Source organism: Lycorma delicatula, chromosome 10 (assembly GCF_047948215.1).
Source record: "Lycorma delicatula isolate Av1 chromosome 10, ASM4794821v1, whole genome shotgun sequence".
Lineage (NCBI taxonomy): Eukaryota > Metazoa > Arthropoda > Insecta > Hemiptera > Fulgoridae > Lycorma > Lycorma delicatula.
This window is the reverse complement of record NC_134464.1, coordinates 58,911,343-59,055,521: the sequence shown is the minus strand read 5'-3', so window position 1 is coordinate 59,055,521 and position 144,179 is coordinate 58,911,343. Positions and strand designations below refer to the sequence as shown.

At 30.0% G+C, this 144,179-nt stretch overlaps 1 protein-coding gene and 1 long non-coding RNA gene across 2 annotated transcripts; one reads left to right on the top strand and one right to left on the bottom strand.

Moving 5' to 3' along the window:
* Positions 1 to 48,808: 48,808 nt before the first annotated feature.
* On the top strand, positions 48,809 to 106,753 carry LOC142330875 (uncharacterized). The gene is made up of 7 exons (XM_075376339.1): positions 48,809 to 48,872; positions 74,498 to 74,650; positions 76,259 to 76,562; positions 84,644 to 84,723; positions 103,003 to 103,101; positions 104,953 to 105,125; positions 106,453 to 106,753. The coding sequence occupies exons 1-7, from the start codon at positions 48,852 to 48,854 to the stop codon at positions 106,751 to 106,753; spliced, it is 1,131 nt and encodes a 376-aa protein (XP_075232454.1). The 5' UTR covers positions 48,809 to 48,851.
* A 1,067-nt stretch (positions 106,754 to 107,820) lies between these two features.
* LOC142331780 (uncharacterized) lies at positions 107,821 to 117,103 on the bottom strand. The gene is made up of 3 exons (XR_012758088.1): positions 116,974 to 117,103; positions 113,864 to 114,095; positions 107,821 to 108,217 (listed from the first exon to the last, which is right to left on the bottom strand). It is a non-coding gene; the product is annotated as an uncharacterized LOC142331780 (long non-coding RNA).
* Between the last annotated feature and the right edge of the window lie 27,076 nt (positions 117,104 to 144,179).

Genomic DNA, 144,179 nt, shown 5'->3' with positions numbered 1-144,179 from the left:
AAAACACATTCGACTTCGGCGAGTATCTTTCATATTCGATGATGATACAAAGATTTTCACTTCCTAGCTCGTGCCGATTAATTTTATCAGAGATGAAACATAACTTCCGAAAAAATTAGTCGTTTGGAAAAATTGTTCTTTTCTACATTCTCGAAATAGCCAGCAATAATCAGTAACCCTGTGTTACGGACACCGGTTGCGATGTCTGGACTCAATTTATTATATTAATCAATTATTATTATTCAATTTATACATAATCTTCATACATAGACACTTTTGACGCAACAGAACATGGTATTCCGTTGTCCGAGGAATTCAGAGTTCACTGCTCGTCTGCGTTGCGGATTTTCTTGGGCTCCACTTTATTGCTTCTCAGAAACGTTCAACATTTTCATGTTACATGTTCAGTCAATCGATGGTTCCGAATGCATATGGAACCTTCTACAAATTTTTCAAGCCGCTCGTAAATCTTATAAATACTTGAAAAATGGATTCACTTTTCGAAAACTATAGAAACTTCTTCTCTGACATAACCATTTTCCTATAAATAAAAAATAGCGCCATTATACGGCATCGAATGGAAATAATTGTCGACTTTTTAAAACACTGAACCTTCCTCTATCCAAAGATGTGTGTTTCTTTCTTTTATAGTTGGCTAGAAATACATATTTGAAATCTGCTCCTTCTTTCTGAATAACCTGTACATTCCCATCATTGTCTTCCTAAACGTACAGCATCTACCTTCTATTATCTAAATATATAATCCTGGATGTCTTAATTATCATCCTTTGTCTTTTTTATGGCTGCAGCAAACTTCTCTCGTTTTCTCTTTCCAAATCGTCTTAACTCCCGTTTTTTTTTTAATCCTGCCTCCCGGATCCAGACCCCCAATTAAGCATAAACACGGTTCCGGAAGGTGCTATTGCCTCTAGCCGCCAGATGAGGGAAACACCAGTCCCGACTATGCCGTTTTTGGCCTCCATCATCCAGCAACCGGGACTCGGTCCTTAGTACTTCGCCTCTAACGGGGACACCCCCCAAGGGACGGCCCCGCCGGGACTCAGTCTTTTAGCTCAGGAGCTCGAGAGTCAAAAATATGATTTTTAACTCCCGTTTAATGTCTATCAACTCCACTTAAATTTTTAATATTCTCCTATTTGGCCGTATTTCATAGTCTATATTCTTTGTTTTTCTCACTTTTCTACTGTTTATATTTCACTGCTATAATCATTACATTTTATATATACATTATGAGGAATGGTTTTTTATAATTCCTAAATCTATGATACCAAAACTACTTTCTTATATAAAAGTTCTCCCGGCTGATATCAGTCTGATTTTTAATCATTTATTTACTTCGTCCATCATTTACAATTTTATAAAGTAAATAAAAAAATCTACAAATTTAGGTATAACTTGTTCTCTTTTAATGTTAGGTATTATCATCTTTTTTATCGTATTTAATTAACTCTATTATTTTTTGAATTATTTCGGGAAACAAAGGACTGATATTGCGTTAAATAAAAAAATGAATTACAATTTAGATAAATATATTCAGTTCATCGTTTAATCTACAGCCCAATTACAATGTAATAAATATAACGCTTGTTCTAAATTGTTTGATTTAAAGAACCACACATTAAAATACAAACAAAGGAAATGTACCACCATGATTGTTTTTCTAAAAACAAAAAAAAAATTGATGTAATAATATATATATATGTAAATTGAAAATAAGGATTGCTTATTTTTTATCCAGATTAGAAGAAAATTATTATTATAAATATCGAGGAGAAATCTGAATAAAAGTTTCTTAAAACGAAATCACTATATTATACAATGAAATCAATACAATTTACCTTAATTTTAGATAACAGTATTTCCTAATATTCTAATTTATTAATTCATAAAAAAAAGACAACGTCACATATAATCATTATTCATTGATTATTTAGGAAAATATATAACAGATTTAATTTAATACTATCTAAATTTAAAAAATAATATAGATAATAATAACAACAAAACGAAAATCAAAATTAATTGCTTCGTTATATGTGAAATAGTTTGAATGAAAAAAATAATAAAAACAAAGAACATAATAATAACAATAAATAAAAGGCTAAAATGCAAATAATAACAATAAAAATTGTCTTACGTAAAACAAAAGAAGAAATAGAAAGCAGAAAAAAATATGTCCAGTACTTTAGCGGAAGAGGAGAAAGGAAATTTCTAGTAACTATCCACCAACGAGAATTATTATAACTTGTATATTATATTACACCTTAGGGCAAATTACATTATATATATATATATATATATATATGTCCTACAAAATAAGACAAGACTAATAAATATAATTTTGCTTCTTATGTAATAACTTCAAATGTTTTAAATGTGCCTAAAATATAACTGAATGTAATTGTAAAAAATAAAAACAAACAAAAAAAACAACAAAAGTTATACAAATCATATTATACCTTTGCCGATAAGTCTGAAGATAATAATATTCATTTATTAATAATAATAATAAAAAAATTAAGTACGGTATTTTACTCCAAACCAATTTTTTTTTTTAATGTAATTTCATTTCATTACTGAAATTTATCTTCAAACATAAAGAAAAACAATAAACTAAAGAAAAGTACTCTTTTACTTTCCTGGCATCCATAGCTCTATAGCTATTCTGCAAGAAGGAAATCTGTCAAAAAATGGGATATGGGTTTTTTACATTTCTCTACCATTCAGGACCCAGGAACCCAAAAAATAACAAAAAAAGTGAGGGTAAGAAGTACATACGTATGTGTGTTGGCGTGTTTGAAACTTAATAAGTTTTGACTGGATAAACCGATTTTGATGAAATTTGGTACGAGACTAGTGTATATCTCCAAGGGGTAGGATAATGGTTTTTTTTTGGGGTCAATTATCTCAACATTTTGCAAACATAACCCCACTTTATATTAAGATCAGTACATGCGTACATATTTACTTACAGTTTCAAAAAAGTCTCACAAATGCACCCTTCCCCAAAAATCGGAAAAAACTTGAAAAAATATTTTGGGGGCAATATTGTGGGTGGGAGCCAATCAAAATTAAAGATATCGATCTTTTAAAAATTTTTTTATATATCATTATTTTTCAGTGGAAAAAACTTTTTTGAATAAATAAACGATGCCAGGAAAATATAACAACTTTGTTAGGAGCTTTTTCTTTAAAGCTAATCGATTAAAGCAACTAATCGATTTAAAGACATCGTATTAATTTTATAAAAAATCTAATGTGGACACCACATGACTTCCTTTTACGCCTATTAAATTACATATACAAATTTTTGCTGCACTTCATTTAAACTTATATCATTTGAAAGTGAGATACGATCCTCCAATTCATTAATAAAGTGGATAGCTACACAATCGCTGAAATATTAGTTTTTAACATCAAATATTTATACAATTATTAATTCAACAATGTTACATGAATATTAGGATAGAGTAAAAGTCCCATTATTACTCGTATTACTAGATCAGTGTTATTCGTATCTTCGTGAGTGGCTGATTAACTAATGTTTCAGATTTCTGGTGCGTCGTATAAATAAAAGTTAATAATAATTAAACTATTCAGTTTAGTGAATTCCTATATACTAGTTACAAATGCTAATTTTGACCATACGGTCTAAAATATTCAATTTTTATTACTGGATTATTTGGTGAATAATCAAAAATGAAAAAAGCAATCATGCACGAAAAAGAAAGATAACATGAAGAAATAAATATCAATAAAACGACAAGAAGATGAATATGAAGAGGAAAAAAATATTAAAAACAAGGAAAGAATAAAAAAATTAAGAGAAGATAATGAATGTAAAGAGAGAGAAAATTTGAAAACTAGAGAACGTGTAAAAAAATTACGATCAGAAGAATTATATACAATCAAAGAGCGATTAAATGATTGGTAACAATAAAAATAATAAACGAAATGATGATCAACTCCGACTTGGGGAGAATATTGTTCGACAATATCAGAGGAGTTACTAAAAGAATAGAATTTATGTGATTTATTAAAGATCGGGCATGTATGTCTCAGTGTATATGTTTTTCTTGTGAGAGTCTATTTTTCAGTCATTCTGTGGTTAACTTTAATGCAGATAAAATTAAACAGAAATTCCAGAATAATAAATAAAATTAAACAGAAATTAAAATAGAAAATTAAAAAAAAAATACTATTCTAAATTATAATTTTCAATTAATATTAAATAATCAGATGTTTCACCAAATCTATTACATATACACATATGATATGTTATAAAGCTTATTAAATTACATATATACATTTTTAAAAGTAAACATTTTATTTCACTAATAACTTCTAATTTTTTTTTCATATTTATTTTATTTTTATTATTGAATTATTATTTATTGTAAACATTTTTTTTACAATCACGGGTTAATAATTATTAATAAATCAATATATTTAAATTAAAAAAATAGTTAAAAAAAGGAGAAGAAGTCGGATTCGAACCGATGTGCCTTCCCTTCTAAGATTCAAATATTTCAACTTTTATTTGGCTGAAACTCTGAAACCAATGAAAATAAGTACCACTTATGATATATCGTTGAAAAGCTCTCAATGAGGGCTTATTACTGCAGTTAAGAAAAGTTCAAAATCCAAATTTGTTTGGATTTTGGGCTTTTTTGGACACTTTTGGTTCAGCTGATTACAATCAAATGGTGAAATACACAACTAGATTACAGCAGTCAAAAATCCAAAATTTAATCATTTTTGAATTATGCGAGATTCATACGAACAGATGTCACGCCGAAACTAGTCAAAATGGATTTAGGGATGGTCAAAATGGCTATTTCCGTTGAAATTTGAAGACCGAAATTTTTCGTAATCATAATATTTCGTACAAGAAAGTAAAAAGAAAAAAATGATTTTCGCTCACTGTCTTCACCCACTTAGGGCAATTTTTTAAAAGTTACTTCGGATATTGGCTTAATTGATTTTGATATGCTGAACACAAAAATATACATAATAATTAAAAGTAAATAACGTTATTAAGAAGAGTCTCATTTGCAAAAGGACTCATTTGCTCAGTTGCATGTGATATTTGCAAAAGCCATAAAGAGTTGCAAAACCTTCCTTATTTTCAACACTCGATTCATGTGCTAAATTTCAAACCTATATAACAAACCGTTATAGAAATATTTAACTTAGATCAAAATACATAATATCCCGATTCCTGTAACCGATCGACTTCAGAATAAACTTTGCAATATGTGACCTACATTAGCCAATAAATAAGGAAAGTTTAAGATACATGAAAATATGTTTTTTTGTTCTAACCTTTTTAATTTCTTTTTGTCGTAGCTACACAACACGACGACAAATGTTTAAGCCTCCTTGATCGATTGTAAACAATTTAAACGGTATCAATGACACGTATTCAGAAGGTATCGTTCAAGATTTCATAAAAATTTGTTATTTCGATCTGAAAATACAACAATGATAAAATACAAAACGATAACTGAAAAAAAAGTTTATTACTCTTTACCTCTGAATGAAATCAAACACATAAACACTTTATGGACATAATATATGACGTAAGACGATTGTAACTGTAAGAAAAAATTTAATTGAAAGACTTAAAAACCTGACTGACAAGTGTCCTATGAACGGACTTTAGTATTAACTCAATTCGCTTTGAGCCTTTAACTTGTTAATTATTTCTAATGTAAAGCCGTATATTCATATCATACATTTGCATAATATCATAAAATAATAAAAAATAAAAAGATTCAGTCATCGAGATGAAGGATTAATCTGAGAAGTTACTAAATTACTAGTAGGTAACTATTTTTGAAATTTAACTCTTCCTCAAATGTTAAAATGAAAAATTGTTTTTATCCTTATGATTTTAAGAAGATCGTAATTAACTTTATATTGCAATATGCCGATATTCCTCCGATTAAGCCGATTTCCGTAGCAAAATGGTACCTTTTCCACCTTTTATTCGGTCAGGTCCCGGGTTCGAATCACGGTCAGGCAAGGCATTTTTAATCCGCTGTAAAATCTCCATTTCGTATTCCTACGGCACAAGGTTCGAACATATATGGCGAATTAATCATGAAAAAAATATATTTTATATAAATTATATATTACTTTCCCGTCTAGATAGCGCTATAGCTCTAGAAGGGGAAGTATTGTAATCGTTCCGATTTGGGCATATGCGGTTTTCACCGGATATGACCTTTTGACACCTAAAGAATCCAAAAAACCGGATGGAAATTTTCCTGATATTAATGTTCATATGTACGTGTATGTGTTCGGTGTTAGGCAATAAATCACCTTATACCTCCAGAACTACTGGACCAACTTTTCCCTTGTTCAGATTACTCGGTCAAATTACTTCTATATACAGGGAATCGATGCCATTAAATTTTCAACTTAAAAGGTCAGGGAGTGAGTCTATAGAGCAAGGTAACCCTAGTATCTCGAGATTTCACTTAATTAAAATCTATTTTCTTAGGCACATTTGTTAACAATTAAAAAATATACAATTTCTGCAAAAGAAAAGTTTTGTTAAATCGCACCTCCACCCCAAAAAATTCTCTAAACGCTATGTTGTGACGTCACAGGTGAGCGGTGGAATTAAATAAATTAATAATATTTAAAGTGTAAAAAAGTAACTCGGTCTGGCTAGGTATCGAACTCGATCATCCGGTTGACTCCGTAATTCGTGTGTTAATCCTAGCGGCTACACTAGTCTGCATGATATCAAATCGACCGGTAAGTTGTTTTGGAGAGGATTTGATCGGTTCATAATGTAGCAAATTAACAATTTAGGGAGTACTTCTTACGTATCACAAAATAAGATCGATCGGTTCAGTAGTTTTCGAATATTTAATTTTCCCCATTTTTTGGTGTCCCTCGAGTAAATTTGTTAAACTTTGAGTACACTTGAACTAAAAGGGGGTCATGATAGAACCGTTTTACGAATTTCATCAAATTTCGTCGGGCGGTTAAGACCATGGTGCTCTGACATACAGATAGAGATGATTTTTACCGTCTGTTATATATATAATAAATAGGGAAAATAAAACTAGCTAATAAAAACGGTTGAGGATAAATAATAACTAGTTTCTTTTTATAGTTATTTCCAATACAGATGATGTAAAAATAAGAAGAAAAATAACATGAAAATAAATGTGATAAAAAGGGTATTTAAAATTATTATGAAGATATAGGGATAAAAGTAACAGCGTTATACCGATAAGAAAAAGATATACGTATATGAAAAAATCATGAGAACTAGGACAAAAAAAAACAAGGAAGAGAAGGATATATAAATTAATAAGAGTAATAGAGAAAATTGTTTATACGTTGCGTATTATAGCGAAACTGAAAGAAGGTGTTGACCGATTATCGATGTATGCAAATTTAATAGCGACGTATGTATTGAAACGAACTGGATCGGTTAATGAAATACTTATTTACGTGACACAACGTTCAATATCTACGAGCACACGGTATATGTAATAGATTCCGGTCGACCAGAACAATCTTGTACTTACCTGGGTGTCTACTATACGAGTCGTAAGAGTTTAAAACACTTAGCGTTAAACTCGTATGATATGATACGTATAATATTCAATTTCATTATCATTGACAGGTTAGAAATTTATAATCCTTTAGATAATATTTATTATAAAAACAAGTTAATGGAGTAACGATTATCCTTTGACAACATTTTCCTTTCCAGTGTATACTATAATTTGTAATATATTTCAAAATCGACTAATTATTATTGTTGTATAAAATACCTAACGTGATTTTTATTCTTTATAATTTTATGAGTAATTTATTATTTTAAAAATTTAATTTATAACTACCAGGAAATTATATATCAACATAACGTAGTCGTTTACAAAGATAGGTACTCGATTTAAATAAGCACCGCAGTAGGACATCGATTAAATGAATGTTTAATTATCCGGCTCACTAAAATATGTAATAAATATACCGGATGTACAAAAACGTATACCTGGGTTTAAATTCGTTGTAATATTACTTGAATGAGGTGTACAGAATTGATTTAAGCTTAGAATCAAAGAGCAAAAAAGTCTTTCCAGAAAAAAAGCCTTCTCTGTTTTGCAGTTTGTTAAATAATTTCAATGTGTGGTTATACTTCAACATTCGTTCTGTACAGAAAAGTAAAACATATTTTGACAAAGAACGATCACGAGTACATTCTACCACAAGCTCGACAAATTTCAACCTATTAAATACTTCCATCACTCAGAGAATGAGATTATTCTTTCGGTTTTTTTCGCATACAATTTTTATTATTTATTACATGTGATCGGCGAGCAGCGTATAAATCTATGTCAATATAAAATTTCATTATCTGTGTTATATTTATTACATTATCACAAGAGATCGACAAAATGAAAGTACGTAAAGAAAAGAACGAGATATTACTTTTTTTTTTGAGGGGGGGCGAAAAACATTTTTTTGTTATTATCGCCCGGAAAATAAAAATATAAAAATAAAAGAAAATTTAATAAAACAATAACAAAAATTAAAACAAAATAAAAATTTAAAGTAGAAATTGAAAAACAAAATTATAACTGTTAAACACAAAAATATACTACTGTAAAAAAAAAAATGTAACACTATTAAAAAGTATGTAAAATAGTAAAATACTAACACTTCAGAGAGAAATGAAAACATCCGGTCCAAAACTTCTTTATTATTACCCAGGATTTGACGAAAATTCCCGGGCAATTTAAATTTACGACGCAAGGCCGTATAACATATGCAATTCACAAGTTGTGGCGCACAGTTAAGGGGCACTTGCATCTATTCGCAATAGGCAGAGGACCACTTCCCATCGGCAGAGGACGAGGTATTATACTGTTATCCCTAAAAGAAAGAGAACAGAAGATAAAGCTAAAAGAGAACAAATTAACAAATTACAAACCAAAAGTTTTGAATTTATAAAACTTTTTAAACGTCTAAGCGATGTGCTGAAAATAGGTAGAAGACCGGTGGAAGAATACAAAGAAGAGAAAGAGTGTAAGAAATCTTTGTGTCAGAGAATTTTTATCAGTATATAATAAAGAAATAAGAGAGTCACAAAAAAATACAATAAACTGTTACATACAAAAAATATTTACTTCTCACGTTCTTAAATATAAAAAGACACGAATCGTTAAAGAACAGAAGAAGACACGAGTCGTTAAAGAACAGTAAGAAGTAAAATATATTACTCGTCGAAGGTAAACCATTTTAAAAATTATGATAAGCCAAAGACGGTTCGTCTGGGTAATTTAGAAATAAAGGCTCTTACAAATACCAAAAGTATGGACAGAGTAAGGAGAAAAAGATTAGACGTTTTTAACACGTTAAAGAGAATAAAGAAGAAACAACAGCATCGAACCGGTCAGTAAACGGGATAAGACCAGCAGGAAGACCGAGGAAAAGATATTATGACTAGGTATATAAAGGTAGAAAAGGTTATGAAGAAAGAGTAATGGAGTTATACGGCTCGTAATAAGGGGAAAAAATATACGAAGGAATTGTGAAGATGGGTTACCCGATAGTCACTTCAACCATTAGGCTTACCGTTCAGCGAACGGCCGGAAAACCAAATCTCAGGTCTGTCCACAAGCGCTTCCCTCATTTTTTTTTCGGGGGGGGGGGGGAGCAAAACAATTTACGCGTTTTCATCGCCCGGATCAAAAAATTAACAAAAAGCTCCTTCTCAGATATTAAAATATTATATTATAGCAGGCTGAGCCTGCTCAGCCAGGCATCGCTTCGCTCTACTCTTTGGGATATAAAAGGAGATTCAGGTTTTGAAAACTGGTTTATTTATTGTAACCGTGTAAAAATACATAATTTTAACTTTAGTTATAAAATTCACTAAAATTTTATTAAATAATTGTAACTGTTTTCCACACAACCCATGAGGTACAGTCAAATGTGCGTTTTTTATAATATTAAAAATTTTTTCAAGACACGATTCATTTTTGCGTGTCTCATTAACTGCATATTACGAAAAATTACTGTAATTAAAAGATTTTTACTATTTGCTTTTCCGGTACTTTAATCATTCATTTCGATTTCTTATTTCTACTTCATATTTTAACATTAGCCCTTGTACTGCTAGCAAATACGCTGTTTGAATTTTTAAAATTGGTCGTACCGTTCCGGAGATATAAGTAAATTTCGAAAAAATAACGGATAACCAAATGATCCATCTTTTTTTATGCAAACGTTAGAACTCAACATGATAAAAAATAAGCCATTTGAAGTTTTAAAATTGATCATACCGTCTTGTAGATATAACTGAATTTCAAAATAAGAGGATGACCGGACAACGGATAATCAAGAGTATAAAAGAAAAACATAAAAACCGCCCTTGCAGTAAATAGAAACTTTTTGCCGGATTAGATTTTTTTTTAAACCTATGGAATCTTTAAGTTTGCATTTTAAAGGAATCAACTCCTTATTTATATATATATATATATATATATATATAGATGACATTTTTTTAATGTAATATTAAGCAACTTGATGGGGATTTTCTAAATATTCCATGAATAATGAATATGAAAATTAAATGAAGTTAGGAAAGGATGATGAAGGATGGTCAGAAGGAACAGTTTTCCAGTTGTATCATGGTTAATTTGAACAATTAATTTTTAGTTTTAGTTCATTATTTTATGAAGAGAAACAATCACATAAATAAAAGAAATATATATATATATATATATATATATATATATCGATTAAATAAATATATATGTATTACAAATATATATAAATATAAGAAGTAGAAGTAATAAATATATAGTAATATAACAAGTATACAGCTGACCACCACGAAACACGTACTATCGAATCGGGATTTTCCGCTAGTGAACCGCAAAAGAAGTAACGTTTTAAAAGGGATAAAAATAAGGAAAAGATCCGGCAGTGAGGTAGGACGATCTAAGTTTGAGGAATAGAGCAATACGACTAAAACAACTGCGGGAAAATTCAAATAGATCCTCCATTCAATGGGCGGCCATTTTTTGCCTACAATCCTTCAGGAAATCCGAAAATGTTTACCCGGAGATACAGTATAAATCGACGATTTCGCAACGATCAGATAAAATACTGATTCAATAAACGATAAAAATTAAACACTTCCTACAAAAATAAACCGAAGTTATAGTTTTTACAAGACATATTTTTAATCAATATTTAATCAATATATTATATCAATATATTAATATATTATATTAATATATTATATCAATATATTATATTTAATCAATATTTAATCAAGACATATTTTTAATTCCATATTTTTAAACAAGTAACCACCCGTAACAGACCTCAACGGTGGGCAGATTTCTTAATAAACACGTAAAATTAAAAATTATTAAAATAACAATAATAATTTATCGCAAAATTATCCTACTGAAAAATGAATAAAGGACATAAAAAAAAAAATTGGATAACATTGAAGGATATTGCATGTTCTGGGTCACGCATAAATATAGTATACATCGTAAACGTTAAAACAGTAAGGATGTCATCGTAATTCCAGCAAAAATATTTTGCAACTCTCCTTGTAGTATACAGTTAGTGTAATTGTAGACTATAGAAGTATAAGTTACTTATCGAACCGTAGAATAATAGTAAATCACCTGAAAGAAAATAGTTACCTGTCAACACATTACATACTAGTAAGCGTATTCCTATATTAATAATACTATAATTAATGAACAATTATACTATGTTAATTAATTTTAAAAGAATTTGTTTACATTGTAATTGTTACATAAAACATAGAAATTTAAAATAAATAATTACAGTTTTAACTATAAATAAATTACACGTTTAGAAATTACCGTCGATTATAATTTGTTAGATTATAACATTCTTATTCTAGTAATTATTTATAATTAAACAATTTCCAGAATTTTTCTTTTTTTCACAAAATCTAAGAAACGACAATGTTAGTTTTTAGATAATATTTAAAAAGTAAAATATCATAATAATTATAAAACATTTTTTCTCGTAGATTAGCATGATGAAATGTGGTTTAAACTTTTATAAATAACAAAAAATAATAACTAATAAACTTAAAAACAATTTACTTTATAAGTACTTAAAAATTCGCTACTAGTTATTTACATCTTAATGTATTTCCTTCTTCAATAGTATTGGAGACGATACCGTTATTATTTCCCATTTTGATCACAGTTACCGTTTAATTGATTTATATGATGTTCGTTCATTTAATATCTTAAAATCCAGGTCAAGCTTTGCCGATGCACCAGTTAACTGATCTTTCAACTGGACTTTACAGACAAGAGAGTGGACCTCTACTGACCGAATTTGGATCCCCGTGACATGTAGCTGAGATCCTACACCTAATAAGATACACCCTACTAAGCGGAGATCGTGATCATTCGGGAACTGTGAAACACCTTCTTTTTTTACTACTAAAAAAAAAAGCTGTGGCTATTTTGACTTATTAAAAGAAAGTTTTCATTGAATAATTTTTATTTTTGTTTTAATAATGTACGGTTAAATTTTTAATTTTTACTTCATTGGCTTTGTACAGTTATACTAAAAAATTGAAAACCATAATAATAGATATGTATGTATGTATGTATCTTGTAAGCATAAAATCTTGGTTTAGAAATTAGGTGATTTATAAAAGTTGATTCTGATATGGGGTAGTTGAATGTAATCTTTATTTATGGATAAATTTGCATTCGATTTGCTCGATGTAGTATTTACTGTCGTCGATGCAGATTATTTGTATAACGTTCCATAATAATAATAATAATAATAATTTTTTTTTTCAGAGGGCGGTGGAAATGCATTTACGCACGGAGTGTCGGGCTCCCGCTGATGGTATTATCCAATCACTATCAGCAGACTACCGACTAAAACCACTCCCCTTTCTACCAGTAGTCGACCCGGAACCGTTTAACGCATTACTTCCGGTCGAGTCCTCCTACACTTGCCTGATTAGGTGCTACCTAATTTTCAGGACTATCCAGGTCAACCTTTTTGGCCCTGAGAATGTTGCCGACAAATCGGGCTACACTTTCCCAGCTGCTCAGGTCACGGAGCATCACGCAACCACGTTGTGGGGACTCAGTGCTCCGAGATCCGCCTCTAGTGTCCCTCGATCTGCCGCCCACCGAGCACATTTGAAAAAGGTGTGCTCAGCGTCGTCCTGTACACCGGGGTAATACAGGCAGTGGGGGACGGCGCTTTCCCTATGACATTGAGGTAAGCGCGGAAGTACCCATGACCCGTTAAAAATTGGGTCATATAGTACTCCACCTCACATGCCGTCGTTCCGTCCACGGTCTGACCAGAAGGAATAAGCCTTGCAGTCCGTCATCTTCTGGTCTCGTGGTCCCAGATTTCTTGCCATGTGAGGAACGTGCGTTCCTCGTTGGCAATGGTCACCCGGTCTTCGCCTGCCCGTCGCCTTCTGTAGATTACCTGGCGCTCCCTTGCCAAAATAGCAATGGGTATATGACGTCGGCGACCACAAGTACGGCAGGCTCGGAGACCGTCCGATACGCGGAAGCGACTCGCAAGGCTGCGGTGCGTTGCCAAAAAAAAAACTACTGAAGATAAATTGATGAAAATTTATATACATGTTCTTAGTAAGTGCACACTAGAAAGACTTTTTTGAAATTCCGAGTTTAAAGAGTTGAAATGGTTTTTTTTTAACCTTCGGATCCACCATTAGGTATTCTTCAGAGGATGAGATGAATTATTTGTAGCGTGTGTGAAAATGCCATGCCTGACCGGGATTCGAACCCGGGACCTCCGGATGAAAGGCCGAGACGCTACCACTCGCGCAACGGAGGCCGGCAACCCAACTTGATTTTTAGTGAGTGTAATCATCACGTGAATATCTAAAAACCGATTTCTAAACTTTTGAAATTCCGAGTTTAAAAGTTCAAAAGTAAAGTTGAAAATGAACTTTTTGAATTTCTTCTGAAACCCGGATATTTTTTTTAATTTCTCGGTAAAAAGATAAAACCTTTTATAAAAAAAATATCAACTTGATTTTTGGTGTGTAATTTTCATGTGAATATCGGAAAAAGAATTTCTAGATTTTTCGAAATTCGACCTTGAAAGGGATGGAAGGAAGGTAAAAAATTTTGAACAATAATTGCAAATTTCCCCCGTTTACAACTATACTAAACAAAATATTCACTCGAGTTGGGCTTGAAAATATACTTTGCATAAATATCTAAAACCATTATCAGGTGTTTTTTAATTTCGAGATTTTTAAGTGGTGCGGCGGTATACGGCGCGGCGACTTAATCACACAGCCACTGCAACTGTTACTGTATACGCGACACGACTGCTACCCCTGCCTTCAGTTACTTAATTAAAAAATAAAAAATTAAAAAAAACTTGACCGCGACGGGAAGCACAAGTAACCGTATAGCGCGGGCGAAGCCGCGAGGGTATGCTCGCGTGTGTTTGTATATACACTAATAATTTATCTATGTATAAAATCTTGTAGCTCAAAAATTTCTAATATTATTACATCAATTTCACTGAAATTTAGATATGCTGTAATAGCGAATCTGTATTTATGCGTGTGAAAATTTTATGAAAATTGATTGAGTCGTTCTTGAGTTACGCACAACTTTAGGGCGAAAGATTTTGGACTAGGCAAGTTAGAAGCGTGGTTCGTTACGATGCTGCAAGTTTTAACGTTGTCGTTTCTTTATCTGCGGTATATATTGTTAGCAATTTTAAACCCAATTAAAAAAAAATATTGAAATATTAAATCCAAATTAAATTATCGAAAAGTTGGTCTTATTGCGCAGAACTGCGCAAGATTTTATTTTAGGTTATATTCATTAGTAAAACATAATAATAATTTTGAACATTACAAAAAATCTCGAATTTCATATTAAAAAATAAATTGATAAAAACAAATGTAAATTAGAGAAAAAAGGGGGGAAAATGACCTAAAATCTAATACTAGGATTGATAAACACAATATCAATAGATACTGAGGAAATGGTAAATGAAAAAGTATATCACTAACATAAATAAATTTAAAAAGTCTGATGTGGACAAGATATGACTTCCTTGTACCCCTATTAAATTACATTTACACATTTTTCTTTAAAATGAAAGTCCATAAAATCACAAGGTTTTATTTCATTAAAACCTTGTGATATTTTTTTGTTACTATTGAATTATTATTCATCGTAAATTTTTTTTACAAAGAGCGGTTAATAATTATTAATAAATCAATATATTTTTACATTAAAAAAAAAAAACTTAAAAAAGTAGGTGAAGTCTAATTTGAACCGATGTGCCTTCACCTACGATCCAGATATTTCATTAATTAAAATTTTATTCGACTAAAACTCTGGAACCAATGAAAATAAGTACCACTTATGGTGTATCGTTGAAAAGCTTTCAATGACGGCTTATTACTGCAGTTAAGAAAAAGTCCAAAATCCAATTTGTTTTTTAATCTTGGACTTTTTTGGACACTTTTGGTTCAGTTGATTGCAATCAAAAGGGGAGGAACACAACTAGATGTTACAACAGTCCTAAATCCAAATTTCAACATCCTACGGCTAATCGTTTTTTAGTTTTGCGAGATACATACGTACAGAGGTCAGCCGAAACTAGTCAAAATGGATATTTCTGTTGAAGTCTAGAAACCGAAATTTTTCTAGATCACAATACTTCTTTACTTCTACAAGGAAGTAAAAATAAAGAAATAATCTGTTAGGTTTTTGTGAAAAAAAGAAATTTTACTTCCGAATTCAATTAATTGTGTTTCAAAACAACCATTTTGGATGAAAGGATGGTCAGAAGAAACAGTTTTCCAGGTGTATCATGGTTAATTTGAATAATGAATTTTTAGTTTTAGTTCATTATTTTATGAAAAAAAACAATCACATAAATAAAAAAAATATATATATTATTAATATATATATCGATTAAATATATAAATATGTATTACAAGTTTATATAAATATAATAAGTACAAGTAATAAATACATAATAATATAACAAGTATACACCTGACCACCACGAAACACGTATTATCGAATCGGGATTTTCCGCTAGTGATCGGTACATTCCGGTGCCTGTTATATATGCTAAGGACACACACACACATACACACAATAACAAGACATATTTTATTTTAAAATATTACCTTTATTAATTTCTTGGGATAACCAATCAACTACACAAACTTATGAATTAAATACACAACGTTTCAGTTAGAATTCTCTAAGCTTCCTCACATGACAATACACATTCATACACACATCATACAAAATTTTCTTACATACTAAGAAATTAACTGGTCTACCCATCCTAGATAACAATATTTTATCCCCACCCTTGTTGTAATAGATCCCCTACTCATACCTGACTAATCTTATCTTTATATAATTATCTTTTTATATAACCTTATTGCTATTTTCTGGGTATTGAAACCTTTACAGTGCACATATATTTTTAAGTAAAATATGTCTTATTATATTTAATTCTATCCATCCAAGAGGAAAATATAGTTAAATAAATTACATTTAAGTTAATATTCATATATATATATAATTAAATTATAATTTATATTAAATTACTAATATTGTTATGAAATTCTTATTTTAAGAATACGTGTGTGTATGTGTGTATACATATATATATATAGAGAGAGAGAGAGAGAGTGAGGGGGGGAGTGTGTGAGAGAGATAAATTAATCTGGTTGTTGCTATGGTCTGATTATTCCAGTCGAAAACTGGATACAGTACAATGACTGTGCATGCACTTCGAGACACCGACACTTGATATAATATACCGATACATTAGCAAATTTATTGAAGCGCGTCGTAAACTAAACTTCAATTGATATATTTAAGAAAAAATTACTGTATCTTTCAAAACTTTTTTGTTGAACTAATTAATTAATAAATCAAAATCTACGGTTACAATAAAACCTTTTTATTTTAAAGATTCAATTTTTTTCAAAACATGAACTGAACGTATTTAACTTTATTTTTAATTCCGTTGTCAATTGATCCTTTTCGGTAGACCTTATAATCTTGTATGAGATGAATATCAGTATGAAAAATCGAAGATATTTAAAACCGACAACTTATCTTTTCTTTTTCTGTTTAGCCTCCCGAACCACAACAAGGAATTATTTCAGAGGATGATATGTATGATTGTAAATAAAGTGTAGTCTTGTACAGTCTCAGGTCAACCGTTCCTGAGATGTGCGGTTAAAACCGACAACTGAATTTGAAACAGCATTGCCGTGCAAAGAGGTAGTAATTTTTTAACAATAAGTTAAAAAAAAAATTAAATAAATAAATGGTGGTCCAAATTCTACGTTACAGCGATGTACTAACATCTCGTCAACCTGGAACAAATAATTCCGTAAAAACTTCAAAAATAAGATTGCGATAATGTAACAAGTCAAAGAACGTACTTTAAATCGGTTATAGAGTGGACTTCATTACTGAGCATAATAGATCAATTTTAAGCGAAGAGATGAATTATTGTCAAGATATATGTAACGGATATAAAAGCCTACAGAAAACTATTATACATTTGTAAAAGAAAATCAATAAAAGTAAGCATACGGGGTGAATAGGACAGTCCGATTCTTCAAATTAATATAACGATTTTGTAATTTTGTTTAAAGGAAATGCCATGTTTTATTCACCGTTATTGTTGTAACTGAATTTTAATCATTAAAATGTCTCGAAAAAATAGAAACGTTTAATGAAAAACGTATAATGTGGATCCCACATGACTTCCTTGTACGCCTATTAGATTACACACGCACATTTTTTGCTGTACTTCATTTAAACTTATTTCAAAGGTGAGATACGATCCTCCAATTCTTTGTACAGCTATACAATGGTATTGTGGTGGACAACACATTGAATCACATAAGAATTTTTTATTAGTTTATATATTAATTTTGTTTCACGTCACTCGGTAGTTATTTAGTTACTTCATAGCAAACATTTACTACCATTATACAGACATACATTACACCATCGGATTCGAATCGATGTACCTTTAGCTTGTAATATCCAAATATTTCATTAATTAAAATTTTATTTGGCTATAACTCTGGAACCAATGAAAATAAGTACCAATTATGATATATCGTTATAAAGCTCTCAATGAGGGCTTACTATTTCAGCTAAGAAAAAAAAATTCATATTTTTGGGGATTTTGGTCTTTTTTTGGTTCATTCGATTGCACTCAAAAGGGAAGGTGCACAACTAGATGTTACAACAGTCCTAAGTCCAACATTTTAACATCCTACGGCTAATCGTTTTTGAGTTATGCGAGATACATACGTAGGTACGTATGACGTTACGCCGAATAGTCAAAATGGATATTTCCGTTGAAATTTAAAACCGAAATTTTTCGCGATTACAATACTTCCTTTACTTTGTACAAGGAAGTAGCAAAAAGTAAACTCCTATGTAAAGTAAGGATAATCCTTAAACAAAACGTTTTGTTTCATCTAGTAAACAACGTTTTTTTGTTTGTTCTTATCTCTTCACACAATAACATACTAAGAATAAAATAAAGAAACATGACAAATTTAATATTTGTAGTACCAAAAAGCTTATTTTTGGTGAAAAACGTTTGAACGACTAACTGCTGCAGTATACAATCATTATTTTTATTTTTGTAATATTAGCTAGTCTACAAATCTTAAGATTATTACACTTTAAAAACAACTTTTTAAATTTTTTATTAAAATAAAAAATCTCACGTAATAAGCGATTATCATTCACTACGCTTAATAGACGGGAGATTTCATTCTACATAAAAATAACACCATAAATTAAAGTAATTAAATGCATACTTAGGCTAAATATTTTGAATTATTATTTGATTTAATTAATTACCAGATAAATTCCAGATATTAATTTACAACCATTACATAACTACTGGCGTTAAATACATTATTCAGTAACAAAAATAACACCGGTTAACATTTTGTAACTATTATTCATTATATATTATTAGGCTACTGTTCAATTTTAGAAGACCTAATTACGATTTTATCCGTCCTTTTAATTGGTTAAATTACTTTAATAACTACGATATAAATCAAGTGTCGAATGATATATATATATATATATATGTTATAATAAGTAGTTAACTCGACCGACCAGTGAATATTATGTAATGAATTCGTGCTTTTTTAATTCTTTACTTTTGTTAAGGAGTCCTACTAATACAGTTATTTATTCATTCTTTAATTATTATTTATTTCTTTGATTCGATTGGTACTGCATAAAAAACATTTTAAAAAAAAATTATGTTTATTAAGTAGATCGTATGATTTTTGTTTTGTTATTATTTTGATTAATGTATATATATATATATATATATATATAAACACACATTAATCATATATATAGTTTCAATTCGTATAAACATAATTATGTAATTTTTAAAATTTCTTAATTGTCAAATCCAATCCAGAGAAAAAGTAAATGTAGAGATAAAGAAAAAACAAAAGTATAAATTAAAAATAAGAAACATAACTGTAACAACAGGATAAGAATCTTTTAGAAAATGAGGTTGAACCAGAGGCAAATTGTTAGACATAAAAATAATATTTTTGTAATTATGAAACTAAAGTATGTCGTAATCCTGTCGGTTAAAAAAAAAATCACCAATCTTACTATTAGAAATACCACGGTTTTCGTAAGAGAATAGTGGGTTTTGAACATGGATTAAATGAAAACAAAAATACTTACAGCTGATTTATATATCGGATTTGTCATCTCAGACAGTTTTTTACGTAACTAATAAATTTCAATACGTGCACAGTTAGTCGATCGGTAAATGTCCAATCGATACTCGATTATATAGCTCCTTGCCGGCCTATCATCGATGTCCAAATTTTCCGTTCAAAGCCTGGCCGACGAATGAATTGAAATGCACGGGTGCGCCATCTTGTTGGAAATGAATTCGTTGTATGTTTCGAGTTCATCTGGTCGAGGAAAGCAATAATTGTTTAACATATCGAGATAAACAATTTCATTAATAATTTTTTCAGCGAAGAAAAAAGGCGAGATTACACTATTTTTCATCACACCACACAAACATTAACTTTAGGCGTGTCGCGTCGTTTCTCAAAAATTACATGTGGGTTTTTAGATCCCTATATTCGCAAATCGTATCTGTTAATTAATTTTTTGGGAAATTTCAACATCGAAATTGAAACGTTTTTCTCAATCATCAGGTTTCAATTTCTGCAGTAGCTGCATTTTATACGTGTGTATTTCACTCTTTTGCGAAAAACTTTGTGAATTGTCGTTTTTTGGAATATCTAACTCGAGACTTCGACGAGAGAAGGATTTGTTAGGACTTCTGATCTAATTCGTTCAACAGTTTCTTCTGATACTCGTAATCTGCCGGTTGATTTTTCCCCGAGAAAAAATCCTATTTCTTCGAACTGCTTGAATCGATGTCGTACATTGATGATAAAACTGGAAGATTAATCAAAGATATAGTATTAAAAATAAAGTTTACAGGTTATATTTCAGAACCGTTTAGAATGGAATAGTCAGACAAGGAGATGGGAACCCACCGGGTTGGTCTAGTGGTGAACGCGTCTTCCCAAATCAGCTGATTTGGAAGTCGAGAGTTCCAGCGTTCAAGTCCTAGTAAAGCCAGTTATTTTTACACGGATTTGAATACTAGATCGTGTATACTGGTGTTCTTTGGTGGTTGGGTTTCAATTAACCACACTTCTCAGGAACGGTCGAACTGAGAATGTACAAGACTACACTTCATTTACACTCATACATATCATCCTCTGAAGAATTATCTAAACGGTAGTTACCGGAGGCTGAACATGAAAAGAAAGAAAGACAAGGAGATGGGATTTCACCGGAAATTTTTAATGTAATATCCAAGAAAGTAATAATAAAATCAAGAACAGAACGAAAAAGAAGAGGAATTAAAGGAATAAACTCAGGAAGAACAGGAGTTAGATGTAGACTTGTCTGGCTTATGCGGACGATACTTCGATTCTATCAGAAGACAGAGACAACAAAAATATATATCGAAATATTACATGAAAAGCTGGTAAAGTCTACAACAAAGTTCCTTTGAAAAGATAGAAGTTACGATTAAAAATGGAAAATATAACTCCAGGGAGATGAAAACGAAAAACTAGAAAAATTAAAAGAAAAATTAAATTTTTAATTAAAAATAAAATACTGGAAAAATTATAATTAAATCTAAAGATATTCGAAATATCAACGGAAAACATACTATATATCTAACAGAGATGGCAAGAAATTTAGACACAGCTTAAAAATATAACTATACCAAAATACATATAATTAAAAATCATTATACATCGATGCCGAGATAAGAAAACTATGATTACACCAGAAGAATTATATACCATAGAATGTTCATCACAAAGAAAGAAGTTGGTACTGGAGATGACTGAAAAGAAAAAAAAAGAAAAATTTTGAGGATGATTCTAGAACCGATTATTATAAATGAAGAATATAGATTAAGCAATAAACATTTACACAAGAAAACTGAAAGAACATCAACAATATTCAAGAACAAAAGATTAATAATGTTCTACGGTCACATTATAAGAATGAATAAAGATACATTATCGAAGAAGCTGGTAGACTATTATAAAAAAACCAAAAATGACAACAAACCGTTTAAAGAAATTAAGAAAGATATGGAAAAAGAAAATATCAAAATTGCGGAGAGAGAAATAGGTTTTTTTTTGTTAGAGGCTTATTAAATTTGTGAATCTGTTTCTTTTGTATTAACCTTTTAACCCTTTTAACCTTCTTTTCTGTTAACCTTTAATTTAACCTTCGGTATTAGAGGAAGGCGCGGGGCTTGCGCTTCTGCGAATCGGTTAATTTGATAGTTGAGAGTGTTACGGTAGGTGAACGTGGTTGGAAGAGGCCATATGAAAGCGATAGTAAGTTGTGTAACACTGATGGAAATGTCTACCGAGGAATTTTCATCGGTAGCATCCTGACAGAGGCCAGAATGATGACTGTGTTGTGTTATCAAGTTTAGAGTGTTTAAAAGAGTGTTTAAATTTCCGGTAAAGCCCATCAGGGCTAGAAACGGAGCGAGTGGTATGGCGATCGGGGTCGTCACAAGGCAGGTGTCTTCCCCTACGAGGGTCAGGATGAAGATGTAGAAAATAAAAGTGATTATAGAGATATGATAAAAGGAATAAAGGATCCTCAAGTTGAAGAGGAAACATCCAATCCGAATTTAAAATCGACTGAACAGAGAAAGCAGACGCACTTTAGAATCAGAAAATATTGGGAAGAAAGGAAAAAGAAACATAACAGAAGAAGAAATCATAATTGTAACTTTATGCGTGATCGTATGAGACTAGAAAGAGAAAAAAAAATTATTTTTTTTTTTAATTGAAATTAATTGATAGATAATAACATAATTAAAGGAAAGCTCGAATGAGAATCAAGGATGTTTGGCCTCAGCGAATGGACTGGTAAAGAAAAATTAAAAGAATATGAAGAAAAGGAAACAAGATAATTTATTAGAAAACGTCAAGAAACGGGTAAAAGATAAAAAAATTATTTTACGTAAATAATATATATATATATATATATATATATATATATATATATATATATATATATATATAAAATAAGTAATGTGATGAAATATAAGGAAAGAAAATTATAACAATATTATACAATGAATTATATACAGCCGGTTCACTGATGTCTTATTTAATGTATGAAGTTCATTAAGGTACATAGCGTTCATGACTTAACTACAGAAAGATAAAAACTGTTAAGCAGATGAGTTTAAGACAAGTTATCGTATATATGTTGTCTGTCGAGTTGATTACTTATTTTCTATATACCGTCACAATTGTGAAAAATATCAAACAGAAAGCTTTCTTGATGAAGTCGTGACATATCAAAATATATATAGCCCATTCTTTCATGAGTTTGAATTCACGATGAATAATCAACATTTTGACAGTTTATTGATACTTATTTTGACATACATCCGTTAAATGAATTCAATTAATCATTTACTATTTCTGTCCTAAAATAATAAACAAGAAGAAAAAATTTAAAAATAAAAATATAGAATCCAGTGTTATATAATTTTAAAAAATAATGTAAAAAATTTAACTTACTATTTACGGAGCAAATAAACGCATCAGATTTGAAACGGTTCAGGTATAAATGAGTATCTATGCTCGTACTTGTGTCCGTTATACAAACATGAAAAGATATATGGTTCTTACTTTCTCCTTGCAATACACATACGACGTTTAAAAAAAAGAAGTAAAATAATTTAATTTTATTTAATGAGTATAATTTTTAAATTATATTTTTTCTATTTCCTCTTTCTCAAATTAAAAATTACACAGCACTAAATCCATATTTCCGTATCATCCAGAGTTTCACTAACAATCTAAAATTAAGTTCATACAGCAAATAAGTATACGTTCTATTATACGATAAGGTAAGCACACCGCACAAATGTAATTGCGTGCATATTTTCAATAAAAATACAGTAAGCGGTATATATAAAGAAACATGCAACAGAATACCATCGCAAATTGTAGATAGAAAGAAGCTTCATAATAAAACCTACGTTAAAGGGACTGAAAGACTTCGTTATGAACCGAACAATAAAACATATTGCTTCTCCAGAACGATCACGAACTAAATAAAAGTGATTACTCGGTAATACAATGATGAGGTAAACAGCCTAGTACATAAAGAGCAGAGAAGGAGAGTTTTTTTGTTTAGAAAAACAATGTTTTAATCTAACGGGGGGACCTACCTAAGGAACGACGCAGAAAGGCAAACGATGAGTCGACAAGGGATCACGGTGAAGAGCAACTGAAACACGTCGATTTTATCATTTTTCTTTACTTCGCCGCAACGGGTAGTATAAAGACGCTAAGCTCTAAAATATCTTCTTCATATAGTCTGGACTAAAGGTATTCAAAAATAATGGCCTATATTTAGAAAACCAGTCGTCATGATGTAGGATCAATCGAGAGGAAATATCTCCAAGATTTGTTCTGTATATTCTCAAGGTCAGCGGAATACGCATGCGCAGGAAAGCCGACTCACAATGAAATAATAGTCGGTCGAGACGTGGACCCCTCAACAGAAGATTCAGTGTTGCTTTGGTCAGTCGTGTTTTAATCAGTTACCCGTGTTCAACGTCGTTCACAAACTGAATGGAATATTATACCTATTAATATATTATATATACCTACATCCAAGTCTATTAATCAGTGGGGTACGACTATAAGAGAGACTGGAAGCTTGGCTTCACAAACTGGAAATCGTTCAAAAGTTTCTGTTAGTGACGAGACTCTGGATCGTGTACGCGATTCACTGCCGGTTCTGGAAATTCGATTAGGTGGGCTAATTACGAACTGAAAATTTCCCGTTCCACTGTTCACGACATTGTTCATAAGCGGTCGTTTGAGCGTACAAGTTACTTCTTCATTACATTAAACCAAATGGTCGCTTCTTTTTTTTTGTACTCTAATGGTGTATCAGAAACCCGATCTATCGAAAATCTTTAACAGAATATAGGAACGATATTTTATCGCAACGGAGTGTCTATGAGTGAACTAAAAACTCGCTTATGCGTGAAGAACTAGTCCGTTTCAACCGACGTAATAATGAGCGCGTATGTTTCACGGTTTTGAAAGACAGACGAGTGATTATTACTGATTTTTCAGGCAAATGGTCTATAAATTAATTACGGTTCTTCATAGGAAATAACCGACAAAAAACTTTCATAAAATTTACGCAAGGGAAACCCAAGACGAATCACAATAATGCGTAAACAAATACGATTGATATCAGCCGACAAAATTTGGCCTGCTATGATACTGGAGGTGACGCTTCTTGGGCGAAGTTATCACTAGTGACGAAATATGGATTTATCATTTCGAGCCACAGTAAAAGACAGAGTATGGAATGGAAATATCAACGATCGCCGACCAGGAAAAATTTAAAAGTCAATTATAACCAGGAAACATGATCGTATAAGGCAATAATCAGTGGTAGTCGCAGTGAAATGCCCGTTAAGAAACTGGAACCTGCAATTAGAAGCAAACATTGAGGAAAACTCAAAACATTTTGTTTTATAACAGTGCGGATACGCATTCACTTCTGCCCAGACAGTTGAAACCCTGCAGAAAATGAAGTTTGAGGTATTGGCACAACATCTTTGTTCAGTCTCATGTATCATTTCCTCCTTATAATTTTGTAAATAAGGAAACTAACTCTCATCTTCTTATTTTACAATTAAATTAAAGTTAATGAAAAGTACCTCTCTGTATAGCAATTGCTCTTTGATGTTAATAATATTAATAAAGATAAATTAAATATGAATAAATTAAAATGATATAATAATACATATTGTTGCGAACCCAATTCAAATTTTGAATAATGTCTGAATCTCCAATAATTCCTTTCTCTGGTATTAATTCCTCTTTTCTTATTCATTTAAAGTATTTAAGTTGTTACAATTCAGTTGGCCTTGTTAACAGCTGATATTTAAATTAATAATGTAACAATGTATCTAATTTTAATATTTAATAATGTCTGAATCCCTAATAATTCCTTTCTCTTGTATTAATCATAAATTAAAACTCTGAATTGTTGAACCTTTAATATCCTGCCGGAAGGACCAAAATATATGCCTTTGAATAAAAACCGCCCTGGTGCTATACCTTGGTTAGATGAATTTATTCTATTTATTAACCTTGCTGGTTCATATTTAGTAGTAAATAAAATACATTGTACAGTTATATTTAAAGAATATATTTTCTTAAGTTATAATGATCATTATATGTTTCACATTTTAATTTTACATTAGCAATAATTTACATTAATTTAATACTATTTTGGAAATGGAGTAATTAATTAAATAAAGATGTTTAGTAAAGACCTCAATAACTACGATTAGAACATTTACTCACAATTATGATCCTATACAAGGCGATATTGCCACCTTACGAATTAAGTTAAGGAATTTTCTTAATTTGCAAAACAAATATATCACATTCAATCAGAAATTGAACTAGAATACGATGATGAGGTTTTAGATCTGATCGTAGACAAGTGGAAAAGATTTGTATACTATAGAATCCAAATTACAAAATTTGATAAATAATAGCCAAAATACATCTAATCAAGTCGTTAGCTCAATTGTACCAATTAAAAAAACACAATTACAACCTGTAAATATACCCAAACTGTATATTGCTGATTCACTACTTTAGATTTCCGCCTACTTACTCCGTTTAAAGAGACATTAAGAAGCTGTCGATTTCCCTCCGACCAAGAACCGAAGGAAGTATTTACATAGTTTGTTCGACCATAAAAATTAACCTCAGAAAGACTAGTGCTCCCATTTTTTACAACTGCATGAATGTACGCCCTAAAGTGCCATAATTATTTTATGTTGAAATTTTAGAAATCTTTCAATATAGAATTTGATTTGAAATTATTAAGACCAGGCTATGTATTTCTTAATATATTATATATATTTATGTACTTCTTTATATATAATATACTGTAAAATTCGCCACAAAAAAGGACACAAAAAAGTGAATGAATAAACATGAAAAAACCCAGAATGTTATAATGAAATAAACCGCTTATTTGAATTATAAATTGACATGATACACATTAAATTATATAATAGAAATAATATCACCAGTGAAATTAACTATAAATAAATAAATTTAATTATTTCTTCTTAATATATAATAAAATATAATCTTATATTACAATATATATTTATATATAATAATATATAAATAATAATAAAGTAATGTAGGCCAATCTGTTGTATAACACCTTCATTGCATTAAAAACTATCTTAACTGAATTTGCTTAGGACAAGAAGAATGGAATCTAGTCCAATTACACAAATTTACGTAAATGTTACATACATTTTTTTTTATTAATACTACATATTTAAAATACAAAATGTTACTACGTATATAATTTATAACTATTCTAAATATGAAAAATAAAAAAAAATAACTGTCATAATAAATTCATTACATCAAAATTATTATTTTTCTAAACAAGATGTAAAGTTATATAACATAATATATACTTAATTTTAACGATTTCTCTATTTAAAATTATTTGTAAGAAGAATTAAAATTATTTCTTTAATTATTTTTATTTTTTTCAGTTTATTTAAGGCTCTAATTTTTACTATGAGATTTCTCTATCGACTTTCAAAAGGTAAAGTTCGTTAATCTATCCCCCTCACCTTCGATAAACAAAACAACAAAATATGGTAACTATTAAATAACTTTACAATAGTTAAACAAGGAAAAATACCTAAAAATTATTTAATTTTCGGTACGAGACAACACCTCAAGCACCCAGGAAAGAAATTCAAAAATGTTTAATTTTAAGGGTAGGATGGTGACATCGTTTTAAAGGGGATTGAAAACCAAACGTTTTGACATAAAAAAACTTCAGGGTATCACAGCTATAACCGAAATGGTAACCATTTAATATTTTTCAGATCTGTTTCAAAAGTGGTCTATAATACACTCCAAGAAGTGGTCTCACATCGAAAAATATATTGTTTTAAGATAGAAACATTTGCTAAACTTATTTCTAGTAATTCATTATTGAGTAGTTTAAGAGGTGTGAAAAATATTTTATGACTGCCATTTTGGTTAATACTGTTATATTTTGAAGTTTATTTATTTCAAAAATTATAAAGTAAAAAAAAAAAATTATTTTTCAGCGCTCTTTAAAATGTTAAGACAAAACCCTACTTTTTCCATTCAAAATCTTTGAGATGCTCCTCCAAACATCCAATCACCAATTGGTCTCCTTTATGATTGTTGTTTAGTGATATAACAAAAAATAGATCGTTTCAATGAAGGAGCGTAGGCTAAATTTCACTTTTCTATTTTTAACTGAAAAGTATTTAAGGGTTGGCGTACTTCGTTGTTAACACCGTTATTTGTGTGTGTGTGTGTGTGTGTGTGTGTGTGTGTGTGTGTGTGTGTATATATATATATATATACAACACATATATATATATGTTTATATGATGTATAGTCCAGGAAAATAAACATTTTTAATAATAAGAATAGAAACAGAAAAAGAATAATTAAATTTACTTCCATAAAATAAAAATTTTTGTGTATTATGTAACTTATAACTTTCGGCCAACTTAATTACGAGAAAGAGTGAAAATGATTAAAAATACGTTTTTCATATGAATAATACAACAATGAGATGAGCATAAGACAATCTTATTACGTTATCACTATAACAGAGACAACTAACTCAGAACATTATGTTGTTGTTATCAGGAAGTTTAAATGATTTATACGTTCTTTCATCTGAATCCTGTTAAAAAAATTTCAGAAATAATTTAATAAGTAAATTTTAAAAATCAATAATAAAAATATTAATAATTTACTGTAAAATATTATTAAAAATAGCTAAAAAATACTTTTTAAAAAAATGTTATAAAAAACTGGAAGAAACCTAAGACGATAATCACTTTTGTTAATATAAGAATTATTTCAGAATTACAATAAATTTTCACAAATAAAAAAAAATCACGTATTTTATATAGAAACAGCTAATAAATATTAATATAACCTACTTTTTGTACTTGAAACACGTTCAAAGTCCACACAGAACTTAACAGATTTACAAATATAAGTCAATGTGTCGCAATCAAGATATGAAATCGCATTATTATCATACTAAATGCATGCGACTTTTTTTAATATATCGATTCTTTTTTAATAATAGAACAAGAATAACTTGTGATACTTGTTTTTGCAACACTTGTAATATAGTTTTTTTTCTCAAATAAGAATAAAATAAAATTTAAGTTAGACATGAATAAAATTATTTATTAGTAGGTATTAAAAATAAATATATATGTATGTGTTATATATACATATAAAATATAAGAAGGCTAATTAACCTTATAAGTTAAAAACGATTAAATAAAAAGTGTATATGTGTGGGTGTGTGTGTGTGTATTGGAAACATTCTCCTAAAAGGGTAAGACAACTGAACAGTAATCACAATCCGGTCGACATAATTAAAAATAAAAAGTATACACCCTAATAACAGTTATTGATCAGTTATTATTCAAGCAGTTAATAATGTTACAAATTAGTTATAGAGTTTTGCTCATTGCTGCTGAAATAACATTATTTCAGGTTTCGTTTACTGGACTGTTTTTTGCTTGAAATCTCCAGACGGAATGAACCAATTTAAGTGAATTTGGCTCCATGATTTCTGTATACGGGGCATTAGTATCTTTTAATTTTAATTACGATTGGTCAAATAGGCATCTGTCAAACGCGATCCATCTCATAGATCCCGTATCTGAAAATTTTATTACACGGTTAGGTAAATATTTTCATGTATTTTTATGCCCCTTAGGTAGTAAGATACATTTTAATCGCGTTTCGTCTTACTCAAACACCTATAAACGGGTGAAAGCAAAAAACGCTTTTTTGTCGTTACTGAACTCAAAGTGACATTCTTGTACGAAATAGATGATTTCATTACAGTAGTATGTCTCTTCGATTTTGTATTTGATTTTGTATTCAGGGATTAGGGATAATAAAAGTAATTTTATTCATTTTGTTTCGTCAGTTTGTTTTTTACATAATTATTTTCATACTTTAATGTTCCACTTAATTTTCTTCCTAATTAGTAGTCTATCAATGTAAACAAAAGTAGGAAACCTGACCAGGACTAAAACCTAGAACCTTCTGGATGTGAGGCAAAAAAGCTACCGTTCTGCCTTGGACATCGGCAATACATATTTGAAGTCGATAAATTCGAAAAAGAAAAAAAATACTTATGAAATTTTATTTTTAAGAATAGAAAGTTTATTAGGTCCAAATCTGTAAAAACGTTTTAAAAGTGTTTCCATTCTGATAAAGATTAATTTAGAAAAAAAACCTGACAACACAGTTGTAGGACTTTCCCGTCACACGGCTAAAGAAGTTTTCCGGGAAAATCCTACAACTGTGGGTTATTTCTGATGCACGGCTAACACACTCACACATACACACACAATTTAATTTAAAATATTTATAATTTTATTTAAATATCATATTTTTTCGTTTATTTAATTCAATGATTCTAAATAAAGCGCGAGCGCGCGCGCGCATACCGTATTTAATTCGCGCTGGTGTGACGGTACTAGCGGCGACGGTCGGAAATAACTAAACTAATGGAATTTCATGACTTACATAGAATAAATTTCGGTTGAATAGTCGGAATACAAGTGTAGCCGCGAGGCTTAACACACCAGGTACCGAATCAACCGGGCGATTATTTCGAGATCCAAACAAACCGGTTTTTTTTACGCTTTCCTAACAAAATTCCTTTGTTATTCCTTTGTTTAATTCTACCCCTCACCTGTGATATCACAACATAGCAGACGACTACTCCAGAATTTTTTGGGGTGGGGATGCGATTTTGTAAAATTTCTCTTGCAAATATTGTTATTTTTCAATTGTTAACAAATGTGCCTAAGAGAAATATGATCTTAATTGCGTAAAATCTCGAGATACTATGGGTGACTTCCGTTTACAGTCTCACCCTCTTGACCTTTTAAGTTGAAAATTTAATGGCATCAATGCTCCATACATAGAAATAATCTGACCAAGTTTGGTCAAAATCGGTTCAGTAGTTCTGGAAATATAAGGTGATTTAGAAGCTTACACCAAACCCACGCGCACACAAGAGGGCGCTCAGGTGAAGCTTTGTGAAGTTAGTACTGTGTTCATAAAAAAAATTGTTACGTCAGCGGATCGTCGTGCAGATCACATTTTTAATAAGAATCAACAGACTTATTTCAAAATAAAAATTCATAAGAATAAAATTTTCATTAAGCCCCTTTTAATATAGAAATATCCTATTAAATATCTTTCAGCCTTTTAATCGATTTTTTAATGAGATTATTAACCGAGTCATTTAAAAAGATTTAATGACTATGTCGTTTTTGGAAGTGATTAGCGAATCAGAGAGTCTGCAAAAAAAATGTTACGGCTATGGTTCTTAGATATTACATATTATGTATTATACATTAATACTATTTGTGTGTGTGTGTGTGTGTGTGTATGCGCGCGCGTGAGATAATAAAAGCAGAATTAAATACGGAAACTTTTATTTAACATTTTATTTATTTAATACAGCATAAATTGTATCTAGTTTAGACCCTTTCCTTTTTCTAAAACAAATAGTAGTAATAAAACGGAATGTATGATGTATATTTTTAAAATTCTAAACGCGTTCAGTTAAAGCTTGTACTAAATTAGTATACAAAAATATTCTAGTAATTTAAATTAACGTGAGTGAAAGTACAAATATTTTTTTTTCATAAACAATGTTTTTTTTTTAGCTATTATATAAATTATTAAAAATAATTCATATTCTTGATAAAAATAGAAATAAAATGTATTGTAAATGTACGTATTCTCTAAGAATTCATAAATAAGAAGTCGACCCAGCTAAGACAAGTAACTGTCATTTTGACGTTAATTTCATTATCCTTTTTATAAAATCATAAGATTTTAAAGTTACAAAAAAAAAAAGCTGGCCGCAATGTTGCTGAACTTTGTTTCCATTTGTACAGAGTTTAAAATTTAATCCCTCCTCCAGTGAAAAAATTGGAAATTATTTTTATTCTTATAACCTTATTAATTTAATGAAAAAAAAACTGGAATTGATTTGCTATTCCATTAATTACTGTATTTATTTATGTCTATTTTGGATGAGTTCAACATGTGTCCTTTAACATTTATGATGTAAAAAACTTTATACTTTATCCTGGGATAAATGTTGAAAAATAGTTTGCTCTAATTATATATATATATATTTTTTTTCTTAACAACAATTTTTTCACAATAACAATTATAATTACAATCGGCTCTCCTGCGGAGCCATAAGTAAGTTTCCTGACAAAAGCACGTGAATAGAAGGTCCTTAAGGAACCCCCAAAATAAATAATACACAATAAATAGTTGCAAGCAAACTTAAAAGTCAAATGTGAAATTTCAAGCTCAGTCATAAATCACAAACCATTAATTTCAGCACCATATAGTCCACAAAAAAACATTAATAACAAATAAAAAAGAAAAAGAAAGAGAATTATATATAAAAAAATAATAATTTATTAATACATTTTTAAGATCACTGTAACTAAATGTTTCTTACACTGAAAATAAATAATACCAATTATAGATGGGTTTAAACTACCTAAAAATGTATTGTTTTATAAAATCTCTTCAAGTTATGACCGGTCTTTTCTTCAATGGTATAGTAGATGGATTTCGATAAAGAAATCCCCTTTATTATCGGTATGTTAAATATCTACTATCGAGTATGAGTTAAAACTTGTTGCAATGCCGATTACGGATATGTTTTTACTTCAAGTTTTCCAAATAATTTTCTTAAAATTTGCTTAAAAATTAGTTTGAGCATTACACGTCTTCCATACACGTTAATTAGAATAAAATCCAACTGAAATCAGAAAATGGAATTTTTAAAAGAAAATAAAAAAGACCATGGTAGTTAAAATCTGGCTTATATACATTTAAATTAAAAAAAAAATATTATAATAATCATTTTAGATAGAACTAAAAATCTCCTTACTTTTTTGTGGATTAAAAAATAAAAAAATTTTATACTTTTTATTAAAAACTAGCAGACCCGGCAATGCTTCGGTATTGCTAGATTTGAGTATATATACATATAAATCTCTCTCTCTCTTTATATATATATGTATATATACACAATTGAAAATTTGATAAAAAATTGAACATTATGGAACTTCACAAATTTTACCTTTCACTTATTCTCCTTCCCCTTTTCCCTTTCGCCCTTCTCCCAGTTTCCTTTTTACCCTTTCACGTTTTTCCCTTTTCTCTTTTCACCTCCTTTTCCCCGTTTTCCATTTTCCCCTTTTTCACGCGAGTAAATCGGTCCATTAGTTTTTTGGTCTTTAGCGGATACACATACGAACATGCCTTTTATATATAAATATATATATGTATAGAATAAAAACGTCTGTTTGTATATTTGTTTGTTTTTTTCGTAAATATCTCGACACCGTCCCCACCTAACGGGTATAGTTTTTGCAAAAATATTTCTTTTCACGTAAATAATATTAATATACTGAATATGAACCAAACCGGTCCATAAATATAATTTTTCTAAATATCTCAACCCCAGCGCCATCTAGCGGGTCCATTTTTGCAGAGATAATTCTTTCTATGTAAGTAACATGTATTCTGAATATGAGGCAAATCGGACCATAAATACAATTTTTCGAAATATCTTGACGCCAGCGCCACCTAGGGGGTCCAAACTAATCCAGCAACCTTCCCTGGCATGCATCCAACCATTCCCCAAAGTTTCATCGCTATCGGATGAACTGTTTAGGAAAGCATAAGAGACATACAGACAGACAAACATTCATTTTTATATATATAGATTTAACAAAAAAATATCACACCCACGGATCGGCACTAAAATTATTGGACCTTTTTTATAATCATTTGTACAGATTGCCTAATAATTTATTAAGCAGATTAGTAAAAATATTCAGCCCCATTCGGATTTTGCTCGATATTCTACGGTCTTTAAGCGATCACACATTAATAAAATATGTAAATATATTATTTCCACAAAGATATTGTACATGACCAAGTGGATCTAAATTAAAATTTTAATGATACTTTTTTCAAATCAAAAAAGTCTAGGAAAATGTAATCGATAAAGGAGCGAAACCAAATTAAAAAAAAATTAATAATAATCCAAAATAAAAATGTAACAAATTTTATAAATTTAGATTTCTATTCTCTTCTTATCTGAAGAGATTTATGTGAATCAAGGTGTACTCCAGGGCTGCAATACATCTCCTACACTCTTTAATATATATATATATATATATATATATACCGGGTGGTTGAAAAGAATTTATACCCTCTCTAACTTTTTTTGTAATTGAGATAACTGTTTTTGAGTTTTGAGCCATCATTTTGGATTGAACGATTAGAATTTAGTTATAACTATTTATTTAATAATTTAGTATTTATTTATTTACTAATCCAGTTTTATTCATAAGAATTTAGTTATATCATTTTTCTCGTCTCATTAAAAAAATATATCAATTGACTTGATAATCAGGAAACAGCATTGTAAAACCCCCGCAAAGCTTGCTTTGCTCGGCATTAGCGTCTTGCCAGGGGATTCCGCCCCCTTGATCTCCGCAGTGTTGTTACCCTTATGGTTGTGAAAATAATACTAATAAACAACAATTAAAGTTTTAAATCGGACCAGATTTAAAAATTTTGGTCCGATTTAAAAATTTTGAGTTGGCCACCGTCCAAAAATCAAAAAGAGTGAAATATACCTTCGTAGAAATAGCCCCTCGGTCCAAGGAAGAATGCTGTAAACCGCATCCAGTTATCTCAATTATAAAATAAGTTTGTTCGTGTGTTTGCATCACGCGAGAATCAACCGACCGATCGCTTTCAAATTTTCAAGTTGCATTCGTGTCATCCCAGGGAAGGTTTTAGCTGTAGACCAAATTCCTAGCCCCTTGAGGTGAAATAAAGAAAAAAAAAAATTTTTTCTTGTACTTCATTATTATATTTCTGACGCCATGGTAAGAGAAATAAGTTATTAATTTTTCATCGTCAAGTGTGCGAGTACTTTACTTACCGTAGTTATTATTATTCTATCTTTTGTAATTTAATTTCTTTTTCAGATTTCTAAATGAATATTTTAATTGTTATTTATTAATATTATTTTTACAACCATAAGAACAACAACACTGCGGAGGTCAAGGGGGCGGAATCCCCTGGCAAGACGGTAATGACAGAGCAAAGCGAGCTTTGCAGGAGTTTTACAATATTGTTTGCTGACGACCGAGTTATTATTCAACGCAACGCATAAGACCTTCAAACAGACTACAATAATTTGTTTAGATTACAATACGAGTATTCTGCCCAGAAGACTTAATATATGGCACTTTTGGAGAAACAAGTCCATACAAAAGTAGTTATGGATTACAAATTAATAGAGGAGGTATGGCATTTCTGTTACCTGGGTTGCGCTCGTTACGTATGTTGTTCATAAGGATATTGACCACAAACTAAACAAATTTCAGTCAACATTTGGAACGATCCAGCGAACATTGATGAAGTCTAGGAAAAAGATCAGACTAATATTTTATAAAACGATGGTCGTACCGGTTTTATTGTATGGTTCAGTGATGTGGAGGTGTCTAGTACAAGCAAAAGGGTAGAATCATCGAAAATTCAGTTTCTGAGATCTGTGAAAGGTCGTACAGACCGAATAGGTTCTACATTGTTGATTTCAGGAGGGATTTATATATGTTTAAGATAGAATTTTAGAGGATAAACAAAGAGGGTTTAATACAAGAATTCCAAATAAATGGACAATTACTGTTATCTGTCCAATATTTAAGAAGGGTGACAAATATACTTGTGAGAATTATGTAGGAATAGGCTTATTGTATGTTACCAACAAGTTATATTTCAATATAATAACGGCCAGGTTGAGAGTCATAGTGGATACTATGTTACTGGGTGAGAAAACGGGTTTCAGGGTACATAGATCCTGTTCATATAATGTATTTAGTCTCAAACAGTTAATAGAGAACACAATTGAGATACTTATATTTATAGATTATGAAAAAGCATTTGACAAGGTGAGTTGACACTTGCTCTTTGTTATTTTGAGGAGACGGGGTCTTCCATTGCATTTAATAAAAGTGATTAAGTGTGTATAGAGATTCGAAAATATGTATGAAGGAAAACAAACGTATGATAACGTAGGGTAACGTATGTATGAAGGAAACGTAGGGAGCTTGTTGCAGGTGTGCTAGCGTAGTATTCTTCTCATCTGCTGACTTATGAATATAGGATACTCTCTCCCCTTCCACAAAGAAATGAATCTTGTATGAAAAAATAACTTTTTTCCACATCTCAACTGACCATTCTTTATCTGGATGATCCGCGAAGAGTGGTCTATAGTGTCTGGTTTGCTTCGCGCCCTTGCGTTGTATAGGGCTGCAGAAAGAGTTTAGTCGAGGTATTTGATCGTGGCAGGATCCCGGCCTTGGCATTGGGTTGGTTGGAGGTAGGCGCATTGATATCGTGCCACGGTTATATTGGTATTGTTTATGATTCGATTTAGGGCTCCCGCTGGCGAGGGTGGCCGCAATGCCGGGGTATGGTAGCCCGTGCGACCGGGGCGTGGCTTCGTTCCGCCGGTGGCGGGCCTGATTGCGACTTGGTAATGCCGCGCGAGACTCCATGATGGGACAGAGTGGGGGTGCGGGGTTTGTCCCCGGCTCCTGCACGGACCGGAATGAGGTTACGTTCCCCTTGTTAGGTAACAATGTTACCTAACAAGGGGATGTTGCGTAAAACAAAATTTTGATTGGTATGAGTATAGCACTAATTTAACTTTCAACTCGTTCGTTTTCTGAGACATTCACAATCACAAACGGTGCTGTAAAATTTGGACTAGGCGCGGGGTCCGCGCTTCCGCTGTTTCGGTTAGTTAGTTTGAGGGAATCATGTTAGGTTGCATGTGAAGATATCCGTTTGAGGCCTACGTGAAAGGAAAATTTGATTTGTATTTTACTGATGCAAATGTCTGCCGAGGCATTTACATCGGTAGCATCCAGACCGTTGAGATCCAAGATAATGTTACGGGATAGATATATCGAATAGGTAAACGAATTCAACTTGTTGGAATGTACAGTTTCATTTAAGGGAGAAATGGATTTCGATGATAACATTGAGCATTGTAATAGGTTAAGCGGTGTTGTAATAAAGGCAAATGTGAGGAATAAGTTAGGAAGGACACGCTTTTGAAGTTTTACAGTTACATTAGTACCGGGCTGCCTTTTTGGAAACGAGATGTGGACATTAACTAGTGCTCGTAAATCAAGGTTGCAGGCAGCGGTAATGCGGTTCTTGCGGTTAGAGGCGAGTTATACTCGCATGGACAGGAATCAAAACTCAGAAATACGTAGGGAAGCTTAATGTGTATAATCTGAATAGCAAGGTTTAGGAGTACCATACGTTCATATACAGCGTACATGACTCTTTTTGGTACAGTCAACAGTCAAGAGTCACGTACAGCGTACAAAACGTTCTAGAATTCCCAAAAATTTTATGAATACCGGCCGGCGGAGGTGAAAAGTCAAGCTAGGTCAAAAAAGAAATGAATGGATCAGTTCAGATAGGTTGACATAACAGGCGATTGCCTAAATATGTGAAAATAAAAAGAAAAACAGCAACATGATTAGCGGACCTGGAGAGGATAACGGATAAAAAAAATATCCAAGAAATATGGAGGTACAAACTTATAGATCGGAGATGTGGAAGACCAAGCGTTGTGATACTTTGAGGCATTCTTCTGAGATTGGAACAGGCGATTCGCCTATTTCCTGAAGGACGAAGAAAAATAAGTAAATTTTTATTCCAATATTAGTGAATAGAATGGAAGAACTATTAGATAAGTTTTTAAAAATGCTGCAGATAAAAATTATTTTAAAATAGAGGTGAAACACGCTGAGAAAAATCTTTAATTTATAAGATAGAATTTGGTATTAAAGCATATCTAGTGTACTTCATATTCGATATAAAGACAAAAATAATATTTTTGGTTTAGTGTTTACAGAATGGATGTTCATGAAGAAATGATTTCCGTTGATTTCTGTTCTACGCTAATTTTTTAACCTCAACATAATTATTACACCCTACGTTCGTAGTTATTTATTTTTTATATTCCAATCCTCGTTTTTTTAAAGTTCTTACCCTCTAAAAATCATTTTATTGTCGAACTAATTAAATCTGAATATCTTAAATACATGGCTTAAGAATATAGTTCATGCCTTTACAAGATTACCCCAAGAATTTCTCACTTCACCCGTTCTTCTTTTATTTGATCCTCTTCATTTCATACTTTATCATATTGTCCTAATGTTTGGCTAATACAAAGGGCTACTTAGTACGCAGATATTTCTAAGAATATTTTCCTTAGTACAAAAAGGTGTGGGTTCATGAAGAAGAGGTTATGAAATCGGGTTCCTTCAAGACATAGAGGAACAAGAGAACATCTTAGATTAACTTGGAAAAATGAAATTTAAAATTTTTTGAACATGAGAAGGTCGTCAGAAGATTTTGTTGGCGGGCTGCAAGAAAGGGTTTCGAACGTAAAGTTAGACAGGAATCTTCCTTAGATGGCTATTTGATATTAGCGGATTTCTTTTTTGTATGAAAGGGAAACGACAAACCGTAATGTGCTTATTAAAATCATGAACTCGTTTCCGATACTCTAGCTGACGGCCTTGCAAATGAGCGGTTATGTACACAAACCACATCATCTTTGCTCCTCTCGGCAACGTAAACTAATCGAGTAATATGTAATAAATAAATTGGATAGACTAATATAATAAAAAGGAAGAGAGAGAGAGAGAAAATACTTGGAGGGAGGAACAAATAAAGTAAACTCGCAAGCGCGAACGCACATACATACACAAACACGGGATATGTGTATGCGTTATATGCTCGCGCATAAGTATTAGAAAATGCACCGAAGTGGAACGTACGTAATGAATTTCAAGAAAGGACTTTCACAAAGGAGGACGACCAATGTAATGTTTATTACGACGATGCCAATTCATAATTAATAGAGTCCAGTCTACTTTACGCAAAGCGACTGCGGAGACTATTTCCGTGAAATACATCTATATAAAAACAACATAAAAGAATTAAAATTTATATTCTACCAGTTTTATTTCGTCATATTTTTTACATATCTGTAAATATTTTTATTGACTCGTTAAGTACAGGAACGAAAAATTATTATTTTACTTTTCTGTAGAATGCTTGGTGTTCTTAATTAGGGCTATGCCGTTAAAATAGTGTTGTCTAGAGTCCCTGTTACTAACTAATCTACAGAAAACAACATAATTCGAACTTTTTTTTTACTTTTCCTTCTATTATATAAAGGGAAAGCTATCGATCAAATTTTCAATTATCGATCAAAGCTATCGAGACTTCTGAAATTTTCTATTTTTCAATGTTTTGGGATATCCTGAGTTCAGACGTAGTAATGTATGATTAGAAAACTATTCCAATAAGATTGTTTTAACATACATTTCGCTTTACGAAGATACACCGGAAACGGTTAACCTAAAATCATAAAATTCGGTGCGGGTCCCAATACCCCTAAAAAAGATAAAAATAAAAGATGTAGATGATGCGGAGATACTGAGAGTTATACCTCAAATTAATATGAAAACATTATAAAAATTTTATTCGTGAATATTTTACACATATAACAAAAAATCTGATGAGGACACCACATGATTTCCTTGTACGTCTATTAAATTACATATATACACATTTTTTTTTTTTAAATTAAAAGTACATAAAATTTTATTTCATTAATAATTTTTGATATTTTTTTTTTATTATTATTGAATTATTATTTATTGTAATTTTTTTTTACAATCAGAGGTCACCTCTGATTTGTATTTATTAAATAATTATTAATAAATCAATATATTTAAATTAAAAAAAAAGTTAAAAATAGGAAATGAAGTCAGATCCGAACCGGTATGTCTTCTCCTAATAAGATCCAAATATTTCATTAAAGTTTTATTTGACTATAACTCTGGAACCAATGAAAATTAGTACCACTTATAAGATATCGTTGAAAAGTTCTTAATAAGGGCTTATTACTGCAGTTAAGAAAAATTCCAAAATCCAAATGTTTTTGAATTTTGGAGCTTCTGCTTCAGTCGATTGCAATCAGTCGATTGAAGAGGAGCATAACTAGATTTTAGAACAGTCCTAAATCCAAAATTTCAACATCCTACTGCTAATTCGTTAGGGTTATGCGAGATACGTACATAGGTACGTACGTACAGATGTCCCGGCGAAACTAGTCAAAAAAGATTCAGGGATGGTTAAAATGAATATTTCCGTTCAAATGTAAAACTGAAATTTTTTTCGCGATCACAATATTTCCTTTACTTCGTACAAGGAAGTAAAAATGCATAAAATAAATCTTCCGGAATATAAATAATTTTTTCCCTTCTAGAGGGAAGCTATAGCTCTAGAAGGGAAAAATTGTAATCTGTCCATTTTTGGTATACGCGGTTTCCACTGGATCTTGACATTTTAACATCTAAGAAGCCCATCAAATCGGATGAAAATTTTCTAGATGTTAATGGTCATATGTACGTGTATGTTCGGTGTTGGCCTCTAAATCACCTTATACCTCCCAGAACTATTGGATTGATTTTGACCAAACTTGGTTAGATTAGTTTTATGAATGGGGCATAGATGCCATTAAATTTTCAACTTAAAAGGTCAAGCACCCCCTTAACTTTTAAATATACCCTTGACAATTAAAAAATAATAATAAATACAAAAAAAATATATAGCAAAATCGCACCTCCACCCCAAAAAAATGCTGTTGTAGTCGTCAGATATGTTGTGACGTCACAGGCAAGCGGTGAAATTTAATAAATGAATAATATTTAAAGTGTTAAAAGTAAGTCGGTCTGGCTGGGTTTCGAACTCAATCGCCTGGTCGACTCGGTACCTGGTGTATTAAGCCTCGCGGCTTCACCGGTATGCCGACCATACAACTGAAATTTATTCTATGTATGTTATGAAATTACATTAGTTTAGTTAGTGCCGACCGTCGCCGCTAGTACCGCCACATACGCGCAAATTAAATACGGTATGCGCGACGCTTTAGTTAGAATAATTGAATTAAATAAACGAAAAATTATTATATTTCAATAAAATGATAAATATTTTAAATTAAGTTGTGTGTTTAAGCTGTGCATCAGAAACAACTGTCAGCTTCTTTTTTTTTGACTATTTCAACTTCAAATTCAATCGGTTAATTTCATGGTTATCTTCTTCGAAAAGGATATCATTATATCCGAGATCATAGATAGCGGTTAAGGTATATACTTTATACATATTGTAACTAATCAACTTTAAATATGGATAAAACCCTTACACTGCACTTTCAGAAAGACGTAACACTGTAAATTGCTACAAATGATAGTATAGTACGAGTATTTATTTTTCTTGTGTTTATTATGAAATTTTTATTATCTTTTTGGAAGATGAATTCTCATGGGACGATCAAATCCATTTCATCTGTAACAAAACTAAACCGTACCGTTTCGTTTTGAAGGGTCTTAACTAAACACTAAGCTTGACATTATTATGTAATACAGTATTTACATAACTATCATATACTTTCTTCCAAAATATATATATAACTTGTGAACCTTCAGAAAGAACGAGTTTTAAAGACAAATAATTGACTGCCAGATAATTACTCGAGGACTTTTTTTTTAATATTCAGAACAACCACGATTACCAAACTAGACTACAGAATTAATTTACGTAACTCAGAAGAATGCTTCAGCGTACAAGAAAGAGAACTATTATACTTTCGTTACCATTTTTAGCAAATTATAGACTCGTTTAAAATATTTTACCGCAAATTAATTAAAATTATATAATTTTTCTTTTACAGAACAAAACTTATTCTATCGTCGCGTTTATTGTCATCTTCGTTTAATATGTACATAAATATAAACGGACACAATTTCATTAATCCCTTCTAAATTGTAATTGACATTTACTTATTTTACGTCATTTTCCTTCTTTATTTTTTTATTGTCCATTTTATTTATTTATGTCTTCACTAATATTTCATGTATTCATTTATAAATAATACGGACTTTATCAAGTCTATTATTTATTAATTGTGCATTTTGTTACGCTGCTCTTAAATCAAGGTTTTATTACCAAGAAAAATGTTGGACCAGTTTTTTTTACTTTCTTGTACAAAGTAAAGGAAGTATAGTGATAGCGAAAAATTTCAGTTTTCTGATTTCAATGGAAATGTCCATTTTTACCATCCCTGAATACATTTTGCCTAGTTTCGCGTGACGTCTGTACGTACGTATGTATCTCGCATACTCACAAAAGATTAGGTATAAGATGTTGAAATTTTGGATTTAGGACTGTTGTAAACTCTCCTTTTGATTGCAATCGATAGAACCAAAAGTGTCCAAATAAGCCCAAAATCCAAACAAATTTGAATTTTGAACTTTTTCTTAACTGCAGTAATAAGCTCTCTTGAGAGCTTTTCAACGATATATCATAAGTAGTATTTATTTTCATTGGTACCAGAGTTATAGCCAAATAAAACTGTAATTAATGAGTTATTTAGATCTTACAAGGGGAAGGCACATAGGTTCGACTCGGACTTCATCTTTTTTTTTAACTTTTTTTTAAATTTAATTATATTGATTTGTTAATTAACCTATGATTGTAAAAAAAAAATTACAATAAATAATAATAAAAATATGAAAAAATATCAGAAGTTATTAATGAAATAAACTTTTATGTTCTTTCATTAAAAAACATGTGTAAATGTAATTTAATAGGCGTACATAAAGTCATGTGGTGTCCACATCAGATTTTTTTTTAACATCTATCTATGTTTGATGTGATCGTTATGTAATATATAACTAACTATTTTTACAACTGTTATTTTTACAACAGAGATATTTTTTTATAAGTTACCGATTTGAAATATTATGTTTTCCTACATATGTTATGAAAGTAGGAACAGTTCTTAAACGTTTACTGTATCAAAGATTTAAGGTATAATACTTCAAAATTTCTTATTATTTCAACCTTTCGGCATGAAAGCTTTCTTTTATTAGTATTTTATTAAATGAAACATTATCAGGATGCAAAAAAATTACAAATTATTATTTACCATAAAAACATGAGATACATTTTGTAATCATTTTAAAAATGAATTTCTTTTTTTAAATGCTCTTAATATCGTTCAATTTGCGACATTTTTAACTAATTTACATTTTAAAAAGGTGTAAATGGAATTTAAACCCTTAACACAGGTTTAAATTTAAGTAGCTTGTAACTGTTTTTATTAACTTTTAAGTAACGGTTTTTATTAATTTTTTTCATAGGCTACAAAAATACGGAAGTAAAAGTAATAAAAGTATAATAAAAGTAATTTTTATTTTTTTACTTGTACTTCATTCAAATTTTAATCTCTAGTCAGATTTCGGAAATACCGTAACCAATTTTTTTTTATTCAGGAGAAAGAAAAACGCAAGAAAAATGATATAAATGTTTTAAATCTAAGGTTTTATTTAGTTTATTAGAAAGACAAGAACAATTATTATATATCTTAACTTACAAATAATATGTTATTTCCGATCATGCTAATAATACTCGTTTAGTGTACGAATTACATGATGAGGGGTTTCTCTTTGAAAGTTAAATATAAAATTCTCATAAAGTTTGATTAATTTTTAATTTTTAGAAAGAGATGAACCAGGAAATATAGGGTATTGAAAAAATACTCCGGGAAAAGACGATAATTTTATTTGTGCAAATTTTAACTACTTGCTACTGAGAAAAGTATTACCGATTCTAATATTTTAATTACAGAAAAAAAAAAACAACTGATAAATTTGAAATATAATAAGACTCCGAACATTTATTTATTTTAGATTTTAAAATGTAAACCTTAAAGATATTTAATATTTCCATAGTTATATTTAGCAGTTTAATAAATATGTTATATTTTTACAAAGTTGGCGATTGACAGAAAATGAGAGTGTATGGGTCAACTGTACTTAAAGGAGAAACCATTCCAAGCTGAAGCTTAGTATAATATAAGATATCCCTCAATACTGAAATGAATATAGTACCAAGCAAGAAGTAGATATTTTGCCAGACGATCCAGAAAAGCAGTTTATTTCTAACATAGCTAAATTAATCGAAGGATTTATGAACGTCTAGAGACGTTTGGTTTGTTTTTAAGGTATTAAGCGTTGTTAACCTGTTATCGAAAAGCACTTTATTCGTTATTTCACGAATAAAGTGTGAAAAAACTGCTTTAAAAAGCCTTGCAGTTTATATTGAAAACGGCTGAAGATGTACGTATCTCGTTCTCTCTTCCTTGCTTTATTAATATACATAATGACTAATATTACATATATAATTCCTGTTGTGAGACAAAATTCTCCAGGGTAAGCAGTAAAACAGTAAAATTTCAATTCAATTTGGTCTCATTGAACGGAGTGTCATTCTGGAGTTAATTCTATCGTCCTTCTCTTGCTGGGTCAAGCCATGTTTCAATCGTCGATCTTCCAACTGCCTACACCAACTGTTTTTCGGTCTTCTTCGTTTCTTGACCGGCGGGATATCAAGAGCCATTATCTTTTTTGTAACACTTGAAGGGTGCTGAGAATCAACCTTTTCGAACCAATCGTTTCGCTCTCGAGAGATTTTCTCCGCCACTGACTCTTTTATTTGAAGGGAGCCTCGTATTCTGATGTGGTCCAACTTAGTTACACCAAGAGACATTCGACACATTTTCATCTCTGCGGTGGTGAGATCTCGATCAAACTGCTTGTATCGTGTCCAACACTTTGCTCCATATGTAAGTGCGGGTCTAACCACTGTAGTATACATTCGTACGTATTTGTACGTATCTCGTTAAAGAAAATTATTACTAAAAACGAGAATCTGGCCGGGGCGGTACATAATCGAGGAACAGTTGTAAATATTAAAACGATTTGAAAGAAAAAAGTACTTTGTGTTCTGACAAATTAAGAAAAAAATTTGGAAAATTGAATGGACTCTTGCTGAGGTATCCTGATTTCAGCAATACACTAGTAAAGGGGGTTAACAAAGGGACTTTGTGATGATATTAAAGACATTTTAAAATCACGAGAGTCAGACCAGCAGATATCTGCTGCTTATCAACGACAACCCGATAGAGGTTGACAATATTATGCTAATTATTCAATAAACCAAGCCATCCCGAAACGCAGCAAAGTTTGGGGAACAGTAGACCAGTTCGGCTCGCGACTATTCGGCCTAATAGGGCGGCCGGCTGGGTATGATAGCCAAAAAAGTCGGATTCGGTGGAGTTCAATGTTTAATCATTTACTATGAGTTTGACGGCCTTTATACATATAATACTGTAATATAGTCTTGTTTCACATACAGTATTTAAAAAAAAAAAAAACAAATACTGTGCTACAATGCATTTTTGAAATTCTTAGTGTCGTGTCTAAATGTACGCTCGCTTAGCAAATGTACTCAAAAAATAATATAAAAAAAATATTCATGAACACAAAAACACGTATAGAAAAAAAAAACTGTTTGTACAGTGCAATACAAAGAAAAATAATAAGAGAAGCTACTTTTCTTTTTATTTGTTTTTTCTACTACGCTCATTCACTAAAAATCGTTGCAACAAGTTATTTGATTCAAAACTGTGTGATTTTATATTTTTATTTACGTACTGCACGCAATTATGTCAGGCTAAAAAAGACGGAGACCGGACAGCCGCGAGTTTACTGTATCTGTAAATTAAAATTCGAAATGAGGCGATGGAAAAATGAAAAATTCAACTCAGGGTAGATGGAAAAATAAATGCGATTCATGAGACTAGTTATAAATTCAAAAACAAATTTTATAGTAGGATTTAAAAGTATAGATAAATTACACATCAAATTTTTATTAAAAACTATTTGTTTTTTTTAAATTTCAAGAATTTTTAAACGCCAAAAGTATAGGCCACATTTCCAGGCGAAGGGAGATGAAAGTCATATGTTTAATGCACCACAAAAAAAACAAGACGGTTCTCTGACCAAGCGGTCAGTTTAGATCATTCTCCAATGTACGGAAGATAATTTATTACCTCTCCCAAAATGAATTGAGCATTTAATAAAACCATATCTAAAACCTAAACTTTTAACATTTGTTTATCTTAATACAATTACAAGCAATCAACATTTTTACTGTAAATGAAAATGAAAGTAGAAGTAAAAATTAATTTCGTTTATAAAAAAAATTACTACCCACCATTCATTTGTTGTGTTAGAATAAAGATAACATTCTGGTTTGATATTTCAAAGAATACGGATTTCATGTTTCCTAAGATGTGTTAACGACTCTATATATCGGACAGAATTTATAATCGATCCGGCTTCCAGGTAATCAGTCACATACACGTATTTGGAATTCCAGAACACGGGTCAAGAAATTTTATTGCAAAAGGTTGTATTTTGAATTATTTTATTGTAACGAAGCACAGTGATGTTATTCCGTGTTCTGCCGTTTTTTCTTCACCGTAAAAAACGATTAATGTCACTAGCGTTTATTTTTTTCCGCAGTTAAAAATTCAATCACTGCACGCTGTTTTAGATGCGTTGACGTAGCAGGAATACTCGACACCATAACAATGGCGACTGACAGAAAATGAGGTAATGGATCAACGGATTTTGGATTTTTAATAATAGGGGAATGAAACTACAAGATGATAGCACCTGTCGCATGTGCGACACGTTGTTCTCCCGTTACGTTCCATTGTGCATTATATTTCACGTGCCTCTAGTACATACGATGTACGAGGGATATCTCTAAAGTAAAAATCGCTGGGAAATTTCTCTCCTTAAGGTTGGCAAGCATGTGTCGTTCATGACCACGGTAGTAATGTACATTGTTGTCTGTAAGTTGTCGCGTTGTAGTATATTTGATTACGTGTAAGTTATTACTTATAAAATGAATATGAAGATCGATGTTGCTGCCGACTGTGAAATACGTGGAGTTTTTTAAACCATCAAGACGTTAATCCGGCTGAAATTTATAGGTAGTTGGTTGCTGTGTACGGTGATAATATAATGAATGAAAGAGACGTCTGAAAATGGTATGAAACGTTTAGAAATAACAAAATTAATGTAATGATGTAGAACGATTGGGGAGGCCCTCGACAATCACCGAAAACTTGTTGAAACACGTCGATGATGAAATCAGAAATATCGTCGCTCAACGACTTCCAATCTGGCCCTTCTTTTACCTAATGTTTCAAGAGCTGTTATTGGTCGTATTGTTCATGATTGTTTAGGCTTCAGAAAGGTTTGTGCACGTTGGGTGCCGCACGTCTTAAGGGAACGTCACAAAAAAACTCGAATGGGATCTGCTTTGGAATTTTCGATGCGCTATACAGAAAAGGGTGAGTTCCTTAATTCGATTATTACAGGCGATAAAACATGGATTTCATATTACGTGCTTGAGAGAAAACGGCAATCAAGTGAAGGGCGTCATCCTCGATCACCAACTGGCTGTTTGCGTCCAAATTGTGGCCATCAGTTTGCTGATGGCCACAATGGCCACAATCTTTTGAGATCGGTTTGGCATACAGCTGATTGATTTCATGCCACGTGGAACGACTATGAATACAGAAGCCTACTGCGAAACTCTATGTATGTTACGGCGCGCCATTCAAAATCGGCAACGTGGGCGGCTAACCTTTTAAGCTTTTTCTAGATATAATTCCGTATCGTAAAAGTATATGTTTAAGTTAATATTTAGAATTTTTATGACCTATAATTTGTTGTATTTTATTTGAAGATTTTTTTTGGTATCAAAATAACGCCCGAGTTTAAAAATCGGGATACAAGTTACATTGAAAACTCTTTATACGTTGGCTAAAAGTGTTCTTTTTTAATGAAATGAAGACAAAGAATTTAAAAATACATATATATATATATATATATATATTTTTTTTTTTTTTTGGTCATTCAATGAAATACTACTATATAATCACGTATACATCTAAAGTGATTCTAAGGGTTGTATACCAAGTGGATAAGCAGCAATGAAAATGGCAACGATGCATGATCATATGAAAATCAGATTTTTCGTTCATTTTAAGGAAGGAATACTTGTATCAAAGGAAAGTTAAAATAACGAATTATAACATATTTCATTTTAATGTAAGCTTTAAAAAGGTAAAGTAACTGATCACTATTCAAAACTATTTTGCCTAGGATAATTACCTAGACTGCGTAGGTTTTAAAGACGGTTATATGGTTGTTCTGAAAAGCAAATGGTTGGGGAAACGGTACGAATATTTTTTGACATGATACGGAACAAACCATTTATTCGGTTAGTCTTGGACCGATCTTACTCCCCTAATGTTGTCTTAAATAAATTTATGTTTAAGAGTAATTAAAAAGAAGTACGAAAGCGTGAATAAAGAAATTTATTTAAAAAGTTTATGCAATGATAAACAAAATAAATTAGAATAAAAAAATGCACTCAAAAGTAATAAAATATACTACAATTTTTATATATATATATATATATATATATATATATATATATATATATGTGTGTGTGTGTGTATTATAGACTACATAACATCATTCTACACAGAAACTGGTTAATTCTTATTTTGAAATGTACTTCTTTTTTCATTTATAACTGGCCACGCCTTTTATGTTGACATAACCGCCCAATGCGTGCAGTTAAAAATCCGATCACATTATACCCCACCATATGATATAATAAGGTTTTACGTACATCGCATATGTATTATGTGTGTATGCGTGTATGTTATACATATACATACAGTAAGTATATACTGACGTTAAAGATCCACCAGGAAGAGGTGGATATTAGATAGTATACTAAAGAGATGTAGGGGGGAGGGGTCCGGTACTTACATATAAATATAAGACAACTTGGATGCAATTCATCAGTTTAAACTCTTGCAGTGAATTAGCTCTGTGATACAAAAAAAGTAAAACCGAACATGTCTATCAACAAAATTCAAGTAAGTAAAAAGTAACTTTTTTCGTTATTTTTAAAAAATAACAATGATACATAATACATTTAAAATCATATATTTATATAATTTATAATCATATATATATTTACATTTTAGATCAATTTTTATAGTTTCATTTATTTATAGAAAAAATACAAACTTATTAATTTATCGTTCTTGTTTTTATCGGGTTAAAAATAAAAGTCGAAGTTAAAATAGTCGGGTAATAAGTCACCGAATTACCCGTAAATAATTAACAATTTAAAATTAATTATTCCAAATTAATAATGAAAAAAATTATGTTTATCCATTGGATGTTACTTATTTTTTATTCGTTTAATTATTTTCTTATCTACAGAAAATAATTTTAAAACGCTAGGTAAATTACTAAAAATATATCATTAATTTAATATTTTCTAATGTTTTTTTGTTCTCTACTAAACAAAAATATTTTTTGAAAAAGATAAAAAATTTAAATCTCCGAATAAGAATTGAAAATTATCTACACCATGTTATGATAGCATCTGATTTTGACAAAAATGATTTAAAATCTATAAAAATTACAACTTTTTGGGTATTTATTATATAAGTCTTTTCAAAAATATTCCAATGGAAAATTTTCATAAATTTCAATTTTATTATAGAATAAATTCCCGTTTTTAAACAAGATAATACCAAATTTTATTAATTTTATTTAATACGTTAAACTGTTCCCGATTACATAAAGGTTATTCCATTAAAAAAAGCCAAAATTTTAACATTTTTAACTCGAGGATTTCAAAATATGAAAATCTAAAAAAAAATTGAGTTTCATCTTTCAAAATAAAGTAATATATTATCCTCTATTTTATAAAATAACGGGGATTACATAAATAAAAAACTTTCATTCAACAAAAATTGGAATTAATGACAACTATCCGCATTATTTTTTTGTACACCCCTGGTCGTGAAACCAGTTTCCTTTTCAAAATTGGACGTTAAAAGAAAAAGCATTCCTGACGGGTTTTAATCTCATAAATAAAAGGAAATACAAATGCTACTGTTGTTTTTACTTTCAAATTATTTATTTAAAAATAAAAAACCGTTGGTTTTTTTATTATAAAATAATATGACGTAAATACGCGTCATTATTAGTTGATGACGCAAAGCTTTACATTTTACATCTCTCTTTGCTTTTATTCATTCCTTTTTAAATTGAAATTAATAATTTTTAAAACGAAACTAAATCGATTAATTAGAAAGCAAAAACTCTAAAATCCTACTTATTTTAGATTAAAAAAAAAACTTGAAAAAAATTAATATTATTTTTTAATTTTTTTTTGTTTTTAATAAAATTACAAATTAAAGATAATTTTAATCATGCTATTCTTCTATTCTAGCTTATTTAATTTAGTATTATATAATAATAAATTACAGGATTGAATTATATTATTTTGGTGAACAATTTAAAAGGATTTAATTTTCCCTTAAGAGCTGTGTTAATTTTACTAAATTTTCGGGCTTAACATTAATTTTTTTTTTAAAAAAACCTTTTACTTATATTCTACTGTTTTATATATATTACTTTACTAAAACGACAATCTTTTTAAGATTCAGATTATCCCTCAATACTGTTAAATTATATATAAATTCTAGAAGTACTTTAATAGATTTTAAATACTTATAAACCCTATCCTACTAAACGGCATTTGTATGCATGTCTTGTGTATGCATCCCCCTTAACTTATTACCGGAATGTACCGATCACTAGCGGAAAATCCCGATTCGTTAGTACATGTCTCGTGGTGGTCAGGTGTATACTTTTATATTATTATATATCGATATACCGTATATATATATATATATATATATATATATATGTATGTGAAATAAATATCGAGGTTTTTTTTTGGAAAATTTGGTACTTTTTAACCAGATCCGAATTTTCGGACGAAAATCGCAAATATCTCGGAAACGGTCGGTCCTAGCGCTCTGAAAAATTGTTTCGACCCCCATTTCACGGTGGTACATTTCACGGCGGGTACCCACTAATAGTGGTACTCGACGGATGATAATATTTTCAAGTGCCCCCGGGGCGCTGTTCCCCGGGGAGGGTAACAAAATTGGGTAGGGAGTACGATGGGCGAGTGGGTGCCACCGTAATATCTCGGCAACCGCTCGTCCGATTTTCACAATTCAAACGACGTATGTATCAGCAGGTTAATCGCTAACTGTTCAACGTATCGGGTACGCTCCTGATCGACCGGATCTTGGTTATCCAGAAATTAAATCGTTTACTCCTATCTTTTGACTGCACTCACCCGTCGTAAAACGTACCGATCCGTTTTTTCGCTAAGTACGCTCAAACCTGTGCGCTGGCGCAGCTGTAAAATATAAACTTATAAAAACTAAAAAGTAAAAAATAAAATAATATATATAAAACTTTTTAAAAACCACTCTTATAATAAATGCAATAAAAAGTAGGAAATAAAAAATGGGTAAAAAATCCTTTAAAACACCAGTCTTAAATTAAACGCACTAAAATGTAAAAAATAATTTTAGGACAGTATCAGAATGGATTTGACAACAAGCTTTGACGGTGATATGTAAGATTATGTGAAAGTTATATCTTCAAATTAAAGACTTGATGTTTTTGCCAATTTTTTCTTACGCGTGATGAATGGCCTAAAGAGTGGAGCGCAAACACGCATAAGAAAAATTTGGCAAACACATAAAATTTTGAATTTTAAGCTATGACTTTCACATAATTACATATCACTACCTAACGTTATTGTTAAATCCATTCTGAGATACCATCCTAAAATTATTTTTTACGTTTTAGTGCGTTTAATTTAAGAGTGATGTTTTAAAATTTTTTTTACAATATTTTTTATTTATGTGATTGTTTTTCTTCATAAAATAATGAACTATAACCAAAAAGTAGGCACCGGAATGTACCAATCACTAACGGTTAATCCCGATTTGTTAGTATCAATTTCTAAAGTTAAGTTTCTAATTTAAATTTCGTTATGTCAATTTTCATCATTCAAAAAAAAAAAAAATTTACACAAGAGATAATCAATTTTGAACACCCATTAATAATAATCCGATTCCGAGACGCCGCCCGCCAGGGCAATCTGCAACCGGTCTGGAGGGCCTAGCTGAGGAGGCGTGCGGTAGGCACGCCCTGTAGCTTGTATATATATATGTATTAAAATATAAAAGAACCGCATATATTGGGCTATTAGGCTCAGCCTAAGATTTAGGCTGACAGTCTGCGATTAACTAAAGAATTAAAAAAATTAAAAAAATAAAATTAGACGAACAAGTCTGGAGAGGGCGAAACATTAAGAGGTTCAAATTTAGTTAAATTATTAACAGAGTTACAAGTAAGAGATAAAAACTGTACAAGAATCCAAAGATTAAATTATAATTAACGACGTAGACTGCGATAATTCTGTTGAACTTAAAAGAATACTACAGAACACAAAAATTGGAGAATACCATAAAACCAGTCAAATGACTGATGATAAATAAATAATAATAATAATAATTTCTATTGTCAATAAATAAATAAAAATAGTTAAGAGGATAATTTAAACTTGTGTTAATGTATAGCAACTTTGATTACATAACTACGCGTTTCGAGATTATAACCACCTCAACGGGTTGAATAATAAGAACTCATTACAATAAATAGGTAAATAATACTGTACAAAAGTGAATTAACAGCAGTGTAGTTTTATACAATTTAATTCCATCTTAAAGGGGGTTCAAAGTTGAATTTTACGTTTTTGTCTCCGAGTTACACCATTTATTTACACAATAATAAGAAGTACAATTTAACGTATTAATAAATTATTGAACCATTTAAACAAACGTTCCCACAAATTAGTATAAAATGAAATGAAATTATTTTATTTTACAGCAACAATTCTACTCTTCCATGAATTTTTAATGAATAATTAAACATTTTAATTCGCCAGGTTAGTTTAACGGTTAAATTTGTCATCGCAAAATCAGATGATTTTCCAACTTCTAAGGTTCGAGTCCTCGTAAACGCTTTTATATTGATTTGAATTCTAGACTGTGGATACCGGTGTTCTGTGGTGGTTGGGTTTCGACTAACCACATGTCTCAGGAGCGGTCGATCTGAGACTGTTACAGACTACATGCTTATCCGTACATTTACACTTATTTTTATATTCCACTACGTCTGCAGCTACGTCAGGCCTGGCAAGCCGGTAGCAGTAATTGCCTATATACATACACCAAGACCCCGCAGTAGCTGAAAAACTAATAGGAGAAAACAAAAAATTAAACATTTAAAAATTTGCAAGTGTTGTGAGTTTTCGCATTACGTGTTGAAATTAAATTTCGTTAACAAATAATTTTCATTAACGCTTTATGAATTGTGATTTTTTAAAGTAATATTTCTTTATGTTTAGAATACATTTCATGGGTTTAAATTTTAGATATTTAATATACGCTTTAATCACCCGTATTTATTTATTTTATAATTAATTACGTATATTGTTATGCTGTACTTAACAAGATTTTATCACAGTTTCCTTTGGTTCATTCAGGCAAGCACTGAGACAGTTCCCTTTTTTACCTGTGGAATAGCTTTTCTACCACATTCCTGACTTTATCTATTCAGTATAGTAATTATTATGTATTGATCAGAATAAAAGATTTATTATTTCATTTTCTGGATCCTTCGTTACATAATCAAACTAAATCGGCAAGACATATTTTCCCGACTTAGCAACTTTTTGGATTTCCAAAAAATAAGGTTTTATTATTTCTTTTTTAATTATAAAAATTAAAGATTTAACTTTAAAACAAAAACCAAAATCGATTTTTTAAAAAACATTTTTGTATTTTTTAAAGCTATTCATACTGTTTCTTTTTCGTTTAAATGCCAGGGGTATTACCGTAGGTTTTCTATTTATATACATAAGAGTCTACTTTCCACAATGAACATATTATTATAAATAAATAAAAAAAATTATAACTTGCTTTTATCTACGTTTCTAAATTTACTTATTCATTAAAGCAAATAAAATCAATAAAATGAAAAAAAAACTAACGACTGCTAATTTAATACTACATTTGATTAATAAAAAATAAATTTCTTTCTGATAGATATACGAGTAGATTAATTTAGAGAAATCAGGTAAGAAATCGACTCATTTTAATTAAAGGGTTAATTAAAGAAGTGTAGTACAAGGCGATACTATATCACCCGTGCTCTTCTCAACCTTCCTCGAGGAGGTATTTAGAAAGCTGGAATGGAAAGAAAAGAGCATACGAATAAATGGCGCATATCTAAACTACTTCAGATTGGCAGACGATATAATTATTTTCTTACAAGAACCAGAACTACAAAGACGCATACAGAAACTGCAGGTGGCTGGCGAACTCTACGATCTAAAGATGAATCTTAAAAAGAACCAGATTATTTTAAAAGATTTGCCGAGGAAAGAAAAATATTTGTCCCTGGAGAAGAACTGGAAGAGGCAGATAATTACATATAACTTGGCCGATGGATATCAACTGATTATGATACAATCGAAAAAGTTGAAAGACGAATTAAGCTCGTATCGAGAAACTTTACATCATTTTTGAGAACAAATTTTCCTTTTGACGTAAAATGAAAGTTAAACGCCCACGAAAAAGAGTAAAGGCTCATTGGATAGATGTTATTATCAAGTACATTGGACAGAATTGGTGGAAAATCGCACAAAATCGTATAAGTTGGAAACGTGCTGAAGAGGCTTTCATTCTGCAGTGCATCGATTATGACTGAGATGATATATATATATATATATGAGATGAAGAATAAACTTCGTAAAAAAACCTATAGAGTAAAATAATAAAAATAAATAAACATTCGATTAAAAAAAGATGTATTTTTAAAAGACATTTTCAAAATAATAAACCTGTTATTTTTTTTAATGAGAATTATGGAGCTATAAAATTGTCGTAATCCGGTTTATCTTTTATTTATTATTTAATTTATTTTTTTTCTGTTTATTTATACATCTTATATGAACTTCACGATTATCTTTATATATACGGTAATAATAATAATATTTAACAAAAAAATACCGGTTATTAAATTGAAACTAAACGAAGAATCAATTTATTTGATCGAGTTAACTGTAAAAATGGTGTTGTTATATTTATATTTAAGAATTGATCTGCGATAAATTGTCTGCTTTTTCTAGTGCCATTTTTTATACTTAAATGTATCCTTAAATCGTAAATAATAATTTCAGATTATAATAATAATTTCAGTCTTCTCTTAAACGTATATCGGCTATATATCTATTAATAACTAAAAATGTAAATAAACGAAACAATACTTACGAAGTAAACAATTTTATACATTTTTATTTTTAAGCTAACTATCAATGAAATCGTTATAGATTTTTGTAAAATTTGTAACGGTTTTCAAGACATGAACGAATGCTTTTCTTATAAATTTTACTTGCTTTTTTGCAAGTAAAATTTATAACAATTGATTTTTTACTTGTGAAAGAAATTAACGTGTAAAACAAAACTAAATACGAACAAGAAAAATACGATAAAAATAAAATAACACAAATAAAATATCGATCAAGAATGCAATTTTAACTTAAACTAGATCAAAAATACATTTCATTGATATATTTCTTTTATTCTCATTTACTAGATTTTTTCATAGTTCTTCTAGGAGCAGATAGAAGTAATCCCAAGGAATTTTCCCGGGACGTGTAGGAAATTTCACGGCCAGATAATCTTCCTTATTTCAAACTACTAATAAATTCCGACATTGCTTTATTTAAATAAACGGTGATCAAATCGTAATACTGATCGTTCTAGATGCTATTTGATTTTAGTTTTAATAAAAAATTAATTAACGGAATTAACGACGCACACTCAGATGTAATCAATATTTTTTTAAACGTGTTTTAATTGTTAGATTACATTAAAGCAATTGAAATGAATTACAAGTCGTTCCAAAAAATGGTGAAACCATTACGCAAAAAAAAAAAAAAACAAGCAGGCCGTGACGGGCTACCAATAAAAGTGATGAATGACTTGGATTCAACCGGCTTCTTCGTCGAGCCTAATATAATAAAGCACGCCAGCTTGCTCATATAATTGAAACGCTAGTAATATTCAGCCCTGTACGTAAAATTAAGAAATTCATTTTATTTTCGGTAGCGACTGATCGTATAAAGAACAACACTGACTTCAGAGATATTAAATAATTCTGTTAAGACTACTAACGCCTCTGTTAAAAAAAATGAAGTTGTTAATAAACATGCTGTAGAAAGATTTTTATTTATTAAGTGTGCAAAATAATATAAATTTTCATCTATTATAAAGTATCGGTTTAACATCCGGTGTCATATTTTAGAACCATTAAATCTTTTTAAGAAGCCTATATACGGTTCAATAATTATAACGACGAATAATACTCGCCCAAAAAAAAATTTTAAACAAGGTGATAAATTGGAAACTTTTTTAATTTTGCAAATTCTCTCCCTGTACTCTGGGTTAAAGTTATAAAATATCATGATATTTTTTCTTGCTATATATTTTAAAGCCAAGCAGATGCAATATATATATATATATATATATATATATTCAATAAAACTACCCAATTAGGCAATAAAAAATAGTAGGTTTTTCTTTTAATTTCCATATTTGAATAGCCTATCAGAAATCCATAGGTCATTAATTTTTTTTTAAAACTCCGGGACCACCGTTAGGTATTACTTTCAGAGAATGAGATAAATAATTTGTAGCGTGAGAAAATGGCATACCTGACCGGGATTCGAACCCGGGGGACCTCCAGATGAAAGGCCGAGACGCTACCACTCGCGCCAAGAAGGCCGGCAGGTTATTAATAATTAATCTAAACCAATAACACAAGGCTTAGTAGAATAGATTCTGGCTGCTGAGTCCTCTCACGGCATAAGATAACATCCGGGAGAATGTGCTCGAGAAACCTTCATCCCTGAGCAACAGAAGAAACAAAGTCATCTTAACTCGGCTAAGGACTGGACACACCAGGCTTATCCACGATCACCTACTAGGCTCTCCTCAGAAGATCAGTGAGGCTTGCAAGGTCAAATGGTCCGTGTACCACCTGCTCGTTGATTTCCTAATCTTTGGAACTATCCGACAAAACTTAGACCTGGGTGCGGATATGAAATTTATATTAAACCAGAACGAAGGTGTAAAACGTCTGATGCGGTTCCTCTCCTACAGTGGAATGAAGAATACGATTTAGTGATTTTTGTCTGATTTATGTATTTTATTTTGTATTTATTGTTGTCAATTGTCTATGTATGCTATTTATTGTTCCTATTTTTTTATTGTTTATTTTTGTTGTTTTATATTATACTACATGATAGTGTTACTGTAGTCGCTAATGACTATAATTATTGATGCGACTAGAAATAAAAGCATTAAAAAAATAATAATAACAACTCAGATTATCAACCGACGCGCATTTTAATTTTCATTTATATTAATTTTATTTTATACCGTTTAAAACTGCAGAAACTTTAAACTAAGGAATTTGTTTTAAAGATATAATTAAGAAACAAATATAATTTACTGTACCGATAATACTAGAATGTTATATTCTTCAAACAGCATAATTTAAATTCACTATCAGCTAAAAGATTACATTTATTTAAACGTTATTCAAAAGGAAAGTAATAAATAAGTTTGTATCGGTAATCGAACTCCAGAAATACTTTACATTTCCGACTAATCTTTAAAAGCTGATTAAATTTTTTTTTTTAATATTAAAAAGTAATTTAACGACATTTTGTAAAAATAGAAAGGAAAAAGTTAAATCTCGGCTGACCGATTAAAAATTGAAACAGATTAAGAATAAAATAAAATGAAAACAATTATAATAATAAATGATATATAACAAAACGAAATAAATCACAAAGATGTAATATTAACAAGTGATAACGATTCGCAAAAGACCAGAAAACCTGTAAATTGACAAAAAATCGAGAGAAGAAATGGTGTATGTGATGATTTAAAAATTAATAATACAAGAAACAGGATGATTATAAAATGACAGTTTTTTAAATTTATTATTGTTTTCAAATTTAATTTATTTTCTACTTTTTTAATACATTGAACTAACATAGGAACTATTAAGTGAAAGGATCTAAGTCGATATACGGATATCTTATCCATCGATCATTTTATCTTTATTTAAACAAGATACTTTGTTACCCTGAAGGTAATTAGAATGAAAGGAAGGGATAAACCGAACGGTTTCCGACAACAATAATATCGGTTTATTGTTATTTTTTATTCTATTATTAAATAAATCAAACAATAAAGCGTATGCACAAAATTATAGTAAATATATAGAAACGATAATTAAGTTGAATAACGCGGTAACAAAGCTTCCGGGTTAAATTAAAAAAACATTTACCGATAAAAAGAAATTTTTAAGAATAAATTTAACTCTTATAAACGACAAGGATGTATTTCAGTGTTGAAAAAAAGTCGAAAAAAGATTGTGTAACTTTTCTGGCTTTGCTGTCGACAAATTTTTACTTCCTTGTACGAAGTAAAGGAAGTATTGTGATCGCGAAAAATGTCCGTTTCCGGATTTCAACGGAAATAATCATTTTGACCATCCCTGAACCCATTTTGCCTAGTTTCGGTGTGACGTCTGTACGTACCTATGTATGTGTACGTACGTATGTATCTCGCATAACTCAAAAACTATTAGCCGTAGGATGTTGAAATTTTGGGTTTAGGACTGTTGTAACATATAGTTGTGCACCTCCCTTTTTGATTGCAATCGACTGAACCAAAAGTGTTCAAAAAACCCCAAAATCCAAAACAAATGTGGATTTTGGAATTTTTCTCGGCTGCAGTAATAATCCCTCATAGAGAGCTTTTCAACGATATATCATAAGCGGTACTTATTTTCAGTGGTTCCAGGGTTATAGCCATGTAAAAGTTTAATTAAAGAAATATTTGGATTTTAGGAGAAGGCACCTCAGTTTCATCTCCTTTTCTTTTTTTAATTTTTTTTTAATTTAAATATATTTATTTATTAATAGTTATTAACCTTTCATTGTAAAAAAAAAATTACCATGAATAATTCAATAATAACAAATATATATATATATATATATATATATATATATATATATATATATATAAGAAAAAATATCAGAAGTTTTTAATGAAATAGAATTTACGTACTTTTCGTTTTAAAAAAAAATATGTAAATGTAATTTTATAGGCATACAAGAAAGTTACGTAGTGTCCACATCAGATTTTTATTTCAAAAACATCGTAGGGTTTTTAAATATTAATGACTTAATTGAGCAATATTTACAATATAATTACGAAAAAAATCAATATGCCTCACCCCCTTTTTTTAATTTTGTTCAAAATTGAATGCCATCAATGCTCATACATAGAAACATTTTTAACAATTTATGTCGAGTCAAACCATTATATTAATATTAATCAAAATACAGGGAATACATTTATGATGTACGTACACACATCTTCCGGAAATTTCGTAACCTTTCTTTGTGTTTTTGGACTAAGTGTTCTTTAAACGTCAACTTTTGCAAAAATCTCAAACCCAAAATCTTGCTTGGAATTGTGTATGGAATATAAGTATGTATCGGCAAATATGTCACTAAGTAATAAAGTTATCGTCATAAATATTATATATTTAAAATATTTGAAGGGAAATATAGAAAATAAATCTTTTATTTTAATCCACACATAACAATTCATTATATTCGAGGTCCGTTTGGAAAGTTCTTGGTCTGAAAAAAAAAACACAAGATTTTTAGACATTTTTTTCCAATGCAGTCACCTTGCGATTCGATACATTTAGATCAACGATTTTCTAACTTTTTAATACATTAAGTGTAATGCGATTTGTCTAACTCTGCCCAATAAACGGTTGTCTCTGCATTAATCTCATCATCTGAAGTGAATTTTCTTCCAAAGAGTCATTTCTTCTGGTCTGGAAAGAGGAAGTAATGAATGGGAGCCAAATCCGGCGAACTTCGAAGCGTAGATCATGGAGCTTTAAAGCAATAATCTAGAGGTGTGTACAATCGCATTAACGTGGAAAAGGGCAAAGAAATGTGAACATTTAGCTTGATTAGAACCTTTCAATTGGTCCAGTAATGAAGCCTAATACTCCCCATTGATGGTCTTGCATTTTCCGGTTAATTATGAACACCAAACTGTGGGAATTCCAAAATAGATAATCATAATATTTCCCTGTAAATTGACCCCTTTTCGCTTTCTTTGTTGCACTTTCATCTGTTCCCACCCGCTGTTTGATCTCTGACGTCTATTGGTGAGTTCATGTTTCATCTACTGTTATAAAACGTCGAAAAAATTCAGCGTAATCCCTTTGAAATAAGTACATATACCCTTGATAAATGTTCAGCGGAATGAACTTTCTGTCTAATGTTAAAAAACGCGACACCCATCGAGCGGAAAGATTTTTCATATCCAAAAAATCGTGTAAATTGTAGTGAATACAAAATTATCTAGATTTTTGCGAGTCAGCAAGCTCTCTTACTTTCGGTTGACGATCAATTAATACGGTTTTGTGGATCTTTATGACGTCGGTAGTAGCGGTTTTTAGCTGTCTCAAGCGCTCATCAATTTGAATAGGGCGTTTAAATTCACCACCCGCTCACGTTTTTACCGTCAAAAACGAAGGAGAAGAATCCTTTAAAGTGGACTGTAACTTTTTTTAAACGTCCGTCGGGGTTAATCCTTTAAAACAACATACTTTATAATAGGTTAAATTTCAATTTTATCCGTTTTTCAGAAACGGCAAAACTTGTTTACTTTATTAGATCGCCACAAACAAGCGACTAAACGCACGCATCACGCCACCAAAGGATCACTCTTAACAAACATTATAGTCATTTAGTTACATTTGCGACATATGTCAGATCGAGAACTTTCTGAACTTCCCTGATGCATTACATCAAGAATGCGCAGATATAAAATCTACACAAGTGACAGTAAGAATCGTCTCAGTTTGCACTGGATGGATCGAGGGAAACTATCGTAAAACCTTGATCAGATTAACGTCACAAAATACACGATTATTAAATAAAACAAAAATAGATGTGATTAAATTCCACATTAATTATTTGTATATAAACACGTGAAATAATGTTAAGGTAAAAGTATGAAGATAGAAAGAATTGAAGAAAGCCTAGAAAATCAAATTCAAAGATTCCTTACATAGCTCACATTTAAATTAAATAAAATATATACACGATAACTAACATACATTTTTATAATCGCTTGATATCTGATCTAAAGTATTACAAAACTGTTATAGGCACCAACACGAATACGTATGTACCGTTATGCTTTCATTAAAAAAATAGTAAAAAATATTAGTTTTATCAAATATTAAAAGTTAAAAATAGACCTTTAATGTAGAGAATATCTGTAACCGATAACATAGAATTACTTTCTTTAATTAACGTCCCATCGAACTGTATACCTTATATGTTAACTTTCTTCATATATAACAAATAACCTATATATTATTACGTCACGCTGACATTAAAGTCATAATTTTTTAAGATATACTGTAATTGATATATATACAACTGCTTTTAGTGTTAGTTAAGAACTAAGGATATCATTTTTTGAATCGCCTTATATAATGTTCTATTTTTTAAATTGTGTAATAACATATTACGTAAATAAACTAACAGCATGATATAGTTAAAGTTTTTAATTATAAAGCTCCATATATACGATTAATTATTTTACTATTAATACGTATATGTAACATAAATAATTACTTTAAATTATCTCTATATTAAAAATATTAAGCCATTTCAAGGAAAGTTCATTTTCTGCTATTACTTCGGGCCAGATATTAGTGAAACTTTAATATTAACAGAAGTTAATAGAAACTTTAAAAAAATATTATACAATTTATAAAGAAGCTCCCGATCTACAAAATGTTAAGTTCCAGTTATGTTTATCTTGTATATTGATACTACGTTTTCAACAGTTTTTAGTTGTTATTAAGTTTATTTATCATTACTTTCATAATAATATTCCGATACAAAAAATAGCTTATTTGATATTTAATAAAAGAGTTTTTATATTTTTACAACGTATAAACCGATCGTGGCTCAAATCAGTTAAATTGTAATATCAGTTTCTCTTTCCTAGTCACAATCTGTCGTCGGCAATTGATCTATAGATTTCTTGGAAAAAAAAACTTGATTTCAAGGAATTATTTTCGTAATTAACTCAAAAATAAATTCTTCTATGTAAAAATTGCTATAGAAAAAGCATCTCATAAATAAGAGTACTTCGGCTCAATGAAAAAAAAACCAACGGGAAACCACTTTAATCCTCACATTTCCTAATAAAGTCTGGTATATCATACTCTTTCGAATAGCCAAGTCATTTTTTGAGAATGAAACCGTTTCTTGTCCTAGTAATCATTATAAAATTTAAAACACATACAAACTGTTCGTATGATATTAAAAAAAGTTGATGTCGACACCAATGACTTCCTTGTACGCCTATTAAATTACATATACACATTTTTAAAAGTACGTAAAATGTTATTTCACTAATAACTTTTGATTTTTCTCATATCTTTTTTTATCATTATTATTGAGTTATTATTTTTTTGTAATTTTTTTTACAATCAGAGATTAATAATTATTAATAAATCAATATATTTAAATGTAAAAAAAAAGTTAAAGGAAAAAAACTGTGGCAAACCAAGAAAATAAACAGGAAGAAAATGTTACAAACTAAGAAAAAATAAAAATATTAAAAGAAGATGATAAATATAAAGAGGAAGAAAATGTTAAAACTAAAGAAAGAATAAAAAGATTAAGAGAGGATGATGAATATAAGGAGTGAAAATTTGAAAACTAGAGAACGTGTACATAAATTAAGATAAGAAGAATTATATCAAACCAAAGAGCGATTATATGATTGGCAACAAAAAACAAATAAACGAAATGATGATCAACTCCGACTTAGGGAGAATATTGTCCGACAATACCAGAGGAGTAATGAACTAAAAGATAAGGATTTTTTGCAATTTATCAAAGATCGAGCATAAACGCCTCAATGTATATGTTTTTTTATGAGGGCCTATTTTTCAATCACTCTGTAGTTAACTTTAATGTAGATAAAATTAAACATAAATTCCAGAATAATTAAATAAAATTAAACAGAAATTAAACTAAAAAACCCAAAAATAATACGATTATTAATTATAATTTTCAATTAATTTATTAAATAATCAAATGATTCGCCAAATTTATAACATATACAGATATGTAATAATGCCTATTAAATTACATATACAAATTTTTTTAAAGTAAATAAAGTAACTTTTATAATTAAATAAAATTTTAAGTAATTATTGAATAATTATTTATTGTAAATTTTTTTTACAGTCACGGGTTAATAATTAATTAAGAGACATTTAAATTAAAAAAAAAAGAAAGGAGGTCTGGTTCGAACCAATGTTGCCTTCTCTTGTAAGACCCAAATATTTCATTAATTAAAAATTTATTTGGTTATAACTCTGGAACCATTGAAAATAAGTACCACTTATGATATTTCGTTGAAAGGCTCTCAATGAGGGCTTATTATTGCAGTTAATAAAAAATCCAAAATCTAAACCTTTTTGGATTTTGGACTTTTTTGAACACTTTTGGTTCAGTCGATTGCAATCAAAAGAGGAGGTGCACAATATGTTACAACAGTCCTAAATCCAAAATTTCAACACACTGCGGCTAATTGTTTTTCAGTTATGCTAGATACTTACTAGTATGTATGTACATACTTAGACGTCACGTCGAAACTAATCGGAATTGATTCAGGGATGGTCAAAATGGATATTTCCGTTAAAATCTGAAAACCGAAATTTTTTGCGATCACAATACTTCCTTTACTTCGTACAAGGAAGTAAAAAGGACTCGAATATAGATACAAAATAAAACTTCAATTAATTTTCACAGTTTGATCTTCTACGGTTCTGAAGTAAATAATGGTAACAATCATATATTGTTGATAACTGAATTTGTTGTACTTTTTAAAAGTTTTAATTTTGCTTTTAATTACTGAATATCGGGGAGTAATTTTTTTTTGTACATCCTGATTTACCTTTTCGTTTAAATTTTTATACATAGTTTATTATTTGTATATTAATAATTATAGTGGCTTAAAATTTAGTAAAATTACTTTCCTTTAAAACAAAATGCTAATTAACTAAGTTAAAAATATAATAAAAAAAAAAAAACAGCATTTTTTTATCACTATTATTATTAATTTTAAATATTTCTAGTATCGTAAAATACAGGCAATAAAATTTCAGAAGTAATTTAGCCGTCGTTACTAAAATAAATACTTTATTTGAATGAATAAAATAAATTAAATTTGATCATAAAAGAATATGTTATTTGATAACGTATAATAAAATTAGGGAAAAAATTAAAATAACTTTATAATTTGTAACCTTGTTCTGGATTTATAGAAAGCGATAAAAATACATCAGGGTATTTCATTTTTAAAACTTAAAAAGAAAGTTTTATGACATATGATAAATATTTATCTACATGTGATTCTAAATGGAAATCAGCACTAGTTTATTTTACTTTCTTTAATAATATTTTTAATTTTCTTTCTCACATTTATTATAGTATTATTATTATTTTTATAATAATCTCATTTACGACCGAGTGTTTCTCTTACATTAGAATATCTTACAATGTCATGATTATTCAGTAAATACAAGGTAGCTATTTACTTAGCCTAATAATAACACTGATTTGAGTTCTTCGAATGACAAAGCAGGTTAGTTTCGACTGCTTTGAACCATCGTGAGAATTATTGAGTTTATTATTTCTGTATATTTTAAACCGTGGAAGTAGGTTAATTTAATTACAGTTAGCATAAAAAATTTCGCAAAAATTTATGTATAATTTTAATTTAAAACATTAATCTTACAAACTATTTTATTTATTCGTACGTATTTAACATACGTACGAATAAAAAAGGTACAGTCGTTCCCAAAGAATCACAAATATTCCACGTTAGGCTTAATAAGGAAAATAAGGAATGAAATAGTTTCTCGTTATCTTTTTCACTAAGCCGATAACTATTGCCACCTTTCAGCCTACTCTTTTTACACGACTGTCACGACAGATGTATGATCCTGCGTTGGAATCCTTGTTACCGGGAGTATCACACACGCACGCACGCACACACACACACACACACACACACACACACACACACACACACACACACACACACACACACACACACACACACACACACACACACACACACACACACACACACACACACACACACACACACACACACACACACACACACACACATATATATATATATATATTTAGTACGCTTCCAAAACAAAGTAACGAGAGCAACTGCAGAGGCACCATGGTTCACACGGAATTATCAAATTCATGAATATCTGGAGCTTCCGGTGGTTCAGTGAGGTTGTGAGACAGGGCAGTGTTAAATACCAACAAGGGCTTGAAAATCATGTCAACCACTTAGTAATTAATCTGTAGATAACAGCAGAGATATCAGAAGCTTAAAACGTCTCCACGTGCTTGACTTAGGGGCTACTGAATGACAGATTGATAAATGACAACGTCTAGGATACTATTCTTGTTTACTTTATTATTTTTTGTTTTCACTATTTATTTGATTATTGGTTGTATTATTTTTTTTTCTTTGTTTTTACGGACTATGAAGTCTTGGCAGAAATAATTTTTCTAATGGCTTTTAAAATTACTGCTTACTAATAACTATTATTATACATATATAACAGGTTATCAATACATAAATAAAATCACGTCTGATCGCAACAGCTTTATAAGACATTAAGCTTTAAGCAATACATTAATACAATAAATTTAAGTCTTTTCTTACACTAAAATAAATAAAACATTCGATTTATAAATAAAAAAAATTAGTACCGCCAACAAAGAACAAACAATTTTCACGTCCGGTCTAAAAAAAAAATCGGCCGGATCTAGTAGAGAATTTATAATGTATGATAAGCTTATAAAACTGTAAATTTTTCCTTATACTAAGACTGTTCACCAGAGAATTTATGTTTCGTTTTATTTTTCAATTTTATTCTAAAAATATATTTTGTAATAATTCGTCTTTCTTATCTTATTAAGCAATATTTATACTTTTTACTTCATTGTACGAAGTATAGGAAGTATTGTGATCACATAAAATTTCGGTTTTCAGATTTCAACGGAAAAATCCATTCTTATTTAAAAAAAGAAATGTGTTAATTCTTTCGACTGATAACTGTTTTACAATCAAAACTTAATATATACTTATTTGATATCAGTAGATAAAAATAAACATATAGTTAAATATTGATTTTCTTGTTTAATAAATAAATAAATAAATTTATTTAACGCATTTGAATCGACGACGATATGTCCGCTGAATTTAAACTTCCAATCATGACGTATCCTATTTTATGCGGACCTATAACTGGTAAACCGTATTATAATCTGTAGAAGAATCGACCGTTAAGTACGAAAATAAACCGATATTCTAAAATTAAATTATTTTATTTATTTTTAATTCTAATCTATCTCAATGTTACTTAAAATTCTTATAATCACTCTATTTGCATAATTTAAAATTATTTAGCGTGTCATTTATTAAACGGTTCAAATTTCATTTCATTAACAAGTGTCGATCGCAACAACGACAGTTTTGTCCTACTATACAATATTGAAAACATACCCTATCACTCTGCTCTGGTCTGCTTTGCGAAGGGAGGTCGATGCCTACACGCTCCCACACCGCAGTTCAATAGTACATAAAAAGGACAACTAGCGATTCTACCGATAATCATTAAATGACATTCGTTATGTATAATTTTTTTTATCTATAAGCTCTACCCGATTTAGTGACTCTAGAATTAGGAAGGAAAGCGAGCACCATTAATAATTTGTCCTCTTTAAATTTTTGTTGTTAACATAAATAATTAACTTAATGTTTTCGTTAGTATTGATTTGATGTAACAAAGAAAAGTTAATGTTATAGCAAAATAAACATATTTTCCAGTTAGAAAAAAAATAATTAGGAAATAATTTCCTATACTAAAAATAAATTTAATTAAAATGAAATTAAAAGAAAACTAATTTCTATAAAAAATTATAAATCTAAATTATAAAACCGCTTATCAAAAATATTTGTATAAATTTAGATCCTAGCGCTTTCGGAAAATTATCTCCATCTTCAGGGACGTATCGTAACTAATTATACATTTTATATATGTATAATTTTCCAAAAACGCTAGAATGTAAATTTATATAAATATTTTTGGTAAGCGGAATTATCTATATATATAAAAATGAATGTCTGTCTGTATGTCCCTTATGCCTTCCTAAACCGTTCATCCGATAGCGATGAAACTTTGGTGAATGGTTGGACGCATGCCAGGGAAGGTTTCTGAATTAGTTTGGACCCGCTAGGTGGCGCTGGCGTCGAGATATTTCGAAAAATTGTATTTATGGTCCGATTTGCCTCATATTCAGAATACATGTTACTTACATGGAAAGAATTATCTCTGCAAAAAATGAACCTGGTAGATGGCGCTGGGGTTGAGATATTTAGAAAAATATATTTATGGACCGATTTGGTTCATATTCAGAATATGAATATTAGTTACGTGAAAATAAATATTTTTGCAAAAACTATACCCGCTAGGTGGGGCCGGTGTATAGGTATTTACAAAAAAACAAATAAATATACAAACAGACTTTTATATTCTATATATATATATATATATAAAAGGCATGTTCGTATCTGTGTCCGCTAAAGACCAAAAAACTAATGGACCGATTTACGCGAGGGCAAAAGGGGAAAAGGGGAAAAGTGGAAATTGGAAAACGGGAAAGGGTAAAAAGGAAACTGTGAGAGGGGGTTGAGGGAGAAGGGCGAAAGGGAGAAGTTGGAAAGGGAAAAGGGGAAGGAGAATAAGTTCAGATTTTTAATTTTTTTATCAAATTTTCAATTGTGTTCATTTAAACTCTCTCTCACTCTCTCTCTCTCTCTCTCTCTCTCTCTCTCTCTCTATATATATATATATATATATATATAGCAATAGCGAAGCATTCCCGGGTCTGCTAGTAATTTATATTTATAATTTTTTATATAAATATATACCAATGGGCCATGTTAAATAAAATTAAAGTTAATTTCATTAAAATGAAAAATCTGATGTGGACACTACATCATGACTTCCTTGTACGCCTATTAAATTACACATACACATTTTAAAATGAAAAGTACATAAAATTTTATTTCATTAATAAATTCTGATTTTTTTCATAATTTTTTTTATTGTTATTATTGATTTATTATATATCGTAAAACATTGTTTACAATCAGAGGTTAATAATAAGAGGTTATTAATAAATCGATATATTTAAATTAAAAAAAAAAGTTAAAAAAAAGGAGATGAAGTCTGATTCGAACCAATGTGCCTTCCCCTTGTAAGATCCAAATATTTCATTAATTAAAATATTTTTTGATCTACCAATTATGATATATTGTTGAAAAGCTCTCAAAGAGGACTTATTACTGCAGTACGAAAAAGTCCAAAATCCAATTTTTTTTTAATTTTAGCCTTTTTTTGGATACTTTTGGTTTAATCGATCGCAATCAAAAGAGGAGGTGCACAACTAGATGTTACAACAATTATAAATTCACAATTTTAATATCCTACGGCTAATCGTTTTTGAGTTATCCGAGATATATACGTGCGTACGTACAGACCACGCCGAAACTAGTGAAAATGGATTCAGGGATGGTCAAAAAGGGTATTTTCATTGAAATCTGAAAACCGAAAAGTTCGCGATCACAATAATTCCTTTACTTTGTACAAGGAAGTAAAAAAATAAACAATATTAAAAATTAGTAATTTTAATAATAAATTCTATTTGTATAGTTTTGTACAATAATATAAATTAAAAAAAAAAGTACAACTTCTTTAAGTAATTTCTTAAATTGTTAAATTAAAATCATGATTTGTAACTTCCCTCATTACAAGATATATATAAAAAAAAATTATTTGAATGAATCTTTAGAAAAAATACTACGATTAAATTAGTTTAGTTTACGACCTACATTGTTACTGAATACTTTTTTAAAATCTTCAAGTCAGAAATATTTTTTTTCAAAGCTACAATTAAAAAAAACGAAATGCAGTACATATATATATATATATATATATATATACACAATAATTTAAACAGATATAATTATACAATAGTAACAATAAATTTGCTAATTTTGAGTGTTAAACTTTTTTCTTCTTGTATTATCAGTTAGTATAATGAGACTGGTTTACTTTAATTCTCTTAGCCTTTGAATTCTGACTTAATTTTTTAACCGTGACAAATGTATTGAATCCAAAACTTTCTGGATTATCTCTTTTATATTTCCTAATCTTTATCTTCCTTTACTACTTTTAACCTCTACATTGTACATTTTCTGTTTTTTTAATTAAAAAAAAAAAAAACTACAAAATCATGCAATTCTCTACCACTACTACTATTTACTAGTATTACTACTCTATGCTAGTTTATTATGCAACAAACTGCTACTTAGGAGGTAAATAAATGGAGCGTGAAAGAATATATGTATGCAAGCAAAGAAATATATAAAAAACCCAATCATTCTATTTTTTGGAGTAAAATTTTGAGATACAGGACCTACGGTAGGAGTACTCCCCCCCCCCCCCACTTAATCATAATTAGGTGGAATCAATCACCTGAATTCAGAAGTCATCGTATAAAATTTTATAAAAGTCAGTTAATCTGATTCATGAACGATTCATGTAATCTGGAAAAACGATTCATGTAAAATTAGGATTTCCAAAAAATTAGGATTTTTATCCATTACAGAACCAAGAAAACCGATAACCAGTATAAAAAACCAAACAAAAAAAATTAGGCTTACCATCCCCCCACCTGAATGAAATTGACAAATTGGAATCAAGTAATTATTACAAGTATACGACTTTGCATCCGGGGAAAACCAAAAAAAAGTTTTTTTTGCCCGATCCTTTACGGGGGTTTGTGTAAAGTATCGAGATACTGGCCCCTTCTGTATTTTCCTGCTCACTCGATCGATAATGATAAAAATTAAACGGCATCGATTCCCTATATACAGAAATCATCGTACTAAATTTCATCAAACGGGGGTTTATCCAATCTGGAGATATCGAGTAAAAAAACAGACCAACATTGGATGTCAAAATTGTGTTTCTTGTTTAGATGAAATCATGAAACTAAAAAGTCAAACTATGCAAAAACTCTGAGGATAATTTGATCCGAATACTTTCCCTTATATACGAGTATTTTTGTACAGATGTACATTATACAGCCGAGAAAGTAAAAATATAATAAAATCCAGTTTAAATCAAAATTTTGAAATCTGTTTATTCATAGCTACATCATCCGCAATACTGCAACAATATTTCTGCATCGAACTTAAAATATGTTATACATATATAATACGCACCTTATTACAATACTATACAGACTAAAATCTTCAAGGTTTGAACAGCTGATCCCGTGTACGCATCGGCGCAGAAAAACTATAAAAGTTCATTACTCTTTTACGCTTGGAAATTATGAAATCGACCTTTTAAAATTAAAATATTTCGTAACTATACAAACGTATTTACTTCCTTCTATACAAGTTAGAAATGCATAATTACTGTTGGTCTATATAAAAAAGTAAATAAAAAGCGGAAATCTACTTTTTCTACCGTAAGAGAAAAGATAAATAATTGTTAAAATTCCTTCGCGTTATTGTCGTTGTTAAAAAAACACTGTCGTTAGAGACAAATACAAAGAGTTGCGAGATGGATTTAAATCTATTACAACAGCTTGAAAGATTGTGAACAAGAAAAAAAATTAAATTGGCTCAAAATATAAATATTTAAGAACGTTGTCCAAATAATGGACTTATTATGTAAAATTCTTCTGGGTAATGAAACGTATAAAACCGATTAAATTGTCCCGTTTCTTAAACATACATATTATGTGCCGTAATTTGATATAATAATATTTTACAAGATTTAATCGGTGCAAGTTAATGTACGAGTACTAAACACGCGTATTGATGCTATCAGCAAACCGATCTTCCATTGGACATTAGACATCAACAACCAGCGATCTAAAACATTTCAATAAGTATAATACGTTGACTTACAATCTTTCATTATCATAAATTAAAGAAAAAAATAAAACGAAAATATAATATCTGTTTAATTTTACTTTTTTTAAACATTCTGTTGAAATTCGTATAATTAAAAAAATGTGTAAATAAAAATTAAGAAAAGATTCTGTTTGTCTTTTTCGTTAAAAAGATAATGAAATTCAAAGAAAAAATATTTAAATCGGCACCGATTTAAATAATTTTAAGTTGTTAGAAAATAAAAAAAGGCCAGGAATGAATTGCATAACTTTCCCGGCGCAGTCGGGTATTTACTCTATTTTCCTTATGCGAAATAGAACAATATTATATGAATGAATGAAGGATAGTCGGAAAAGGAGGGATTTAATCTCTCAGTAGTCTAAGTTGTGTTCAACATAAGAGCTACCCTAGCTTTGTTTTTAATAGTGATATTTTACTGCAGGTTGTGCGATCGTGTTAGTGCAGTAATGTACCGGGTGTCTCAATTTATCAGTCCTCACCGATATTTTTATAACAGTTTATCGTCCATCGTGTTTTTGTCAACAGTAATCTAACTTTAAATATAGCTGCTGTGTTATTAATTCGTAAATAACTTGATTCAGTCGGAGACAAATGAAAACATTAAACATAAAACATCAAAACATGTAATTTGTATGCGTAACTTTCGGAACCGTCTATTGCAACGCCATGCGGTTTGTTTACAACAGGTTAATTGTTAAAATGAATCGAATGTAGTTTACTATACCAAACGCAAGATAGGAGCTCACTAGGAGCATTAGGAATAACGAGGTCGCAAATCTGTTTTGAGGCACAGTAGCCGTTTTTTGGCACGGAACATTTGGTCTATGCTCTAGGGCGACCGAATGGGGTGGTGGCGGGAGAAATGCCAGCTAACCAATACCAAACAGTTTTGCTGCTTACTAACCAAAAAGTTTATTTGTAAAGTGTATTTTAAAAAGTATGTAATGTAAAAAAAAGGGTTTTTGTCCCCACCCCTTTATAGAGTATTTGAATAGGACCGAATACCATTAGACAGTATCTTAGTTACCTAAGGTGCATTAAATTATGAAAAAAAGTTTGAGAAAAAATCTGATCTGGACCCTCATGACTTCCTTGTACGCCTATTAAATTACATGCACACACTTTTAAAAATACATAAAATGTTGCTTCACTAATAACTTATAATTTTTTTCTTATTTTTTATTGCTATTATTGAATTATTATTAATTGGAAAAGTTTTTTTTTTACAATCAGAGGTTAATCATTTTTAATAAATCAATATATTTAAATAAAAACAAAAGTTAAAAAAAAAGAAAATGAAAAAAGAAATAAAATGTTGCAAACAAAGAAAGAATAAGAAGATTAAGAGAAGATGATAAATAGAAAGAGGCAGAAAATGTTAAGACCAAGGAAATAATAAGAAGAGAGGATGATGAATATAAAGAGATAGAAAATTTTAAAACTAGAGAATGTGTACAAAAATTAAGATCAGAAGAATTACATCAAACCAAAGAGCGATTAATGATTGGTATTTTGTTATATTTCAATATTTATTAAATTAATTTTTCATATTTTTAGTTTTTTTTAATTTTTAATTTAAATGAATAAAAGTTAAAAAAAAAGATTTAAGTTTTAAATTTGAGATAAAATAAATAAATTAAAGTTAATAAATTAAGTTATTATATTTTACGAAGTTTGTAATGTAATTTGAGATGAATATATAATGTAGCTGATGATGCGAATAAATCGCGAAAGCGCTCCTTCATATATAGTGGAATAGGGTAAGTCATCTTACGTTATTTATCCTGTACTTTGGTTGTTTTAATAAAACAAATATATATATATATATATATATATATATATATATAAAGAATAGCTTCGTAATTTGTAACATCTATATAAATCGTATATCGTATAGAAAGAAAAAAAAAATAGCATTTTAAAGATACTTCAATACGCTGGTACGAACGGTGGTAAAATTCCAGTATTTCATCAATAGGACCGGGTTTGAATCCTGAGAACCAAAAGATATCAAGAAGTCGTTTTTTATAATATAAAGAATTTTTTTAAGGGCAACCTTAAATGAATGAACTAAGTCGATCGTCTATTCGAGTACAAGAAGCCTTAATGCCTTATTTCTAAGGCGTTAAAATATTACATTATGATCGTAAGTGCGATGTTAGTAAGGTAGAAGAATATTACGTTCATTTTAGCGATTTATTACACCGTTATGTAACTTACGTAACGGTATATTCAACTTTAAGTAAGAGAAAACTGAAAATTAAAAATCATTATTGACTTACCGCATTATACTGTATACGGTTATAGCGATTTCAGGAACGATTAAGCCTCATCTAAGCTTGTTTTTCTTTCTTTCATTTTCCTGTTTAGCCTCCAGTAATTACCGTTTAGATAATACTTCAGAGGATGAATGAGGATGATATGAATGAGTAAATGAAGTATAGTCTTGTACAGTCTCAGTTCGACCGTTTCTGAGATGTGTGGTTAATTGAAACCCAACCACCAAAGAACACCGGTATCCACGATCTAGTATTCTAATCCGTGTAAAAATAACTGACTTTACTAGGAAATGTAAGCTTGTCTACCAGTACTTATTTATACAGTAATATCTTACTGCAGAACTTTAAATAAATAGAATGCGATCTTATATGTAAATTTTTAAATTTGGTCATTTAAGAACGCTAAGATTGTTCTTTTATCTTTGATGTTTAAACCTCAACAACTATTATAGTATATATATATATATATATATATATATATATATATATATATATATATATATATATATATATATATATAATTTTCTAACCAAATAAATAAATTTAAAACAAATTTAGTATTATGATTACTACTTCATAATTTAATAAATAGGTCAATGGAATAAAATCATCCAGTTCATATTTTATTATATTTCACTATTTTTTTAATGTTTATTATTTAATAATATCGTAACGGTTTTATTAAGAAAGAATTTTTAATAGTATTTTAATACTAAAATAATGCTATTAAGTATTAAAGAAAAAGATATATTAAAGAAGTAATATAATAGTTATATTAATATTATGTATTAATATATAATTTAATATAATATTAAAGAAAAAGTATTAAAGACTGCTAACATCCAGCCATTGGATGATAGCAGTCTTAGCCTTCCGTACGGAAAGTTCCAGATTCGAATCTCGATCCTTTACTGTCAAATTAAAATATATAAATTAAGTACATCGTACGAATAAATAATTAAAAATAAATAAGTTTATAAATTAATTTTTAGACTAAACCTTTTACTTCTACTTTATGTTCAATTATTGCAGGTTTTCACCGCTGTCGCCGCTTTATTTGTGGGCGTTGCATTTTCATTTCCGGTTGAATATTCAGCACCGTATCACAGTTACGCAGCGGCTCCTGTCGCGTACGCAGCTCCAGTAGCATATCACGCCGCACCTGTACACCATGTCGAACCATACGTAAGTATATTTCAATTTAAAAGTAAATAAATAAATTTAAAAAACTAAAATAAATCGCTTAGGAGAGTTCATAATCGTAATCATCAGCTGTTATGATTTCCGTTCGGTGATGATGCAGAACCTAGATCGTTATTGTTTAAAACGGATATATCGTTTCACATATCTACTTTAATCGCCGGTTTCAATTAACGGTACTGGATTCGGGAAATACTTTATTTTAACATAATAGTTTGAATATCATCGAAAGAAATTTATATCATTTAGAGCGACATATGAAAAAAAAAGAAGTAAATACTATTATGAAATGGAAAACACATATTACAGATAAAAGATGATTAAGTAAAGGGCTGATATCACTATCTCGATTAATTCGTACATATCACCGAACTAAAGATCTCGGCTCGGGTTTGCTTCCCTGAAAAAGTTTGATCGAGTAAAATGTATTTGATAAATTAATACCCATCCTTAATCTTCAGTTCTAACAAATTAAGCAAATAATTTAAAAGTATTAACCTATATATTGCCCGCGCGTTTAGTTTGTAAATCTGTTTTTTATTTAACAAATGCAGTCGATGACGGTGTAGGGTGCCATGATATCAAAAAGGAAAGCCATCTGATTGGTAATTGATCGGCTACCGAGTGCAAATCGCTGATGCTACCCACATTTTATAATAGAATCTGCATCCCGATAAAATCTATTTCAAACAAATATTTTTTATCGTTATTATTATTATATCCCTTAGTATTATATATTAATCTATTAACTTTTCAAGATAATATTTTACTTCGTCAATAATTTTGTTTTCAGATTTTGATCTTATTTCCCACAGGAAGACCCTACAAACTAGAACGTATTGTACAATTTACTAATCCTGTTCTAGATTATGTTCTATCAAAGTTGATATTTTTTCAAAATTCAAGTAAAACTTTTACGCTTCTTCAGAATGTCTTTATATTTCTTTATTTCAAGAATTTATCGAGCCATTTACATCATTTTCACGGGTTTGAGAATTCACAAATTTTCACACAGGTGTTTGCCGACTAAAAATCACGTATCGTTATTAAAATCTCAGCGGTATAACTAACCTGTAAGAGTATTAACTAGTTCTCTACGAGCAGCGGTTTAAAAGTTTACCCGACAATATCCAAAAATATAGAACAACGATGAAATATTTGAACTATTCATTTTTCCAACTCTTCACCCATCTCGTTGGGGTAAACGGAAGGGAAAAGATAAAAGCGATATTACCTCTCTGCATCCTAGACTTCTTTATCTAGGACTCTTCGTTTCATTTATTTTCTCTTCGCCTCAATATTAATGTGGGTGCGACTCCCATACTCTTCGCTGCAGAAGAGAATGTGGGAGCTTATGATATTACCTGAATAATTGATATAAAAAAAATTGAATAATTTGTGTGAATGTGGGTGCAGATCCCACATTCTCGAGAAAAAAATCTGAACAATTTGTGTGAATGTGAGTGTAGCTCCCACAATCTCTTCGCTGTTGAAGAGAATGTGGGAGCTTATGGTATTTTCTGAATATTGATATACCAAAAAAAAAAAAAGGTTGTACTTTAGTAACTAATCTTTACTTCGTTTTTCTTATAGGCGCATCCAAAATATCATTTCAACTACGGTGTAAAAGATACCCACACCGGCGATATCAAACATCAAACTGAAGAACGTGACGGTGACGTCGTAAAGGGTCAATACAGTCTCGTCGAAGCCGACGGTACGACAAGAACTGTCGATTATCAAGCCGACGATCACTCAGGATTCAACGCCGTCGTAACAAAATCAGGACACGCAGTACATCCACAACCCGCACCAAAAACTTACGCTTATGCCGCTGCACCGGTACATGCCGTTCCAGCATATACTTCACATTACGCTGAGGCCCCAGCATACCCAAGCTATTCTTATCATTAACAACATACATAACATTAAATACTCAAAAAAATAATAATATTAATCTCGCTGGAAATAATTAACATTATTATTGTTATTATTGTAAAAATACATCTATAAAAGTAAAATTACAACTTGAAATCTGCTTTACATAAATGGGTAAACTGTAAGAGGAGAATTTTTATATTAAACCGTTATAAAAAGTTTCTCTTGCCGTTTGAAACCTATATGATACAGGAAACGTAGAAAAATTCACTAAATTATCATAAACGTTATATATTTTATATCCTATAATAAATAGTAATTGATTTCATATAATTTAATACAAGCTAATAATAAAATTATTATAATACGTTAATTTTAAATAAAATAATATTTAAACTTGCGACAAAAAGCCTACAATTTTAAAGATATTATGGTAACGCAACAGAACAAAAGATAAATCGGTATACCGAGAAACTTCTGTCCGTATATTTAGAATAATTTATTTTAAACTATAAGTACAAATTAAAAGAAAAACTATTATTTTAATCAAAACCACTTCTCTTTAACAGATGTATGTATAATCAAAATAAAAATAAAAAATAGAATAATTTATTTTAATTTTTCATAGTCGAGCAAATAAAAAGCTAATAAATTTGTTACTACTATCTACCATCTATCGCTTGTATATAATGGCTTCATAATTTTTTATTTCATTTAATGCATATAAAAATTATAAAATTGCTCTCGTAGATTTAAACAGAAATATTTAACTAACCAATGTAAAAAAAAAAGGGAAATACATAAATACATTCTGCTTTGTATTATATGCTTTACTTATACACGTATGTACATCACACACATATATATAAAAAAAAAAACACTCAAAAAACAATTAACTCCATAATAATCCAGAATATTACACTCTATAGTCTTGTTAAAAAAATAGTTATAGGTTATTTAAATAAAGGCAATAAAATTATATTTCACAAAAAAAATTAATTAAAAAAATGTATGTATATTTTTCAGCGAGAATAAAAATGTTATGTAAATATTTTTATAAATACATATTATTATTTTTTTATATGTATAATTTTTTAATATGTTATATAGTGTGGTAAAAATGGATTTATTTTTGTGTACCTGTAAATATTATGTATTACTATTGAATACATATTAATAATAATATCCGGTATTTATTACTTTTTTTTTTTACGTAATAATATGACATCATTTGTATATTAGCACAATATTTTCATAAAAATATCATCATTATATTATAGTGACATCAGTTTTTCTTTTTTTTGGAAAATGTATCTTTCATCTTCTCATTGACTTTTCTTATATCTTATACATCTTTATGCGTACAGTATTTTTTTTATTTTGTTAATAAATAAATCTAGACTGAAGAAATTTTATACATTATTATTTTATTATTTATTATTAAAATAAATAATTTAATATATGTTTTGTATTGATTTATAATTTTTATACTTGCGTAGATTATATAATTTTTTATATCAATAAAAATTTTATAAAAAAAACTGCGATTTTATTTTAAACATACATTTTATTATGTATTATTCTCCCAATAAAAATATTAGTTGATAAGCTGTATTTGTATTTTAAAAAGGATTAGGATATCTGGTTTAACTCGATAAATATTTCAACTTTTATTAGATTTATAATGGATTCGGACAAGAAATAGATTCCACAGATCGATGTATGCAAACCTTTCCCAAATAGATCACACCAAGGTTATACAACCCCGGTACCCTTAGCGTGGATCTAACAAAATCCATATAAAAAAAGATTGTAAAAGAAGGAATCAAGGATAAGGACATATGATGAATACTGAAAAAAAAAAACGATCTACTTTATGGAGAAACCCGATAAGAGTTCCTTTTGGAGGAAAGATCAAAAGGCCCGCCCATTTCTAACGGTGGACGCCCATTTTGTCTACAAACCCGCTATAGAATAAAGTATTTTTACTCAGGAAAGATACGCGAAGAAACAATAATGCTCTCAGGATACGTTTTACACCTGAAAATAAAGAAAAAACTTTCATATAAACATGCGTCCGGAAACGATTTGTCTTCGAATTACGGCTAGCCCGAAATTTAAATAAGGTTAAACTGAAATTTTTGAGACATAAATTATGGAAAGATCTCGATGGTCTTATTTTTTTTTCGGTAAATTATTCTGATATAATACACAGTATGTTATTAATAATTTTTTAACCGTTAACAAAATAGAAAAAACTATATTTACTAAATACTCCTAACTCGAAACGATCGATTTTTTGTTACGAAATATCCACGCCTCAAGGATCCAGAAGCCGAGAATTTTTGAATAAAAAAATAAGATTTAAAGAAGGATAGTACTGCGACAAATAACTTTAAATGACATACAAAATGTTCCAAAAGTAAGACAACCTTATGGAGTAAGTTATAATAGTTGTTGAAAGTGACCTTAGGCGATTCACATAATTGAATACGACGTTGCGTGTTCTTAAAAACATGTTGTAACGTTTGTTGAGGATTTTAAGCGTTCAATTTCGCTCTGCGATTCGGGAATGAAGTGAGGATGAGGGAGTATTTGTAAGCATCATCTTTGAGGTATTCCCACAAAAAACGTCAGGAGGGGATTAATCAGGAGACTTAGGGGTCCACAACCCCTTCGAAATCACTAGTCCATGAAACCACTGATCCAAGAAAGTCATAATATTGTTGGCTGTGTGAACTGTAACAATGTCCTGCGAAACAACGTATACTCTGGCCAGTCTGCAGGTATAGTATTTAAAAATAGTTGCATCATTTGTATGTAGCGTTCACTGTTGATTATGCCGTGAAAAAATGTCATTAAGATTCGTCTATGTGAAACTGCACACCAAACACCCACTTTTTGTCCGTGTAGAGGAGACTCGTGCAGCTAATGTGAATTATCCGTGCATCAAATGGGTGAATTCTGTGCATTCACGTATCCATCAAGATGGGACCATGCCTCGTCAGACCAAAACTAATCATCGAGTTCTTCCCCACCCGGCATTATAGATGACATGAACCGTTGAAAGTTTTCCAGTGTCAGCAGCTTAAAAACTCGTGAACGACACGAATTCTGTACAGATGCAACTTTAAACGCTTGCGCGATGTTGTGCGGGCACTAATGACGGACAGATCAGACCGGCTAGATAGGCATCCCACAGGACTTCTTAGGACTAACAGAATATGCAGCTTGTACGTCGATCAACTTTTCTGGTGTTAGCCCGTTCGGTTGAACACTTTTGGCTGCATCTTCTGCATTCCCTGTCTCTGGGAACTTGTAGTACAGCCGCTTGATGGAGGACTTGTTCGGTGCATCCACACCGTACCTTTCTGTGAAGGCATTCTGGGTCTGGGCATAACTGGCACATCTAATGTTTTGGGAGACAATGAATATTCTCTTCTGCAGTGTGCAACCCACTTTTCCTCAATTAAACCGGCAAAAAAATAAGGGACCATTCTTCCATAAGATTGCGTTACTTTTTGAACACTCTGTAGAAAAGCAAAGGTTTTTAATCTATAACAACCGTCATTTAATATTTTTCATCGCTTGATTCAGAACTGGTTTCCAATACCTTTGAAATAATTAATCATTACGAAAACACTAAAAGATAAAAATTAGCAAGAGCCTATACCTCAAAATGAACCATTTGTAGGTATTACACCACTGCATAGGATTTACAGGCTACTTTTGAAACTAACTATGAAAAATATTAAATGGACGCCCATATTGGTTAGGGTTATCGTAGCCGGAGGTTGTTATATAAAGAGAAACCGGACCGCAAATAGAAATGAACAGAAAACCGGGCCCTTAGGAGTGAATGAAGCATTCTCATTCTGAATAGCTGTACGGATTTCTCTATGCGAGGAAAATGTATATTTCCCATACTGACCGGCACAATAACAGAATCTACAAGTACCTCTATATCCATTTCATGTCATTTGAACAGATTTTTCTTCTTCTTTTAGGATATAAAGTTCAATGTATCAGTGTTATAAATATTCATAACTACAATTACCGCTTTGACAACAGATTCATATATCGGTTTGTAAATAAATGGATCGCGTACGTTGATCATTAGAAGAATTCTAAGTTTATTCATCATAAATTAACATTAAAATAATAGTAATTTGTGATGAATGAACTAAATCTTTCTTCGCGTATATAAACACAAGATATCCTATACCCCAGGTATCTAGTGTATGTTTATAAGCAGGTACAACATATTTAAATGAGCCGACTAAGTTATGCAGTCTAGTCCGGTTTGTACGGAAACCATAATTTCAATAAATTAATGTAATCATTTCTTTAATGTACGGTAAATAATGATAATGTTAGTTATTAGCAAGTTTATACTATAACTAACAGTACAATTCTGTTTATATAAATTCTCTTAATAAGCTTATAAAATAAATGAATACTGATCAGTTTATAGACATTAAATTTATAACTAAAATTTCACGTAAAACATACGCCTAAATAACTTACATATCATTGCCTTTTGTAACATATTTTGATACAATAATTACTATTGCACTTAAATATAAAAGTAACAAAAGCAAAGATTTTCTTCATTTACTGTAAAATACAATAACTTCTTACACACACATGCGCGCGGGCGCGCATACATACACACACACACACATATATATATCCTACCCTACTAAACGACATTTGTATGTGTGTCTGTGTGTGCGTCCCCCTAAGATTAACACTGGAATGTACCGTTCACTAGCGGAAAACCCCGATTAGTTAGTACTAATCGATATATATATATGCCAAATATATATCGAATTTATGGAAATGTTAGTACTTTTTAACCGGATCCGAATTTTCAGATCCGGAAAATCGCTAATAAAATTCGATCCGGACGAAGATCGCTAATATCTCAAAAACGGTCGGTCCTAGTGCTCTGTAACATTTTTTCAACCTCGACGATAACCCTCTCCGCTTCCTGTGGTACCTGACGGATAATACTATTTTTAAGTGTCCCCGGGGTGCGATGGGGTGTCAGTGTAATATCTCGGCAACGGCTCGTCCGATTTTCGCGATTTAAACGGCGTATGTATCAGCAGATCGAGCGCTAACTGTTTAACGCATCGGGTACACTCTTGATCTACCCGATCTTGGTTATCTGGAAATTAAATCGTTTAGCCCCCCTTTGTTCTGATTGTACTCACCCACCGTAAAACATACCAATCAGATCTTTCGCTAAATACGGTAAAACCTGGGCGCTGGCAAAGCTGTAAAGTATAACCTTATGAAGATTAAAATTATAAAATAAAAAATATATTAAAAAAAATTTTAAAAACCAGTCTTATACAGACTCATGCCGACCGTTACCCACCGGGTCGGTCTAGTGAATCTCGTCATCGCAAAAGCTGATTTCGATGTCGACAGTTCTATTGTTCAAATTCCAGTAAAGGCAGTTACTTTTATACGGATCTGAATACTAAATCGTGGATACCGTTGTTCTTTGGCGGTCGGGTTTCAATTAACAATACGTCTGAGGAACGGTCGACCTACAAGACTACATTTCATTTACATTCAAACACATCATCCTCTGAAGTAACACTACACGGTAGTACCGGAGGATAAACAGCAAAAGAAAGACATTCAAGCCAACCATTTCTGAGACGTTCGGTTAACTGAACCCCGACCTACAAAATACACCGGTATCCACTGTCTAGTATTCAAATCTTCTTCTTTCTTTTTCCTGTTTAGCCTCCGGTAACTACCGTTAAGATAATACTTAGAGGATGAATGAGGATGATATGTATGAGTGTAGTCTTGTACATTCTCAGTTCGACCATTCCTGAGATGTGTGGTTAATTGAAACCCAACCACCAAAGAACACCGGTATCCGTGATCTAGTATTCAAATCCGTGTAAAAATAACTGGCTTTACTAGGACTTGAACGCTGGAACTCTCGGCTTCCAAATCAGATGATTTGAGAAGACGCGTTCACCACTAGAACAACTCGGTGGGTTCTAGTATTCAAATCTGAACAAAGCTAACTTTTACTAGAATTTGAACCTCAGAACCTTCGACTTCAAAAATCAACTGTTAAACAACCGATTTGCGACGACGACTTAACCACTAGGACCTACTACTATATCCAGTAGAATACCACTAGAGTTTAGCCCAGCGAGCTAAAATGAATTTGTAACAAAACGTTGTACAAATCAACCGCATAGTTTTAAAGAACACGCTCTATCGATATTGAAGTGTTTAGTTTTATAATTAAAGACAAATAATCTTAGAATGCTGAAGCGATTAACAATATAACTAAAATTTTACATTGCTCCCTTTTTCATAAAAAAATTGTGGATGTAAGATCGATGTTCCTTTTTTAAAAAAATAAATACTTCACTGCCTCTGGTATTTTTCTTTTAATTATAAAGGTACACATAACAGTATCGTTTTTAATACATCCCTCTTCAAAAAAAATTTAAAAACCGAAAAATACAATGTGGAATAAGTAGTAATCTATTTTAGGACATTAATATACAACAAATAATCACTTTTAGAGTTAAAAACTTTATTTAAAATTAAAATATAACAGCCTGTAAATATTTATCCAACAATAGAAATTGTGCTTTAAAAAATCAAAGAGTTCGTTAAAAACTTTGCCGGTAAGGGTCCGCAGAACTAGACGGCACGGCGAGGTCAACGAACTAAGTTTGGAGTTCTGATATGACCTAACCTAAAAAAGAAATGAAAATGAGGAAAAAATAAAAAAATAAGCATGATAACATTATATTTCGGATCAGTTACATTTGTAATGAAGAATACTTTCAAAAAATACCTCGAATTTTGTAAGACATCGTTTTTTTCTTCCATTTGATGAACCGCGCGGGATTCATTCATTTTTTTTTATAACGTACCTTTACAAATCGTACCGCCAGATAGCAGTACTTGATAGTACTAGGTTACGTACAAAAACTTAATAATGTACTTTTAATAATAAAATTTAAAATAAAATATACTACAGCTTGTTTTAATAGTAAAAGCTATTATGTAAATTAAAGTATTCATGCTGAAACAATCTATTTTTAATTTCTATCACTTCATTAAAAAAAATAAAGTATTAGTTTACAAGAGATTATAGCTGCTAATAAAACACGAACAATAGGAGTGTTGCAAATGTGGTAACAAAGAGTTGTTACATAAAACAGAAATAAATTCGATTGGTAAACTTTTTTTCAACTAATTGATGGAGAAATAAAAAAAGTTCATTTAATAATAGTATAACAAAATCCCTTTCCGCATGCCGGAAGGCGGGGTTAGATTTCACTGATGCTAAGTAGGGGATAAAAGAGATTTCCACCTTAAAGTTAAGAATAACTTCAAATTTACTCAATACGACAATAGTTGCATGTGAAAAAAGTTACGACAAGCCTCATGTTCTTACAATTCCAGCAACATTTTGGTCATCCCTTGCCGTAAGGATTAGTCATATCAAAAAATGTTTCAGACAAAAGTTTTAGGTAATGTTAAGACGACTAACGACCACTTTAAACCGAATCGATACTGTGCCTATTAAGGGAGGTACGATTTTTTTTTATCTTCGTTTCAGGTCCTTATTCAAAGAATAGTAGGAACTTTAAAATAATTCGATATTTAACTTGAAAAAGGCCGTTTTTTGCGTTAGCTCTGAGAAGAGCTCGTCAATGGACGAGCTTCTTGCTCGTCCACTGAAGTCAGACCGGGCTTTCCCTCAGGGGCAGTTGGGTCCCCACTACAGCGTGGCAGTGGTGATCCCCAGAGCCGGGTCGGGCCGGCGTCGGTCGTCCTTCGCCGGCGCGTCCGAGGCGGTTCTCCCAAGCGATCCCACGCTGGGCCGGCTACTGCTGCTGAGTCCGCCGGCCAGGGCGATTGAAGCCCAACCAGCTGGAGCGGGAAGGTAGCGTCCGCGTCCAGCGGCTCCCTCGGCGGGCCGGCCAGACCTGCTGCTCCGGCGGGAATGTTGGCATCCACCCGGAGGTCCCACGTTGAACCAAAATTTGCGTAATTTGTTTGGATGTAACTTATAGACAATTAAAAAAATTTTGCCAGTAGATAAAGAAGGCATTTCCAATAATGAATTGTTAGCGGAAGTAGTCGTTGCTATGGAAATGCATACTATAGCAACCGATATGGTAAGCTGGTGATCTTCGTTCTCATAGCAACTACTTCACCTACCAATTATTTACCGATCAATATCTAGCTTTTTTTATAAGACATTCCTCATAATAAACGCATACCCAGATATTTTCATTAATAATTAGAAATGTAAATTCAGAAAAAAAAGAATTTTTGTTGTTATCACGGGAAAGGAAAATTATTACTTTTTATGATTAAAATAAAATCACAATCACTAAAAATAATAAAATTGTAAATTCCCATAAGTAATTAGATTAAAATAATTAATACTTAATTAATCGATTACTTAGAGAACAATACTTCTGGTTCAGAATGTCCTACAAATTGATGTGTGTGCGTGCGCGCGCGTTTTATTTTAATGACATTGATTCTTGAAAATCTGCATTGTTTCGGAAAATAATGAAAAGTGCTTGCAACGATGTATTTGTTACCTTCTCAAATGGAACAATTATCAATAATGCATTCTCCATCCGCGTGACAGTGGTAACAATAGTTAAACCTGCTATTCATTCAGAAGTCAGTAGCGCGTCGTAAGCATATAAATAAGCTTTCAAGCCCTTCAGTAATTCTCACCAAAAATATAATTTATATATATATAATATACTTATATGAAGTACGTGTAAGTAAAACTTAAATGAACCTGTAAGTTTAAAGAATAATATCAGTAAAAAATTTATAAGGAGCAGGTTTTTACTGAAACACGATTTTCTAAGAATATACAAATTAATACCGGCTTATGCAACACATACTGTTCATGTCCAATCATATGAATACACACACCTACGTATGTACACCTTTAAAGTAGTATGAATACAATTAAAATTTAAGTTTTTTTTTCATTTTTTCACGAATACAAATTTCGTAAATATTCTAGCTGTAAAATAAAAATTTTAATAATCAACTAATTAGAAAAAAAAGCACCGTAACTTAATTTTACTTTCCCGAAAAAAATTCTACATAATCTACACAGTTCTACAATACTAATAAGGAAAAGTATAACAATCGGGTTAAATTTTGCATGTCATTTTTTTTTCAGATCTTGAAGAAGTTTCATGACACAAATTTAGCACTAAAAAATTCCGGAAGAATGTGCATACGTATGTAGTTTTTTTCTTTAAGGATGGACCAATTTGGATGAAGTAATGATAACGGATATTTTCTCTATTTGAGGCACTGATGCCATTTAATGCTGGCCACAATTAATCAAGAGGACAGGTTTACACGGACTTCACCGGTACCGTATCACAAAATTCTACTCAAAGGTTGGTAAACGTTTTTTACATACTTTAATGTCGCTTAGGTAGCTATGCCGGCCTACCTGGCGAGTGATAGCGTCTCGACCTTTCACCCGGAGGTCCTGGGTTCGAATCCAGATATGGTATTTTTCAGATATGGTATTTTTCACACACGCTACAAAGCATTCATCTCATCCTCTGCGGAAAAATTGCAAAAAATCCTTAAATGCGGACCCTGAGGTTAAACAAAAAAAAAAGGTTGCTATGTTACATTACGATGGTATTTGGCATTATTTAATTTCCACAAAGAGATGATTACAAAAAATACATATATATTTTTTTTCGTTTCTGGACTCAATGTCCACTTTCTTGTACTAATTAGATGATTCCATTACACTGGTATGTAACTTTGGTTAGTATTTAAATACATTACTATTATAATCAACTAAATATGTCGCTAGCTTGGCGAAAAAGCGGCCATCATATTATAACTAATTATAGTTAGTTGTTATTAATTGTATGTGTAAATATATACATATATATATATATATATATATATATATATATATGTATATGTATGTATGTGTGTGTGTGTGTGTGTGTGTGTGTGTGTGTGTGTGTGTGTGTGTGTGTGTGTGTGTGCGCGCGCGCGCGCGCGCGCGCGTTAACAATGCATGAGAACCCTTAAAAAATGTTTCGACTGTTAACATACAAAATTAAATTTACAAATGCTTCTACCCATAGTTTCCTCTAAGCTGCGCGGTTGTGCAATGATTTTAGAGATATTGCAATAAATTACACAGAGAAATTTATTTCCCGCGCATCTACAATCAGCTATTTAAATATGCAAGACATACTCAATGACACGTTTAGTTGAGAGTGCGGAGTAGTATACATCGTAACCCACCGGGTTGGTCTAGTGGTAAACGCGTCTTCCCAAATCAGCTGATTTGGAAGCCGAGGGTTCCAGCGTTCAAGTCCTAGTAAAGTCAGTTATTTTTACACGGATTTGAATACTAGATAATGGATACTGGTGTTCTTTGGTGATTGGGTTTCAATTAACCGCACATCTCAGAAATGGTCGACTAGACCATTACTGGCAATTACGTTTAACCAGTGGTCATGTATTATGTCTATTGCACCTTTTTATCACAAATACAGGTCACAGTGGGTCAGCCATTCCAATGCTTCCGGGGCAAGATCATGGATATCTTGTAACGAGCCTAAAAGGTGTATTTGGACAAACCAGGGCCAGGTGGGCGATCGTTTGCTCTTCAGCTCCACATCGGTTGCATCGTGTGCTTTCCACAGCTCCCCACTGGGTCAGGCTCTTATTACAGATACCATGATTTGTGCGAATCCTGTTGATGTTACACCACTGTCTTCTGCAGAAGAGTGAATTCTGATATCCTCAGAGTTAGATCTGTCACAAGGTTGGAATTAGTGATATTCTGATCTTGCTGTAGTGATATCCAGTGAACCTTTATGTTGAGGTCGTTGACCCGATCGGCGGCTGCTACAGGTGAATGTCTAAACTTCAGTCTCCTGTGCTGTTTGAGAAAATCTATATCGGCATGAATACAGAAATTATTAAAAAGCCAAGAAAAATGTTAATCAAGAATAAAACAAGTTACGTAATTGTTTTTCGTTTAAATATGTATATATATTTAATAATATATTGTACAATTGATACAAACGTATATAGTAACAATAAAAAATTTTGCGCAAATTGATTTTTGAATACTTTTTTGGCCACAATTCATTTTTGTGCGTGCAGCTCTGAAAAAAATGAAAGAGAACATTGTTGCTACCTCGAAATTATCTACTTTTTGGTATATGAGACTACCCCATCCCAAGCCACCACGGAATGCAACCAAAACATTGGTAGAGTTCTAACAAATAATATTAAAGTGTACTGAAAAACGATACATTTTGCGTAAAAAATTTCGTGATATAACAACCCTAATCAAAATGGCGGCTGTTCAATATTTTTCACGAATAATTTCAAAAGAGGCTTATGACATACTACCCCAATAAGCGGCCTCATACTGAAGAAAATATATCGTTTTGAGATACGTTCAACCTTAGTAGAGTTATTTAAGCGGAACTGTAGATCACTTCTGTATCTAGCTGTGAAAAATATTAAATGGACGCCATTTTGGTTACGGCTGTCGTAGCCTATTACTTATTACGTAACATCTTTTCCAATGCCCTTTAAAATGATTGGCCATAATTCTTTCTATTTAAAAGGTTTCTGTTGCCCTCTACGGGGGTGGGGATAAGTTTAATAATATATATATATATATATAAAACTGAAATATTATGTAAATTATTTCTTAAATATAAAAATTAAACGGTTTTCTTTCAAGCGAAGTAAAGAATTCTTTTGTAATTATAATTTATTTATCGAAAATAAATAGATTACAAACAAGTGTAACAAAGATGTTCCACAACGATGAAAATGTGACAAGGTACATATAAAACCAAGGACATAAAGAAGACAAGAAGGAAGTTATTTAATTAGTTATGGTAACAATTTAACAAGGACTATATAAAAGATGAAATTTTATCTCTTTAATTAGATCGATAAATATGTTCAGATCGATTAACAGATGGTAGTTGTATCGTAGACTTTATTGTTCTAATTCAAGTAGTGTCTGTGCGTTCTTAGATTATTAAACAGTTCATATCAATAAAAAGTAGCGAATAGTTTTTTAATGTTTTATATAATATGATGAACGTAAGTAGTAAAATAGATTTTTTTTTTTAAATATTATCGATTAAGGTCAAAGTAAATTTTATTTGTGAAATGTTGAATTTTTATTTAAATAAAAACATAATAATTTAATGATAAATTCTCGTTAAATTTAAGTCTGACGTTGGTGTATAGAAGGATATTAACAAAACTTTATAGCGTATGAATAATTGCCATTTTCCGGAATTTGAAGACGGAAAAATCTGGCACGCTACCAATTCGTCTATGGAATTTGCATTAAAAAAAATCTTAATTTCAATAAAAAACGTTATTAAAAATCAAGGTTAAAAGTAGAAAATAAATTTTCTTCATTTTTTGAATTTAGAAAATCTGAGTGGACATCACATGACTTCCTTGTGTACCAATTAAATTAAACATATTTTTTGTGTATTTATATATTTTTTTCATAATACAGAGGTTAATAATAATTATTAATAAATCAAAATTAAAAATTAAAAAAAGTAAATGAAGTCGTATTCGAACCGTGCTTTCCCCTCGTAAGATCCAAATATATCATTAATTAAAATTTTATTGTGTTATAACTCTGGAACCAATGAAAATAAGTACCTCTTATGACATATCGTTGAAAAGCTCTCAATGAGGGCTTATTATTACAGTTAAGAAAAAGTCCATAATCCAAATGTTTTGGATTTTGCACTTTCGTCCAACGGTTAATTCGTTTTTGAGTTATGCGAGATACAAACGTACCTACCTACAGACGTCACGCTGAAACTAGTCAAAATGTATATTACCGCTGAAATCTGAAAACCGAAATATTTCGCGATCACAATACTTCCTTTACTTCGTACAAGGAAGTAAAAATAATAATTTTCCGGTACTTGTAATATCTTTCCTTTCAAAAAGCGAAAAATCGATTTAACGTTAAACTTAAATTAGTTGGAAGAAACTTACTACAGGACCACACGAAAAAATCTTTAAAAATTAAACAAAGAATCATAGAAATAGGAGCGATTAATAAAGAGTGGCAAAGGGGTGCCCTTGACAAATTTTTATTTAAATACCGCATGGGATTTTAAAATATTAATGCCATAATAATGCAATATTTAGAGTAGAATTACGAAAAAAAACTAGTTATCAATGAAAAGTCTAATAAAACTTTCTCAAACCTTCTTCTTCTTTTTCTTCTTCTTATTATTATTATTATTACCCCATCACTAATAAAGTAATTATTTCTAACTTCTACTTATGCTAATTTAATATAAATTATTTATCTCGTGTTTTGTGGAATTTTTTTTCCAATTATTATTATAAAGTTCGTTTTTCGGCCATCTAGGGATATTATACTTAAATTGCAAACTAATATGTATATATTTGATGCGTTTAAGTAAGTTTTACATTAGTGCGTTTGAACATCAACTTGATACATTATACCGTTACTGCGTATCGACTGTAACAACATTTTAATTTTGGATGCCATTTATTAAATTCAATATCGAATTCTAAGTTCATTGATAACAATGTTCTGTAGAAGAACGATGTGTTCTGAATTTTCTCCCTTTATCAAATAAATGACTTTCTACTTACTTCTACGAAGTAAAGGAAGTACTGTGATCGTCCAATCTTGAAAATTAAATTTAAAAGAATTGATATTCTAAGTACGGGTAAATTCAGTCCCATTTTTTGAATCTTAAAAGTTTATTTAACGGAGTAATAGCTTATTTCAATATTTTAGCCTGATATGCGCAATGTTATGATGCGAGGCAAAAAATATATACCTTACTAAATAAAAAAGAAGTATACATATTGTGATGCCCCGTGTCCTTTCTTTTTTTCTGTTTAGCCTCTGGAACCACCGTAAGGTATAACTTCAGAGGATGAATGAGGATGGTATGTAAGAATGTAAATGAAGTGTAGTCTTGTAGAGTCTCAGGCGACCATTCTGGGATGTGTGGTTAATTTTTTTTGTGGTAAAAAAAAAAAAAATATAACCAGCGGTGTCGAAGCGCAGAATCTAGCAGGGCCAGGGAGATAGGCTTTTTGCTGAGGACATCTTGACCCGGTCATACGAAAAAGTGACTGGGTTGGAACGCTCTGATAAAGTATTAAGGACCCTCGAGATTTAAGTGACGTGCGCGCGAGGGTCGGGGGGTATGCATGGAGGCATACTCGGACCTCGACTAAGCGTATGGATGGGAAGGGTAGCCCTGCTGGGGAGAGGCATCACGGCATCCAGAAGCGGAGGTCGTGTTGCTTCAATGAACCAGGAGGGACCCCGTTGGGAAGGTCCAGCGGGTAGACAATGCTGAAGGGTGGTGACTAGACATCGCCGCGACACATAAGGTCAACCGAGGAAACGTCTTCTAGGCGGTTAACGGCTGGCCACCAAAGAACACCGGTATCCACGATCCAGTACTCAAATTCCTATAAAAGTAACTACCTTCGTTAGGATTTGAATCTTAGAACTCTCGACTTCGAAAAAAATCAGCTGATTTGCAATGACTAGTTAATCACTAGACCGGCCCGGTGGGCTGATGCCCCGTGTCCGATGCGGTTGAAAATGATGTCGAAATGTTTGTGCCAAATTTCAACTTCTTTCGTCGAAAGGTTTTAGAGGTAAAAACTGTTTAGGAATCATTTTGAATATCCCACGTCCAATAAACCCAATCGACTTAATTCTAAATAACTTAATAATACTTTCATCGTACAAAAGTACAATTTTATACGCCAATTAAAAAAAAAATTAACTTGGCCAAAACTACTCTTCCCCTTTCTTTAAATTTTACCCAAAATTTAATCTCATCAATGCCTCGTATATAGAAATTTAACCATTTCAAAGAATTTACGTCGAGATTTAATCAAAATACAGGCCAATACATGTACATACAATCATCTTCCGGAAATTTCTATAATTTTTATGTTTTTTTAGATTAAGGGAATTGAAATGTCGGCAACTGCAAAATACTCCGATACCCAAAATGTTGCCCAACAGCTGTATTTCCTTTTTATAATTATAATAATGCTGAGCAGCAACAGAGCTACAAATTTTTTTATAAAAAGTTAAGCTTGCAAATAAAACAAAAAAAAACATACATTTAATTAAGCGTTTCTTTTAAAGTCGATTAAAAATTATGTTAGATATATTACATTTGGTGATCGGTAATTTCTTTTTTATTTCTATACGAATATTTAATTATACTTTAGAAAGAGAAAAATACATATAGCAAATGACTTTTATACCAAATTCGTGCAACTAATTATAAAATGAATATCTATAAAAGTCCACTACTCATAAATTATGAGTTTTATTTATTTAACTGTGTTCATAAATGTTCTTTTTTTTAGTAGCGAAATTTATTATTAATAATAATAATAATACTTCGATGAATAATTATATATTTTATAAAGCGTAGGATGTTATCCAGAGGTAATGAACTTCGTAACCTTGAATTTTAATACTGACCGTGTACCTTAATGCCCAACTGGATTTTTTTAAAACCAACCGACAAGTTTCTTGTACATGCGGAGATATTACATTGTAATGTTATATCGCGGCATTCGCTTCGTCTACCAGGTTAGTTATTCATTTAATTTTCCTAATCTAATTCTATAATTAAATTTATTTTCAGAGGTAATGAGGAAGAAAAGTTATTATATAAATTTAGTCCATTAATTTATGATTTTTGTTAGAAATTAAAATATCGAAAAAAATGGGGGACGGTAATTTAATAAATTAACAGAAATTTAAGATATTATCTCTTTAAAATGACAATCGGAAAGCTTATATTTAAAGATATTTAAACATAAGAAAAAATATTCCTAACATAAGATTTGCAAAAATACGATAGAGTACGAGTAAAAATAATTTAAAATTTTTCGAATTAGAAAGGGGGGAAGGAATGGTAAAATTTCTATTTTAGTCGATACAAAAATTATGTTTTCGGTTTGCAATAAAATAAAACCATAGTGTTTTGCATTGTAACGCTTTATTTAAATAAACATTAAGCTTGTCATTATTATATATTACGAATGCGTATATTCCCGTTTGAAATAAAATATCATCTCGAGGCTCTCTTGAAAAGTTAGAATAAGTTTTCAAGGAACAATAACAATGAATATTCCAATCACGTTTGTCGCCCATAAATATAAATACCGATTTTTAAAAAATTGTAAATCTTTGTGTTTATATATATGAATGTGCAACTTTGCTTAAAAGGATATTACTTATTTACTCTTAGAAAGTAATAATAAGTAACTATATCGAACCACACAATAGAGCTTTTCTTTCTTTTTCTGTTTAGCCTCCAGAACCACCGTATGGTATTACTTCAAAGGATGAATGAAGATATGTATGAATGTAAATGAAGTGTAGTCTTGTACAGTCTCAGGCGACCGTTTCTGAGATATGTGGTTAATTGAAACCCAATCACCGTAGAACACCGGTATTTCCACGATCTAGTATTCAAATCCGTATTAAAGTAACTGCCTTTACTAGGATTTGAACCTAGAACTCCCTACTTCGAAATAAGCTGATTTGCGATGATGAGTTAACCACTAGTGGGCTAGACAACAGAGCTGCTTTTCTCTAACTAAACACGATGTTTCACCTTTCGAGAAAGGTCTATTATGCTTCCGTTACGATTTCTAACTACCGAATCACTTAAAAAAAAAATCGATTTATTTAAAATATTGTTAAAACATTTTAATTTAGCAAAACAATATTACTATGGTCTGTCCATGAATTTTTAAATAATGATAATTAAAAAAAAATCACTTGAATTTTTTTAAACTCCCCTTAAGGTGTAAAAAAATATGTGCCCAAATAATTTTCATTAACTCCTTTGGAATCGCGAATTATTCTTCAGTTTATTTTTATATGTAGTATCTTCTTGTATTTGTATTTTAATGGATTTACATTTAAATAATTAATATGGACTTTAATCGCATCTATTTCTTATTTTATAATTAATTATGTATTCTGTTATGCTGCTCTGATCAAGGTTCTTCGATTTCTCTTAATCCATTCAGACAAATGCTGGGAGTTACTTTTATTTATCGGTGGGAAAGCGAACAAAATAAGAAAAAAATTGTTAAGATATCACAATTTATCAAGATCTAATCCCTTTTTGTAGGTTTATATTATTTAATAATGCAGATCCTGCATTATTAAACCCCCCACTACGGAGGGTTATAACGAATTTATTTTTATTATTATCTATACTATTATGTAAAGACGAAGAGGGTTTTTGTTTGTTCGGGATAAACAAAAAAACTGCTCAATCATTCGCAACCAAATTTTTAGCCATGTTTCATGGCATAACTGACAAGGTTTTTACATACATTTCATCTCGAAAAAAAATGTGACGTTTGCCGGTTGAAGCACAACTTTAATGAATTGAATTAATGAACTGCGAGTCTGTCACTGCGTGAGCTGGGTTTGAACTGAATGATTCGAATCAATCGAACGAATAATATTACAAAAATAACAGAATTACATTTACGTTAAATAAAATATTAAATAGATTTAAAAAAAAATCTGTTATCAATAACGGGTTTACCGAGTGGACTGTATAGTGGTGAGGTATACGAGCATCTAGTTTGAGGCTAAATCGATCGTCACCATCAACCGGTAACAAATGGGGTGCTCCTGCGGCGCTGTTTGGAAAGTGCGATGGTGTACTCTTATAATTTCTCTGCAAGCAACAGTCTGATTTTTAAATTTCAAACGGGGTTTTGTTGTTAGTAGGTTGAAGGTGTAGCTTTTGCGCAAGTAAGGTATACTCTCGATCTAACAGATCCACGGTTATTCAGAAATGTTGTTATATCTTCGCAACCGATCTTCCGGTTTTCAAAGTTCAAAATGGGTATTTGTTAGTATAATAAACAATTACGATGGAACCAAAACAGAACAAATACTAACCGATATAACAGAAATGAACCTTTTATTTACACGATTGCTGCTTACCTTATATAAAGTTTGTTTGTTATCGCATCACACGAGAATTGACCGACCGATTGCTTTCAAATTTGTAGGATACATCCCAGAACAGGTTTGTAGCCACCGACCGAGGCTCTAGCTTCCTTATAGATAAGATGTTAAAATTATTCATTTATAAGGGAGGGTAAAGTTGTGAATTAAAGATATTCATTAAGGAAAAAATAGATTAATCCTTTTGCTTTAATATTATATTTCTGCCCACGGCAAAGAAATAAGTTATGAATTTTTCGTCGTCAAAGGTGTGTGTACTTTACCGTAGTTGCTATTATTCTATCTTTTGTAATTTAGTTTCTTTTTCAGGTTTCTATAAAGTCTGAATACTGTAATTATTATTTATCAGTATTATTCTCACAACCTTCAGGATAACGCCCAGTGCAAGGGTCCATGGGTTGGAACCGGGTAGATGGAAATAGCGACCGAAACAAGCTCTGCAGGTGTCCAGAGCCCCGATGCTGTGCGGAAGTTGGTCAGCTGAATGTAGACAATCTACTGGATTTGATGCTGGCCAACGAGACTTCTTGGGGGACGGTCCCCATCTTAGCATCCTGAGAGTAAAAATGGCTGAAGAACATCAGTAAGGATAATCGTCAGCAGTGTGGATGGGAGAGCCTGGGTAAGGAGGCAATCGGGGGCGTTACTGCTGCTGATATATCCAGAACTCCTCAACACAACCCGAGAAGACCCGCAGGCGATACGGCAACCCGTGAGTTATGCCGTAAGGCAGGTATCCGGGCTGCTGTATAAAAGGGGGAGGTGTTTTTAGTAGATCCCCGCACTATGCGGGAAACCCCACACATCCAGTAGCGCTGGCTGCTGGGCGTCTGGTTGCAGATTTTTCCTCCTTCTATCGAAAAAAAAGTGTCCACGGCACCGGCCTCCCTGGAAAATTGGGAAAGGCGACAGAAGCAAACTCTGCGGCCAGGGGTAGGTTCCTTAGCCCCGAGAGCCCTTGAGTTAGCTTCGGGATTCGCCTGGGCTGACCTGAGCTCCGAGGGATGATATACCTGATCTACTAACAACGATATACTGATTTACTTATTACCTCTAAATCCTGTGTTAACCATCTTCATAATAAAATCTAATAATATTTAAACGATATTTAATCACATTCCCACCAAAATACAAAAAAAAAAATGGAAGGGTTGGTTTTTATAAATTATTCGTATAACGATTCATTTTTATTATTTCCAAACGTATTTTTAAGTCTTTTTTATATCATTAAAATATATAAAAAATAAAACTATTAATGAAATCCAACCTCGCGGTAGTTTTCTTTTAATAACTTCCTATCCCTTCATCAGCGACTAAAAGTTTAACTTTTAGTCGCTGATGTATTAGAGAGAATATGTTAATTTTTTTTTTTTAAACCGAAATCTTTTGATATATACTTTGCCCTGACCTTGATTTAAATTCCCTAAACTTAATTTTTTTATGATTAATTCACCATGTAATTTTGTGTGGGAATATAAAATGAAAATTTTGTAGCGTATGTCGTCTGACTGGGATCCTCGAATAAAAAACTGTGACGCTACGACTCCGCCATGGAGATCGGCAAATATTTTGATAATTTCATTAATTTATAGATTAATTAATTTGAATAATGTATATTAATTGTGTTATGTTTATAAAATATTAATTTATAATAAAAATAGACTTGCTGGTTGCAGTATTCTTTTTCGGAAACCAAAATTTATATAGAAAACAAAGTAGTCTAAATTTATATCAATTAACAATAATCTACAAATAGTTTAATTTATATAATTTTTTTAGTAACTATTTAAAATTAATTTAATCGTAACGGTTAAAGGTTAAACAATTCCTGAGATTTAAACTAAATAGAAATCAACAGATGAAAAATAATACATAAAAACTGTTCTTAGATTTTGAACAAAGGTACAAAAAACGATACGATATTTGAGGAGGTCATAGCCTAAAAGGTGATATATTATAATGACCAAAAGTAATATTAATAACAGAATATGAACCGACAGAAGTTCTGATTCATAAAAAGTTTGAGACATAATGTAGTCTATTCTTATCAACTTTTTTAATAAAAAGTATCGATAAAAGATTTAAAGAAAAGTTATTTGACCTGAATATGAAACCACAGAAAGAAAATTTACATTTTAAAATCTACTACAACAACATCCTTTGTTCGGGAACCAAAAATCACTAATAATAAATAAACATATAGGTTTATATTAAGAAATGAGATAAAGAGGAATTAAATATAATTCTTTCTTCTTCTTCTTCTTCTAATTTTCACCTTTTTCTTTCCATCTTTTCTCCTTTACTAAGTGACAATTACTATATAGAATATAATTAAGATGTTTCCCACTTCTGTTTCAGATTATTCAGGTTTATTTTCTTTATTCTATATATTGTCGCGTGTTCACGGCTCGATCATGATATTGAGAGACTGACAGTTAAAAACGTTTACATAATTACAATTTATTAGTTAAAGATCACAAGTAGAACAAGCCAAATCAATAATAATGACAATAGTAATAATAATAAGCGACAATAAACAACTCACAATAATAATTAAAATAATAACAATAATAAATAAATATTAATGTTGTTAGTAACTATTCTGGTTACTCCGATAACACTTCTCACGGAACAAACATCAGTTTAGATGTGTTAGTGGGCAGTATTACAAAAGACAATTGTTAAATGGACCCGTTACCTGAAGCAATACCTAACGGTGGACCCGGAGGTTAAAAAAAAAGGTCCGTTATACTGGTCTTGTTACACTATATATTTAAATAAAGAAGAATGTTTGTCTTTTAAACAGATCTATAGTTTTATTCTACCGGGAAGAAAATTTTCACATTAATAGTTCCAAATAAGCGGAAAGTTTTAATCTACATTTCATTTTCAAAGAAACCTTTTCAAAATGAAATGTAGATTGCATTCGGTCAATGTAGCCATTAATAAATATCAAACTTTGCAATTAAATCTCGTAACTATGGAAATCGATGATTTGAAAAATAATTTTCGAATAGCAGGGCAATTAAAAGCTTTATGTTTGAAAATGAATTTTAACAAATTTTGACTTGGAAACTTTCACTCGACCAACTTATGTAAGTAAAATGTTCCCGCATATACATGAAAATTATAATTTCTCAAGAGTTTCCACGCCACATAATTAAAAAATTTGTTTGTAGTCCAGAGTACAAACAAATTTTTTAAGGTCTATGAACATTACACTACGATTCTTTTGTACCACACAAACGAAAAATGTAGTATACCGTCAAGCTTTGAGATAAATAAAACTGTTGTCGGTATGCCACCATTTACTAGCTTCTTCTTTTGTATATACACACAAAAAATAGAAAATATTTAAATTAAGCCTCCTTATTGTATTCTACGCAAAGCCCTGACAACGCCGGGTAACACACACACGCGCAAACACAGGATGACTCAGGAGGAAAGGGAAGTAATTTTGGAATGATACTAAAGCTTGAAATAAAAAAAATTCATACAAACATACGCCCGAAAACGCTTTGTTATCGTTACAACTAGCGAAAAACTTGGCCTAGAAACGCAGTTCCTCCAGTGAAATGAGATAATATGAAATGTTTAAGGTGTTATATAAAGGGTAAACTTGATGGTTTTTTATTTTTTTTGACCTGAAAATTCGAATAAAACAGGTCCTTAACTGTATCTCCTGTAGTTTTCATAACATCCGACGTAAAACAGAAACATTTGTTACCTAAAAACACATTTTTTTAGCTATAACTTGTTAAATGAATAATAAATGCGTAAATTTTATTAAAACTTGTAGCGAGTATAATTCTGAGAAAATAATGTAATAAAGCCATGAAAAAAAACAATTATAAGAATAAATGCGGTAAATAAGAATAAATGTGCGTTGTCATCGGCTAATTTCGCATAAAGCCTGAATTTTATTATCATACTGAATTATCAATTATTCATACTGAATCTAGTTTGAATCGGTTCCTGTATATAATATAGGTAGAACACTTTTATGCGTATCCCTATTTTATGTAGGCGAGTAACGGATTTTTTTAGCGAGCGATGTTTGTTTATTCTATATGTGATTAACGCGGTAACATATTTAAAAATCAGTAAAAGCAAAATTTTAATGTTAAACGCAGTTACATATATAAACATATATATATATATATATATATATATATTTTATATTTATTTAGATTAATTTATTTATATAATAATATATTCAAAATACTATGAAGTTAATGTATTACTGTTTTAATTTGTGATTTACTCTGTAAAAGTAAAAACAATTATTTTAGTTCCTATGTTTCTCTCTAGTTTAATTTATTAAGTGGAGGATTGCATTTTACAAGTTTATCGCTCAAAAAAGATTTTTTTTCACCTTTTTTCGTTTCATGAATCACAAAAATCTACAGATGAGCGATGCGTAACTTTACTCGCTTAAGTTTGCCACGGAGAGGAGGTCAAGATTAAAAGAACTTGCTATTTACAGATATTATCTCTTTGATTTGTCAATGATTTTATGATAACGGGAGCCCACAGGTTGACAAAAAGTTGCCAGACAGCTGCTGTAGTATCAGCAAGAGTGGTGTATAGCGTTATAGTATACTACATAATTATATAAATTATAAAATTACCCTTTTAGGATATGAAATATAAATGAAGAGTATTATTCTTTATTATGTTTATTTACAAGCAACCTCACACATACACACAAGAACGCACGTTTGCACATATACAGCATATGTATAACACTAAAGAGTAAAAGATCCTTACGTAAATTCTTTATATGTAAACAACTTCTTGAGAAATGAGATTCTTACATTTTTCTAGACTTTATCTCTCTAAATGTCACGATGTGCTAAAATAATCCCCCCAAAAAATGTTTAATTTTCGTTAGCTTAAGAAATTAATTAATCTAGGTAAAATTTGTCAGTATCCAACAGAAAATGAGATCGTACAGTTAATTTTAAGTTAACCTTTTAGCAATATTATTTAATAGATCTTATCGTCGAAGGGCAGGGTATCGTCGTATTTTAGTTCGCGATATAGTATTGTCTTTAATTTTTGCAGAATGTATAGATTTATTTTAAAATCGCTTCATTTCAGTAAATTTTTTTATAAATGTTAAAACATATAAAACCAGTATTTTTTTTTAATACTCTTATTTTGGTTATTCGTCTTAATGCAAGAGTAAATTAAATTTTTTATCGTCGTACAAAACATGAGAATTGACTACTACCAAAACCGGATGACGGACGAAATTCAAAAATGTATTACCTTAGCGGTTGTAAATCTCGGAAAATCTATAACCGATATCAAATATTGTTTTGTTTTTACTTCCTTCTACGAAGTAAAGCAAGTATTGCGATCGCAAAATATTTCGGTTTTCAGATTACAACGGAAATATCCATTTGCATTACTTTCAGCGTGACGTCTGTATGTACGTATCTCGCATAACTCAAAAACGATTAGCCGTATGATGTTGAAATTTTGACTTTAAAACTACTGTAACATCTACTTGTGCACCTTCCCTTTTTATTACAATCGGCTGAACCAAAAGTATCCCAAAAAACCTCCCCCCCAAAAAAATTAGATTTTGGGCTTTTTCTTAACTGCAGTAATAAGACCTAATTGAGAGCTTTTCAACAATATATCATAAGTGGTACTTATTTTCATTTGTTCCAGAGTTATAGCCAAATGAAATATTTGGATCTTACAAGGGGAAGGCACATCAGTTCAAATCTGACTTCACCTCCTATTTTTTAACTTTTTTTTTTAATTTAAATATATTGATTTATTAATAATTATTAACCTCTGATTGTAAAATACTCCTACAATAAATACATATTCAATAACAAAAAGATATATATATATCTGTTATTAATGAAAAAAAATTCTATGTACTTTTCATTTTAAAATAATGAGTATATGTAATTTAATAGACGTACAATGAAGTCGTGTGGTGTCCACATCAGATTTTTTTTTCAAAAAATAAAGGTAAATATAAACGGTATATGTACGTAAAGTAAAAGTAATAAAGACCTTTATGAATACAATGAAACTGAGAATACGTCAGATTTTATTATAAAAAGAAGAGCCAAATTCTTCTCCTAACTGAGAATGAATGATAGCAAAAAAAATCTTTAGCCATATTTACAACAAAAATAACGGAAATCAATGGACCTCAGTGGTTCAAAAAGATCTAAAAGAAATGAAAATATCTAATTTAGTATAAGAAATAACATTCAGAAAAAAAGGTATGAGCTTTCAAAGGATTTCAACACAGGAGTAAAAAGTAACCAACATTTGATGAAAGAGAGAGCCAAACAAAGTGAAAGAATGACGAACTGTTGGAAGACCCAGAAAGAGAATGCCCACTAAACACCCAGAAGAAAAAAATGTTGATTCACGTGATCCTCAGCTGGCTAAAATTGGAAAAAATATATAAAAAAGGAACAATATACTATGTAACAAAATTAATAAACTGTATTAAAAATATATTTGTTTATTATTACTTAGTTTTCTATAACTCACTTTCGTTTCCGGGTATCGGCTTATATTCAATATATATTGAGTATATTGTATTCAATACTGCTTAGTATAACAGTTATACTGAATTATACTATGAACATTGTAATTAAATAAAATTTTACAGTACAATTTTTAGTGCAATGTGATTAATTAGTTGATATTTAAGTATATAATAGAAATTTACTGTGACTAAGAAAAAAAATAAATTTAAAAAAACACTTTTCTACACAAACATTGTACTAAAAAGTAAAAACTAATATTTTAGAAAGCAAAGGACTACTGAAAAATTAAGTTTAGCATACAAAATAATTCAATTCAATTGAAGGAAAAAAACAATGGATTACCCAGTAAACATAAATAGAAAATTATTTTGTTTTTAACAAAATAATATGTATAAAATTGTCTCTTTTCACAAGACCACAATGAAAAGCCCAAGGCATGACCTCATTTCTATTTTCCACCTCAACTTTTGTTCATCCAAAGAGATTTACTAAATATTGTACATTATTGAAACTATAATTTTCATTTTGCATCAAAACCTTTGTTGTATTTAAAGAATTTCTACAGATATTGAATATGAAAGCATGCCCTGGGCTTTTCATTGTCTTGTGAAAACAGACAACTTTATATGTATTATTTTGTTAAAAAATATTCTTCTATTTATGTTTACTGGGTAATCCATTGTTTGGATCATTTTTTTCTCGAAACGAATTATTTTGTATGCGAAACCTAACTTTAAGTAGTCCTTTACTTTTGAAAATATTATTTTTTAATTTTCACTACGATATTTAGATATAGAAAAGCATGTTTTTAAAAAAAATTTCTATTTTTCATACATGTTTCTTATTTTTTTACTATCAGTTCAGCTGAATAAAAATTAACATGTCAACAGCATGTATAATATAACCCTAAGTATGTAAATTCGTTAATCCAGGCATTCTAATAGTTCATAATAATTCGGTATCAGTTTATTTTTAATACATCATTTTTCTTCATTAAATTTCAGAACACCTATTCTTCATAATTTCAGTTCAACTTTTTTAATTTTAAGCTGTTAAAGTAATGCTAAATACACACAGAAAAACTAATTTTTTTTTGTTGAAATTAGAACATTTAAGCGCATCGATTATCGCATACCTACCGATTACATGCGTGTATTTTATATATAAGAATAAGGGTGCTGAAGCCACAGTAGCACCCAGACCTCACTCCTTTCTACCTATCGGAAGATTTTCTTAAAAACTGATTTTATTTCAACTAAAACTTCATTTTATATTAATACATATATTCAAAAAAATTTCTAGTAACATTTACTGTGATTCCAATAAGCTACATGTATTACTAGATTATTTAGAATTTAATTTCTCTAGACCGTACCTGATCCAGACGATTGAGATTATACCCTATATAGGTACCACATGATAAAATGTTATTTATTGCAATAATTTTGGTATTCTGCAGTATATAAGCGGTGCTGTGTAATGCAAGTATCACTCTTTATAACATTCTCTCTTTAGCGCAACTTAATAGAACAAATGCTGTCACCTCATTTGTCATCACTAAAATTTGGAAATAAATAGTTTTAAATGATGGGAGTGGAAATCATTGAAAACTGATGTGAATTCTTAAAAAAGAAATGCAGAAAAACAATGCAAGATTTTCTCTGTGTTTATCAGTAAAAGTCAAAAATTAAGAAACCAGTTAATATAAATATGCCGAAAAAGAACTTTTAATTATTAAAGCAATTCATTAGAGAATAATTATTATATTTCATAATATTTTAATAATAATAATATTTCAATATTTTCAGTACTTATTTATCTGGTTATGCATTACATTATGTACCTCAATACCAATTACAAGGCACATAGAATCAGAATGGCTTCAATATTTTGATAGCGGAAGTCAGGTTAGTAATTTCTTAATAAACAACCATATTATTATAGTAATTATAAGTGTACATAAAATACAACTTCTTACAACCATAAGCAGAAGAAACTTTTAGAAATTGCAATTCTGAAAACAAGATTTATTTAGAATAGTTACAGTTAATTAATCGATTCTTGTAAACCACTGTACTTAAAATTTACTGGATCTGGTTTCCTTTTGGATTTGTAGAGTTTTTATAATGTTCAATATTTAGAAAACAACTGCAGTAGTCGATGAAAAAAATGAAAATAAAGAAATAACTTGCGCTATATATTTGTTTTACTAAGGATTAAAATATTATATCTGTTTACATTTTACAGGTTACCGTTTAAGATCCGATGAGAAAATTACTTTTAAAATTTGTGAGCCGATGTTAAAATCTTCTGCCTAAATATTAAATATAATACGCTTTTCACTAATGGCCGCGATAAAGATATTTCACATTAATGTCATTCTTACAGACTTTTATCATAAAATCTTTGATTACAGCGATTATTTATGTTTCATTATAACTTTTAACTAGTACAAGTAGTATTTGATGAACACTAATGAATAACTACTAATGTAATAATTTTCTTACATTAGTTAACTAATATAAAAAAGTTATTATAAATTAATAATAAAATTATTAATTATTATAATTTTTTATTATTACTAAATCAAGAATTTTTTTTCTTGATATCGCCATAAAGCTTGAAGCTGTGCATTGGATATGAAGAATGGAATTTTATACCATATGAAAAATGCTATAACTGACTAGAACTTGAACCTGGCACCTCCAGAAGAAAGGCTAAGATGCTACCACTCCACCGCATTGACATTCATCATTAGTTTATTTATCCCAGCTTTTTGAAGTAAACAATTTTTATTAAAAATATCAGAAATAATAATAAAGAATGTGCAGTAATTAGATATTTGTTTTAAGAAGCCCAACAAGACTTTACAATTAAATACATAACCACACAGATCAATAAAATCAGACATCATTGAATAAATGTGTGAAAGACTGATGCCATTTAGAACAAGCAAAATTATATTAATTACACCACAAATGGCTTCTACATTCTCAAAAATTAGAAAAAAAAAATTGTCACTCTTCCTTTATCTAACAAGGAAACATAGCTTCCTGGAAAAAGATTTTGATCAAACAATTAAATAATTTCTGAAATATACTCGTATTTTGGAGGTTACAAAACCTCATATTTTTCTGATTATATCAAATATGCTATAAAGCACAAATATCACTATAATAAGTATAAAGTTAAAAGGAGACTATACCAAAACAAATTTTGTTTTCATTGCCGTTCCAGAAAAATATCAAACATTTCTTATAAATAACTTTTTTTATTACTAAGCCCATTTTCTAACTTTTTGTTACAGGTTTTTATCGCTAGATACCTCCATGATACTATTGTACTAAAGGAGAAATTTTTAGCATGTAAAACACTACAGGATTTATCAGAACCTTCGCATGAGAGAGAAATGCTAAAATTCTGTCACATAGATTAGTAAATGTCCAATAAGTGTACCTCTCAGAACAATCTTAGTTATTCTAATTCTTTAAAAATAAAGCCATTGCTTTGATTTTACAAGTAGATATAATCAGACTGAACTTAGTACTTGTCAACTCATGTAATAACTCTAAATTACTAAAAAACTGGACTGCATGTTGGAAAATATCTTATTTTTTGAGTAATTATGATTAAAAGATTTAGTTTCAATTTTAACCCAATTGTACAAGATAATTAATTATAATTAATAAATCTGAAAAAATTAAATGTAAAATAAATTGAATTTGAATCTAAATGCAATTCCACTTTGATTTTTACAGGGTCCTGGTAGTTATGTTTTTGGGTATGATGTAGAAGATGCAAGCACAAACAATGTTCAATTTAGACATGAACATCGAAATGGTAACGGAACTGTGGTCGGAAGTTATGGTCTTTTAGAACCTGATGGTAACTTGAGAATTGTTCACTATGTGGCTGATCAGCTAGGATATAGGTAAATTTAATAATTAAGTAATATTATGATTGTGATAAAAATTATAATTTGTTACTAAAAGGTACTTGATAAATTAACTTAGAAATATTAAATTCAACCAGAAAAAAAAAAATATTGCTCAAAGAACACAATTTTTATATCTAAAAATAATTATCAACAAATAAACAAGTAAAAGCAATTTTGGTTAAAACCTAGAGGTTTGTTTGAATTTATATACAGTTATACCTGATGTTTGTAGAGAAAATTTGAGAATAGACTTCTCACATCAAAATAAGAAAAAAGTTCCTACAACTATCTGTCTAGACCATTCGTTCTCAAAGTGGGTGATAACACTTCCTTGTGGGCACTGGCAACCTTCAGGAGAAGGGGGTAGAATGTCCACAGAAAATTGGGGGCATTCAGGTGGATTTTATCTAAGAGCAAGAAACCTGTCAAAGAATCTAAACATGTACCTCTCCATAGAAGCTGAGATAATCGGATTTAAGTAACAAAAAACTTGATTTTTGGAAAACAAGGAAAATGACTGAATTTATTATTCACCTTGTTTTAATAATTCTCTGGTGCATATGAAAGATTGTTTGGGTCTTCTCCTTGCTCATCTTCTAGCTTCTTCCTAGCTGATGTAAATCTTTGTTTTATTTTATCATGAATTTAAAAATATTTGTCACTTTGTTTTACCCTATCAGAATCCAATCTTTCCATTGTAGTCAACATGTTTTTCCTGGGGACTAACTTTAGCTTGCTTTTCACTTATCACTCCACATTCAGCAACATTACCTACATTAAGATTATTCACAGCTTCATACACTCAACATTTTAGTTATTTATGCCCACAAATGTTCTTTTTGGAATAACAATCCACTCCAAATTAAGAGTCATTGGGATTTTGAGTTTTGTCCACTACACTTTTAACAAACTATAGTTAGCCAAATCCTAAAAGATTGGTTTTTATAGCACTCTACAGCAATAACATTACAAAATAAATAATAAAAATAGCACAGATTACAAAAAATATATTACATATATTGGAATGACAACAATAATAGTGAAAAAGTAGCAGACCACATGGAAGAAAAACATTCCCGTCAAGCAATTGAAAAAAAAGTTAATAAAAATATTTTGATGTCATCTGATTCACGTGAAACAACCATCATATTAAAGAATGCATTTCAAACTATAAGGTAGATTAGAAACCTTATATGTGATTTTTGGGTGGATTTTATGTGCAGTAGCGCCCTTAATACTCAAAGACATGAGTGTTATTTAAAAATAAATATATTTAAATATATATAATAATACTAATAAACTTTTTTATCTATTGTTACAGGGCACAAATCGAAAATACAAAACGTCAAAATGAAGTATATCCACATCCAACTTTATACAAAGAGATTATAAATAAACTAAATTCAGCCAATGATATCAACTCAGAATTAGATGAAAAAACAGAATCATCATTTTTACAATCGGCAGAACAACACCTACCGCTCTTAGGACAAAATTATGTACATGAAAAACATACTCCACCTATACATGAAAAAAATATCAGCCCTATTCAAGAATCTGATTTTAAAAACGAAAATAATCCTATTTCTAGATTATACAGTGATTATAACTATTATTATTAATGTTATTTAAAATGTTTTAATAAATTAAATAGCATTTAACTATGTTTAAATTTATTTTTCCCACTTCACTACCAAGTAATAAACTGCAAAATTACTGCTTGTAGCCGTAGTTGTAGTTTACAGAGAGTCAAATAACACTTTTTTGTGTTTTTAAGAGATAAATATTGTTAAAAAATTAAAACCTTACTGAGATATAAAACCAGAATCTTCAAAATGAAAAATAGAGTTACCAGTCTGCTACTGAAGTTGGGTTTTGAGTAAAATACCACCATATACAGTAGAAAAAAAAAATGAATTTGACGAGTTGTTTAAATTTGTTTTATTTTTTTTCGGAGTACTCTGATTCATTGAAATAGAAATATGTATTGCCATCATCTACTCATAGGTGTAAATAATATTCCCAAAAACAAACAATGTATAACAAAACATGATGGCTTGTTGTGCATTGGAGAGATTTCAAAATTGTTAGAATGGGAAATGGCCTCTATAAATATATGTTATTAAAGAGAGAATACAATTCTCAATCATGGTTTATAATAGAGTTCCCATGCAATTTTTTTTTTTTTTATTAAAATTGATGCTTTTGTTATGTGACGAGTGAAAATAAATTTTTAATAAAAATAGTATGTTATGGGATGCAAATTGGCCACAAGAGTTCTTTTAAAACTGTTGACAATCCATCTGTTAGATAAGATTTCAACAACTTCATGTAGAAACCAGAAGAAGGCAAAAATGTCTAATGTACATTCTCTACGCATCTCTTTTCTGGGAAGCAACAGTATGCTTACCCAACATATAGCCAAGATTCAAGAATTTCTGCATTACAGTAATAGAAAAAAACATCCACTTTTCAAACCCAGCAAGGTTAGAAAAAAACCTCCCACTGACATAATATTCATTTCATACAATAAAAAATCTATTAAAATAATATATAGTCTATAATAAATTTTTTTTTTCATTTTTGCTATACACAATTAAATATTCTTAAAAAAAAGACACTTCACAAATGCATTAGAAAAGTTTCTGTTTTATTACATTTTGAATATAATATATTTTGAATACCTTATTACATTTTGAAATGATCAGAACTTAGAAATATTACCGGCTTTCACGATTTACCACTTTGAAGTGTTCCCTGTGGAAAGGATTTACTGTAGAATATTTAACTTATTAAGAAATGAAAAATTATTTAATAAACATCTTTAATTATTAAATCTAAATATCACTCTTTTGTCTGCAATGATCAGTTACAGTAATCAATTCACAGTATTAGTCATAGCTGTTTTATAAATTATTATATTTTGATTAAAAAATAGTATACTCTTAAAATGAAATCATACATAATATCTCCATTAAGATCTACTGTAAGAAAAATTCTAAAATAAGTTAAGATCAGTAGTGGATTCGTAATATTTGAATGTCCATGATCAGTAAATTAGAATGTATTTATCTTGTATAGATGATCTGTAAAACAAAACAATTAACTTTTGAAGAAAAGTTCAAAAATACATATTTGATAAATAATAATCATTATTTAAGTAGTTGCTCTAAATGAAAACCAAGTTAAAAAAAAACAAAAATAGATAAATGTTTGCTGATAACAATAGTAACAAGTTACTCATTCTTCAATCAAACTAAAACTGAATTTTTAAGCTCTCTTGTCTTGTTTTGCTAAAAATCAAACTGGATATTGATTTTTAGCAAACAAATCGGAGTGTTAGCAAAACAGTTAGAAACAATCGGAGGAATAAGGAATCCACATTTATGGTGTTTCTTCATACTTATTTTGGATTCTGCATTGAATGATATTGCACTAACAACTGGTCCAAGTGTTCATTTGCCATCCTCTACTCCCTCTTCCATTTTCCTATACGGCTTCCTCCTACCACACATTTGTTCTTTCCAACTGTTGAATTTAAGACACCTTCAGGCAATTTCAAATTGTTATCTTAATTTTACTATAATCACATCGAATCAATAAGTTCCTAATGCAATCTCAATCATTATTATCAAGATAAACTTGATGCTTATGTTCAGTGGCGGCTCATAGCTAAAATTAGTGGGAGTGCTGTTCCAGAAAATCTTTTTTTGGGCCTTTTCAAGGCCATGGTTAAATTTTTTTGTAAAAATAAAAGAACCAGAAAAAAATGAATCAAATAGAATAGTTGGAAGTAGGATAATAATCTAATTCTACACTATCACATTCAAGAATACGGTACACAGTATTCGGTTTAACTGAATAAATAATAAAATGTCAACAATACAGATATTTTTTAGTATTATTAGATAATAACTTAATAAAATGTCTGCTTAACAACAGTATAATCCAATGGTGCTTAATATATTTTTCTATGTACACAGAAACAAATTCATAATTAGTTTTTACTAATTATCTTCTCTTTCACCCTTCCAGCATGTTTTTGGACAGATTTGGACCTTAGCAGACCAAAGAGCCCTTGCTTTCCGCCATCTTCTGATATCTACTGAAAAAACTACTAAACCACTTTCATATTCCTTCCACTGACTAAACTTGAAAAGGGAACGAACAAGGAACATTCCAAGTGGAGTAAAAAAGAACTACCTTCCACCAGCACATCAGGGTCGGCATTGTATTTTATTTATTTATTTTGAATTTTATTTTTAAGTTAAAAAAGCTTAGTTGTTGAAGAGGGGGGAGTAACAGTGCTCTCTCTTCCTCGCATGCAGCTTTCTGTGTGCATGCGCACAACAGCCAAACACCACACCACTGGAACTGTGAAGCACAGAGTTCAATACAAAGATTTTTGTATCTATTTCATAAACTGGGATATGGCTACACTGACATTAAGATTAAAGATTATATATTGTACAAGTATAAAGGAAGAATTAAAGAAATAAAAGGACATTATATTAAATGTTATCGATATCAAGTGGAAATAGGGGGTTCCGCAGTTCCACAGTGCCTATACATGAGCCGCCACTGCTTACATGAATTGTACATTTTTACTTCTATGCTGCTTTCTTGATTTGAAAACCTCATTGTAGAATTCATCCATGAATACAATAAAACTTTCATTTGCTTAGAAATTTCATATTAAAAAGCATCTTTTCTTTGCTGTATGAGAAGAGGAAGATCCTAAAATTTGCTTCAGGATACAAGCAAACTAAAAATGTTCCACATTTTACACCAACCTAGTTGCTTATTTAAATACTGAACTTACTTTATACTTCTTAAGACCTTAATTCTTTAATATATTGAGAGTCCTCCAAAATTAAAATTAATATAATTATTTAATCCTGTAAGCACCTGATTTTCTTCAGCATGGCTTAATTAATAACCTATTAAGTGGAAACTTTTTAAAGGAACCAAACAAACTCCAGGATTTAATCTGATTTCAGTGTAGTAAACTTGCTTTGAAAAAATTATTTCTACACCTTCTTATAGTAAGTATTCCTTCATTTTGTACCTTATAGATGAGAAAAAAATCCTTAGTAGCTCTTACTACCGAAGTAAAACATCCATATGATGAGGGAATGAAAACAAATCCTTTTACAGTAGTTCTCGAAGGGAACACAACTACTAGGTTTTAGCAGCATCCATTGTCAATCCATAGTTTTATTATTACATTTAACCCTTAACAATTGTCAAAATGTATTTTTTGCTTAACTTGCCTTGATAATTTCTTGGAATAACTATACAAAATTTTATCTTTGTGGCTATAGTGTTTCGTTTTAATCACCTCAGCAATTTTCTAGCAAACTATGCACATTACAAAAACAATGACCTATATAAAAGTTACTCAGACTGGAGGGAACAATCACATGGTGATCTTGTTATTTCAAGTTTAGCATAATTTTTTCAAATGGAATGACCTATTTTTGACCCTATCACTGAAAAGGGCACAAAACTTTACATTGGAATATATGGTCACATGTATAAACTTGGATGTTTTTTTTTTTAATATCATATGGCTAACCGTTAGAGAGAGTGTTATGCAGGTGATAATGTTATAAGAGTTACATGTTTTTGAAGGTCATACAATAAATAAATAAATATTCCAGGCCATTTACCTCATAAACTATTGAAAAGAGCATAAAAATGACTTTAAAAATGTTATGTGGACAGGAAGAGGATATCTGATGATGACCTTGAGGTTCCCTTGGAAGGTCATTCCACGATCATTGAAGTTTTTCAAGTGGAATTACCTTTTTTGATAGCACCAATGAAAGAGCAAAATATGTCACATCAACATACTTGAATTGGTCACGACGTTTTGTGATTATGTTTCATTTTTTCCAGTTTCTTGAAGTTCATGATTTAGGAGTAATTGCGTATGGTATCCAATTAACACAAGTTGCTGATTCAAGATGGTATCAGGTAACAATACTCTTCTCACAACTTAGAAACCAGTGACTGTAAATATCTGAGAAAAGAATCAGCACTTTTAAAACATTATAAAAGTGTTATAAAAACCACTGATGATGGTTTTATAAGGCTAACCACTGATGGTTAGCATTATGACCTTCAAAAAAGTTCCAAGATCATATGTGTGACCACATATTCAAATGTAAAATTTTCTGCTCTTCTCATTAATGGGGTCAAAAATAGGTCATTCCATTTGAAAAAATTGTGATAATCTTAAAATAGGTCAAACTCAAGGTCACCATAAGGTGACCCCCCTCTAATCTGAGTAAGTTTTGTTTAGGTCATTCTTTTTTGTACTGTGTAGTTTATGAGAAAATCTCCTAGAGAGATTAAAATGAAACACCCTATATAGGAAATGGGAGATTAGTGATGACTTAATTATTGAGAGATTCTCATTTATTCATACAGAAATTCTTCAATCACCAGTTTAGTAACTTACCAAGGAGCAAAAACGTGAATAAAAATGTTTGATTTTTAATTAAAAAAGAATGGAATGACATCATCAATGGCTATACTACTAATTTTTCTTCTTAATAAATGAAATGTACTAGTAAGAAATGTTCAACAGTTGATTTATTTATTTTTAGTAGTTATTCAGTCAGTATGATAAAATGCAATGAAAACAAATTGAGAAAAAGAACATAAAAATTTCCTTCAGTCAAGTGAAACGACAAAGTACAGCTTTTTATCAATCTAGTCTATAATAAAGCATTATTCAAAACTTGATATGAAAGTTAATTTAAATTTAATTAGCACAATGAATGCCCTTTACAGTGTTACTAGATGCTATTGATAACATTTCCATCAAAACACGTGCAGATAAATAAACAAATCTTTATTCGGATTGGTTCATAAAAATACATTATATAGATTATGACAATAAAGATAGATTATAAATATAAAAAAACAAATTACAAGATGTAAAATAGATATGTTTAAGTTCATATTAATTACTTAAAAACAAACTCACAAAATAATGTTAAGGTAAACTAAATGTTAGATAATGCAAATGGTATAAAGACTTACTACAGAATAATTTAGGATTCAGAAAACAATTGAAAATTATTTTGAGCACATATTTATGAACATGTTGAATGGGATCCAAATAAACTGTGTTAATTATATTATTAAAAAACTGATCAACAGAATAGTTGTTTCTGCAAAAGAAAATTTTTTAATTGCATTTTAAATGAATTGGAGAGAGTTTTTTCAAATGGTTAAAAATGGCAGCAGAAGCATAATAAGGTCCTTTCTCATAAGCTGATATTGTGTTAAAGAATACAGAAAAGGTTCCATTATTGGGTTTGGTAAAGATGGATACTGTTATTTTTTCAAGAATAAGTGACCATTCTTCTTAGCAAAGATTGCATATTTATAAATATATATGCATGGTTAATATAAATTTTAAACTTATTTTACACAAGAATCATTTCAATATTGGATAAATATCTGGAAACAAAATCAGACTAATTAATTGGACTGTGGACTAGTACCTGACTAGACTAAACTAGACTGAACCACCGGGTTGGTCTAGTGGTGAACGCATCTTCCCAAATCAGCTGATTTGGAAGTCGAGAGTTCCAGCGTTCAAATCCTAGTAAAGCCAGCTATTTTTACACGGATTTGAATACTAGATCATGGATAACGGTGTTCTTTGGTGGTTGGGTTTCAATTAATCACACATCTCAGGAATGGTCGAACTGAGAATGTACAAGACTACACTTCATTTACACTCATACATATCATCCTCATTCATCCTCTGAAGTATTATCTGAACGGTAGTTACCGGAGGCTAAACAGGAAAGAAAGAAGAAGACTAAACTAGACTAGTTTAGTGCCTGTGGACTAGATCTGATCTGTGGGATCATATCAAATAATGATTAGTATATGAACAAAAAATAACTAGAAAAGAAAAATTAATGACAATTTTCAAAACAATTGAAATTATATGATAAATTAAGAAGAGTTATCCAAGTAATTGAAATAGAGTGGAAATTTTATTGAATAAATGATGAAGGAGGGCCTTTTGAACAATTAATGTACATTAAATTGGGATAACATTTTATTTACGATTGTGGCACTTTGTAGGCACATTGATTCATCCTAGGCATAAATGTCTAGGAAATCGTGACAGTGAAAGTTTTAATTAATGCTATTGCTCTCTTTTTTCTTTAATATAAAAAAAATCGTCTTTTAACTCCAATATAACAGTTTTGTTTGTAGGAAAAATGTCGTGCCTGGCTAGGAGTTGAATTCACCAGATGAAAGGTAGAGATTTTGAAATGCAAAATAAAATTATCACAGACTACTAGATACTTCCCTTATCAAAGTGAACTTATATATGTTGTTAACATAATGTTAACTTCAAATTACATGAAGCTTATAGTTATCATGCAACTAGTAACTTGCATAAATAATAAAAATAAAATAAATGTTTAAAAAAAATGTGTGACAACACTAATATAAATTCATATGCTAAAAATCTTGTTGGAACTACATTTTTGATGTAAAATATATACTTCCACTAATGAAATATTTTTATAAATTAAAAATGTTCTATTTCATAGAAGCTACTTAATGTTGTACATTAATATAGTTTTTTCTAAAATAATGACCCATCCAGTAAATAAAGAATCTAAAATAATATAAATTATAACAACACTTGCATTCTTTTAGTTAAATAAGTAACACTAATTTTTACTTACAACCATCAAATCATATCTGAAGCTTCTTCATCAAGGAATAACATTTTCCTTTGAAAATTCACCCAGAAAATAATTATAAAACAATTATATCTCTAATGAAATACGACATTTATATCCAATGATCCGGTATCCTGACATAAAGATGTAGTTAAACCTGGTGCCAATAAAAGACATTCACCTCTTTTAATAAGTTCTTTTGGATTTTGAGGTTCACGTAAAGATGTAACAGGTCCTGCAAAAAATTATTTCAAGGCGAGTTAATAACTTTTTAACAAAAATATTTTCTAAGAGTCATAGGCTTATTTTATAGAAAAGATATTTGAAAGTTTTTCTTTGTTTTAACTGCTGTAAAAAATTCATTCGGCTCACAAAGTGCTGAATCACTCTTATACATAGTGTAATTTTTTTTATTTTTTTGGAGCTTGTACTTGGGAATATGGAATTTTGTAGCCTATTAAAAATTTCGCGCCTGACTGGGGTATGAATCCAGGATCCCAAATGAAAAGCCAAGACACACTACCACTATACCACAGAGATCGGCAAGTATCAGAGATTGGAGATCAGACTTGTTTCCTGGTACTACTTCTTCACTGCTGCAAATGAACATATTTATTTTACTCTGTTTACAATGCAGTTTTAAAGAAACTTAGGAAATTATTTATAATTCATTCTTTATTTTATTTAAAAATATTATATTCCCTTATTAGCTAAGACTGTTTTTAACGTGTTTGCTGTGTATTTTCTGTATGTTGGCAATAAAATACTGTAATGTTAAATTGTAAAATTTGACATTAACATTTTAAAAGAAATAATTGAAAGTCACATCTTTCCACAGTTAATACATTTTTTCATTGAAAATTGGTAGTTTTAACATATTTTTTACATAATGCATTTTTTTATTGTCCATATTCTGTCAAATTTATCATTAGTATATTAGTAATGGCATCAAGAAGAGTTCACTGTGAAGCCAGTTTAAAAAGGAAAGTGGTTTTAAATGAAAAAGAAAACAATAATAGATCAGCTACCAGGAAGTTTGACATTGAAAAAAAATTTGATCGATGACATAAACATCATTTGATTTTTACTTGCAAATCTGAAACTAAGGTTTCACAAGATCAAAAACAGTAAGATCTCCCGAAGTAGACGATTATGTTGTTCAATTTATAAAAGATGCTTGATCTAAAGAACTGCTAGTAACAATATAAATGTTAAAATTGGAAGGCAAAAGGAGCCATTGATAAATTTAAAATTTTAATGCATCATGAGACTGGTGCAGAAATGGGAGAGATTTTATCTTAGACAGAGAATGTCAATCTGCAGAAACTTCCTGCAGATTTTGAAGATAAGTTTGTCCAGTTGTCATATATGGGACTTTGTGCTAAACATGCAAATGAATTTAAGAATATTGGAAATGTGGATTAAAGCTTTCTTTATTTTGTTATCCCACATAATTGTACAATAACTTCAGGTGAAAATGAGGATAAAATTGTACAGGATATAAAAAACAACAAGTCACTGTAATGCTACATATTATGGCAGACAGCCAGAAATTACTGCTGAGAAATTTTCCAATGATGATAGAGCATGCCCACAAAAATAGTTGGAAGAGTTCTGAAATTATGCAAGTGAAACTACAACTGAATAAATTAAATTCTGAAATTATGACGGGATAAGAACAGATGACCAGGAACATGCTTGTAATGGATACAATTAAAAGTTTCAGTATGCAAGATTCAATCAAAAGTAAATTAAAGAAAGATCCCAGAAAGTATGATCAGCCAACTCCAGCCACACACATGTATTATGAAGTCTTTCAAAGACTATGTAGAAAAGAATATGAAAGCAGGGTACATTCAGCAAACCATCATCTAACTTCTTCCAATAAAATAAAATAGGCAAATTCTTCAACAATAGTGGAGCGGGTTTCTATAGTGTACAATAAAATTCCAAATTAAATAATATTTAACTCCTTAAAAAATGCACCAACACAAATAGCATGGATGGAACACAAGACAACCTAATGTAGGATAATGATGAGATTGACACCACTTCCAAACAGTAGTAATATGAAAGTGAGTGTTTATGTAATTTTAATTAAGATTCATTCAATTTAAATTATAAATTATCTACTTATTTCATGTACTGTAATTTATTATTTAAAATTTTATTTCATTTTTTACCAGTAATTATCTTATCAAGTTATCTATTTATTTTATACAATATTTTTTTTGGGGGGAAAGATTCTTTGTAAATAAATCTTATTCTTACTTATAAACTTTTTCACAAACTTTTACGAATTAGATAAACTTTTTTCAAATTCATGGCGTGGCTTATAATCAGGGGCACCTAAAATTCAAACAAATATGGCATTTAAAATGGTCATGGAAGAATAATAACACCCTTTCTTGAATGCTACATTACATGAAGACAGTTCTATGGTTTGGTTTGATAAAGGAAGCCTTTTTTTTTTAATTCAGTAAGTGACAAATTGTTTTTAGCAGAAGCAGCACAAAATATAAATGGATGGGTAAGTTAGAATTACAAGATTACTAAATGTCTCTCTCTCTCTCTCTCTCTTTCTCTCTGTGTGTGTGTGATTAAAAACCATAAGAAATCACTAATTTTGCCCCTTAATTAACATCCTAATAATTTCAGTAGAACCTTATTTCACTGGGGTAGCAAATCCAAGTGAAATTTATCACTAGCCGTAACTCGCAAACGAAGGATTTTAGAATATATGTTTATATGAACTTTTTTCAGTATTTTCAATAGGTCGTTAAAATCCTAGAAGGGCTTTGATACACAATATCCCATCGATTCTTTTCTTGCTAAATATTATTTGCATAAGTGAAACACACACTATACTCTACTAAAATTTTAAGTCATATTTCACTAACAAAAATGTGTTTATTTTGAATTTTCCTCATGTAACATTAATGTTCACGATCGTTTACTAACAAATTACAATCAAAATTGAAAACTTTAGATACAAACAACATTTATCACACAAATATTAGAGAAATATCAATAACGATTTATTTTTTTTAAATTTTCACTATGACAGGACAACTAATTTAACAAATTAAAAACAAAAAGAAAATAAAACTTACACTTAGCGACATCATAGTATAACCTATTAGAATAAACAATATATATATTAATAATTCTAAACGAAATTATACTAATGATTTTTCCAACATTATATAAGAAAAAACGGAACAAACAATCTGTACATGTTTCAAGGAATTTTCCTTGAAACTTATTTAAGTAACTACAAACTTATTTACTTATTTAAGTAACTACAAAAGAACTCGTAAATCTACCAAATTCAAAATCTACTAACGGATTCCACAGGCATAAAATATCCCCACTTCTACTAAAGGAAAATAAATGACTGTCTAATTACCAATGACATTTTTTTTATATTTGCTGATAAATAAGTCTATAAACTTAGTCGTAACAGAATTAATATCGTACAAAGTAAATAATAACTTAATATTGTTGTGCTTCCCTATAAAAAAAATAATGGTTCTGCATAACTGTAATAAACTTTATTCAGTAAATATTGCATACACAAATGATAATTAAAACATCAAATTAGTATGGTAATATTCAGTTTCTGAAAAAGGGCAATTTGATAAAATAATTTTTCCTTAAGCACAGATTATACGCAGTCAAAAATTTGGATGTAGTCTTTCTTTTCAAAATAAATCCATTTTTCATTTCAATAATTTTGTTACGTTTCAAAAATGTATCTTTTTATTCTTTTTAATTACTCGGAAATTACGTCCCGTAAAATTTCATAACGGATTACATCCAGCCTTAGAGAATCAACGGAACTGATGCAGTTTTAAATATCCCAACTAAGTTCTGCGGCAAATACGTTACAGCCTAGTAATTTATTGCAATTATTTTTTGTTTTCGTCCCATCTTGAATTATGGGATTAAGTTTTAACTAAAATTAAGGCATTCTTTGTAGAATTTAATGATTTTTTTTTAATGAACATCGATCACGTTGCTCAACGTCAATGCAAGTACAATGCAAAACACACTTGTCCGTAAAAATAAAATGGGTAAAGAATTAAATTTATAAAATAAAGTTATTTGATAAATGTCACCAAATAATGGGTATTAATTGTCACATACTTTCGTTTACTATTTACTCCATGCTACACGGGACTAACATCGTCACTTGTAACATGGTTACAGTGCCGAATTCCTTGATTTCAATGTTAACCCACGGGATTGGTCTAGTGGTGAACTCGTTATTGCAAATTAGCTGACTTTGAAGTCGAGACTTCTAAGGTTCATATACTAGTAAAGGTAATTACTTTTATACGGATTTGAATACAAGATCGCCACCATAAATAAATAAATCTTTTACATAGATCTTTTACTCAGCATCAAAAAATAAACAGTTAAATATAAAAAGAAAATGGATGTGATTAAAGTGTATATTAATTTTTTTAAATATAAGGTACGAAAAAAGATTAAGGAAAATATATGAAGACAGTTAATATTAAAAAAAGAACTACAGTAAATCAGTGTAGAAGGCTTTAATTAAAATTAGAATGTATATATTTTTTTATTTGTTGAATGGTGTTACAGAAAATTCAGGTTTTGTTTTACATTTTTCAATTAGTATTATTTAAAAACTCATTAAGCAAAATATTGTTTTTGTAAAAGTAAATCTTTTAAATGTATTTTAAATAAATTAATGGAAAGACATTTTAAATGATTCAGTAATATATTAAAAATGGCAATATAAGCAAAATAAGGCACTTTTCATAACCTGAAGATTTAGGTTGACTCGCACAAAAACATTTGTTGTGTGGTTAAATATTGTTATATTGATTTGGAGGTCGAGAGTTCCAGCATTCAAGTCCTAGTAAAGGCAGTTTCTTTTATATGGATTTGAATACTAGATCATGGATACCGGTGTTCTTTGGTGGTTAGGTTTCAATTAACCTCACATCTCAGGAATGGTCGACCTGAGACTGTACAAGAATACATTTCATTTACATTCATACATATCAACCTCATTCATTCTCTGAATACCTTATGGTGGTTCCACAGGCTAAACAGAAAAAGGAAAAAAAAGAAGATTTCAAGGTTAAATTCCTGTAAAAGATTGTTTTGGTATTTATTGTCATCTCAATGAAAGGAAAGATGCATAGTGTTCCATGTTCAAGACAGTAATACCAAAAATGTTACACACTAATATCACAGTGTCTTAAAATATATATATCCTACTTTTCCATAATTACCCTCAATAAACACACTTAAACTATATTAATGGATTACTTATCCCAATCACAAATTGCCTTCAATTCCAAACCTATAATAAAATAATGTTAATTTACACTTATTTTCAAAATTCATGACATTGTTACCTGTCTATTAAACTACTTTAACACATCTGCTTGAAATTAAAATCCATTAGCATAAGAAAACAATGTTCAATACCAAAGTGAAAAGTATGTTTCTTTCCAAACAGTGGATGCTACATTGGCAAGTTTTTATTTCTATTATTTGTTCTTTGTAATAAATAATTCAACAATAGAGTTGTAATGAACAAATAGTTTATTATTGAATTCAATATGTATGAGTGTAAACAATTCTAGAATTTGATTTGATTTTGAATTCAGATTAAGCCTTGTTAGAGGATTACAAAAATACATGAATGGCCACGACTGACCATCAGATTCACCTTAAATTGGTCACAAAAATATCAGTTGGTTTTAGATTTACATGGTTTTTTTTGTAAGTGCATAAGATTATAACTAAGCTAAGTCAAATAATATTATTGTTGTCAAATATTTTTGTTTGACTTCAAACCCCACATAAATATTTTATCAAGTGTACATTATTTTTAAAACATTTGCAAAAAAATTAGGTTGAACAGACAAAACTAATTTACTTTTCAGTATTATGTCTCTAGGACACCATCCTCCCATTTTTCATGCTGAAATAGGAACATCCTTCTACATGCTCCTAATGTAGACCCTTTGGCACTCAAATCCTTTACATACAACTGATGTCTGTAATTCCTATCAAATATATTAGAAAGTGAAGACCTGTTGTTAATTCATTCCAAGGGGTATGAAAATAAAAACTAAACACATACACTCATACTCATATACTTGTATGTATACAGTTAGATTAAACAATATGAAAATAATAAAAATAAAAACAATTTGATCAAACTTTAATGGGATACTGTAAGACAAAGTGGCATAATATATAGTGATATACTATTAGAAAACAATCTTTTCAGTAACCTGTTCTCAGAGCTAAAACACTAGTCAAGGATATGAAATTTGGCACTTTCCCGTTGAATGTTGTTCATATTAATATCATATGATATGCAATGGTATAATTGGTTTGCTTCCAATAATAGTAAAGAAGTCATCATACCACTCCATTTGAGCACAAATTTATCAATTCTTCAGCTCCAGTGTATATGTAAATTAATATTATCTGGGCCAGTCAATTGCTGTTACCATTTAATCAACTATTTCACTTTGTTTTGTTTCTTTTTTTTTAGTGTAAATATTTTGTTTCTGCAACGATAAAATTTATTTAAATAAAGAAAAAGTATACTCATTATTCTTGTTCTTACCTGAATACATGCATGCTTGAGTACGATAATTATTATATGTTGCTTCAAGACTATAATAAACTTCTGGTGATGAATCAAAACCACACACCCATATGGCAAGGAAACCCAAATCTTTGAGAGTACAGTGATATACATGTTTCTTATTTTCTCCAGAACTTTGATGAGTGCATCTGTTTTTATCAGGTGATGCAAATTTTAAAAATAAACGAGCAATCATCATTGAAAATGGAACTAATATTGTTCTTGCTGGTGAGTCTTTCAAATAGGTTGTTGTATTTGGACCAGATATATATTTTGGCCTAAAATCAACATAAATATATATGATCAATTTATGAATGTATAATAATTTTATCAAAATTATTCTTAGATAAGGTAGATAAATTGAATACATTATTTTAATTGATGAAAATAGCCCAGTCATACTACAGGTAGCAGAAGCTTGATAATAATACAGTTGCTAGATCACTGTAATCAAGTTAATTGGATAGTAATTCCATAGATCATTCCCCTAGATTCTTCTTCTGCTATAGCACTGTGGATTTCTTTTTCTTCCATGAAGTTATTTCCCTTTTTTTTCTTTATGACAAATGATTGGAAAATAAATTGTCAATAAGGTCAAACCCATCTAATCTTTAATAACTATATAAATTGAACCAAGTTATAACAATAGAAAGAACCAGTACTTAATATTAGCATAGATCTGTTGCTATACATGTTCAGTCTTTCAAATTAAGTGGCCATTTATCAGATGGTATAACAAAGTAGGTCCTTTTTCCATAGAGTTTTTATATGGCTTTAGGACAAGCTTTGTGTATAGAAATGTCAAATTAATTCTGGGATAAATATAAATTATGAATATTATATTAGCATGATTTTATTTGTTGATAAGCGAAGTAATTATTTTTTAAAAATTATCCCCTAATCACTGAGCATTGGGCGAATCAATTCTCAGGAAGAAGCTGAAGAATTTCTATCTATCTAAGCTATTTATTACCAGTGGAAGGACCTTTCCTCAATTTATTAATGAGTTAAAACATTTTTCATTAAACCTCAATTTTAGTTAGAAAACTGACGGAATCCAATAAATTAAAATAATTTTCATTCATTTATTTAAGTAATTAAAATATAATTTGACATATGAGGAGTGTCTATTAAATAATAAGACTGACAGATTACCAACTCAGTTATAGTAAAACTATGCACTCTGACAAAGACACTGGTCGGAAAAGTTTACGTGAGGATTTCAATATGGAAATTGTTTATGCAGAGATGGTTCTCACATTAGAGCAAAAAGAATTCTGCAAGAAAATTTGCACAGGCATGCAGCAGCAACTTGATGCTTTATTTATGTGTTACAATTCGAACAGTTGTTCCTTCAACATAGTCCTCATTCACACTTGCACACTAATGGTGTCCTGTCATCCACTGGTCAAAACATGAAGCACATCAATTTTTGTTAGGTATTTTAGTTTTCTCATTTACTGTATAGACTCATTCAAAACATACACCTTTGCATAAATTTCACTTTAGGGGGAAAAAGAAGTCACATAGTACAAAACCTAGTGAATAAGAAGTATGTTTCAATCTAATAATATATTTGTCAGTCAAAAACTGTTTCAAAAAAGTGCACTGTGAACATTTTCCATTGTAATAAGGAAGAATGAGGCTATTTTACTATACTTGACATTATTCTCAGTTTTATTAAAACTTCCTCATAATAACGCTGATTCACTGATGTGCCTTCAACAACCCATTTTTCCAAATGCCCTTGATACCAAAAACTTACGGCTTTGAATTTGCATTTTCTTTGATTTTTTTTTCATTCTTAATGATGACCATGTTTTCTGGTGCATCAACTGTAATTTCATCTTCCCAGGTTTCATCAAAAGTGATGATTTTTAAATAAGGTTGGGATTGGCATTAAGCTACTGCTGTGTGGCAATGTAAATTTCCTTGCAGAATTCTTTTTTTCCAATGTGAGAACCATCTTGGCATAAACATTTTCCATATTAAGATCATCACGTAAACTTTTCTGGCCAGTATCTTTGTCAAAGTGCACAGTTCAGTTATGACTGAGTTGGCAATCTTCTCAAACATCTGGTTATTTTTTTTGTAAATTTTCTTCTATTGTTGTTGAAGTGGAAGATCATTCAGGGTATTAATCTTCCACCTTGTGATGTCCTTTACTGAATATTTTGCACCACTAAAAATTCATGCATGAGATATGAAGTCTTCATCATAAACATCTGATAACATTCCATTGGGATTTTATTCAATTTACTAAAAATTTCAAAGTGACATGTGCTCAATTTTTAAAATTAGCACTATTCTAATAAACAACAGAAAGCGTAATTGTACTAAACGATGACTTGAAGATCTGAGAACTTGATGTTTATCATGCAGGTTCAGATATATCCTAGGTCTCCATAAAGAGCTCACATTCAGTTCTCACTGTTTTCTCTGAGATGTAGAAACAGTCTCATTATTTAATAGACACACCTCATAAATAAATCCATGATATAAAAATTTTTGATCAGCCAAAAAAATAGCCAAAATAGACTAATAAAATAAGGTCAAGCAATAATTCAATTCTCATTATTGGTCACAAAGCTGTAATGAGTTAGCTAACTCATTAAATTTAACTACTGAAATAAAAAAAATAAAAACTGAATATATTAATTTACATTGCTGATCATTACTTTGGTTTTTATTCATTCAAAACTTAAGCATAAATTTACACATTTATTGTAATGAGAAAGATTAGAGAAATTAAATAGTCAATGAAAATAGTAAAATTTAATGAATTTTCTGTTATGTAATATTCAGGATGAGAGTGAGAGCAACTTTATTTTTTTCTGAATCTGCATTAAAATGTTGCAATGCATATTTCAATTCAATATACAGTAATACTGATAATAATTTGGAAAGTATTCCTCCTAATGGTGAAAATAATTTTATATTACCACCTATGTAATTCAAGAGCAGTACTGAGTTCTTGTGGAATAAACTGATTGATTTCAATAGTAAAATTATTAATATCAAGTATTGTTTTATATCAAATAATTTGAATATAAAATTAGCTGTTCATTATTAAATTGGCCAAACATGTCATTTTATAAATGTTTTTGCTTGTCTAAGTGGTGCCTTGATGCAATTATCGAAAAAAGAAGTATCTACCCTACTGATGACAAACATAATGACTTACAATTAAGAATTGGATTATGATAATTAGGTTATAAATGCAAAGAATAATGGTTTGAAATAATAGTGTTTCAAGTAAAATTCTTCTTTCTAAAAACTTTGAAAATTTTACATTTATGAAGATTATAGATATTTATTATTATATTCATAAGCAGAAAACATTTAACACCTTTTATTTTTCACCATACAAAAAAAAATAAATTAATGAATAGTGCTACAAATATGAGTGTTATCTTGTTCTTATGAAATTTTTTATGTAATTTAAAAATAAGCAAGCAAATGATAGTGTTTTTCACCAGAAGGAGTGGAAACGCAAATCTCCGGTTTAAATTTTTTTCAGAAAAAGTTGTTTTAAATAAAATCTGCCTTAATTATTTTCGAAAAAAGTTATTGACTATTAACAGAAACTAAAAATGACAAATAAACATTCTGACTGTGAGTCAGAATTTTTGTTTTTATGAGCTAAGCTTGATAGTTTTTAATCACACCTCATAAAAAAATTTAACTATGATAATTATATATATATAATTTTACAATACAATTACTTATATTGTAGAATAACTGTATTTTTTAATTAATTATGAACGTGGGATGTGTGTTATGTCATGCCTTCTTGCCACAAAATTTTTTGATATTCATTCTTGGAACTCAGTGAAGGAATACTATTTCTGTTCTATGTACTTCCATAATAGATCAACTGAAGCAAAATTATTTATTTCTCTACTTATTTCCACAACAGATACTGTAACATCAAGCAATTAAAGTATGCTTGTACAGAACTCAATGTACAGAACTGTCTATACTATTTTTAATGAAAACTTAGATTGATATTTAACATCCTTTTTATTTACATCAAAGTATCTAAAGTTGATCTTGTGATCTCCAGCTTTACTTAATTTATTTGATTTGGTTTCTCACTAAAAAATTGGAATGTTTTTATAATCTTCACCAAGAATCTTCATGGAGAGTGAAATTTTATGATAATTGTAATCACATCTTAATTAAAATAATAAAATAAAGTAATGGGTAGCATGTATCAAAATATTTATAAGTATATTATTTAATCTTTCCCCTCTATTAAAGATTTTCATAACCATAATAAAATGACAAACTGATATGATTGAAAGTTCAAAATGTACATTTATTTATTATTATAATTTTTTTAGTCTAATTTAACTTTTTTTAAGTTTCATTGACTGCTATGACCATTAGGTTCTAGCACACAGAACTTCGATGAGTGAAACTTTATCAGTAAAGTTCCCATGAGGTGTTATAGGTGTTGCACAACTATTATCAGGATGTTACACCAAATAATTTTTCAGTGCTATCCATGACAACACCCATAACAATGATTTTTAATTAAAATAGTAAATAGTTTCTATTAATTTACATAATTCAAAGATAACAAGAATAAAAGTTATTGGATCAAATAAAAAGATTTATTTAAAAATAATTTTAATGTAGAAAGATCTGATGTGGGCACAACATGACTTCCTTCTATGCCTATTAAATTATAGATACAATTTTTTTTAAAATGAAAAGTACATAAAATTTTATTTCATTAATAACTTCTGATATTTTTTTATTTTTTAATTGTTATTACTATTGAATTATGTATCATAAATTTTTTTACAATCAGAGGTTAATAATTATTAAAAAATCAATATATTTAGATTAAGAAAAAGGTTAAAAATAAAAGGAGATGAAGTCGGATTTGAACCGATGTGCCTTCCCCTTCTATGATCCAAATTTTCATTAATTAGAATTTCATTTGGATGTAACTCTAGAACCAATGAAAATAAGTACCACTTCTGATCATTGAAAAGCTCTCAATGAGGGCTTATTGCTGCAGTCATGAATTTTTTCATGACTGATTTTTTCAAATCCAAGATTTCAACATCATATGGCGAATCGTTTTTGAGTTATGCGAGATACATGTACAGATGTCATGCTGAAACTAGTCAAAATTGATTCAGGGATGGTCAAAATGGGTATTTCTGTTGAAATCTGAAAAATGAAATTTTTCGTGATCACAATACTTCTTTTACTTTGTACAAGGAAGTAAAAATGGGCAAAATATAAATGAACATGAAAAATTTGTGTTTACAACATCTGTGGTAGGAAATGATTGAGCAACAGAAAAACAACATTATTTTTGAAAATGTCATGTGTATTTTACTGTCCATCATTTACATTCCTGTCTTATCTACGATCCGGTATTTATAAACCACTCTATTCTAGCTGAGCTGGAGTTAACAAGGTGTAAAGAATGCATTTTAGTACTGTATTCAGGGCTCAAAAGTATCTTAATATAACAAATTATTAATACAAATGTATAAGTGAAAATACAGATTGTTTCTTACTTTCCTATCGTAGTCAATGTAAACAAACAAATACATCTGACAGCTTCATCTAGTATTTGATCTGGATTTACAATGAGTGTGAATTGTTCTCCAGGCACCACTTCAATTACAGATACTTCATTGTGCTCAAATTCAAAATGAGGAATGAGACCAGTAGCAGCAACAACTCTTTGACATATTGTTATTGGACAAACAATTGGCCTGGCAGGCACAATGTATTTTCTTTAAAAAACATTTTTTTTAAATTTTATCAAACTATATATTTAAATGTTTCAAATATTACAGTAATAAATTAAAATTAAATTTTTTAAATTAAATAAAATTATATTTTAACAGTAAATTTTCAGTTAGAAACCCAAATACAACTTTCATTATATTTATGATATATTCTTTAAAAAATTGAATGATCTGTGAAGCTATTTGTATTATCATAATGAGTAGTATTTTCTCTGAAAGTAATGATGTTCACCATACACTCTGTTTCAGTGTTTACAGATAAAAGATGTCACTTTAGGGCTGAATATCATCTGGATTATGGTAACCTTGGCATACTGATATACAACAATGTATTTACTAATAAAGATGACAATGGGAAACCACTTCCTTCTGGCTTATCCCAATATGTCGTACATGGAATGTTGTTATTCTTGAAAACAGTTATGTTATTTTCAGGAGTCACTTGTAACTCCTGTTGACCTCCTACAGTCTTTACAGTTACGGCAATTATCAAAATAGAAAAATGCTAACATGCTGCTTTATGTGTACATTTATGACTCACGGCTGTTAGAGTAATAATGTTGTTAAAAAGTCTGTTACTTTTCCAGACAAATAACTTAGAAGCTTATTGTGATATTGATGGCTACACTAATATTAAACATTTATTCATCAATTCAAAAAATTATTCAGTACATAGTGATAACTGGTACAGATTTTCACTTAAGTAATAATTATGATGATTACAAATACTGACTGATAAATGTGAGAAGATTGTGGGAAATTAGTTGTAATTTTCCCTTTACACAACATAACAAATATCCTGTTAACCGATTCTAGTCTAAAATATTTATGTTACTCTATATACTTTACCTGGTGAATTCTTTCATTTATAATTGAAGTGTACAATTTAGACTTGCTCGTTATACTATGTTTTGCTTTTAAGGATCTTAATAAAACACTGATGTTAAACATGTAATTATTAATAAATAATTATTATGCCTATATGTATTCCCATCTGAAGAATAATATCTCTTAGAAGTTCCCTCAGAAAATGAGAATGAGTTTTCAAGATAAAAAAATGGAGTGTCAAATTATTGTTTGGCACCCATCCGTACAAATCATTTAGATCATATTTAGAGAATTAAAAATATTAACTAATCCGTGTAATTATATTTTTATGAATGTATAATATTTGCTAAAAAGAAAAGTCAATTATTCTGAAAATATAACAATATCCTTTTTTTCCTGTTTAGCCTTCGGCAATTACAGTTCAGATATTACTTCAGAGGATGAATGAGGATGATATGTATGAGTGTAAATGAAGTGTAGTCTTGTACAGTCTCAGTTCGCCCATTCCTGAGATATGCAGTTAATTGAAACCCAATCACCAAAGAACACCGGTATCCATGATCTAGTATTCAAATCCATATAAAAGAAACTGCCTTTACTAGGACTTGAATGCTGGAACTCTCGACCTCCAAATCAATATAACAATATTTAACCACACAACAAATGTTTTTGTGCGAGTCAACCTAAATCTTCAGGTTATGAAAAGTGCCTTATTTTGCTTATATTGCCATTTTTAATATATTACTGAATCATTTAAAATGTCTTTCCATTAATTTATTTAAAATACATTTAAAAGATTTACTTTTACAGAAACAATATTTTGCTTAATGAGTTTTTAAATAATACTAATTGAAAAATGTAAAACAAAACCTGAATTTTCTGTAACACCATTCAACAAATAAAAAAATATATACATTCTAATTTTAATTAAAGTCTACACTGATTTATTGTAGTTCTTTTTTTAATATTAACTGTCTTCATATATTTTCCTTAATCTTTTTTCGTACCTTATATTTAAAAAAATTAATATACACTTTAATCACATCCATTTTCTTTTTATATTTAACTGTTTATTTTTTGATGCTGAGTAAAAGATCTATGTAAAAGATTTATTTATTTATGGTAATGGTAAATGTAAGTTGAAGGGACTAAAGTCTGTCATGTACATTGTAATCATCATCAAATGAAGAAAGGTTTAAATATTTTAATCAGATAATAGACTATTTAAATTTTTCTAAATAATTTCCAAGTTTTAATCACTGATTCAACTAATCTACTATTCTAACTAGGATGGCATTTTAAGAGCCTTTACTGGATCACTTTTTTAGCTGGATATATAATAAAACCATTAGAATTGAAATTTAATAACCATAAATATTATTTTATAAATATGACATCAATAAAATAAACACACTTGCTGCATTTGTGAAATAAGAGATGAATGAAATCAAACTGTATTGGAGAAAACTCCTCACATTGATTGAACCAAAAAGAAAAGGAATGAAAAATTATGCAAAAAAAGTTTTACTGAGTATGAGGAAGACTTTTTGGAATGTAGAAGTATGTATTTCTGTGCTAAGTTTCCCACCTTATGCATTTTAGTTTTTGTCCTTCTGTACTTATTCTTTCTCTTTCTTCTACAATATTCGTTATTGTAACTTCAGTGTAAATGTTGAACAGTGTCAATCAGACACAGCATCCTTGCTTAACATCTCAACCTTAACCCACTCATTATTTGACTAAGTAAAAAATTAATTTTCTAGCTTTTTTAAGTTAAGACACCATTAACAAAAATACTACTAAAAACAAATAATTATTAATTTAAATAAATTATTTTACCATCAAAGCAACTTTTATTCTAATGTGACTAAAAATAAAGTATGAAGCACTAGTTATTGCAAATAATGAGAAGGGCTTTAAATCTTTAAACTGTTAAGACCAATTGTAATGATTTGTTTCCCATACTTTTAACTTATTTAACTAACACCAACATTATTTTTATTTTCTTTATTTGGGGGAGGGGTTAACCAAAAAAGAGATGGATGGGATGATTAAAAAATTATTTACTTAGGTAGTGCAAATTACAAAACATTGTTTGAAAAGTATTTTTATACACTTTTACAAAAAAAAATTATATTTTGTTATGCTATTCTACAGAATTATGATATTTTTAAACCTGTATTCACTTTGAGAATCAAAAAATGAAGATTGGTATTGCAGTTAGTATTGTTAATTTATTTCATCCTAAAGTTTGTAATTGTGAAAATATGCCTAGATTTTACAAAATTTCGGAATAAAGTTCAAGATGATGTATTCAAATGAAGTATTATCAGGTTATATCACATTGTCAAACTGTTAACAATTTAACAATTTTAGGTAAACAGATGATGTAATTCTTAATTTTATCTAATTAATAATTAAAAACTGTAAAATGTAATGAACTCACAGCTCACCTGTAAGTACTCTGATTAAATGTTAGAGGTGTGGAAGGTGTTTTAACATATCTACAGTTACCTATAAGTTCATCATCACTACTACCATAACTAGCTGATTTTTCTAATCGATTCTCGTTGTCTTTTTTCCTTTCCTAAAACAAATAAATGTATATTAACAAAAGTAAAGATCTAATTGCTGAAATGATATATGAAGTGTGACTATTTATTTTATTAAATATTATTTATTTATTAAATAACGAGACTAATGCTGCTACAGATGAACTGCACATGCGCCAAATTTGTACGACCGACAGCTGTGTAGTATGAAGCCTTCTCTTTCGATTGTTGGCCCTCCAGTTTCTGTACACATATTAGTTTGGCCATGGCCTTCGTTTGGATAACAACTGTTTTTTGTTTTGCTGAAAAAATGTTTTATTAGAGCAAAGAATTATCGTGAAATTTCAAATGAAACTTGGAAAAACCGCTATCTTTTATTAAAAAAAGTATATGGCAATGAATTTTTATCATGTGCACATGTTTTTGAGTGGTTTAAGCATTTCTAAGATGGCTGAGAAGACGTTGAAGATAATGTTTGCCGGGGTTGCCCTTCCACGTCAAAAACGGATACAAATATTGAAAAAATTGGTAATCTGATCCAATCTGATTGTCGGTTAACTATTCATGCGATTGCTGAAACTGTAGGAATAATTTGACAAAGAAAGGAATTGACAAAGAATCTGTAAAGCAAATTTTATATAACAAGACATGCAAAAAGTGTGTGTGAAAATGGTCCCTAAAATTCTCACAATCGAACAAAAAGAAGCTAGTGAAAATGTTTATTCTGACACTTTGAATCCCATTGAAAATTACCCAAACTTCTTGGAAAGAGTGATAACATGTGAAGAATCTTTATTTTTCACTTATGATCCAGAAACTAAGCGTCAATTCATGAACTGGAAGGTCCCAACTTCACCGAGAGCTAAAAAAGCTTGAATGAGAAATTCAAACTTAAGTGATTATGATTGTTTTTCAATATTCATGGATTGTGTACTGTCACTGGATTCCTGAAGGTCAAACTATTAATCAACATTACTACCTTAAGGTTCATGAAAAAATAAGAAAAAACTACTCGAATTGTGTAAGTCATGGGCTCATCAGGACAATGCACCGGCTCATACTGCATTGTCTGTCAAGCCGTTTCTAGCCAAGTATAACATCCCAGTGTTAGACCATCCGCCTTATTCATCTGGTCAATATGCATTAAAAGGAACAAAATTTCAGATTGTTGATGCTGTGAAAAAAAAAGCAGCATGTGTCATGAAACAGCTCACAGAAGAAGACTTCCAGCATTGTTTCGAACAATGGTTTTGAACAATTGGTTAACAAATAGCCGAGCTATGGCAGAAAATTGATGTTGAAATATATATATATATATATATATATATATATAGAATATAAAAATATAAATATAAAACCTCATTAAAAATTAACATTCTTTAGAAAATGTTGTCTTTTTGTAAAGGTGATACCAAATTAAAAACAACCACTACTACTGAATTAGTAACCTTCAATTTCTCTTTCAACTTCAAAAATCCAAAATTAAAAAAATAACTGAATAACTTATTTTTGTTTTTTTTTGCCTATAAAAAAACCTGGAGGTGAAACGACTGACAGTTGTTAGATGAGACCATTGAAACTGTGTGAACAAGTAATTTGTATGCCTCAAAAAAGTCAATATGGAGGTGTTCTCTTGAGTTAGGTATTCCAAAAAAACTGTTTGCAAAGTTTTTAAAAAATAACTATACTTTATTAGTTGTAAAATTCAGTTATTACAGAAAACTTAGCCACATGGGAAAATTAAAGATTTGAATTCACTGTAGACGTTTAGAATAGGTTAGATCGGTGGGAGTTAATAAAAAAATGTTATTTTCATTGGTGTAGTTATGTTTCATGTATCAGAATGAGTGCGTTGGCATAATGTTCAGGTACTGAACTTCCAGATGTCAGGAAACAGTGTTATGAAACAGTAATGTGACAACTCAAAAGTTAATGTATGCTCTGCAATCAGAAGAGACAAAAATTCTAGATCCCTTCTTTTTTGCCAAAAAAATATAACAGGAAACAAATTCCTGGATATGTTAGAAGGGTGTATACACAGTGTCTCAAATACTGAAGAACTTCATCATTTTCCAGTTAGAGCTCCTCCACATCTGTGCAAAATTACCTAAACAAAACACTTCCTCATGACCAAAAAAAGTGTGAATAACTTGGTTTCCATGATCTCCATATCTTACCTTTATGAATTTTTATTTGTGGGGTTATATAAAGACACAAATGTTTTCAGTTCAAACAACACATATGGACTATTTAAAAGAACTAATGATTAAAGTTGTGTTGTCTATCACATTGGATGTTCTCTGTATTGGACAAGGGATTTAGTATCTCCTTGATGTCTTTAGAGAAACAAAAGAAGCAGATATTAAAATCTACTGAATAAGTAAGATTTATAAAGGGATTCTCATCATTTTAATATATAATTCTTGTCTTTGTCATGCTTTTTTTCAAACCTACAACTGAATCATGACCATTATTTTATAGACACATTATGGTAATATTTGAAGGGGAAAAATTAAAAATAAAAGATACTACTAATTCATATATTATTGGTAGAGTCCTATATATATTATTGATATATTGGTTTTGATAGAGTCTAGGGAATATTTTTTTTCTATTAATCTGTTTTCTTAATACTGGAGAATTTACATTCAAAAACTAAATCCATATCTATAATTTATTATCAAATTTTTATCAAAATAATAATTCTACCTGTTAGATATTTTGTCTGTTATAATAGTTACAGTAAATACCACACATTACATGACAGAAACTTACTAAAACATTTTAATTTTACTTTCCCAGCAACAGCATTGTTGCTGCTGCCGCCCCTTCAGGCCAACACAAAACAAGATGTAGAAATTTCCAGAATATGTTTATACAAATGTACATATGTATTTTCATTTTGATTATCTTTGAATTGGCTTAACTTAAATTTTTTTTAAATTACTCAAAAATTTCTGTATATTTGGCATTAAATTTTGACAGAATTAAAAAAGGAAGAGGGGTATTATTAATTTTTGATCTTTTATATAGTGAGTGTAGAAAATTGAACTTCAGTATGATGAAAAGTATTTACTAAACTATTAAAAAATTCCAAAATTTTTAAGTAAATCAAATTTGAGGATGCGGGATATTCAGTATTATTTATAAACAGTTTTGGCATCATATTTTAAAAACCTTTGGACAAAAAAATTTGAAAATTCAACAAAAATATTTGTCTACATCTCAACTTTGGCTTGATTTCTGATCACAAGGGGCTTTCATGGTTCAGGTTTTTTTTTTGTGAACTATAATATTTTTTAGTTTAGTTTTTTTTATGTAGGCAGGCCACGACTGGAATATGTAAAACAAATTGTTAGGGATGTAGGATGTAGAGGGTATACTGAAATGAAACGGACTAGCACTAGATAGGGAATCTTGGAGAGCTGCATCAAACCAGTCAAATGACTGAAGACAAAAACAAAAACAAAAAATAATATTTTTAGCCTTTTTTTTTTTCAGTAGTATTTCACCAAATTAGGTTAACTTACTGGAGTGAATAATTTATTTTAATAGACAAATTTTTAAGCCCCAAAAAAGAAGGAAGGTGAATGGAACCCATGCTTAAAATATCAATTTTTTAAACTTTAATTTTCAAGATTAAAAGTTCAACTGAATCTAGTGTTAATGCATACAGCATGGGAATATATTTTTAAAAATTTATATCCCATTGGCCCTGATTTAAGGATTAAACATTTAAAAAAATGTTTGATACTTATGTGTTTTCATTATTAACAATTTTTTATGATGTAGCTATCAAACAAGAAGAACTAATAGGACCAAATGTATTTATCAAAAATTTAATTTTTTTGATAGTTATACTCACTCTAATTTTGATCATAAAAACATCATTCGATCAGTAGACAAATTGAACTCAAAATGTTTTTCTGAACATTTTAATCTTTTACAAACTTGAGCTTTAAATATTGCATAACAATATTGGTTATGTTATTAATTATGCAATATTAATTACTTAATGCATAATTAATGAGTTATTAAAACTCCTATGGCATATTTTAAATAAAAATCTATCAAGAGCAATGCCATGAAAGTTATCCAACTCTTTGGCAAATTTTTTTAATATTACTTTTGCCTGAAGATGTAAAATATTTTGCAGGCTGCAAAATATTTTATTTTAATTACTACTTTTTTTTTTTTAATTAGTGAGAATATTTTTGATATTCTTTAACTAAATCTTATTGTTTATTTTAAATTAAAATTTTTATTTTAAATATAACTTTTTCAGCTAAAATTATTCTTTTGTTAAAAATTATCCTTGTAATTTACAGTAAATATAAATAAAACAATAGATTTCTTACTAATTTCCCTTCATCCGAAAGAGATTTAATTCTACTAGGTGTAACGGTTTGACTTTTAGATTTTTGTACATTTTTCATACTGTTCAAAATTCTTTGATTACTCATAAAATTATTTTGATCAATTTTTGTAGGAGGAACATTTTGTTCAGTTCTAGAGCAATTTTTTTCAATAATAGTAGTGCGAGATGGTACATTAATTTGAGGTGATTGCTTGGATAAAATACTGTTTTTTCGTTGAATAATACGATTACATCTTGAACATATAAGGTCTGAAAATAAATTGTTAATAATTAATATTAATTCAATTATTGCTAAATAAATTAAAGCTGCTTCAACACTAAAATTGAGAAGAAAAATTTTACCTATTTACATTTACCGGTAAATTTATGTCTCCAGTAATTTTTTCTAAATATACAGCATAGTAATGTTAAAAATTTCAAGATTTTTAAACAAAATCATTGCATGGTTAATTACATGAATCTTCAGTGTTATTATTATTAGACTAGTAACAATTACCACCATTTGTAACTGCATACTCTTTACTATAGAATTAGATACATAGTATCTATTAATGGAATAAAAGTGCATCAATAACATAAGCAAATGTTTTTTACATTACTCCCTAGTGACTTAGAACCAGTATAGCATTGGTCTTTAAATCTAATCATAAATCTACAATTACCTAAATTACTAATTATTAAGGAGAGAAAGGAATTCTTGGAACATTGATTGGAACATTTCCAATCAGTAACTGCTTTCCTTTATACTTTTACATAATGTCATCGACTACAAAATTTTTTTCTGTACATAAGATGGCTTATTTTTGCATAATTTTATGAACTTCCACAAATCTGCTCATGCTTGACCAACTAAAATCTGCAATTACGGCATACATATGAGACATTCCAGTACATCACCTAATTAAACTGTTTGAAAACAAATTAAAACACATGCAATGTTGTTTTGTTGTTAGAGGAGATCATTTTCAACACCTTTTACAAATTATTCCAGTTACTGTAGTATCCATTTTTACAGAATACTGAAATAAAATACAAAGTAATAAATAATTAAGAAAGTTTTGTGATTACATTTCCATAATTCCATTGCACAAAACTTTCCAAACGCTCTGTCTATACCGCAGCATTACAATCCCTCATCATTATCCTACAGCAATCTTTATCTAACTCTCACATTTTCTTTATCTGTTCATACATTACTTCAACCGCATTATCTTCATATTGACTAGTCAGCACATACACTTGTATTAAAAGCAAATCGTTTGAATACATTTCTAATTTTTGTAATATGATGCTAATATTTGAAGAAATCATTTGTCAGCAGTATTCTGATGCCTTCTGCTTATAAATTAGCTGCTCATAATGTAGGGCACAGATGTAGATCCACTGGTCTTAAAGAGAACAGAAAGAACAGCTCTGAAACCGCACCTAATGCAGGGAACATATGCTCCTGTGAAGTACTTATTTGTCTCCTAACCTTTATCCTGTCCAGTTTGGGAAGCTCTAGCAGTTGATAAGGTAGTAAGCTACTGCCGTTGTAGCTCTCAGGATCAATAGATCATAGATGTCCCATTGCCAACATCGTCCTGTACTCCGTAGATGGAGTACAGTGCTAAAAAACTGTTCAGTATTCTTACATATGATGTCTACACTATCTTTCAGAATTTTGTGCAGAAAAATTTGTGCAGAATATTAAACAAACACAACATTTTTATATATATTAATATACATAAAATTACATTAAGTTTGTGTTATACTATATTAAATAACATTTTATTATATAATTTTTTTTTAAGAACGTTTAAGAAAATTATAGTAATTTCTTGGATCTCTGATCTACACTTCAACTGCAGATTTTTATTTTAATATAACTTTGAATTTTAATAAAAAATTATTAAGTTATTAGGTATAATTTATGATTATTTATAAGGTTAATTGTACATCTAAACAAATTACAATTTAATGGAATTTTGGGATTTTCATAAGGATATAAATTAAGTTGCCAGGACTTGTCTTTACCTGTAGTCGTAGATCTACCACTCAGTCCTGGATTTATATAATCTCATATTTCACAATATGAGATACAAAACGAGATACAAAGCATACAAAAAAGATATTTTAACATCATCTACAGTAGTTTTTTTAATGCTTGTAATTATATGTGACTTTTAAATTCAAATGGTACGATACTTGTCACCCAAGTTCAGTAAGAATTTAATACTTTTAACATCAAAATGGAGTTTTTAGAATTAATCAATATGACATAAAAATAGATAAGGAGGATAGACAAAATGTACACTTGCCACATAAAAGAGAAATCAAGGGATGAAACACACACCTCACTGTAAATGATTGTACAGGACTTATGTACTGGTACTGCAGCTAATGTATTAAACAAAAAGATTTGTTGAAATGACACAATTTCCTACAATGAAAAATATCGTTTTATAATCAAAACCTTAGACCTTTGTTGAACTACATTATTAATATAAGTAGCCACCAGTCATGCTCCTCATTTTAGTGATATATTAAAAATGTTCTTTAAATCAGGGATTGGTTTAAATTAAAAAATGTTTAACAACAGTTTGAGTTTTATACTCACAATGAAACAAAGTTGTTTTGAGTTAACATACTCATGAAATTACACAATGTTCTGATAGATACTAACAAGTTGTGGCTACAAATGATCACAAATTTAAATTTAAATGAAGAAAACAATTACTAAATATTTAAATGGTCATATCATTTTATAAAATCATATTGTAATAATAAATATGATACGCATACCTTCACCTGCTTTTTTAAAATATTTAAAACAAAGAAAACACATTAAATGTCCATTAAAACATGTGTATGCATTATCTGGATCAACAGATCGTTTTTTACACTTTGAACAGATTGTAAACTCATACAGTATCTTATTGGTTTTTGATTCTACATTGTTATATGTTTGCATTCCAGTTTTAAATACCTGAAACAAATAAAAGAAAAATATTCCTTGGTAACATTAATAACTAAAAATGTACATGAAAACTTCAAGAAATAAAATTTCTTAAATTTCTTTCGATAAAGTCTGAGAGAAAAGATACCCAAAACCGTTTTATATTTCCAAATATTTTCATTAAATAGATCTTAACTAGTAAAGAATTTCTTTTATATCGGATACTTATAAAAAGATTAATTTTGATCTTTTATTTTACTTAAAGTAAATTTTAACGATTTACTGTGGTATCTCTTGGTCCATCCAGCCAATTTCTGGGATATATCTTTTCACATTCATTGAATAGCTTATTAACTCTTCCTGACGTGAAATATATATAATACATTATAATATACCGCTCAAAATAAAAGGCCAATGTAAAATCTATTTTTAATGAATCTAAAATATAAAACAATCTAAATCTGAATCTAAAACAAACTAGAATCGTAGTATTCATACAACAAAAACTAAGCTAAAATATATTCAGCGATAGATCAAGTAAATTAAAAAAAATCATGCTGTACGATTCAAGAGTGTTTAGCACTCTCTATAAAGATATAAATATAATATTATAACGATTTAATAATACTAGAAAAAAGCCGGGCCTATGGTCTGTCGCGAAATTTTACATGGTTTATGTTTCATTACACACGATTTTGTTAAATGTTTTCGCCGACTGTAAGTAAAAAACGTACAAAAATTAAGCGTACCGACAACAAAAACTTTTACAAAGAAAGCAATTACATTTTTAGCAATTTTTTGAGTTCTGATTTGTTAGCACAGCACTAACCCCAATGTTTTTCTCTTTTATCTCCAAAACACAACTATAATTTTAGATAAATCGTTCGTATCAAGAAGTATAAGTCGTTCAAACGAATGAATCGTTCGTGCGCTGCTCGCAACCGGCCCGGTGCACCATCATTGTTTCGCTCTGCGCCGGTAGCAGTTAAAATAAAAATCTGATGTGGACAACTCATAACTTTCTTGTACGATTATTAAATTAAATTTATACATTTTTTAAAAGTATTTAAAAAATATTTTCATTAAAAATTTAATATTTTTTTGTTATTGAATTATTATTCATCGTACAAATTTTTTTGCAATGAGAGATTAATAGTTATTAATAAATCAATATATTTAAATTAAAAAAAAAAGTTAAAAAAAGATGAAGTGTGATTCGAACCGATGTGTTCCCTTGTAAGATCCAAATATTTCATTAATTAAAATTTTATTTGGCTATAACTCTGGAACCAATGAAAATAAGTATCACTTATGCTATATCGTTGAAAAGCTCTCAATGAGGGCTTATTACTGCAGCTAAAAAGCCCAAAATCCAAATCTTTTGTATTTTGGGCTTTTTTGGACATTTTTGGTCAACATTCTACGGCTAATCGTTTTTGAGTTATGGGAGATACATACGTACATACTCGTAGTACGTACAGACGTCACGCCAAAACTACTCAAAAAGGATTCAGAGATGGCCAAAATGGATATTTCCATTGAAATCTGAAAACCGAAATTGTTAGCGATTATAATATTTCCATGTACTTTGTACAAGGAAGTAAAAATGTGAGTATATACAACAAATAAACATACCCACGTATCATCCTTTTTTATAGAGAGTAAATAGTAATTTTTATTGATTATCAAATCAAAGAAAAACTTCAGGGTATAAAATATTATATAAATGTTCAAAATAAACAAAATTTCAATAACATTTAAATTTATTTGATGAAATTAGCAACCTCCGTAGGATAACCTATAATAGAAAACGTTATCTTCAATTTACAATTAAAATAAAATCTTTACTTAATTAAAAAACCATTAAAAAAGAAATTAGTTTAACCGATCGACATCCATTTTATGAATGAATATTCTGAAGTATTTTTAAAATTACGACAGCATTTTTAAATTGTTTTATAAATTATACCATTGCTGTGACAAGTAGAAAACTTAAAAAGAAAAAATCTATTTCTAATCTAATCCAACTGACTTTCACCGTGTGGTTATAAAGTAAACATCATTATTATCAGAGAAAGCTACTCAGACTGATGCCTTTTGTAGATTTTTTGGGGATTAGATGCTTCGCATTCATCAACATAGCAACAAGAGAGGCATGTAAAAAAATTAAGCAAAAAATTATCTTTTCAGGAGCCTGTATATTACACAAACTAAAGCTACTCTGTAGAGAAATGGAGCTAGTAATCTTGACTTAATTTTATGGTACACATAAAATCTTGACTTAATCTTGACTGTTTAATTGACTTAATTCCTGTTAATCTTGACTTAATTCCTGTTTAATCTTGACTTAAACAGGTGGTACACACAAATTAGTTTTTTTTGTTGTAATTTCAAAAGAAAGCATCATTAAATTAGTTACAGTGTTTTAATTTCATGTAACAAAATAATTACATTTGTAATATCTTTTTATTATAATTTTATTCATGATTTAGACACATTTATGATAATGAAACAATTTATTTTTACTAAATTAACAATAAGTTTTATCAACTGATACCTTATTTTTTTTTTTTAATAAATAACCCAGTCAAAACTGAATAGAACACGTTTAATTACAGATAATGAAGGATATTATAAGCGAGTGAAACCTGCTTTCAGCAAAACCTTTCTCTAATTCATCACTTTAAGTCATGACAAAAATGAAAGTTTTTTTATATTAAATGTGTAACTGTTTTCTAAAAGAAACGAAAATACTATTTAATACTACGATTAAAACTCATTGAAAATTCTATAATTTGAATCTGTAAAAACTGGAATCTTCTCATCTTTACACATTCCTGATTTACTTATTCATAGCGGTATATCTTTATAGGAATGGATACGTATAAAAATAAAAAATGTCAAAATCTGATGTAAAGGGCACGTCAATGAAGCGAGAAAATTTTAAAGTTTGGGTAAGGGCACTGAACTTTGATAATATATTGTCAGTCACTTAAGCCATTTCGCAAACAAGGAACAGCGGTCAGGTTCACGTCGTGTTTTCTGTGTTAATCGTTTTTATGATCATAGTGATTTCACTACAACTGTACATAGTATATTTGGTGATCGTTTGATATTCCGCGTCATGGCGGGTCCGTCTGTTCATGTAATTAACTTACGGGTTAAACATTTTGAGAAAATTGCGTCCACATTAAATTAAAAATACAAAGGAGCAACAAAAAATGTTAGAAAACTAGAAAGCATTGATAGATTTCCAACTGTCATGACACGCGGTCAAAAACTTTCTGCGATTTAACGTGCTTTATCACTGAATGTCAGTGAACCGGCGATATGTCGATCTTATATAAGGATATAAGTTTTCATCTCTATAAAATTCAAATTGTCCAGTAATTAATTTGCTTGCTCGCATGAATTTTGGTCAAAAATGTGGGAGCGTTTGGACGGTAATGAAAACTTAATCCGCTATATATTTATGTCAGATGAAGTTCATTTTTACCTGGACGGCTACGTAAATAACCACTGAATAGTCGATATCGGAAAGCTGAATACCCACTTCAGTTACACGAGAAACCGTTGCACATCTTGACCCCATAGGGGAAGACACCCACCATGTGACGTTTCCTGTCGCCACGCCACCCCATCCGTTCCTAGTCCTGATGGGGTTTACCAGAGGTCATCTTCAAAAACCTCAACGATTGATATTTTTCAATCTCGCCTCGGCTAGGATGCCATCGATGCGAATGTTAAAAGCTACATTCCCATCGGTGTACTACTAACTAAGGTGAACTCGTAAAAAACAAAGCACATCTGAATTGAAGTCTTACACAAGACTGAATTACCTAAACGTCGTGTGAAGGAACTGAAATCTAGCTACCCGAATAGGTAAAAGTGAGTTCGATACACAACTCAACAACAAAAACATAAAACAAAATGAAAACAAAGAAACAAAGGATGCCCAATCAGGATTCTATATCTTTTCTTCAATTTTTTCTTTTTCAAGGAAAATAATAAAATCTTCCACAAATTCGAGATGACAAATCACCTCAGTACACTTCTCATCGTACTTTGAACACTCACACAGAACGTGGAAGGCATTATCTAATACCCCACACTGCGGACACAAACCCGAATCCACCAGGCCGAATCGCGCCAATTTGCCCCTAAAGCACCGTATCCTGAAAGTATTAATAGGTTTAATATTTAAGTATTTATAGGTTTCCTAGCATTCCCAAAATATTAAATTTTAGTTTTCAACAGAAAATAGCTTTACTGCAGAATATTAATGAAAATGAGGACATTGTTTCTTGAGAATTTATGAAAAAAATATATATATGTATATAGTGATATTTAAGTATGAAAACAGTTTTATATTGCATATCTGAGAGGTACTTGGAGGCAGAAAAAATGGGGTTCTACATAGTTAAAATAATCTGCATTATGTTGAATTTTTAATTTCTGTCCGCCAACCATCCTAATAAAAATAATAAGAATGAGAATTATGTTGCATTACCATATGTCGCAGCTCAGTCAGAAAAGATTAAGAAATTGCTACAAAAGAATCTCGCTAAAGCCCATCAAAATTACAACAATCTGAATAGTATGTTTTCTAAATTAAAATCACCGATAGAAAAAAATCAAGTCAACTTAGTATGCAGCATTCCGTGTAAACATTGTAAAGCTTTGTACACTGGACAAACATCTCAATACCTTAAAAAAAAAAAAAAAAGAACAGAAGCTCATAAATATAGAAAAAAGAATGTGACAGTGCTCACAAAACATACAATAGAACATGAACACTCGTTCGATTTCAACAGCACCAAAATATTAGTCAAAGAACAAAATATACATAAAAGAACCACTCTAGAAATGACATACATCAAGAAAAATACAAATCCTGTCAACAATAGAACGAACACAGCCGGATTAAGTCTTATATATGTTAATTTAATTTAAAAATTCATAATTATATTGTAAATTTAGTTTTATGGAAATAATGTTTAATGTGTAATTTTTGAGAAAAATATGTACGTTATAAGGTTTCAATATACAGGCAATAGCAATTAGGTTATATGAAGAGATAATTATCTAAAGATAAGATGAGTCAGGTATGAGTAGGGGGATCTATTACAAGGGTGGGGATATAATAATGTTATCTAGGATAGGTAGACCACTTAATTACTTAGTATGTAAGAGAATTTTCTACGATGTGTGTATGATGTGTATTGCCATCTGAGGAAGCTTAGAGAATTCTAAGTGAAACTTAGTGTATTTAATTTATAAGTTCGTATAGTTGATTGGTTAAGCCAAGAAATTAGTAAAGGCAATATTTTTAAGTAAAATATGCCTTGTTATTATATTTAATTCTATCCAATCAAGAGGAAAATAAAATTAAATAAATTATATTTAAGTTAATATTCGTGTATTTATATATGTATATGTATATATATGTATATATATGCATATATATTATATATGCACATATAGATACATTGTTATATAAATTATATAGATAATGCAAAAATTTATTGATATATTAAAAGACATTTTTTTTAATAATCACTGATGAAATAAGAAATCCTTGACAATTTTAAAATATAATTTTCGTCTACTTTCTACAGAGATTTAACAGCATAATTACATCGTGTTGTTTATTTTACTATTTTGAAACACATTTTTAATGCTCTGGTTAAAAAATAAATTTACTATTTTTTTTTACGCAATGCCAATATCATGGTTTACTGAATATATAAATTTAAACAAAATTTAACGATTTTTTTTATACCACAAAAATTAATATTACTTGAAATATTTTTTCTTGACATTACAACATCGGATATGCATTTACAAATTTATTTCTTCGAGGAAGATGAGAAATATAAAATTATATGCTTTATTGTTACAATAAACTAAAAAAAGGAATTCCTTAATTTGTTGCGTGTTAGTTATTAATAGAACCGTGTAGCGGTATATAATATTATGAGTTACTTCTAAATCAACAATTAGTTAGGATTAATTAGGATGCTGTAGCATCTCCGTTGCAGAGCGAGCTGTATGGCAAGTGGCGCTGTCCTGTTGCAAGCAGCAGTCACGTTCATCCTCTTGCAGTAAGGCTATGAACTGTTGGCTAATTTCTTGGTAATTAACAGCACCAGAACTTTTTTTATCAAAATAAGGGACTTATTCCGTCGCCTTAAAACCGCACACAATACGCCATATTTGTGGGTGTAGAAGAGATTCAAAGAAAACGTGCGGGTTTTCAGTACCCCAAGTTCGGTAATACTGACTATCAACAAACCCACCGAGGTGAAACCATGCTTTATCTGTGAAAAACATTTCATCAAAAATGCCAGTGTTACCTCTAATGAAGTTCTTGAACCGTTAACAATAGTGAAACCTTTTAGCACATTCAACATTATTTAGTTCATGAAAAACCTGCATTCGATACGAAGAACGTTTGATTATTTTTTGCTTCACTGCAGTGTGGGCAGTCACCGCAAAGATTTATGAGGAGATCTTGTAACTGCAACTTTAATGTCCTGCGTTGTTAAAACTGACCTGTGTCGGGTATGTTTCTGGTCTAACCGAAGTCGTTTCACGAAGTTTTTTAATTAACTTCTTAATAACACTTTTCATTTCGATGGTGTTTCCACTCCAAATTTCTCCCTGGACTCTCGCCGATACAAACATGAGATTTAGTTTTCATCTAAAAACTAAATAGGTATTCATCATGAATACACGTTCTTTAACAGTTAAACGTATTAAACGGTCTTCCCCACTCCAGCACCAGTCGTACTAACTCTTTCACATTATTTTACCCATTAAAATGTATAAATATATGCATTTAGTATAAACTAAATGCACAAGATCGATGGGGCCTCTTTTAATTTGAGCATTCTGTATAATATAATCATTTTCAATTTAAAAAAAAAAAAAATTCAATGTTTTTGTTTCAATTGTGAGGGTTTCATTAAAAAGAGATCATCCTAAAGTTACACGTAATCATTAAGTAACATATATATAGATAATAATATAAGTAATATTGTAGAAACATTATTTCCTATATTGAGCGATATTAATAAAAAAAAACCATAATTATATAATATTAACTATAATAATAAAAATGCAATAATTAGATGCGGTCAGCAAATTAATTTTGCTTATAAGTGGTCAAAAACTTTCTTCCCTTATAGGGAAAAC

Coding starts and splice junctions, on each gene's coding strand:
- LOC142330875 (XM_075376339.1), top strand. CDS start 48,852: ATGTCTATCAACAAAATTCAA. Junction 48,873..74,497: donor TGTCTATCAACAAAATTCAA/GTAAGTAAAAAG, acceptor CAATTATTGCAG/GTTTTCACCGCTGTCGCCGC. Junction 76,563..84,643: donor TGAGGCCCCAGCATACCCAA/GCTATTCTTATC, acceptor TTTTGCCAGTAG/ATAAAGAAGGCATTTCCAAT.